Raw genomic sequence first — 144,179 nt, forward strand, 5'->3', positions numbered from 1 at the left:
TAAAACTGCTAATGAAATTTGAAAAACTGGCTCAGCTCTGGTGCTTTCAAACACTGCCTTTTAAAAAAATTAAATACCTCCAACTCCACCCCTGCACCACCCCAAATGTTAGCATAAGCTATAATTCAAGAATTTTATATATGTTGAAGGAATTTAGTGGTCTAATTAATTTGATCGTCTAATTCATTCTTAGAAATTCTTAGAAGTATAAGTCTCAGAGATGATTAAACCTTTCCTCCTGCAGAAGCTAATAATCAGTTCCATGAAGTTTAATGATTATAATAGGGGCTTTTGGATGAAATTTTAAAAACTAAGGTTGTGTCCATACTGCATAACCACATTTCAGCACTAGGGTCTATGTGTATGCTGTAAAGAATTTCAGGATCCAGTCAGGATGAAAGATGTTGGAAACAAGCAAAGCATAATTATGCATTACTGTATAAAAGTAACTCTAGATTTCCCACTGAAACATATTAGCATTACAATGTTAACAGATGTACTTCAGAAGTCTGGAATCCATTCGAATCAGAACAGTTGGAGAAAAAAAAAAAGTGTCTTATTAGAAAAGTTTAACAAACTTTAAGCTTTCAATTTACACATGCCTAGTCTTTGTTCTAGGTGTTCCTAATATGCATTAATTACTCCAGGACCCCCTTCACTCAATTATCTACTCAGTAGCTTAAGAAATACTTTATCTTCAAATGGCAACCCAAGTCCTCCAATTTAGGAGGAAAAAAATGCCACGCAGCAGGGCATAAAAGTTGATAAAGCAGGACTATTTTACATCCAGGAAGAGTTCCAAAGCTAGGGAATCAATGATATTGCAGCTACAATACACTCAACTAAAGATATTAAGCTACCGTATTTTACCAACAAATGATTTATTCAATGTCAATGCAATAACCTATTTTTGTATAGGATTTTTTAAACCATTTATATAGGACACTTTCTGCTCACTTGTTCACTCACACTAGTCAGGTAAGTTATAATACCAGTATCAAGAGAATACAAAGGGTCTTTTTTGGGTACATTATTGCACATGAACACTGGGTAAACGTACAATCTGGTTGTAAGCACTATGTTGTAGTGGACCCTAAGGCTACGAACGTACAGTTGGAGGAATAAATGAAAACCTCTCCTGAAAGGACAAAAGAAGTCCATCAATAACCATTCTGAAGGTAAACGGAATGCTACTTTTATCTCCCTAAAACATGTCTACACAAACCACCACCATTACATCTATGCATTTATTGTATGAAAAACCCTCAGTGTTGCTAGTGCCCAAGTTCCTATGATGCAGGTTTTGTTTTCAACTGTTCTTAATTCTTCAATCCTCACTATGAAAACACCAAGAGTTCCATGTACTTGAGATTTTAGAGATTAGTTTAATAAACTAACATCTTTGATATTTGTTGCCAGAAAGCCAACAGTACTATACCCAGCATGCTAGGCAATGTACTACATACTAAAATTCTGGAGAAGTAAGCTTAACATTGGAAACCAAAAAAGACCCTTATGGAAGTTTAACAACAATTAAGTTTGCGTTGAAGGAAGATGTTGAAAAAAGGACAGCTCAGTTTTATATAAAAATTCTCAGGAGAAGCTGCAGTATATTCAGATAGGAGGTTTATACTGCCACACAGAGCAAAGATGAATGGAAAATATGCTCATTTCAGAATAGGGTAGGATGGGCTTGCAGTGCTTTGACGTCTCTTTAGTACACAGTGTTTACAATAAGGTTCTTCTACAATTGAAGGTCTTAGATCATAAACCCAGCGGAGTGCAAATGAAGCAGATTGTAAATGACTTGTGTTTTACTATTTGTTACAGATTATCAATTCAAGGGTCTGGATAAAATTATCTGAATTAGGGTAGCACACAGGAATCCTGGTCATGTTGTTCTTCATTCTACTCTCTTTCTAATCAGCAACTGACAAATGCACTTGTGACTAAAACAGGGTAAGTTAGCGCTTTACAATAGGCTCCTGGAGCACTTGGCAATTTAGAGGGCCAAGCCAGGTGGAAGAAAGTCTTGGAGCTCTGCCTGAGACAGTTGGTGTTAGTGCATAAGTTTTTGGATCTAGATATCTTATAGTACTTGCAGAATTTTTTTTTTGTTCGTCTCTCTTGCAGGGACAACTGCTAGATTCCCCAGTTTATGACTTATTCCCTCAATGTATGGAACAATTAATTGTGGAGCTGCTTACTCCACACTAGCCTCATACTATAGCAGGCCTGTCAGATCACATTTTCTGATGAGTAAATGTTGGTTTAGAGGTTGCTCTTAAAAGCAGAAGCTAAGAGCTTGAAGGAGCTTTCCCCAAGAAGCAGGCATCACACCTTTCTCAGGAGAAGGGGCTGGAATCATGGGGTAGGCTGGATTGTTTTGTAAGTAGGCTTGGAAGGATTAGATTTTTAACAATAAATGTCGACTTCATTGTACACCCAAATTGACAATGTTTCCATCAATAATTATAGAAATTTAGAGACAGGCGATAAGGCCGCTTGAGAACTTAGTTTAAGAATTCTTGCTTCGTATATCATATGATGTTGACAATTGTGTTTTAATTGTTATAATGCTTTAACTTTTTGGACATAGTCTACTGTCTAATTATTGTCTGAACCCCCACAATTTGTTCCATTGTGAAAACTGAAATGGATAAAAAAATGCTTGAAAACCAACATGTGTATGTCAAAGTTATAAAATAAAATTCTGACAAGCCAATAGGGCTAAAGACGACTATGGCCAGGTCTACACTACAGAGTTAAGCGGCTTTATGTTGACCTAAGTGTCTACATGACATGATTGCTCTTGCCAATTTAATTCCCTCACTTCACTGACCTAATAACCCCACCTTTACGAAAGACACAGCTCTTAGGTTGATGTAGTTAGGGTGACTCAATATCTGTGCAAACACTGTTACTTACATCACTTGTTGGTGCCCTGCATTGGGGCTCTGTGCAGAGCAGACAGCCTGGGCTGTTGGCACCTGGCAACAAGGCTCCAGCTGTGAGCCCCATGCAAGGCTGACAGCTTGGACTGTGAGCCCCCCTTGCCACTGCCTCACTTGTCAATACAAGTGCTCCCAGTGAGGACACCTCCACTGGCAGGAGGGTAGCATGGACATGAAAACCTGCAGTAATTACTGCAGTAGCTGTAGGCTGACCTAACATAGGTCGACTTAATTGTCTAGTGTAGACAAGGTGTGTGGTTTTAAAGCTGCTATTAAGCCCTGGAACTGTGGAGCTCTGGATATGAAAAAGGGAAGTCAGGTGACAGAGAGCATGCTGCCTTCCATTTTTTACTTAGGCCAACAGCTGCCCAACAAGTTATCCTGTTAAGGAATTAACAGAAGTGCCACTTGGCAGAGGCTTGGATTTTCAGCCATTGCAGGCCTGTTTGCCTTCTATTCTCCCCAGCAGAATGAAGAAAATGACAGGAAGACAACTCACTTTCCAGGTATTATGACTGGGTATGCTGATTGTTCCAAAGAGTGTTAGGGACTCGGAGCTTTCACTTGGACCAACAAAGCATATCAGAACATGGGCTTACCCTAAGCCCAAGACATGTGGCCAATAGAGCCTTGATTTAGGGATCGCAGTAAATGCAGCTAAGGCTTTCACCCACTGTTGCCCCACATTCCTTCATTTGGTTTCATAATTCAATGTTTCATAGTGGCCAATAGTTCACTTACCCAATCCAAGATATCATGGCCCTGAATTAGGATATGAACTTCTTAACTCAAACAAAGTCAAACAAAATACTTCATACTTACGCTAACAAAATGGTCCAAACTATGCCACTTTCCAGCCAATGGAGTAGCTTGCTAAAAAACAATATAATAGGAGCAGGGCACCACTTTCATTAATTTTGTTATGAGCGATAAAGTACAGTACTTGCAGATAGACACTTTTTTCCTTTTTTATTGCTGTTAATTCAAGGAAGAAAGGTTGCATAAAATCCAATCTGTTCTAGAAATATAAGTGACCTTTCCAGTACATAACATTTCAAATATCAAAGTATATGGTAAACATACAAATAAAGAGAAGGTAACATACCTCCTATTTACAGTACAGTATTTTAAATCATAAAATAAGTTCCATAAAGTACAACTGGCAGGTAATTCACAATGAGTCCATTGGTGCTTTAACACCCTCACTTAAACTCAAATGCAGTTAATTCATTTAATAATGCGGTCCAAAAATACCCAGATCAAATAAAATATTTTTAATCAAAATAATTTCCATTTACTACTTACTTTTTCTTTTCTTTTTAAATTAAAGCTCTCATCTACCCCACCCCACCCCACGGGGGAAAAATGTATACTGGTGCTATAAATATAAATGCTACCTATGAAGACATTTACTAAATCAAGCTTTTTTTCTTCAAGTTTTTGTTTAGCAAATAGGCAGCTGAACCCCCATACAATTTTACTTTTGTCCCTCTACTGCATACCAGCATCTTACTTTAAAAAAAAAAAAAATCTTTCATTTCTGCTATGAACTGTGAGGAATGCCAAAAACCTATGGATATACAGTGGTAATTGTTCATCGGTGTTGAATATAGCAGTCATGAAAAATTCACTCAGTCTTCCAGATAACCTCAGTGCACTTTAGGAAATCAAATATTACCTGGAAGCAATTTAGTACATATTGGCTTTTAAAAATAAAAATACAGCAGCATTAAAAAACTTACTGACATGACACCAACATGATTAATACCATCTTAGCACACGCATTTCAGTCTTTCACATTATACCATAATCACGCATAGTGGTAAATTATTATAAAATAGTGACTTTGCTATTTGGTAGACCGGTCCTAATACTAATACCTGACTATTTTGTAGAAAACCATAACTTTTGTTCAGACTGAAATAAACCATTTACATTCTAAATACAATGCAACACTGTAATAGTTTAGGGAAAAATCAAATCAAAACCAATCAAGTAATGTTCATTCTGTGTTGACACAGAAGTAGAATAGCTTTTAAAAAAGGACTCGCTATCAGCTTTCATCAGACATGCAAACACATGGAATACAACATTCATACCATCCCCCCCGCCCCTTGTCTCTTGGAACAATCAGGCTAAAACACTACAATGGAAATAAGATCTTTCACTTTAAGCTTGCTCACGTTCATAAATCTGTTTTAGTCAACAGTGTTTCATTCCCTTTCTACTTGAAGGATTTTCATTTACTCTGGATCCCAGAGCTGTGTGTATGTATGTATGTATGTATGTATAATACAAGATATTACATATACACACTATTCTGTGAGTCTTTAGTCTCACACCTCACAGGAAGATTAAACAATTTCCCCATATAATTCATGAGCATAACAATTTGCTATAGTTTGACAAATTCTCTATAAATTGCCAAATACTCATACAGTCCAATGAAACCATGTGGACACACAGTGAAGTGGGAGAAAAACAAAAACAGCAGCATAAGGAGAACAGGCTGGGGGTGGAGTGGGGTGGGACAGCAGAGGGGGGATTGTGAGGGAACATGACCAAGTTTCTTGTTTCAACCATATGGCTGCTCCACCAGTGATGTCGGAGGTCAAAGGACATTTTAAAAAATGCAGTAAACATTGCACATGTCTCAAGTCTTCAGTGCAAAAATATGGTTCAAATGCTCTTTTGATTGTTTGGCTGTGTGTTTGAGTTGCATGCATTTTTGCAGAACCAGGAGATCAGGGACTCAGTTTTCTTCTTTTGTATTGAACAAAGGTGCAAGAACAATGAAAAATTCCAAAAGAATATAAAACCAGGAATATCCCAAATGCAAGACCTCAGGAAACATTCCCCCTCCCTCTCAATTCCCCAAACTTCAGTTTGTTATGTAGGCAATGTTTACTTGTTTCAGTCTGCAGAATCCAACGTATCATTGGAAGGGGGAAGGGGAGGTGCGTATCTCAGTCTGTAAGTGCCTAAAACAGGAAAGAGAACTACTAAGTCACTGTTTGCAATTAAACAGATTACAAACCACTACAAGGTATCAAAATGGACATGCTCTTCAAAGGCACTATCTTGTTCTCCAATCTTATTTAAAAGAAGGGCTCAAACTTCATCGTTTTTTATCTCCTTGATGAAGTGTCAACATAAAAGAAATCCAACGTAAAAATGTAAGACACTATCTCCCCTGGAAAAATGCAAAGTAAAAGCAACCCCCAAACACCAAGACTAATTTTTCCCATTCAAGTTTGGCAAACATGATTAAGGTCAGAACAGACACACTGAGGATCAGAAAGGAAGTGATGGAAGAAAAGTGTATTTAATGTTCTACAGGTACAAACACTGTTTCCCCCTCTTTTTTGAATGGAAAGAGGATGGAAGTTATAAAACTGAAGTCACTTGTTAAATTTTGATTTCTTATTAGTGTCTTTTTTCAATGTCTTTTTGCTGCAACTGTCTCAGAAGTCAAACAAATCCCACCTACATTAAATAGGTTGTACAGAGAACAGTTGGTTATGCAGAGGTAAAAAATACACCAGAATGACCAGTTTGTTTTCTAAATCTTCACATGCTTTAGAAATCCAAGCCATGTATTGTATATAGTACCTGACAATTTCCAATCCTTTTTGCAACTGAATTCTACCAAAACATCAAAGGGAGTGGAAGACTTGACATTAATAGCATGCAAGTCTGAAAATACTGCCAAAAGCCTAGAGAAAAGTGTGACAATTTAGAACAGAGATAGGTTGATTTCCTAACCCAATTTCATACCCTTTCAAAATTTAGTTTAGTACCTGTGAACTCCATTTCCCCCAGTGTTTGATTATTGGGCCTAGATAAGCCTCTTTGCGGTTTTATAGCAGACCACTAGTGCACAACGTACATTTATACAAACACACACGCACACACCTTTCTGCAAGAACAGAAACAGCATGGTCAGTAAGGTAAAGAGAAACCAGTAAACTCAAAAGCAAGTCCGTTGGGAGCTATCATGATTACCTTGCTGATTGGCCTCCATGGATGACTGCTTACAGTCCTGCGCATAGTGTCCATTCGCACCACAACTGTAACCTGAAACAGTCCCATTCTTCTTGGGCCCCGATCCACTTGTGTTGGCAACTACGTTAGGTGCTGGATATATAGGAAACAACCTCCCAAATGTTGCTGTCGTCATTTGCTGCATACCATAGTTGGCTTGGCTCCCCATTACTGGGTCATGCATCAGTCCATTTGCATATGGAGTCTGAGGCAGGAAAAAAGGAAGTTGTGTTCCACTGCTTTGATGTGCTTGGTTGAGGTAGCTGCCATTGCAAAGAGATGGCAGAGTGAAGAAAGGTGGAAGTCTGTAGACTTGTCCATGAATAGGGTTATGATAAAAATAGCTATTGATCTGAAGGCTTCCATTGGACCCACAGCTGCATCTACGTCCACAAGAACCACAAGCCCCAGACCCCAACTGCTGGGGAGGCATTAAAGTCCCATTAGTGTTAGTATTTCCAACAGCATTTATATAGGATGTGCTGTCACTCTGCGCAGTGCTGTGTGTTAAAGCAGGGCTTGGGCTAGGGGCAGGGCCTGGTGTATGGGTAGGTATTGCAGGGGGAATAGTTGACTGGATCTGACCAACACCTAAACCAGCTGACTGAGGTGGTGTGGAAGTTGCTACAGAGTTCAGCACATTTGTATTCTGGTTGGGCAACACACTGGTAGCATGAGGAGTGCCTGGCAAAGTATAGGAAGCCGGTGGAGGTGCTGTTGAAAGACCAGCTGCGGGAAGAACTACCTTTAGACTGGTAGGCTGAGGGATTGCTCCGGTGTTCCCCTCAATATGAGGCACCATTTGATTCAGTCCTACCACTTGGGATGCAGGTTTTGTGATGGGATCTGTATTAGGAACTGGGGATCCTGGAAAACTACCTGGGCTGTGGACTGGGATAAAGGCAGTATTTGGTGAGCCAATACTTAAGTTTGCTGTTGGTTGCTGTGGTCCATTAACTGTGCAATTTTCAGATGATCCCTGCGAAGAGGGTATTTTCAATCTGTGTATTGCCAAGTGCAAAGCTGGGCTACCAGGCTGTACAGAATGTGGAAGGAAAGTAGATGGTACTGGTAGAGGGGAAGCCAACAGCTCAAGGCGTTTTTCAGATTCACCAGAAGTCATTGGCCCTATTCCAACTGGAGCTGAATTTGCAGATTCTCTCATTGGCGATATAGCGACAGGAGTGGTAACAAGCATTCCCATTGTTTTACCATCAGCAGATACGGGTGGTGGAACTACAGCTTCAGGTTTCTGTGCACCATTGTGCATCACACAGTGTAAGGCAGGCATAAATGAAATATGTTGAAACTTTGAATTTAAAGGATCCTCTGAAATGCTTCCATTCTCGTTACTCACTGAAGAAATCTGAGCAGCTGCTGCTTTGATGTTTGATGGACTGACAGCACCATAAACAGTAAACCTGCCTGCGTTTTGTTTCCCAGAGTCCTCTGAATTGCTGTCTGTATCTGTTGAAGATAAAGCATTAGTGAAAAACTAAAAATGCAAACTTGAGGTTTACTAAATTTTAAAAAGGCACAAATAAGTGTCATTTCATCTTGATGTAGAATAAATTGAAAAACTGTTTATCCACCTTTCCAGCTTGAGTTGGACTGATTTTGAATTAGGGGCATATCTGCCTTACTTTCCATTATTTGCTTACACCAAATAATTCACTTGCTAATTTGTGTTTGTGACTTCTATATCCATATGTATAAGTGGAGAGCACAGAATAAATTAAGCTACTCCCATCCACCAGGAAAGATGGGAAATAACTGTGCCCCCAGCTGGTACAATTCTCAAAATACCAGTGGCAGGGGAAGAGGAGAAAAGATCTCAGACACACCATGTATAGTTAAACAACTTTTCTGCTCCTTTAGCTTTTAGGACAGTCAAAACTTTTTCATCTACTGCACTGTCAAATACAAGTAATCTACAGCACGGATTCTCAACCTTTTTCTTTCTGAAAACCCCCAACATGCTATAAAAATTCCACGACCTAGCTGTGGCACAACTGTTTTTCTGCATGTAAAAGCCAGGGCCAGCGTTAGGGAGCAGCAAACAGGGCAATTGCCCAGGGCCACACACTACAGGGGACCCATCAAAGCTAAGTTGCTCAGGCTTTGGCTTCGGCCCCGGGCGGTGGGGCTTAGGACCCCAGGCTGCAGTCCTGCGTGATGGAGCTTTGGCTTTCTGCCCCGAGTTCTAGCAAGTCTAACACTGGCCATACTTAGCAGACCCCCTGAAACAGAGGGCCCTGGACCCCGATTGAGAACCACTGATCTACCGCATTGAAAACAAAAATATGGTTAGCATTGAGATTTATACACAATAGGTTTGCTACATTTTAAAAAACCAAGATGTTTTCATTTGTCTCTTCTCAATTTTCAAAGAAAGCAGTTCTTTTATTTAACCAAGTTTCTTAAGTGTTGAGCCCCAACACAATATTAAGTGCATGAAAGCCAGAAAGCAAACATGACCACTAATCCATCATTCAGAGCAAATAAAAAATGTAAATAAATGGTGAAAAATAAATTAAGATGTTAATACCTTAGTCTTTTATCAACTCAGGTAGGGATATTTAAAGATGTACACAATGATTTACACCTTGACAGTGTTCCTAAAAACTAAGACTGTCTGCCTTAACCAAAGGAAAGCCAGGCAATCCAAAAGGAACAAACCATGAGAACAACTTCTAGTGTCTGCATAAAAAAAAGCTTAGTCCTTCCTATACAGCTTATGCCACCATGCGTTACTCCTCATGGTCGCCTTCCCAACCCTGGCTCCTACCCAGCCTTGTGTTCATCCTGCCTCCATTGCCCAGCTCCACAATATACTCTGCATATATCCTCACTCAACATCACATTTGGTTTTATGTTTAAAAAGCTGAACGTAGAAGAAGAGTATAAGGCACTGAGTAGGGCTAATTACGAGGCACACAGGGAAGAGTTTTGAAAATGCTATGCAGGGAGCATGAGGCGGGGATGAGCGCCAAGTCTCTTACAAGTAAACATACAAAATTGCAGAAGATGAAAAGTTTCACACAAAAAAAGTGTGGCAAGTTTTTCTTGATTTATCAGATTGAGAGAGGTTACAGCTGAAAACATGACAAGGTCTAATTGTCCCTCACGTTTGGAATCTTACAGCTGAATCTCAAAGGGGGGGGGGGATTTTGTATATTCAGTATAAGGCGGAGCATTGTTCCTTTTTCATGGGGTATATGTTAACGGCAATATATTTATCTTGGGGATTTTTCTGTATGTTTTATATTAAAGTAAAATTCAAAGCTATTTTTAAAAGCTTTTGAAAATAGCCCCTCTCAGGAAGGCTGACAGCACAACATTCTCCAGAAAACTTATTTCAAACACAGATTATGGAGTCACCTCAAGCCAGCAGTGAACAAATGCAATATCTGTACATCATCTCATTGCATTTTGTATAACTTTGTAAATTTCCAAGGAAATCCTTATCAGTTAAACAAGCTTCGGAAACTGCCAAAATGTTGTCGCGTTATTGAAAGTAGATCCTTAACTTGTTACAGAACTTTGCGTGCAGGAGATATATTGTTCGTTCACCGCTTTCTGGAAACACGTGACATGCACTATACTTCTTCACAGTAAATAGATAGCTTGTGTGTTCCAATGATGTTGCTAATTAAAGTATATAAAGCACATTTTCCTACTGTCATATGACTGCCTATGTGTCAAGGTGTTAGTACAATGGTATAAAATGAAGGGTACTAGTTAAGTATTGCAAAGCAAAGATTAGCATTTCTTGTCGTCAGGAATCAATACTACAAAATGTATCACCTAGGTACTCTCTACCATCAACACAAACATGCATATTTGGATGCAAGTTAAGTGTCAGAAGTGTTACTTAATATAACTGATGTTTTAAAAAGAAGAGGAAAAACCTTCATGAAATTTGTGGAGCACTGTTTTCCTGGAGGCATAAAATTAGTCAGTTGGCAAATTGAGTAAGCCTAAAATTGAGAGCGTTAAACACTGCAAAACAAGGTTTTGAAACAGCAGTGACAACTTGAATCCTGACCAGCTGGCAATGTAGTAATCAAATATATGACAGAGGCAGTTACACTACTTATAAATATAGTATAGGAATAAAGATTAAACCAGACAGTCAGTAGAGCATTCCACAGTAAAAGTGGTCAAGCTCTATATTTGCCCTATTGAGGTGTCCAAACAAGTACGTGTACACACACACACACACACACACACACACACACACACACCCCACTGCACAAATCCAACCTCTGTCCTTCTCTTCTTCACTTTCAAAGCTTTCCCTCCCATCATGTTGTGGGCTAGAAGGAGAACTGTAACTCTCTGAAGATGTTTCTCCACATGTGTCACGTCCAGATCCAACGTCCAAATTCAGATCTAAAAATAAAAAGAACCTCTCGTTTTATTTTGTATCACACTGTATGGCAGCTGGGTTATTTTGGATCACTCACCCTGCTAGTTCAGACTAATTTATATATAAATAAAATAAATGTCCAAAAGAACTAAAACAAAGGATAAATGCTCAGTCAAATGGTGTCCTTTGCTGAACTGCAGTAGATCAATTATGTCCTTTCTTTTGAATTGCTATCAATCAAATATACTGTTAGGAGGACTTTCAACCAAACACACTTCCCCACCTTAGACTTGCTGGGAGAAAGTTCAATTTCTTGGGGAGTTTTAATAGTTAAAATATGTAGTAGAACGGCCCACATGCAGCTCTGGAGCCACATGCGGCTCTTCCGAAGTTAATATGTGGCTCCTTGTATAGGCACCGACCCCTGGGGCTAGAGCTACAGGAGCCAACATTCCAATGTGCTAGACGGTGCTCACTGCTCAACCCCTGGCCCCACTGCACTCCTTCCCCCAAGGCCCCCGACCCTTCCCCTAAATCTGCTATGCCCTTGCTCCTCCTCCTCAGCCCTCCCCCGAGCCTCCTGCACACCACAAAACAGCTGATCACTGCGGGTGGGAGGCGCAGGAATGGAGGATTAGGTGCTGATCCGCGGTGGTGGTGGGTGGGAGACACTGGGGGGCAGGGAAGCTGACGGGGGGCTGCTGACATGTTACTGTGGCTCTTCGGCAATGCACATTCGTAAATGCTGGCTCCTTCTCAGGCTCAGGTTGGCCACCCCTGTGATAGATCACATCACCCATCTTACCCAACCAAGTACAAGCAGACTTCCTGGGAGTGAATTTTATTTTCACTCAAATGAGATTGAAAAACCACAGTAGTCTAACATTATCTTGGCTATAAAGGTCAATATTTGCTGCTCTGGTCACTGAAAAGAAGCTCCTCAAATGGAATCTAAGAAGTATCTGACAGTGTACAAAGCTACAACATAATTAACTAATGGCACAGCAAGACTAGAAACAAGAACCAAAAGACCAGAGATGGAAGATGTCATGAAAGACAAAAAGTGGTCAAGTTTTACCAACCCAAACAGAACATTTTTAGACTACACCCAGTTGTAGCTACAGAGAGATTCCAGCATGCCATTCAGGAAGGACATTCTTCACAGACTGAGCTGCAATAGCTCTGCCTTTAAGCCCATTCTAGATGCAGCTCAGTATGATGTGCAAATATAACCTAGGTGATCACAAATATTTGGGAAGTATAGGAGTGACCATCTCACCTTAAGTAACTCAAAGTCAGGGTAGACATGACCAGCTTTCTTGCCATATGCTAAGCAACAAGCAAGCAAGCACATTCTATTACCTTGAAATCGAGAACTCCAAATAAAAGCAAAATTGCTTTATTTGTTAACTTGTGATTTGGTTATCACCTTGGCTAAGGTCCCTGTCAGGCAACATTCAAATGGTAATTGCTCTTCCAGAATACTACTGCATTATGGACTTCCATACAAAGGGAACAATTCAGACATGCCTTAACTTCTGAACCTATCAGAGGCATTGCTCTAGCCTCCCCTACTTGTTCTCACCAAAATCCCGCAGAACTCTTTACAGAATTCTTGATATATGTATTGTCAGTCTTAAATAGTAAGCTCTCCAGAGCAGATAATTATGCTGTATAAAACAACTTGTAAATTTACAGTGTTAAGTGACTGCTACCATTTCCTCAAACCACCACAATAGTCAAATACAGATTACCTGAATCTTATCTGGGTTAAAACTTAAATCACCTCTCTTATCCAAACAAAAATATGTGCCAGACAGACAATCATAGTGTAGAGTTGGGTTAACAAAGGACAAGTAATCTTCATTAGATTATTTTACTGCAGATCAAAACATCTCCTAGCATGGTCAGACAGATTGAAAAAAGGACCCAAGATACAAGTCTATAGCATTTCAAGAATGAATTATTTCAACCAAGTATCCCTCAACACTTTGAGGCCTCTTCCAGGACTGAGTTCAGCCACTAGGTGGTATCAATACCTTATAATCAATTGCAATCAAAGATAATCAGCAAGGACAGACCTTTTTGTCCATAGCTCATGCCATGACAAACTGAACTGGATTGACTGAAGTATCAGAGGTTGCATTCTAATACATAATGTTGCTTAAATGTGTGGGCTGAGGTACACATTGCAGTCTTACAGAAGTCCATAATGGGAATGTGACAAAGTCCCGTGGCACCTTATAGATTAACAGACGTAGTGGAGCATAGGCTTTTGTGGGTGAATACCTACTTCGTCGGATGCATGTAGTGGCATAATAGGAATGTTAAGGAACGCTGTGGAAGCCAATAAGGCCCTGGTGGAATGTGTGCGAATCTCTGCAGGGGGTTGCTAGTCATGTTGATGGTAACACAGTTTGATGCAATCTGAAATCCATTTGGATAGCTTCTGTTTAGATATGGCATCCCCTTTGGATCATTTAGTAATTGAGATGAATAGTTCTGGGGACTTACTAAATGATTTAGTTCGATGTAAAAGGCAATTGCCCTGCCTGCATCCAGAGTATGTAACAGGGAGTGCCATACGTCGTGGGGCTTGGGGTAGAATGTCGGTAGATAGATGGGCTGACTTTAGGCAAAAAACTGGGGGGGGGGGGAGAGAATTCTCAGGGAAACTATCTTTGAAAAAAATTGCATATGGTGAGTCTGCCATGAGAGCTCCCAACTCTCCCACCAGTCTGGCAGATGTAATGGCCACGAGGAACACTAGCTTGATGGAAAGGTGCAGTTGAGAGCATGTTGCCATGGGCTCAAATGGAGGGTTGGTGAGGACCCGAAGTACTAGGTTGAGGTTCTATGGTGGAGTAGGATTCTGCACTTCCAGGTTGATGATGCCTTTAAGGAACCATTTGGTGAGTGGGTGGGCAAAGAGCAATAAATCATCTACTTTATGGTGGAACGCTGCGATACTGGAGAGATGTACTCTGAGCTCAAGAAGAGACCCGATTTTGTAACAAATAGTGTAATATTAGAGGCAAGGAGACAGATTGATAGAATCATCTCTATTTGTGCAGGTATGCGTGACAGGTGTTGTTCTGCGGCTGTTTAACAAAATGTTTTGTACTTCTGTCAAGCATGTCATTTCAGATCCTGAGTCAGAGTAACCATGCTTTGAGGTGAAGTCTCTGGGGATCCAGGTGAAGGATGTGATCTGTGTCCTGGAACAGAAGACGAGGCAGAAATGGGAGCATATGTGGCGGACGCACCGTCAACTTGAGAAGATAAAGGTATCAGGTTCGTCGAGGCCACATGGGGCCCATTAGGATTTCTTTGGGCCTGTCCTGCCCGATCTTGTGGATCACTTGAGTTAGGAGTGGGATGGGAGCGTTTCACTGGATGAGGGAGGTATCATCTAGAGAATGGAGACCAAGTCTTGCCCTGAAACAAAACTGCAGGCATTTGGCGTTTTGTGCACTTTCAAACAGGTCTATTGTTGGGAACCCCCAATGCTTGAAAACGTTTTGGAACATGTGCACTCCTGCTTAATGCCTCTGCTGTGGTGTACTGGCATCCAAGTAGATATGCTGCTGTGACATGGATATTGTGCGAGATACATTAGTGCCAGAGCACTTCTCTGCATAGGGAATGTGAGCATGCTCCCCCCGCCTATGAAAAACATGCATGCCATGTTGTCCGTGAGGACTTGTGCGGTCTTGTTTTTGATGATCAGTAAGAAGTGGGAGCAAGCTTTGTTAATGGCTTGTAGTTCTAAAACAGGGATCTCAAACTCAAATCACCATGAGGACTAGTACATCGGCCTGAGGGCTGCATCATGGACATCTTTTCATATAAAGGTATAAAGCCGCCCCCCACCCCCACTCCATCCCTTCCATGAGGCCCCACCCGTGCCCCATCTCTTCCCTGCCCCCATTCCAACCCCTTCCCCAAATCCCCACCCGGCCCCGCCTCCTCCCCTGAGCACACAGCTCCCCACTCCTCCCCCAGGAAAGTGCTGCCAAAGCCCAGAGGTAGGCAGAGGAGTGGGGACATGGCGTGCTGGGGGGAGGGCGGTGGCGAGCTTGGCGGCCGCAGGAAATAACTCCAGGGGGTGGGGGTGCAGAGAACTTGGCGGGCCACAGCAAATAAATCGGGGCCGCATGTGGCCTGCGTGTTTGAGACCCCGTTCTAAAAGATTTATGTGGAGAAGGGATTCTGCTGGGGACCAACGGCCCTGGATGGAATGCGAGTTCAGATGTGCCCCCAAACCCAGGAGTGATGCGTCCTTCATGGTCATCGTTATGGAGTTTTGTACAAGAGGAACCCCTGCACAGACATGGTCTGGTTGTGTCCGCCAGAGCAGGGAGTCTTATTTTGTTTGGCATTGTGAGGCGTTTGTTTACATTGGGATATAAACTCTGGAGTCAAGCTTGTAGATATTGCACGCATAGTCTTGTGTGTCTGACAAAAAACATTGTGGCAGCCATGTAGCCTGTAGTAGTTGCAGGCAAGTCCTGGCAGTGATTTACAGGCTGTTTCGTGCTGTGGAGATCAGGTTGGTTAAGGTGAAAAATCTTTGTGGTAGAGAGGCCATCACCTTGGGAGAAATGAGGTAGGCTCCAATCAACTCTAGTTTTTGCACTGGTGTTAGTGTTGATTTTTGTGCATTTATTCGGAGGCCTAACCTCATGAAGAGAGCTGTCACCGGTTTGGTGCACTCTGATGCTGCTTGTTATGTAGGTGCTGTCAGCAGGAAGTCGTTTAAGTATGCGAATATCAAAGTTCCTTTCCTGCGGAGATACGCCGCCATGATGGCAAGGACTTTTGAAAAAAACTAGAAAAGTATTGGCAGGCCAAAGCGTAGGATCTTGTCTCAGAAATGATCCTGTCCTATGGCTGAAATTATGGTGGCTAATGTGACCATCTTCAAGTATTGGATTTTCACGAAGTTGAGTGGAAGATTGAGAATGGGTCTCCACCCTCCTGTTTTATTTCTGTATGACGAAATAATGTGAATAGAAGCCCTTCCCCCTCTATATTCTGTTGGTATCAGTTCTACCGCTCCTAGATATATGAGGTGGATTACCTCTTGTTGCAGTAAGGCTTTGTGTTAAATTAGTGACTGAACGCCTTGGAGGAGAATTGTATGTCTTCTGCTCTGTTTTACCTGCATTCTGCCACATATTTCATGTTATAGCAGTGACCCAGCACACGTTCATTTTAAGAACACTTTCACTGCAGATTGACAAAATGCAAAGAAGGTACCAATGTGAGTTTTCTAAAGATAGCTACAGCACTCGACCCAAGGTTTAAGTATCAGAAGTACCTTCCAAAATCTAAGCGGGATGAGGTGTGGAGCATGCTTTCAGAAGTCTTAGAAGAGCAGCACTCAGATGCAGAAACTACAGAACCTGAACCACCAAAAAAGAAAATCACTCTGCTGGTGGCATCTGACTCAGATGATGAAAATGAACATACAACAGTCCGCACTGCTTTGAATCGTTATTAAGCAGAACCCATCATCAGCATGGATGCATGTCCCCTAGAATGGTGGCTGAAGCATGAAGGAACATATGGATCTTTACTGCATCTGGCATGTAAGTAACTTGTGACACTGGCTACAACGGTGCCATGTGAACGCCTGTTCTCACTTTCAGGTGACATTGTAAAGAAGAAGAGGACAGCATTATCTCCTGCACATGTAAACAAACTTGTTTGTCTGAGTGACTGGCTGAAGAGTAGGCCTGAGTTGACTTGCAGGCTCTACAGTTCTGCATTGTTTTGTTTTTGAATGCAGCTTTGTTTGTACATAGTTCTACTTTTGTAAGTTCAACTTTCATGATAAAGAGATTGCACTACAGTATTTCTATTAGGTGAATTAAAAAATACTATTTGTTTTTTACAATGCAAATCTAATAAAAATAAAGTGAGCACTGTACACTTTGTATTCTGTGTTGTAACTGAAATCAATATATTTGAAAATATAGAAAACATCCAAAAATATTTAAATAAATGGTATTGTATTATTGTTTAATCGTGCAATTAATCGCTTGACAGCCCTACTAAAAAAGCAAAGCATTCCTGCAGTGCCTTCATTAACTCCATCAGTAGTTGAGGCTGTTCAACAATCCAAGTGCCAATCAGTGGTCTCTAAACATTCTTCCAGAAGTTTGGTTACTCATCTTTAAACAAGATGAACACAGCTGAGGCTATAACACTGAGAATACAGTAGTAGAGTCTTCAGTTAACAAATCAGCACATTATAGTTTACCAGCATGAACTGTTTAATTTCTACAAAATGTACCTTCCAAAAGATAACAATGTAATGCGACAGAAGTTCTTAAAAATGGTAGTTTAAAGAAGTCACCTCTGGGAGGGGGGGAAAAAAAAAAAAAAAAAGATACTCACTACAAAAAGCCCATTAGCTATACTGTTTATGAGTGTAAAAGAATCTCTGAAGTGATCAAATAGGGAGGTTCCTCAAGATGTATGATCCCTATTTGTATTCCATACGAAGTATGGATGCACACCATGCACCTGGGTCCAGAGATTCTCAACAAGCAACGTCCATTGGTGTGTACAGACACACTTGCCTTCCCCATGCTCCAGACCGAAGGCATAAGAGGTAGCGTGGGCCAATGAGATGTCTGATTTTATCATCTTCCTGAATTGGAAGATTCCGAAAGGGATGAATCCTGATAGGACAAAGGGCTGACATCCTCAGAAGTTCCAGGAACAAAAATGGTTGGGGCCAGTTGGGTGCTGCGAGTGACTCCTGCCCTGTTGCGAAGATGTTTCCCCAAGACCCATGATAGCAGGGGAATAGGTGGAAAGACGCCATCTGAGTTGGTCCATCGACAACAGCAGGAGAGTGTCACCTTGGGAGTCACTGCCCATACATGCTCTGGAGCCGTACTGGGGAAGTTACTTAGTTTGGGACATGGAGAGCCCATTGAGATGTTCCCACTAACTGAATGTCTCGCTCAGGACAGAACTCATGGTTTGCAGAGAAGTGCCTGCTTGGGTTGCCTGCTAATTAATTCTGAACACTTGGATAGTGATGTGGTTTCTTGTGCACCAATTCCAAAGCCTGACTGCTACTAGGCAGAAGGAAAGGGATCTTGCGCCACCCTGCTTGTTTTACCTAAGCGACCATGGTGATGTTGTCCAACATTGCTTGGATACAAACTGAATGCATGAGCACGAGAAAGGCCCACACACTCATTCTGGGTTCGACTACCAGGTTAAAATTGTGATGACCCTGGTGAGAATGGTCACTCTGGTATTTATGTGGTCCTCATCTGGCAAGCAGCATAATGAAGTCTGACAAATGGTGTTACAAGTACACAAGGCCATGTGGCCTAGCAGAGAAAGCATACATTGCCCATTGACTAAAATGTTTGGGGGGCAGGCTGAGGGGTGCAGAAAAAAGAATGGGAGGAAAGCTCTTGATGAAACTGGAGTCCAGTGTCGCTCTGATAAAGTATATCTCTCTGTGCTGTCAAAATGGACTTTTCTTTGTTCATGAAAAAACACTGCACTTCGCCAGAAGGTGAAGCAGGAACAAAGTCACTCATCTGACTCTGTGGCTGGAGCAACCTACTACTTGGAGCTAATCCTCAAAATATGGGAAAACAAACTGACATCTCAGATGGGCTGCCACCATCAAGAAAACCTTTGTGAATACCCTGAGCACTATTGCTAATCCAAAGAGAAGGACTCCAAACTAGTAATGTTTCCTGACTAACCAGGAACTGAAGCAATTCTGTAGGACAGATTAATATCTGCATTAAAATAGGTGTCCTTCATATCGAGAAGGACTAATCACATTCACATCTTGTAGGGAGGGGATTATTAATGCTAGTGTTACCAACCTGAATTTGAATAAGATGTTCAGTTGTCATAGGATCCCGGGACCCAAAAGTATCTCCACCCTGCATCTCTTTTGGAGACTAAGTAGCATGGGAAATAGTAACCCTCTCCCTTGATATTGAGGTGGTAGTTGTTCTATTGCCCCTTGATTAAGGGGAAAAAAAAAAAAAAATCTGCATCCTGGCAAAGAATCTCCTTGTGAGAGTAGTTCCTGAAGGGGGGGTGTGAGGAGGGAAGAGAAATTTGATGGTGTAATCATGGTGGATAATTTTTAGCAGCCAACTGTCTGTCATGATAGAGTCCCACTTGTAGGCAAAAAGTGAGATTATGAGATTGCTCACAAAACTGTTGGATCTGGCTCACCTTCCTGTTCTGTATATTTCAACGGTGCCAGTTGTGGATGTCCAGGCAATGGCAAAATAGGATTCCTGCACCAATCCTGGCTGTTTAGAGTAGGGCTCTCATGGTCCCAATTATTGCCAGTATGATGGATCAACTGACAGAGGAAGACCTCACTGCATGACCCCATACCACCTTTCTCCTGTCCAGTCTTATCTGGGGCTCCTTTGTCATGTCATTGCCTGATATTGCACAGACTTCTGTGTGGCCTAAGACTCATCCAAAGAGAAAGCCATATCACTCATCTCCAGTGGAATGGATGGTTGCATCTTAAGGCTGGCAGGTGGGATAGGAGAACAACTCTATATAATAGGATAGTCTCTTCCTCTGTTGTAAGAACGTCTCAGAATAGAGACTGTCCCGATAGGAGGGATTGGATTGAGCAAAGATGTCCGCTGGGGAAATGGAGAGCTTAGATCATCGTGGGGTACAATGAGAATCCACTGGCATGACTATCAGTACTGGAGCTTCCCTGGTCATCATGGCAGTTGGCTTCCTCTGGGGCTGTGTCATACTGGTAGTTCATTGGCTGTAGAAGTGGATGGGACCACCAAGAGGTATTTATCCCAAACCTCATTTGTACCAGGTCTCCCAACTTTGGCGGAGTCAGGGAGAGCGCTCTTTCTTCAGGGCAGTTTTAAATTAAGATGGCTTGTCCTTATGTTTATGAGAGTGCTCCCAGCACTGCAGTGACACCTTCTCCTTAGGCTTCACAGTCTTAACTTCTGGTTCCCAAGTTTGTTCTAGGAGGGGATCTGCCCGCTTTATGAGACTGATGTACCTGGTGGGAGGAACAAGGGAGGTAATCCCTGGCACAGCTTTGGTTGAGGATTCATTGCCTTCTCCATGAGATTTTCCAAGTCTCAGTTCCTGATCTTCGTGAGTTCTGGGGTGAAAGAGCAGCAGATGCACATATTTCTGGCAAGTGTGTCCTCACCCAGGCAATAGAGGCAGCATCGATGTTTGTCACTCACTGAAATGATTGAGGACAGGAAACAGTTTCTGAACCCTGTGCATGCATAATTCTAGACTGGAAAGGTGTCAGCCTGCACCACCTTTTATGCCGTTGATTTGGAGCATGAGGAGTGCTGTGGCACATGTGCAGCCCAGACAGATTCTACATCCAGGTGCAGGGGGCACATGCATATCCCATGTGTGGAATTCACATAGGAACCATCATTTGAAGAACGAGCTATATTAACCAATATAAAAACTATTTACAGACTATATAAAAAAAGAAGTTGGAGAAATCTGTGGACACTGGATTCTGACTCTGGCCACGCACTGGTAAGAAGAAATTGTAGAGGCATTGGCCTGCACTGCCTCTTATGCCCTAAATCTAGAGCACAAGGAAGTCAACTGCGCATACGTGGGCCAACAGACACGGCTTGTTACGAATCTCCAGACCCAGATGCATGATGTGCATGCATACTCATGTGTGGAATACACATAGGGACCAGCACTCAAAGAAGAGCTGACTATTGCAGCTGTCATATGATCATATTGTACATAACTTTCAAAGGTCATTTTTGAGGTTGGAAAAAGCAGAGTCAAACAGCTGAATGTGACCCAGAATAAGCACGAACTTCCTCCTACTGCTGGGGATACCCCCCTTCCCCATTTTTTCCTCCTTGACTTCACTTACTGCTGGGTGAGTTCTGTGCAACTGTGTGCACCCTGAAAACATGTCCCCTCACCGATTTCTTTGCTTCCCTGCAGAAAGTGATGGGGAAGCAAAGGGAAGCCACATTGGGGCCAGTTACTTTTTAACAAGCCTGGGAATGCCCATGGGTGTACTTTACAGAGGGGTGGGGGAAGGAGAGGCGGCAGTGGGGGAAGGAAGGGGAGTAGAACAGGGGCAAGAGAGGCATGGGAAGAAAAGGGGACAGAGGAACCTGAGGGGGGAGCAGAAGCTCTGCATGCAGTCTCCCCTCAGCACCATCAGCAGCTGTGGCTTCCCCATTAAGCAGGCCCATCGAACCCTTACTCTGACAAGCCCCACCAACCCTGCATCAGGACCACGCCGATGAGCACCCCCACTCCCAACCAGCTGCACCTGGAGCTCCACTCCTCCTGAACTGGATCCCCCCAGCTGAGTCCCCTCCATCCAAACCTCCTCACTGAGCCCCATCCCCCCACAGAGTCCCCTTGTCCCTGCATCTGGAACAAGCCAGTGTATCCAGATTCCCCCATTGAGCTGCCTGCACCCAGCCTGCCCCACATAGAAACCTCTCACCCCCCATTTCCCACACTAGGTCCCACTACATTTGGATTTTGCTGGGCTCAGCTTTCCTGCCCACACCTGGTGCATCTGGCACAGAGGGGCAGGGCGTTTCTGGGGTGTGGCAGGTCTAGCCCTTGTGTGCAACAGGGTTGGGTGCAGCCTCACAGTTGAGTCCCTGTCCCGGGGGGAGGAAGGTGTGTGCACACATGTGCAGGATGATCTCCCACTTCCATGCAGCCAGTGGCCTGTGCTCCCCACTGCCATGCTGGAGCCTCCACATTTATTTATTGACCAATACAATTTTAAAATATTGTACAAAAAAATTTGTTGGTGCAGAATTCCCTCAGCAGTACTTCACTTAATCTGCTATTTGAGCTACTTTTGATATTGGAGAAAATACCCTCTTCCCTCTGATAATGTTTCATTTACTAGGTACTTGAATTCTTGAAGTGCTCAAGATTTGGTTTCAGGTCCTCTACTGGTTCAATTAGATTGACGTATAGAGTGGAAGCATTTCATACAAGACTTCAAATTTAAGTTTCCCATTTGAGATGAAAAGTTGGTATTTCTGCTGTTCCTGTTTTGTTAAAATACATTTTAAAATATTCAAATATTGACAATACACTAGGAAACAAGACATTTAAACTATTAAGACAAACCATTCTTCCATAAAGCAAATGTATGATTTGATGAGGATATTTTCTACTGCATTTCTCTTTGCTGCTACACAATGAGCAGGTTAGCACTAGTAAAAGTTTCACTATTTTCTCCACTTTCTCAAACTGCACTACCCTCAGAGTTACTGATCATTATACTAGCCAGACAAAGATTGTTGGGACAGCAGCACTAATGACTCCTTCCTCTCAATGTATACACAAATAAACCATAATAAATTGCTGTTTTGTGCTGATTCACAAAGTTTCTCATTTCACTCTACTGCTTGTGTTTGAAGCAGCCATTTATGCCTACCCTACAATTCTTTTCCTTTGATGCTAATAGAAGGAGCCAGTGTATCCAGATTCCCCCATTGAGCTGCCCGCACCCAGACTGCCCCACATAGAAACCTCTCACCCCACAAGGAAGCCAAGCTAACAAATATGGTATCAATAGTTGTGCTGACATGGGAGACAAAAGTAAACAGGCTTAAGTTTGATTTTTGTCCAAAAAGAATGAGATATGGGGGGGGGGGGAAGGAGTATTTGATACGAGGGGCACAAAAGGAGAGGGAAACAGTTACTGTGTTTTAGATAACAATTAAAAAATACACACACATTGGAATTGCCCTTTAATATTAAAATTAAATAAATTCATAATTACAATCACTAGCAGAGGATCTCAACACTGGGTACTCAAACATGCATGTAGTAATTGTGCAAAAATGGACTAGATTAAAGATATGGCAGCTTTAACAGATTTCCTTAGTATAATGAGTACTATTTTACTGTAGTTAAATAAGAGTCTTTTTCCTGAAGGGAAGGTCTTACCTTTTGCTGCCCCTGCACGGATGTGCTGTGTTGCTGCAACTCTAACTCCATTAATCCTATTGCTCAATCTGCTGTCAGTTTTCTTTATTTTATCCCTAGGTAGGTAAAATGAAAAAATATTTTTCAAAAGTAGTTTTGGCAAAGATAACCAAGTGTACTACAAAGGTATATAAAATACTGCTTTTATTTGCACTGGAATATTTACTTATGACCTCAACTGTGCTTATCAGTGAAAACAGTACCCTACAGAAGTCAATATTGGGATATATCACAGGTCAAAATTGCAACCAGTGTTATTCAGTATATTTAGTAAAGACAAACGAGAAAACAGATGGGAAGTTGGAGTTAGCATTAAAGTTTCTTCAGGTAAGTAACAAATATAGCAGAGGCACATACCAGATGGTCTTACAAGCATCCGAGTGGTAGACAGCAAAATGGCATATGATTTCAACTTATATGTATATATAACAATACAAAATAGTGCAACTGGCTTAAATTTTTCACATTGACAGGCTACCAGCTTACAGAAACAGCTGAAGTAGTGGTTAATTTAAAGACATCCATCCTCACCAAATTACTATACACTAAGCAATGTCAGCTTGAGGACCATTTGAATGAAGCGTCCTAGATAATTGTATAGCCTCCAACTTTCACACGTTAAGAAAAGAGAAATTCTATATCCATTCAGGATATAGATGAAGTCAGCTTTCGTCAACACAACAGTGGAGGTGTACACACTGCAATGCTCCTTCCACCGATGCAATTCCCTTGCTATGCTGACATAGTAAAGCCACCTTGTCAAGAGGGCAAACCTTATGTCAGTGCGGTTAGGGCAACAGTGCCTGTGTAGGCACTGTGTTCCTTACATTGGCTGTCATTCTTGTCAATTTCATAGCTCCGGGGGATGCTGCTGGGTCTCCACTCCAAGCCAGGCTGCCCCTCAGACTCCTGGTTTGGGCTGCTGCCTGGGTACCCTGCTGTCCACTGAGGTCCTGGCTCCCTGCCACGAGCACAACAGCCAACTGCACTCTGGGTGTTTCTCTCCCTACAGGAGGCAAGGAGCCCCTGGCAGCTGCCTCCGGCTCACAGCAAAGAAGTCCCAGGAGGCAGCTAAGCTCCCAGCGGGAAGCTGTGCAGAGCCGAGAGCCCTGGCTCTCAGTCCCCCACACTGCCCCTCTTCAGTTGATGGAAGTACTCCTGGTAAGGAGACACACCGACAGGAGGTGGACATCAGCCACCACAATAATTAATGCAGTGGCTGTAAGTCGACCTAACGATTGATTTAAGATCATAGTGCAGACAGTCTAATTCTTTATCCTTCCTCCATCCCTTGCACATTTGGCTAAGTTGCAATTTTGTGACAGATCTCAAAAAAGTGTTTGTAAATGTTAGTTTTTCTTCATATGGAAGAATTAGCTTCTCTTTATACAGATCTATTAATTATATTCTTCTTAAATTACAAGAAGGAGTTATGGATTTGTATGTTTATGTGACTCACAACATGCCTGCCTATCATCATCATGCAATTCCAGGCTGAAGCAAATGGGTGAAAAAGGAACAGCATCCAATGCATCCTTGTATTTACTTACAAAAAGGCAATCTTTTTTTTTTTTAAAAAGTAAATCTGCATACCTACATTTGACAGAATCCATTTTAAAACCTAGATCTTCAAGACAGAATGAAGCTCAAAACAGTCAGTCAAAAGAGGGAACAAATTTTAAGAAATTGCTGGAAATAAGGTACAAATCCTCAAATCTCAATGTTAATGGAAAATAAACACTTAGATTAACCATGGATTAACCACATTTTCACTGAGTACATGCATTATATTTAAGTCTTTAGTTACTAGTTATGTGAAATTAAAACCTACTTTTCCAGTTGTGGCTTTCCTTTCTTCTTGCTTATTGCAGATAAGCTTCGTTTCTCTCCAGCATGCTAGAGAACAAATACCATGATGGTAGTTGGAAAATAAAACTCAACAAGAACCAAGGAAAATTTACATTTACATCTCGTATTGGACAAAAATATAAAGTTCACGTAAAGTTTAAATAAGAATTCTTCACAGGTAGAAATCTCAAAAGTCTTTCCCCATTTATAGTTGATGGCTAAGTCTCCTAGGTGCTACAGTATTATGATAAAAAGTGTGTTTCTAGAAATCCAAAAGCATTGTATAATGTTTTCTTAAATTTAGAATTGCCAGGAATGACATTCATGTGGTCTGCCTTGGCTGAATGGTACTAGCCAGTGACTTAATGGGATATAAGCATGAGAGAGTAAATATTAAATACTATACTAGAGCAGGTTAAACCTACTCTACAGGTTAAAGTATTTAATATTTACTCTCTCATGCTTATATCCTATTAAGTCAAGAAGTAGAAAGTTAGTGGATTGTAAGATTTATAGAATGTTACTTTGAAGGAAACATTAGTTCACTGTGTATTTTGAAAGACCCACAAAGCTGTTCTTTTGGCTTGCAATATTGCTATATTTGTTAATACCCAACTTCGTATGAATGATGAAAAATAAATGTAATTCCATTTATTGAGATATACCATAGTATTAGTTATTATATACAAAAATTTTTCAGAAACAATGCAGATGACTCATGAAAAGTTTAAGTACGTGTAACTATCTACCAATTTAGTTCTTCCACTTCTCCAGTAACTCTTTCAAACAAGAGTAACTATTACAGAATTGCACTAATATCAAGGGGATGGAAATTGAATAGCCACAAATAAATGTCACTACAACTGTCTTTCAGCAAAAGATAACAGCATTTTAGTTGCATATGCAATGCAGGTGTGATACAATGGATACAAACAAAGTGTTAAGCGCCCTCAGTTGAGCCATTTTAAACAGTACCAATCAGGTTACTCTAGGCTGCTGTTTGCAATTAGGTAAAAAATGATCCTCAAGCTTTGAATAGTCCAGCAAGACCCCATTAAAATAAGCTGTTCCCTGTAGGAAACTGAGTGGAACTGAATATTGACTTTTCTGCTCAGATCTCTCTCATTAGGACAATTATGGAAATTTAATACATGGATGTTAGTAAGTAGTAAGAATTATACAAAAAGTTAGGAGGGTTGCTGTAAGTAATGTAGTCACTAACAAGTTGAACTTAAACAGTTTCAAGAATTAATACTGTAATGTGTATAACTAGCCTTGAAGTGAAATTTAATGGTGAGCTTTGGGTAATATCCTCACCTACCATTATGAAATAAATGAAAGCCACTCACCTGATCAAGTAAGTTTGTACAGTGCTCTGGATGCTGTTGAACAGTGCAGTTTTTTCTTCTCCAATCCACTACCCCATTCTGTTCAGAGTGTTTTATGCTAAGGCCATCCAGTGAAGAACATTTTGTACTGCTAGTGCTGGTGAAAAACACATTACATATATAACATACTGTATACATATACAGTATAAAAAACTTCTGAGATTTCCATAACAGCATGCCGAATTTTGGGAAGATAGAGATTAATTTTTTTGAAAACACCTCTCAATAGATCTCTAGGTGGAACATGTTTTGTGTGCGTGTGTGTGTATTTTTAAACACACAAAAATGGCTGTAAGCTAGATCAACCTTAAAATTTACTTTACTTAACAGGCAATTATATACTAGGAATACTTATGGAGTGTGTACGTGTGGTAGTGTTACTAATGGGGGAATTCTGCACCACTGCGCATGTGCAGCATTTATGTTCCCTGAAGATTTCTTTGCATCCCTGCAGAAAAATGACTGACTGTGAAGCAAAGGGAAGTCACAAAAGCAGTCACGCAACCTTCCCTAGTAGTATATTCTGGGTGTCAGGGCAGCCAGCAGAGAGATAAATCACTGTGGGGCAGGAGGCAGGACTGGGGAAGACCTGGCTGGCAGCTCCTACCCTGCGCCTGGCTCACCTGCTAGTCCTGACTGGGCTGGGCAACAGGACTTCCTCTTCCCCTGCAAAGCATCTGGGGCTAGGTAAGACCCACTCCCAGATTTCTCCCCTGGCTGCAAGAAGCTCTGCAAACTCCCCCCGACCCCCATCCCACTTCCTGTGCCCATCTCTCCTCAAATGCAAGGGGAGGGACCCCGTACAAGCAGCTGCTTCCCCATCGGCCCAATCCCCATGCATCCAGACCCCCCCATACTCTCACTTTCCTGTCAAGCCTCCCCTCCCTCAGACTCAGAACCCACATCATAAGCCCCACTCCCCCTGAATCTGGACCACCCCAATGACCCACCTGCACCCAGATCCAAGCCCCAATCAGCTGCACCTAGATCCCCACCCAGCTGAGCCCCACTTTCCCAGCATCTGGATCTCCCACTGAGCCCCCCGACATAGAGTTCCATCTCCCCTACACCCAGCCCCCCCTACTGAGCCCCACCTTCACTTGGACCCCCCTGCACAGTCCCATTACTGTTGCACCCAGAACCCCACAACAAGCCCCTGTGCATCCAGATCCCCCACACACACCTGGATCCCCCATTGAGCTGCCCGCACACAGAACGCTTTCAACCCACACTGGGAGCCCCTCCACACTTGGATTCTGCCTTGTTGAGCCTGCCTGCCCACATGAAGGGACAGGGCCCTTGGGTGTCTCTGGGGCAGGCCCAATCCTTGTGCTGTGTCAGGGTTGGGTGCAGCCTCACTGCCGAGTCCAAGTCCCGGGGGGGGGAGGGGGGGGGGGGGAAGAGCTGAACAGTGATCTCCCACCTCTGTGCAACCAGTGGCCTGTGATCCCTTATGCCATGCTGGATATTTGACAAATAAAATTTGCAGAATTTTAAAATATTGTGCGCAGAATGTTCTCAGGTGTATAAGTGTGTTCTGTTAGAGTGTGATTTCTAAAGAACCCTAAATTGTTATTATCCCACTGTGTAGATGAGCCCTTACGTTGACACAAAATTTAGGATATATACAAACTCACAAATCCTAATAGCTCATAGAAATGTTTCATGATTCATTTCTTTTTCACACTTAAAAAGGGAAAGTGGTTAAACAGCAGTTTTCTAGATTTAGATTTTTTTTTTTTTTTAAACTTGTTTTCCTTCTCCTCTAACTTCAAAAACATTGAAAAAGTGACTACATACTGTTACTTCAAAAATATACAAGAAAATTAGAAAAAAGCTGTGTAGGACTATCTACAAACCACGTTTGTGCTCATTTCTACAGCCACGGAGCAGAATTTAAAACTATCCCTTTGGTTGCATAGTCTCTGTCCCCACACTAACTACTTCTGAAGAGTGCTGAGAAATCTAAACTAGTGTTTTGCATTTACTTTGGGCCTCAATGCCTTCCACTGAAACCACACATGGCAATAGCCAGCCTGATTGATTTATAACTAAGTACAGACACATTGATCAACATGGACTCTTGTAACAAGATTTCTGATGGGGGTCACCAGGCCTTATGGACCTATAATCCACCCTTCATCTGTCATCCACAGATGTGCCCCCACTCTTGACTGAGAACAAAAAGAAAACACAATAAATAAAAAGTGTCTTATACATTTATAACCAATTTTTTTTTTCACATGACATTTTGCTTTTAAATACATTTGAAAATTAACTGTTCTTGCCAGCTTCATGAAAGCACTGCAATACAAAATACTTTATTCCATTCCTGGGATGGTGGCACTCTAGTGCATTACAAGGCGATAGGGATTCTACAGAGCTTCATTACCAAGCGCCTCTGGAAGATATTAAAGGAGAGGCTTTAAAGTGAATTAAATGGTTCAATGAATTCTCAGGAAATAGTTTGAGTAAACCTTGATCAGAACTCAGTCTTGAAGCATCTTGAAATAGACACACTTAAAAAAGGTCCACAACTAATATACAGAAGTACTTTGGCAGCTTCTGCTAAAGAGTCAGCTGATAAAGGGTTAGGGATAGGGACTGTTTCAATGTACCACTTGCTGCTTTTCCAAAGACACTAAGTAAGCTTTAAGACTATTTGTGTCTTCATTTCAGATTCCTAACCTTCTCTCTTTAAATAAATTTGTTCTTTTTCTAAAAAAGTGTGACGGTAGGACTTAAGCCAGAATGTGCAGAAAGGTGCTATACAAGCTTCTCTACAGTGTACCACCACTACTCCAGAGATACAATTTTCCTGACCCAAGATTTACATCAGATTCATATGGACAAGTATGTAAGAACTGACTGACAAACTTTCTTCACTTAGGAGACTCCATTCATATTTGAACACATGAACAGATGGAGACTGAAGTTATCCACAGGATGGGAGACTACTTTGGGGGGGAAAGGGAGATTTTAGAATAGCCAGATGACTTCTGTCCCCATCTTAGCTGCTTGGCTGCTGTAAGGAGGGAGAAGTCAAGACATTTCCCCCACTTTACAGAAGCCAGCAGATTCGAGATGGGAGAGAAGAGAAAGTTTCTCTCTTCCATCAGATTGTGGATGGGGCACTTCATGTTTCAGATTGCTACTACCTGCACCCCTGTACCATCCCAGCAACGGGGTTAAGCAAAGTGCTGTATTTTTATTTATTTATTTTTAAGTTAACAGAATCCTCATCTTACGTATCCAATAAGTTTAGTTTAGCCCTAATTGATTAGGTCTACAGACAAAGGTGTGGCATGGAACAAGTTATAGTTTCCAGAGTAAGAAAGAAGGAAATTTAGATAGAGCATGATGATCGATATATGCATTGTGACAAAGTTCCTCCTCTGCCTTGGTGGGTCCTGCACTTATTGGCGAATTCTCTCACCTCAGAGGTTCACAGCAGCCCTCAGTTTGGCCACTTTCGTGGCTCAAATATACCGTTCACTCAGTTAGCCTCATCACTGGCCAGCATGGGGAAAGGAAGAACAATCCCCGCAGTCTCTGCTGATTCACCTAGTGGATCGGGGAAAAGGCCAGAGACCTTCCCCTCTGGTGGAACCCACAGTCCAGTTCAACTCCTTCGGTATCATGGAGGGAGGGGGGAACCCGGGCCCGCCCTCTACTCGGGGTTCCAGTCCAGGGCCCTGTGGATTGCAGCTGTCTATAGTGGCTCCTGTAACAGCTGCGTGACAGCTACAACTCCCTGGGCTACTTCCCCATGGCCTCCTCCCAACACCTTCTTTATCCTCACCGCAGGATCTTCCTCCTGATGTCTGATAATGCTTGTACTTCTCAGTATTCCAGTAGTATGCCTTCTCACTCCCAGCCTCTTGCTCTCAGCTCCTCACACATGGGCCACAAAGTGAAGTGAGCTCCTTTTTAAAATTCAGGTGCCCCGATTAGCCTGCCTTAATTATTCTAGCAGCTTCTTGATTGGCTGCAAGTGTTCTGATCAGCCTGTCTGCTTAATTGTTTCCAGAAACTTCCTGAACTGTTACCTTACCCAGAGAAAAGGGGCCTACTTAACTTGGGGCTAATATAGCTGCCTTCTATTACTCTCCTGTAGCCATCTGGCCTGACCCTGTCACAGTATGTATGTATGCAAAATGGAAAATTAGTTTCTCTACTTACTCTGTGCCAGAAGCCACAGAATTTAAGATACATATTGATACTTATGCTAGATATTTTGCAGTTTCTGGTTTTGCTAGATGTTTTTTTGGTCAAGATGCTATAAAACGTATATATAGAAATGATGAAGAACAAAGTGGCAAGCTATAAAGAACCTTGCATACAGATTTTCTGGGAAAGCAAAGCTGCTGTAAAAAGACCATTATATATAAATGCTGTAAGTCTTGATACTAAGATGGGTGAACCAGAGTGCCAGGCATTAAACAAGGATACTGGAAACTTGGTGTAATGAGGATAATTAATAGTACACAGCACAATATATATAGGAATCAGTCACATATAAAAAAATATATTAGAATTGGAAAAATACAGAGAATGGCAACAAAAATGATTAGGGGCATGTAACAGCTTCCATATAAGGAGAGATTAAAAAGGAGACTGTTGGAAAAGAGAAAAGCTTGGAAAAGAGAAGACTAAGGAGGGATATGATAGGGGTCTATAAAATCATGAATAGTGTGGAGAGAAAAAACACTTATGCACTATTTACCCCTTTACATAAACACAAGAAGTAGGAGTCGCAATGAAATTTAGAGACAACAAGTTTAAAACATAAGGAAGTACTACTTTACACCACAGTGTCAAACTGTGGAACTCATTAACAGGGAATGTTGTCAAGGTCAAAAATACAATTGTCCCCAAAAAAACAAAACAAAACAAAAAAAACAGATGAGTTCATGGAGGATAGCTCCATCAATGACTATTAGCCAAGATGGTCAATGACGCAACCCCATGATCCAGATATCCCTAAACCTCCAACTGCTTGAAGCTCGGACTCGACAAGAGGGGATGGATCACTCAATTGTCCTGTCCTTTTCATTCCCTCTGAAGCATCTGGCATTGGCCACTATCAGACAACAATACTGGGCTAGATGGACCATTGGTCTGACCCAGTAGTATGGCCATTCTTTGAGTAAATACCTTCCACAAAATTTCTGGATAGGCTTATTGTTAGTATTCTTCATTAATAATTCAAGGACTAAAATATACATGGAAAGCATATCTAAGATTTTTTAAAACTGCGTTGGCAGTAAAAAGGTGTTTACATTTACAATGGCCATAAACAAAAAAGTTAAGACTTCAATGCTTTAGTTGATGGACTATTGTAGGAAGATAGTAACTATACTTCCCCCATAGGAAACATGTGGAAAGCCACACAAGAGGGATGATTCAACAATGAGGAATTATTGAATTACCCGGGGGGGGGGGGGGGGGGGGAGAGAAATGTATGGAATCTTATATGCCAACTAAATAAGTATTCAATATGTGATTTCTGGCATAAATCAGACAAAGTTGTGAACCTTTACTGGTAACAGACTTGGCCCCTACTGGGCAAGGGCCTAACCTTGGAGAAAAAGAAAAGCTAGTTTGTGGTTATGATGTTCTGTATGCTCCCTGAACAATGCCATTTTTTGTAAGACAGTCCCAAAATTCTTTGGAACCAGCTAGTTATCTTTCAAATCTCATTCCCAAGGCTTAATACCAAGGAACGTGGATTATCTTTGGAAAAGAAATGTACGAGTTACCTGATGTACATGTTAGGCAACTACATTTTTTAAAAACATGTTTTAAGAAGAATTATCCAGAGATGTCTTCCAACTGAACTACTTTCTTCTTAAAGTTTTAATATTAAGACAACTTAATATAACTTTCAGAGTAGCAGCTGTGTTAGTCTGTATTCGCAAAAAGAAAGGGAGTACTTGTGGCACCTTAGAGACTAACAAATTTATTTGAGCATAAGCTTTCGTGAGCTACAGCTCACTTCATCGGATGCATTACTGCATTAATGCATCCGATGAAGTGAGCTGTAGCTCACGAAAGCTTATGCTCAAATAAATTTGTTAGTCTCTAAGGTGCCACAAGTACTCCCTTTCTTTTTGTTAATATACCTTACGACAGTTTGAAAAAGCCTTGATCCAAAAGGAAACTTACATGTCCCTAAAGTTTCAAGCAACTAATAAATATGGATTTATTTAAGTTTGACTTTAAAGTAGACATGCTAGTTTTGCAAACCTTAATACCTACTTGGCAACAGGACTTTTCCCATTATGTTTTTTATGGGCTGATGTGTGCTGCATTACATCTGGGGGGAAAAAAGAACACAAATCAGCAATTCTAATACTAACAATTATTTCTATTACAAGTCAATCCAGGAAAATAACGCATCCAGTAAAGGTTCTCGACTACATTTCACTGAACGTTTTGGTAGTGACAGAAAAGACAAATGCTACTATAAATACAGATCCCAGTTTTACAATCTGATCCACATGGGAGGACCCTGTACACTTGCACAGAAGGCCACTCAAGTCAACAAACAATGCATGGAAGCAGGGGTCAGTTGACATGGTTCAGATGGGTAGGACTGGGGACTTTCATCCTGTTTCCCAGAAAAGTTACAAAAATAGCAAAAAGCACACAGAGAAGTGAACACTTCATAAACAACTGGGATTATTTTCTCACCAACAGACTAAACCATAGGTGCCCTGGTTGGGTCAGCAGATGTTGCCAGATTTAGCTTAATGGAACAGGAAAACAACAAAAAAAACCAAAACAAAAAACCCACCAGTCAAATCAAAAGGAAAAATGGAAATCTGTTTCCTTTCTCCAGCTCCTGGATATTGCCCCAGAAGGTTAATAAGGTACTGGTAGGTTATGAGCTGCTGAATGAGTAAGTTCCTGCATTGATATAATGCATTTAGAACCTGAGATCAGTTACAATTTAAGCAAACCTTAAAAGTAATAGCATGTAGATGTGGAAAAATGTTTATTATTTTTAACCGCAAGTCCTTGGAGCAGTGACCTTGTCTTTTTACCTCTGAAGTACTGTATATTTATTATACTGCCAAAAGTAAAATTTCCCCAGTCCAATTGCTGCTGATTTTTGGCTTTTAAGTAACATCTTTGACTCCTTTGCTATCATTTCTGGGTTTTTCGATTTTTCTTTTGAAAGTTGCTATCATTTGCCTCGACTCCCTTAAAGATGCAGTTCAGAACAAGATCAAAATAGAGATCCAACTAGAAGACTGAAGGCAGAGTGAGAATTGGACTTATTTGGAAAGTACAAAGTTTAAAAGCATTACCGAAGTTTACTCAAATGGCATTAAGCATGTACTCAAATGCATCTGAAATTTTAAAGTGGAAAAAGTTCTCATTTAAGGACAATATAAAGACAATTTGAACTATTTTCAAATGCATTCCAGAGTTTTGAGTGTTTTATGTGTTTTAAGATAAAGCAGTGCAATGGGTGGCATTTTCTTACAAAAACAGATAAAAAGCTTTTCTGAATTGCATACAGTTTTCCAGTGGTAGAAGATATTGTCTCTGCCTTGAAGGGAACAAACTTTGATACAAATCAACCAACCCTGGCATTTACAGTACAGAACTTTAAGAATCCCATTTTGCCAATGCATTGCAACAGAAACACAATGAGAGGATCCACTGGATAATGTGTCTCCTTAACAGGGAGCTGACCAAATAGCTTACTGGATATAACTGGGTGGTAAAAGGAAGAGATACTTTGAAAAATAGCTATTTTGTATTACCGCAGTACTATGGTGAAATAGCTAAAATTAAAGATAGTAACATTTCTACTGAAGTAGCAAGCAACCTATTGTGAGCTCTTATGAAACTGGAGGTTGAACAGGAATGTAGGCTTCTTGTCTCTTTAGCATTCCTACCTGATAGCCCACGCTGCTGCTGACTTTTTTCACATTTCTTTATTTGAAAAGAGATTCAGAAAAGTTGCATCCAAAAGTACATCACACTCCACTGTGCATATCAGCATAAGACGATAGGAATGGTAACACTGTGTGCTAACAATGAGTATGGTTTAACAGTCCTTTATGGTGCATGCCCTCCTTTGCCTATCGAAAAGTCAAACTCGCGTACTGCTCAAAATGATGCAAAACTGGCTTGGCATTCCTTTCAAAATGAAACTACTTATCCACTGGGCTAGTACATCCCATCAAAACTGTTCATGGTATGGAGAAGTACCAGCTCCCATATCTGGAGTTCATTACCAAAATCAGAAGGATTAGAATCACTGTTAGTAACTGGCCACAATGCTACAGAAGTGCAGCTTTGGGATAAAACTAGAGGAATGAAGTATTTCCACAGAGAGGATCTTCATATTTAAGATGTTTTATAAAGGTCAACTAAAACTGAAACACACAACATTAACCCTGGTCATAAAAAATAGGTAGACACACAAGGGAGTCACAAATATCTGTGTGTCGGTGTACTAACAAAAAACCCCACAACTCTTCCTAGCTGCTCAACCCAGCCTCACCAAACAACTCAAAAAGCAACCACGCCTCCAAAGCCTTCCTAGTCACAAATGTAATGACCGTATTAGGTTGCTGAAAGCGTGCAGTAACAAATTAAAATTTATATAGCAACTTTCATCCAAAGTCTTCAGCACTTTGCTAGAGATAGAAGTCAGTCAAATACATCATTTTTGTGACTGTCAGCCTGGTAAAAATTTTACTCATTAATAGAACCTTTGAATATATGAATACCTTCCTCCTGACTTGAAGCCTCTGAACTGTCCTCCTTGAAGTGTTCTGATGCCTTAGCTGTCTTCAAAGAGGGTTGTAAGTTACCTGCAGAGAATAAGTTTTATGTAGTTTTCTAGGAAGTTATTACAGCAACTCACTCAGGGCAAAAAAAGTTAGCTTCTGCAAGAGATACAGAAAACTAAAAGTTAAAGAAAAAGTGTGTGCGCGCACACATGCAGGCGTGAGAGATAAATTGGGGGTTTTATACCAACTTAAAGATACCATCTTAATTTTATCTAGTTGAATAGCAGGCAAAGTTATGTGCAAATATCATTAAAATCAAAAAAGCATAGTTTACACAGGTGCGCCAAATGCAATAAAAGCACTCAGCACATATTATAAATGACTTTAAGTTGTGTTTCCTTGTGGTTCCAACACCTTAAAACTCCAACTATGACACGTCAATATAAACTATACCAGTAACACACTCAAGACACCAAACCCTTCCAGGGCTGGCCATTTTGAGAGAAGAAGTGAACAAGTGTGCCATTTTAAAACTATGGTGCAGTTTTGACTGTTGGAGATTGTTTGAAGAGGATTAAACAAACTACTTTAAAATCTCTTTGATATGGGTTTAAATGTATTTTTGCAAGTTTTGAGTTATTTCTTAATCCTTTCACAATTATAGGTGAAGGTGATGTGGCATTAACTATAGTTAAGTCTGCCTAATACTTTCCACAGCAAGACCTCATTTGCAGTTACTTAGAATGGCCAAGCCAGCCACCTAGGCTAAAATTTTCTATACCAGGTTTCTGCCTTGATGTTGCCTTTTTTGCTGTCTGCGTGGGGGTGGGATGGGGAGGAAGAATTGGCAAAACATTTTTTCCCTATGTTAAAAGAAATTCTAACCATTGTTTTGTTGAGAAACAAAAGTACTCCCATGCTTTGGAACAGGAAATCTGACAGGGTGTTTGCTCTGGAATCATGGATTTTCCTGGACAGGAAAAAAACCAATGAAGATTTGGCTGAATTATAAATCTTTGGAAACTGTTTGCACATGTGGAGTGGAGGCTTATGGGAAGTAGCAGCAAAATTTTCCTGAACACTGTCGATATTGAGCAAGCTTTGCCCCCAAAGCACAATCCAGGCTGGGGCTGAGTAGGCCTTTTGCTGCAGTTGCTTCTCCAGTCTGCTGGGAGGGGGTCGCTGTGACACTGGGAACCAAGACTGAGAGCTAGTAGACCATCTCACTGCTGGTGCCCAGGCACTGTGGACAACTTCTTACTGAATGGTTAGCAATTCAATATATTTATCCTCTATGCCTGGCCCTTAGCCTTATTTACTGCACACCATTCAAAACTTGCCTTGAATGCAAATTTATTAAAATTTCCTCATGGGCTTTATGGTGTTTATCCCTATTACATAGGAGTGCTTCACAAACAGTTTATCTTCAAAACAGCCCTGTGAGGCAAGATATTCAGTTACTCAACTGTAGAGTGAGGGTCTAAGGCAGAGATTCAGGCCAAGATTGTCAAACATGTCCACTAATTTTATTATAGCACTTCAGATGTTCAAAGCACATCTCCTATTAACTTCAGTTACAAATAATCAATACTTCTGCAAGACAAAGCATGGGTGTCTAAAATAGAGCACCCAGAAAAACAGTCACCAGTAAGTTTTGGTTTATACAATTTTTCAGCGTAACATAGGAACTATGAGGGGCGGGGGGGAGGGGAAGAGGAGACAGAGAACGAACACACTTCTTCAGAGTGGCACTCAACTGCTTTAAACCACAAGACTAACCTTTTGCTTCCTGCAGTACCCAGCCTCATTGGCAACTTAACTTCAAACTTCTGCAACAACTGAGGCAGTAGTCTAGCCCCCCCCAAACCACCACACAAACAGGGTGTCCTTTGGAAAAAGACGCGATCATATACCTGTATCCTAATGCATTTGCACCAGGGGGCAAAGTGAAGGCTGCATGACCAACATATGCTGTATAACAGATTTCTGACCCAGGAAATCTACTGCAAGATACACGTTTGTCAGGGGTGAGAGCCCAAAAGAGACCCTGGACAAGATCCAACACCTTTTGAAGATCAATTTGCCCCAACATTTACACAGTTGGTGCAAATCCTACTTTAAGCACTGAAGCATCCAGCAGCGAGGCATCTAGCAAAACATGAGGAATAGAGATAAGAAACTGCAGTTGATCTGAAGTCAGCCCAGTTGAATCCATAAATATTTTGTTCGAAGTCTATGAAGGTGTTTGTTACTCACTTTACAGGGCTGATCAACATGATATCAGCCGTTACAGAAGGCTTCAGGGAGGATAGTAAAGACGATTAATATACAAATTAATAATTCACAATAAGTCAATATTTTTCCCTTGTGCCTTGCAGTCCTTTACTCAATCTCTACAAACATATGGAAAGGTCTGCACAGGCAAAAAGTCTGCACACTATGCACTAGTTTGCATACTAGCATGGGAGGAAAAAAAGATTTCCCTCCCAAAAGGCAGGATCAACCATTGACTGATATGGCCCAAAGCAAAGAGTATGATTCAGTTTTGAACACACCTATAGTGGTCCTCTCGATAGAGGGGAAGCCAGGCCATAAATAGGTGAGATTCTATGGGGTACCCAAAATCAGGAAGCCCCAAATTGCTAAACACACTAAGTGTTGCCAGCCTGCTAGAAACTCAAAGAAAGCAAGGAATATTCTACAGCATCTTCAGTCTCATTCTAGATTTGTATTCTTGAGCAGGGGGCAGTGAATAGTCACTTCTACAATGGATAAAAATAACTTGGTAGCAGGAAGAAAGTCTTAAAGCTGCTTCATATTATACAAAGGAATATTTATAAGTTTCTTACTGTAAGTGTGCAAGGATTCTGATGAAATTGACTGGAAGAAATTGTACACTCTCTGACTCTGCAGAAATACCTGTGACGTATTTGAAAATAGCTGCCTGAAATAAAAAAAAAAAAAAAAAAAAAAGAGTTTTCAGTTATTTTAAAGACATTGGTTTTTAACGTAAAACCATAAGTCATTTAAAACCATCCTAAATTAACCATGAAATTTAAAGTTTCGTTTTCATTAACACTTAATTTGGCATAGAAATATAAAACAGTCCATCTTTGTCTTTTGAGCTAGTACAGTATTGGTAGAGTACAGACCTCGCAAAGGAGTAGTTAAAAGCAAAACCAATACTTAAAGAAGTCTCAATATTAATCTAAAAACATCCATTCATATCAAATTTTTTTTTAAATTCCATATTTTTGGCTTCAGACTAGCTTGAACTCTAACCATCTGAAATAACCTGTAACATTCATAAGCAAGACTTGGGGCTACTGGACCATGGAATGTACGCTCCAGCATCTTAAACTGAGCACAAGGTGCTACCAAAAATCCAGTCCATCAATTTATTCCTTTACACGTAGATTTAAATTTGTTTATGGAAATAAATTAGAGTCGTTGAATATTCTTGAGGTAAACATGAAAAAGGACTGGATTTTCAAAACCACTCAGTGTTCATCTAAATCTGCTCCCACTGAGTCAGTGACAAAGCCCATGAGCCTTCAAATAGGAGAAGGCTTCGGCCAACATCATCAATTACTTTGAAAATCCCAGCCCAAGTTCCAGTTTTTGCTTGCTGAAGAATATTAGCAATTTCCATTTTCCAGAAAACTATGCTGTCCATTGCTTAAAAACTTCAAGTTGTATCACATTTAAAACAACAACAAAAATTTAACTCTGTCCTGCAGTGACACCACGAAGGGGGAAAAAAGTCAGTTTAATCTAACCTGGAACCACAATGCCATAATCATATGGTTAATGCCTGGCCTCACAGGACAGTTAACAATGTTTGGGTATCTTAGGCACATTTCCATATCATAACATGTTTGGATCTCTTTTAAGCGTAACCTTAACAGAATTTCCTGGCTTTGTAATTCTTTCGTAACCATGCATTACAGCCTCCGTCACCCTATTAGCCTTAAAGATCTGTACTCTCCAACCTGAGCTCTATTTTAGAGTGTGTCTTGGAATTTCTATTAAAACCAATTTGGGACTATCAAATTCTACATATAGCTAGCCTATTGAATTCCATATTCACATAATACTACCCTTATCCATTCTCTTCCAAGCCATCTTGTTTGTCACTCATTGCCTCTTATCTTACATGAAACTATTAGCCCTTTGGGGGTACTGTCTTCCTACAGTGTTCGTACAGCTCCGAATACAATGGAGATCTGATCCCTGGATATAACACCACCACATAATGTTACCCCAAGACAAGCATTTTCTTGAGTACAGCAGCTAATTATTAAGAGCATCTTTCTAAGAGCATCTCAGTTGAATACCTGGCTCTCAAAGATAAACAGTTGCTGTTTCACTTAGCCACTGCCAGTCCATTTTGCCTGTAAATACTCTGCTCCATGAGAACAATTAATTCCCACTAAAGTCAATGGATTAAGCCTGGTAGCCACTACAGATTTTGGAATTAAGTTGCATTCTGCAGTACATATTCACAAAAGACTTAAGAGGGAGGGAAGAAAGCATAGAGAAAATGGGATCAATGGGGAGAGGGGAAAAAAACCAAAACCAAAACCCAAACACTAGTTGAGGGAAGGAAATGCTCATTTGACCTGGAAAAGAGTAATCAAATTTTCTTTTCTTCAAAGTTAAGGGGAGGAGGGGAGAGAAAAAGAAAACAGACAAGGAAAAGAAGAGAAACTGGACAGAGGATGATACATGTTTCCACACGCGACTCATTTTATTGTACTTCTCTGAAGTCCAGAGCCTCTAAGGAAGTCTTATCACAGGATGCCATGCTGCTGATAGCTCACTTGACTTAGGTGGTTCTTTTCAAAGAAAATCATTTGTCTGCTCAGCTGGTTACCTTATTATTGGCTCTAGATCTGCGTGCCGCCGTTCTTCCTTCTTCTGGAAACCCTGATTTAGTGCTCTTAAAATGGTCTTGTCAAACGCTTCAGATGACAGTTCTTTTGGAAGCTGGTGAAAGGGTTCCAAATATGAGTTGTGCACCATCATATTCAAAGTCTTAGCAGTACTCTTTATATATGCAATTATATTCCTTACTTAGCAGCACTGATCTTGGATTTGCTTCTTTTAAAACAAATCTCATTGCTCTAATACTGCGTACCACGGTTAACAGCAAAACAATTTGTTAGAGAACCGTGAATACTAAAGTGCCCGAGGCCATTTAAATGTTCCAATTTAGCTGGAGACAAAAATTTGTTAACATTCTTTACTTGAAAACTTCCAAATGATGTGCTGTAATGTGAAAGCATGAGATGAGATTCTAATCATGAAAATTTCTCTAAAAAAATTGAATTTTTATTTGAGAAATGCTAGCAGTTCAATGTCAATTTCCAAAATTTAACTGAATAGCAATACTGCACCTTTTAACATCTAGTGACAATCAGTTATGATCACGATGTTATATAGTTTACAAAGAAGCAGTTGTCCATCAGCATCCTTCAGCATATTTGAAGAGACTGAAGTCAGAGTGCTAGCTGGGAACTGTATGTTATTCACTGGCCAGGAATTAAGAATTTCTTGCACGGCATAAGGAACTATTGCATTAAATAAGAGGTACCAATATGCGCTACTTCTAGGTAGCAACTTACAAAACTTGACATAGAATCAGAATTTCCAAATAAAAACCTGCAAATTAACACCCCACCCAAAGAGTAATGAAGGCATAGAAAAAAATAAAGTGACATATGTCAGAAGTTGTGTTTTTTACTCCCCACTTCATGAAGTGGGCACTGTATACATGGACTAGACCACAGCAGCTAGTGGAAGCAGAGGAAATATGAAGACTCATGAAATAGAATATTCCTAAATCAAGTGTGTGAAAAGTGCCCATCTTCAGCTCTAGGACTAGGTCCTTTCATAAGAGCTTCTGTTATATAGGTGTTTGGTTTTTAAGATACACAGACATCAGCCATGTTAGTCTGTATTCGCAAAAAGAAAAAGAGTACTTGTGGCTCCTTAGAGACTAACAAATTTATTTGAGCATAAGCTTTCGTGAGCTACAGCTCACTTCATCAGATGAGCACGAAAGCTTATGCTCAAATAAATTTATTAGTCTAAGGTGTCACAAGTACTCCTTTTCTTTTTGAAACATCAGAGACTTGGTGCTAAATTAGTGGTAATGAGAAAGGAGATTTTGACCACAGAAAATACAAACTTTAAACTCAAATAAAAGTGTTGAAAGCAGGAATGTCTTAGACCAGAATGGAAATCTATGAACTAGGGAAGGCTTGAGGAGATCCACAGCACAAAAATTTTGATGTGTTTGTGTATCCAGAGATGTCATCTTAAATATCTGACAGTTTAAGAATGCAGGTCTTGACCATTTAAAGTGCCTGTTTTGAAACCCATTATGTAAAAAGTGAATTTGGATGAAAGAGGACTTAGGTATGTTTTGAAAATTTTACTAAGTCAATCATGAGAGATATGGGGATGCACAGATTTGAATATACTGCAAGTTCTCATGGAGATTCAGTTAATGGGCTCTTTCCAAGAAGAAAGGGAAATATTAGAATGATCTTGAATAGTCCTTTGCTTTATGGGGTTTGTTGTAATGAAGGGGACTGAATTAATCTGTCCTACATAGTATTTCTATTCCACAGAGTAGCCTTGTGGAATAAACAAGATCCCCCTGCCAGACATTGTAGAGGTGCATAAATGGGCAAAATGATGAAGTTTCCCCATTATGCTTTCTTGGGCCACTAAAGTGAGGGAGTCATGTAGCAGTTTGAGATGGAGATTGCAGGTGCAGCCTTGGCTCAGCTTCTTTTACCTCTGGAAGCAGAGCTTCTTTTTCTGCTACCTTGAAGAGCGGAAATCTTGAAAGGGCTCATCTTTGCTTGTTGTATGAGCAAAATTCCCTCTTGAACTGCCTAACTGATGGAATGAACATTTTCTTCTAGACTTCAGTAACTGAACAGCCTAGAACATCTTAAATGAGTTTCTCCAGAAACTTTGGAAGTGAGTGTTGAACACTAATAGTCTAGGTAACACAGGAAAGAGCATTAAATCCATGGTCTATTTATTCCAATGTCCTATCTGATAGGAAGCCAAACCTAGATGCAAGAAACCTTGCAGCAGGTAGATACAGGATAGACTGTCCTTCTTAAGGTCTCATTGAATACCTACTACTTGGAGAATGACTACCTACCAGACCACATGCTTATTCAGTTATCCCTTTCAGAGTTTAACAAACTGTTTGTGTTAGCCATACAAATGTTGAATCCCTCTCTGAATGTTGCTAAATTCTTGGCCTCAGCAACATCCTGTGAGTCTAATTCCTTTAATTAGTTTCACTGAATGACCAATTATTCTTGCACTATGAGGGTAGAACAGAAGCTCCCTATCTACCTACTCTATAGCATACAGTAAAACCTCAGAGTTATGAACACCCAAGGAATGGAGGTTGCTTATAACTCTGAAATGTTCACAACTCTGAACAAAATGTTATGGTTGTTTTCAAAATTTAACAGACTTAATACAGCTTTGAAACTTTACTGTGCAGAAGAAAGGCTGCTTTTAACTGCCTTAATTTAAATGAAAAGCTCAGAAACAGTTTCCTTATCTTGTCAAATCTTTACTAAAAAGGGAAAGATTTTAAAGTTTACATTTAACACAGGACTGTACAGTATTTGCTTTTTTAGTCTCTGCTGCCTGATTGCATACTTCTGGTTCCACATGAGGTGTGTGATTGACTGATCAGTTTGTAACTGAGGTTCTACTGTAGGTTTTATATACTTTTATCATATCCCCCTCTTATGTGTCTTTCTACTGTAAGGAAGACTGGGAATCCTTCATACAAGGGTTTTTCCATGTCCGTAATCACTCATCCTTCTCTGAACTGCTATAGGAGCTAAATGACTTTCATCAAAAGAGGTATCAAATACAAAAGCAGCAGCCCGAGTATGTATATACGAGTTACTTACCAGTAAAACTGCACAGTCACACTGTTACTGGGAGATGCACCAATAGAACAATGGAAACCACTAAAAGCAGTGCCCTGTCTTGCCAGACGTTACTCCACATGCTTGGTATCAAAAGGATAGAAGAGGAAGGCAAAGAGGAGATCTGTTCCCCAATTTAACAGAAAAGCCTCTGAAGTGACTAACATCTTCATCTGCCCTAGAACAGAACCTCTGACACTGGTATCGTGTCTTATTATAAACTAACTATCAGACAGATTTATTCCTACCTGAAAAATACCCATTCTGAAACGGATTTTCAGGGACCATACTGGTACCACTGATTCTGGCTGAATTAGTCTGCCAGGATATTGATTCTCCCTATTAGGTAGTGTAATATTACAGCTATCCTGTGGCTCACTATTCTCAAAGAGTCATCTGGTGTGGATCCCTTCCTATTTGTTAGGCACAGTATATGGCGCTGGCCAATCATCTGTACTGCATTGTGCAGCCAGTCTGGATCAGGGTCATACATATTCCAACTAAATCCATACCTGCTGGATTCTGAATGGCTAAATCTCTAGGCTTAGCTCTACACCTGGAAGCAGAAATGAACAGGTGTCTGGCTAGGCTTCTTAGCACTTGAGGTTACTAGAAAGCTGAGGAAGGTCTCTTAGAACCCTTCAAAGCTCTCATAGATCTAGAAGTCTCCCAAATGAAAAAGCGTGTAACATTCAAAAAGTCTGGATTGTACGCTGAGCAAGGAGGGTTTTCCAATATGAACTTAAATCTTATTCCCTTTTAGGGTAGCGAAGCTCCACCAAAAACACTGATAATTCATATGCACTGGGGTCCATCAAGATGCTCTTTGTATAAAGTTATGTTAACAGGGTAATAGTAACACGAGAAGCTATTTGAGCCAAGCCCTCGTTAACACTCTGAATCACTGGAAGAGGTAAAGAAAGATTCTCTAGGGTAGGCAAAATCCAAGAATAGCCACTGAGGTGAGGAATGGATGCAAGACCACAGTAGCTAGGATATCACTGTTTTAACCTATTTTACAGGGCACAATGGACATACAGCACAAATATCGGCTAGTTTACTCATATTTTGTGAGCTCCTCAGGGAAGGGGGCTGCATTTGTCTCTACAACACCAAGTAGAAAATTGTAAAAAGTTTGGTATTCTTGGCTTTGCACCAGTAATTAAGTTATTTTCCCAGAGTAGTACTAACATGTTTGTTAGCACCCATGTAATTCATGTAGCCATGTCTGGTGTTAGCTCCACTGGGACCATAAAGAAAGCCGCCTTAGAGTTTTAGGACAGCTCAGTTAGAGTCAAAAAGGCACGAAGGTTTGTCTCCCATCTCAAACTACCATCTCCTGCCAACCAAGGAACCATATCTTCTAGTCCTGCTTGGGCAAAAGGATGGTCAACATACTTTGGAAAGTAGCAGCCGTGTTAGTCTGTATCAGCAAAAAGAAAAGGAGTACTTGTGGCACCTTAGAGAACAAATTTATTTGAGCATAAGCTTTCGTGAGCTACAGATCACTTCATCGTACTTTAAGAATGTAGGTATACATTTATCATTTAGCTAGTAATAGAGGTATACAAGAAAGAATCTGTAAGGGCCTTAGCTCACTGTGACAGTCTGAGGTCCTGTTCTTAGGCCAATGCCTTTGGCTAAGAAGCAGAGGCAGCCATAAGCTGGGAAGCATATGGTCACATACTTTGGAAAGGAATCTATCACCATACAATGTACATTCCTTTAAATGGAATGTCTAACATGCACTGGTGTTCACTCAATCAGTGCTTTCCTGAAAGCCAAAAGTCTGGCAATATTCTCAAGCTTCTGTCATTAAAGCTCAAAAGACAATTATCTACTAGTGCCCTATCCCATGAAATTGTAGTGTGATGTACAGTACTCTGCTTGTACGTTACTTACACTTGAATACATACTTTTAGTAGGAATTCCTGCAGCTCCTGGTGTGTTTTTGTTACACATGTTACAGAAAGATCAGACCAGGTTACCTGGTAGGAAGGAAGAGGAGAAGAGGAGGAAAGTTACATCATGTTTCTTACCTTGCATCATACTATTTAATTACATTTAGTACATCTACAGCACTGTCCATTTAAAGATGGCATACAAATTCCCACTGCAATTAAGTATTAATATCCATTTTGGGAAAATACAGGTAGACTCCTTTTGAAAGTGTGGCCCTTACTAACAACTCTGGATATCCTCTAAAACAGTGGTTCTCAACCAGGTGTCGGGGGCCCCTGAGGGCCTGTGAACAGGTTTCAGGGGTCCTCCAAGCAAGGCCAACTTTAGACTTGCTGGGGCCTAGGACAGAAGGCCGAAGCCCCACCAATTGGGCTGAAGTCCAGGGCCCTGAGCCCCGTGACCTGGGGCTGAAGCCAAAGCCTGAGTAACTTAGCTTTACGGGATCCTGTGGCATAGAGGCCCCAGGTGATTGCCTTTCTTACTACCCCCTAACGCTGGCCTTGGCTTTTATATGCAGAAAACCAGTTGCTGTGCCACAGGTGGGCCGTGGAGTTTTTACGGCATGTTGGGGGTGCCTCAGAAAGAAAAAGGTTGAGAACCCCAGGTCTAAAAGACAACTCAGACATTTCTGGAGGAACAAGCACCAATAAGTCCATCATCTCCAGAGTGAGGGAGTGAAAGAGGGGAAATCAAGCTGGGCACACAAGATTAGCGCACACTTGAAAATTTGGGCCTAAAATCACGCATCTGAGGCTATACAACTAAATTACTAGAAGAAGCAGTATTAAAAGTCAGTAATTACTGGCTCCCAGTACCAGACACGAGCCCAGTAAAACCACACTGTTTCTTTAGAGAAGAGGATTCCAAGTAAGGCATACAAAGTTTAGTTCCACCACTCTTACTTGGGTAAGTCAAAACCTCTGTCCAGTTACTCTGCCAAATGATATAGTTTGCTATCTCCTAAAGTTAAGGAGTTTTAATGTTTAAAAAGCCATACAAGAGATGGATGTAGGATGCAATAAGTATTGTAAAAGTTTGCATCAAGAAGTGTTATGAAGTTAGAGTAGACTTGAAATTCTGGTACGAGTTTATACGTTATATTAGTGCTTCTCCATGCTTTGCTGCACTAGCCCAATATGTGAACAGCAAAATAAAGGCTCTATATAATTACTAATAAAAAGTGAAGAGTAAATTCTATTTCCCTCCTCTGCTAAGTGGCTCAGTTTCCTAGCTTCAGACCTAACTTTAGAAGATCCTATACACCAGGAAGTGGAGCTGACAGCTCAAAATAAGAGGGTATTTAGCAGTAGCTGAATGGATCTAACCACCACAGTCGAGGTGACAGTTTTCAGTCGAGATTCTGGGGAGGCTTGTAAGCTGCTATGCTTGTGGAGGATGACAGTTTCTACAACCTCATATTTATTGAAGGGTAGAAGAACAACTTACATGGCAGACCTCTCAAGTGTTTTGGAGCAAAAAGGGTAAGAGTTGAATAGAGGAGATCTAGTTGTTTGGGTTCCTAGATGTGCTGGAGAAGGAGCTATTCTCCACCCTAAGAGTACAAAGGGAATTGAGCTGGAGAATTCACTTAAATGCTTTCCAGCAAGTCTCTGCTTCTTTCCTACTTCATGTAGGATTTCAAGACTGCTATCATGATAATCTGCAGACTGGCTCTCTAAACACCTTTGAGTTATTCAGGTTTATGTCACTAATGTATTATGTGATGGATGGAGATGGTTGTCTAAAGGGTATGTCTATGCTGCAGATGGGAGCATGCCTCCCAGCCAATGTGGGCTCACATTAACTTTGCTCAAGCTACTGCATTAGAAGTAGCAATGGGTGCAGAGGTCAGCAACGTGTCTGTATACGGACACAAGTCTCCATGGTAATTTTTCAAAAAACTGAATGACTGAATGACATACCCCTCTCTCCCCCACAACGTCCATCACTAGGTATGGTAATTTTGTCAAGTGCCCGTTATGCAACATGTTGGTGCTGACCCCTGGTGTAGATATTGTGGTACAGGCAGTGGTTTGGTCCAGCCATCTGAGCTCATATCCAGAGGGATGGGCAGAGTTGGTCTCTGGTGGCTACTCAAGCAACTGCCCATGCCGCAATGTCCAACCTACTATTTTTAGCATGCTAACTCAAGGAGAGAGCGCACAAGTCTGTCTGCTGGGCAGGGAGGCTCGCTCCCAGCTGAAATATAGACATAAACCAAGTTTCTGGTTGTTCTCAAAATAGCTACTTTGACACAGTTAAGATTGCTTCAATGACAAAAGCATGTGCATCTGTAGTGTGTTATACATTTTGTAGACTAAACTCTAAATTAACATGCTCTACAACAGTGGTCTCCAAAGTGGGGTGCGCAAGACAATAGATTGTGGGGCACAGCAGGAGGAGCACCGCCGGGGGGGGTGGTTCCGATTCCTCTGGCCCATGGAGGAGCACGCTTTGAAGGGGAAAGCGCCGCTTCTCTCCGGCTGCTGGCTGTCCCTGCTCCTCCCAAGTCCTCCGGCCTGTGTTCTCAGGGCCGCATTCCAGAAGGGGCTTTAGAGCTGCAGGCCAGGGCCCCGAGGCCCCCTTAGCCCAGGGCTCTAAAGCCCCTGTGTTCCAGGTGGCCCTGCCTGCTGGGGGTGGGCAGCTCCCAGAATCGTGGCCATGGGGGTGGTGCTGTGCTGCGCTGAGCCACCTGCGCACCCCCTGCACCAAACAGGAGCTGCCCCAGGTAAGTGCTCTGCACCTCCTGCCTGCCCCAGCCCTGAGCCTCTTCCCGCACCCCCACCCCAAGTGCCCTCCCACACCATAACTCCCTCCCAGACCCTGCACCCTCACCCTGAGTGCCCACTGTATCACAAAGTGTTAAACCAAGATTTTCAAAAATAAAAGCATATTCAAATCACATTGCTCTAACTAAAATTAAAGGTTTTTTTACTGTTCATAAATAAAACATTTAAAATATTGTTTGTTTATTTCATCTCTCATTTTTTAATTTCTATTTTGTGTATGTTTTATAATTTACAGAATATATTAATACAGTAGTACATGTATACAATTTATACATAAATATACATATTTTGGGGGTGTGTGATCAAACAATTTTTACTGATAGGGGTGCACGATCAAAAATGTTTGGAGACCACTGCTCTACAACACTGTTTTCGGGGGAAAGAAAACCCTAAGTGAGGTTTTTTGTTTTTAAAACTTTAGCTCCAAAACTTAAAGTTTTCACCTGGGAATATTGTTACATTTTCACGTCTACTTGTCAGTGGCCAATAAGGTTAGACACTGAAATACCTTGCTTTTATATAGCACTTTATTAATGGATCTCAAAATGCTTTGCAAATGACAATCACCACATTTTACAGATGGCGAAAGGAATCAAACCCAGGCCTTCCAAGTCCCAATCCAGTGCCTTAAGTACTTGGCCACATTACATAGCATTGACTAGGAACAAACTGTAAGTTGTCCTCATTTAGTCAAAGTAGGACCAGTTTGCAGAATTCATAGATACACAGCATTAATAGTCTAACTTAATGCACTTCAGCATAGAAAGCTTTTCTGAACTAGTAGCAAAGCACTACTCACTTACGTAATCAACCCCCAACCCCTGGTAACCATCAGATCATTGTCTCTGGATATTCTCATGCTTGTGGGATACACAAGATAGACCTTCCAGAAAGCAGTGCTTGTCAGGGCCATCCTTTTGTAGAACCAAACATTCAGAATATATAGTTATAAAAGGCTACACGCCTTGACTGCCTTTCAGACTTCTGTACTACTGGCAGCTGCAGACACAAAAACCTCAGAACACCTATTTGGTATTTTTACTAAATAACTAAATAGTTTTAGTATGAAATATTTTACTAGTACTGTTTTAGAATTTTCACAAGCATGCAGCTCTCCAGGTCTGGGTTACACCCAAAAAGGCCAAGGTTTTCAGGCATATTACTCTGGAGTCACAGTCACAGTCAGTCACACACACACACACACACGTTTAGAAGAGGCCTAACTGGTGCTCAGTATGTTGCGTCTTCACACCTCAGGCCTGGAAGTACAGGAAGTATTTGCACCATACCTTAATGCATGAGGCAGAGAGCATGTGTCTTAGAATAGGTAGACACCACTTTAAAAGAACTGATGGGGAGAGAAATCTCACTAACATTAGTAATTTAAAAACAATTTTTATATCCCTAAGCTGTGTTAACTTCATATTAAAAAGATGTACTTTTAAAAGCCAGCTGTTATTTGCTTACTTTGAAGGTGTACTCCAAATGTTTGTCAGCCCTTTTTCTTGATACTCCTTTCAGGGTTATCTTCTCAATGTGAACAGCTGAAAGAAAAACAGCAATTTGTTGTACTAGGTACAGGTCTAGTTTGAAAAATCTGTTATGGACAGCATTACCACGTTAGAGAATCATGCACCCTCACTGCCAGTTACTCTTTTTCTGGGGAAAATAGGAGCAGAAACCCACGGCCCTGGTGCTCAAGGAAATAAGTTTCTCTGGTCTGAAAACCACTCTTCAAAACCAGATTCTCAATACTTATTACCACCATTTTGTGTATTTCTGTCCAGAAGTATTACACAATATTAGAGATATGGACATGAAGCCTTACACAGACAACAGACCCAGTAATTATCGTCAGAAGAGAAAACCTTAAAATAACATTGTAAATTAAATCATGCATTTATAGCAAAAGGTTTCAATGCAGCCAACTGAAAACAGTCAACTCCTGTGCATTGCAATCCCATTTTGCAGAAGTTAAGAAATAGGGCCCACTTCACAAAAGGCCAGAGTCTGTAAGTGAAAGTGACAAGTGAGGTAAAATGTAGAATACTGATAGAAGTATGACAGCATGAACTAAGTCAATGATCAGGAAAAAAAGGGGGAGGGGGAAGGGTAAGAAAGGATGGGGAGACTACAGCAAGAGAGAAGTACTATATTCAGATTGCAGATTTTGAACTTGTTCATACACAGAATGAATTACTGAAAAAGAGCTCAAGAGACTGAGACTAATAGTTCCAGCACCCAGACTATTCAGACAGATCCGTAACAGGCCAGGGCAGTTTCACTGCATTGCAGTGGAGAAGGTGGGCTACAGGCTCTATACACCCTCTGAATCCTCCACATAGTCTCCCACACCTGGAAAAAAGGGGGCACCCCTTGCTGATACTTGTTAAGGAGATGTGTTGTAATCTTCAAATATTACTTAAAACTTGAATCAGCGTTTTTCAGGATGCAACTTGTAATAAAAATCCTATATGAAAGTTGTTATGAAGTTGAAAAGCTCCTCTTATCTTGTTACCTCTAAGGCCTGGTCTATGCTACAATTAGGTCGACATAAGGCAGTTTACATCAACCTAATTATGTCAGTGTACACACTACAGCCTCATCCCATCGATATGAGTGCCCTACTACACCAACATTGCTAATGTTGGTGTAGTTAGGGACACTGTGTGTGTAGACATTGCTTTACCCAGCAGCTGATGCAAGTGTCTTGTCAATTTCACATCTCTATGCTGGGAGGTGGGAAGCCCAGGCAGCAACTGGGCTCCCAGCATGAAGCTGTGCAGAGCCGAGAGCCCTGGCTCTCAGGCTCCCACACTGCCCCTCTTCAGTTGGTGGAAGCGCTTCTAGTGAGGATGCACACCACTGACAAAAAAGGGAAGATAGTGGAGACACCAGCCACTGCAGTAATTACTGCCGTGGCTGTAAGCTGACAAAGTGATTTAGGGCTGTAGTGTGACATGCCTCAAGAATGCATCAAGATAAAGAATTTATTTCCTTACAACCATGGGCTGATCTTGACAGACCTCATCTGTTAAGTAAGGTCACAACATAAGCATTTGTATCAGTGACCTTGAAGGCAGAAAGACATGGATTTTTTGTACATCATGCAAAAGCAATTGTCTGCAGGAGATTCTCTCCTTATCGTTCTGCTCACCCCCCCCCCTTTTTTTTTTTTTTTTTTAAAGTAGCAAGCTTGTTTTTTCATCACTGAAAAATTAAGATTGAAATAGTTAAAATGTCAGGTAATTCAGAGATAAGGAATCTTAATTAACCTCCTTGCATATATTGATTAGAACAGAGTTATTCATTCTTGCCAAATCAGCTGCAATATTACCTTACACAACTTGTACAGCTTCTGCTCACACTTGCATTTAAATTTAAAAGTTTCAGTAGGTTAGACATCAATTTCTAAATGCCAGTTCTAGACTGAAACAGCAAAATTAGTAACTGAATCTTGGATAAACTGAAACAAGCAACCACACAAACCTGAAATCCTATAATCCCACAACTTAGTTTCCAAACCATAAACAGAGTATTCTTTATAGCTAGGAATTTTAAATGTCACTTCCCAGATTTGTTTTTTTTTTTTTTTTAAATTGTGAGAGTAACTTGTTTTCAAAGTAATGAGAGGAAAAAGTGATCTACCCAGCAATACACAGATATTTAAGTTAGCCCAAAAATTAAACAAAAACCTTTGTTTCAAAAGTTAAGACTGCTACCCCTGTAAGCTCAAGAACTTAAGAATAACTGAACAGTTAACCTTGCAAAATCTTCAACTGCCTATGTTAACAAATTCATTGGTTTTTAATTATAAAGAAACATGCACTGCATAACACCTTGAGTCTGGGCCTTCCGTAAGAGGCATTGTTCAATGGGAAATACCAGTTAACATTTGTGTACAAACATAAAAATTCTTGGTTCATAGTCATTTGATAATGATGTACATGTAGTTATGACATTTCACCATAAGTTTATGATTTAATAGGGAAAGTGTATGCTGACTAGTATTTGAGGCTGATCCTAACTATATGTGTACACATTTATGTTAGTATTAATCTCGAAAACAAAACTTTTATTTTAGGCTATTTAAGACTTGGTGTTGAAATATTTATAATATTTGAGGAATAACTATTATGCATTTATTATGTAGGCAAAGTAAGATATGCAATCTCCTTTACTGTTCATTTTCTTGGTTTTCAGTGCTCCAGATTTTGTAAGCGCTCTGATTGATATTGTAGTTACCTCTCAGCAGCCTCTAAGTGTTTCTGAAATAAAGACTTTGTTTTGTAATTTCCTATGTTGCTTTTTTATTTATGTTTTTAAACAGACTTTTCTTCCAGAGTCAGTGTTTTTAAGAGCTTAAGTAAGTGGATGGATTGGTTGTTTAAATTAAGTAACACTGGCTAAGATAATAATGGCTCATACATAGCTCTGACTCATTCTGTACACAATACATATTCATGCTGAATGTCATTTGTGTGCATACTACAGCTTACCATCTTTCTGATCATTGTTTTAGCAGTTAGCTACAATCAAATTATGTACCAGAACCAAGTCGGGAAGCTAAATCTTGCTTTGAGTTATACGTAAGAACACTTTTTTTTTCCTTTTTTTTTTTTTTTTAAACCACACAGCTGGCTTCAACACAGAGTTTTGAAGTCATCTATATGAGAAGAACTGGGGTTTACTGGATAAGATATGATTGTCACAAGTTTCCAAGTAACTTTTTGCAAGTTACCTGAACTCTACTCAGCAATTCCACCTGGAAGATGCACTACATTGGCACAGAATTCATGTCATCTGCAGGTTTCTTTGCTTCCCCACAGAAAAATTACTTCTGAGGGGAAGCAAAAGGGAAGCTGCAAGAGTAGTCAGTCACTTGCTCTTCCCTGGCAGCCCAGAGCAGCTGGTGGAGACGTAAATCAACGTGGGGGATGGGGAAGTGGGAGAGAGCTGGGCATTTGTGGGGAGACAATCAATCCTGGGTGTGGGACTGGGCAGGCATGCAACCAAGTGAACAATAGAGACTCTGTGCTTCTGGCTCACTATTGCGGCACGCCTGGCATGGAGGGGCAGGGCTTTAGGGTATCTGGAAGTAGGCGTGAGGCAGGCTCTGTCCTCTCAGGCAGAGTATAACATAGCAGGCTGCCTACTTAGTTGGTCCCACTGTTAGCGAATTGTTCCCCTTTTTAGTGAGTTCCCCCAGGAGCATAAAACATGTGTAAAAGTTTTAAGGCTCCTTTACATTGCTGGAGAGGTGTAAAGGAGCCTTATTGTAAAAGACAGTATGACCATATAAATGCTTATGGTGCTTCAGTGATTAGAATGGGTCTAATTTTTTGGACTTAAATTTTCCTATCAAAATGTGCTCAATGAACTGTCTCCTACTAACCTTTCTGGAAATGGTCGGTAGCCAATATAAATTGTGAGTGTGACTCCCCAGGCCTCACTTGCTCTCCAGTTACCTATGATATAATACTGAGCATATGGCTACACACATTTGTTGAAAAAATTAGAAATAAAGGGTCAAACCTAGCTACATTACTATTAGACAAATGGGGTTTGGATATTTCCTCCAATGCCTCACAATCCCATTCTCCATCCACTGTATTGTAGTTTAAATAAATTACCAAAATAATTAACTGGCATGATTATATTGTGTTGACAAATAAAATATGGCGAATTTTAAAATATTGTGCACAGAATGTTTAGTTCGTGTTACAGAATTACCCCCGGAGTATCTATATACATATTCCCTAAGCAAAGAGGGCATTTTTAATGAGGAATGCAACTGAGTGGCACTTGACTACAATCATTGAAAACTAGACAAACTATTACTCATTTTCTTCAGTATTTCACTACTACACTTTTAAAACTCCAAACTGAAGCGAAGCACTTCTGGACTGGTATATAGTAAAGAAAAGCAAAAGACTCGTTCCCATTTAAGTATTTTGTTAAGATAAAAACATTCTAAAAGAAACCCTCATGCAAGCTCCACACCTGATTATAACATTGAGCAGGAGGAGAAAACCAAGAGAGGATACAGCAATGGGGAAAGAAACAGCAATGGGTAGGAGAACAAACATTAAGAGGAAAGATACCTGACTCTTAGTGCTAATGCCAGTGAAGTTAAGCAATACTGGTAGTAGAATGAGTGTACCCAATTGGGTGAGGAATCTGGGCGAAGTCAAACAGAAACAAGTATGATTCCAATACAAGGAGCCTGGAGAGCAAAACAGAGGAACTAGAACTACTGGTGCAGGAAGTGAAACCGAGTATCATAGGGATAACAAACATGGTGGAATGGTAGTCATGACTAGAGTGAAGGAGTAGCATTGTGTATTAATGATGAGGTAGACTGTAAAGAAATTAGAAATGATGGAATGGATAAGACAGTCTGTTTGGTTCAAAATCACTTTGGGGAAGAAAGTTACCAAAGCTTCCACTAGGATAGTACTTGAGTATGAAACAGACTCCTAGGATCTGATTTGTATAGAGAGACCTCTAACGTTTTTAATGAAATAAATAGTACTGAGAATTCTATGATTATGGAAGACTAAAGTTCCCAGATATAGATTGGAGGGCAAGTGCTACTAACAATAGTAGGGCCAAGATTTTCCTGGATGCGATAGTTGACAGATTGTTTTCAAATAGTTTCTGAACCAACAAAAGGGAAATACCATTTTAGATTCGATATTGGTGAGTAATGAGGACCTCACAGAAGAGTTGGTTGTAGGGGACAACATTGGTTCAAGTGACCATGAGCTGATTCAGTTTAAACCAAATGGAAAGAAACAAAAATAGATGAGCAACTAGGTTTAATTTAAAAAAAGGAAAACTTAAAAGGAATTAGTTAGTGAAGTTGACTGGACGAAAGGCCAAGTAGTGTTGGACCTTGCAAAGGAAATTAAAAACAGTAAAAGGTTCTATAGCCATATAAATAAGAAGAAAACAATCAAAGAAGAAGCGGGACCACTAAGCACCGAGGATAGGGTAGCGATTAAAAATCATCTAGGAATGGCCCAACATTTAAAACAAATACTTTGCCTCAGTTTTTAATAAGGGTAATGAAGAGCTTAGGGATAGTGGCAGAGTGGCTACTGTACAAGGATATGAAAGTAGAAATTAACACATCTTAGGTGGAAATCCAATTCAAACAACTTAATGGGACTGAGAGGGGTGGGGGGGAAGAGAAGGCGCACTGATAATCTCCATCCAAGAATATTAAAGGAATTGGCACATGAAATTACAAGATCAATAGCAAGGGTTTTTAATAAATCTGTAAACTATGGGGGGGGGGGGGGTGTCATACCCCATGACTGGAGAACTGTTAATATAGTTCCTATTTTTAAGAAGGGGGGAGGGGGGAGTGATCCGGAATACTACAGAACTGTTAGGTTGACCTTAGTTATATGCAAGGTCTTGAAACAAATTTTGAAAGAAAATAAAAGGGCTGTCAAACTATTAAAAAATTGCCATTAATCACAAGATGAAAAATAGTCATGATTAATAGCAGATTTAATCGCACTGTTAAACAATAGAATACCATTTATTTAAATCTTTTTGGATGTTTGCTACATTTTCAGATATATTTATTTCAATTATAACAGAATACAAAGTAAATATAACTGCACTCCTACATAAAACAATGTAAAATTTCTTATTTACCTTGCAATGGCAGTTACAAAAGTGCCATGCGAATGCCTGTTCTCACTTTCAGGTGACATTGTAAACAAGAAGCAGATAGAATTATCTCCCATAAATGTAAAACTTGTTTGTCTTAGCTGAACAAGTAGGAGACTAAGTTTTAGTTTTGTTTGAGTGCAGTTATGTAGCCACAAACAAAAAAAAAAATAATATCTACATCTAAGTTATACAAGGCACTAGCGAGACCTGATCTGGAATACTGTGTGCAGTTCTGGCCTCCCGTGTTTAAGGAAAAATGAATTCAAACTGGAACAGATGCAGAAAAGGGCCACAAGGATGATCGAAAGAATGGAAAACCTACCTTACGAGAGGAGACTCAAAGAGCTTGACTTATTTAGCCAAACTAAAAGAAAACTATTAGGAGATAGGACTGCTCTCTAGAAATAAATCAGAGGGATAAATACCGAGAGAGAGAGAGAGAGAGAGAGTTAAAGTTAAGCGCCAATGTAGACACAAGAACAAGTGGACATAAACTGCCCATCAATAAGTTTAGGCTTGAAATTAGATGAAGATTTCTTACCATCAGAGAAGTGAAGTTCTCGAACAGGCTTCCAAGGGGAGCAGTGGGGGAAAAAAAACTTAAGTGGCTTCAAGACTGAGCTTGATAAGTTTACGGAGAGGATGGTATGATGGGACCACCTACAATGACATGTATCTGATCTGCAACTTCCAGCAGCAGACATCCCCAACAGCCAGTGATGGGACACTAGACGATAAGGGTCCGAGTTACTACAGAGAATTATTTCCTAGGTGTCTCTCTGATGGGTCCTGCCCACATGCTCAGCCTCTGATTGCCATATTTGGGGTCAGGAAGGACTTTTCCCCCACCCCCATGTCAGATTGGCAGAAACCCTGGGGCTTTTCACCTTCCTCTGCAGCATGAGGGATAGATCACTCATAGGTTTAAACTAGCATAACTGGTGGATTCTTTAACTTTAAGTCTTTAAATCATTACTTGAGGACTTCAGTAACTCAGCCAGAGATTATGGGTCTACTACAGGAGTGGGTGGGTGGTTACATGGCCTACAATGTGCAGGAGGCAAGACTAGATCGGGGTGGCCAAACTTACTGATCCTCTGAGCTGCATGCAATAATCTTTAGAAGTTTGAGAGCCGGGGGTCATCTATTCAGGGCTTCTGCCTGGCAGCAGGTTATTGGGGCTTGCGGCTTCAGCCCTATGGGAAGTACCTGCCAGTGCTCATAGCTTCAGAAAGAATGGGGCTGAAGCCCTAGTAGGTTCCTCCTGCAGGTGACCCCCACACCCCACTGGGCAAAAGCCCCTAGACCCACCACTCCGCCATAGGGTGGAAGCCCTGAGCTCCACCCCAGTCTGGTAGGTGGAGAATGGCAAGTGGGGGGCGGGAGGGGTGAGGCATGAACCACAGTTTGGCCACCCCGTACTAGATGATAGTGATGGTCCCTTCTGACCTTAAAGTCTATGAGTCTTAGGTAAGAAGAGTGAATCAAGCAAGCAAACACCATAGTCACAACTTTACAATATCGTCAGCTTAATTCACAGTTTTGCATCACTATAGCGACCAATACTGTGGATAAAGTCAATTCCTGTTAAGTTTATATTCCTCCTCCCAATAAACTGCCTTTTTCTTGACCCACCTGCAATTAATCTCTATCCATTCTGATATTAGCAGTAGAAAACTAACTACAATTATACAATCCTGTCATTCTACTCATACCAGATGGGAGAGTGCTGTGTAGGTGAGAACCAGAAGCAGCTGCACTTAGGGACCAGTCAATTCCTCAGTTGAGTGAAGAGTAAGACATAGGAGTCCCATAACACCAGGTTAAATTTAACATGCAAAGAATATAAAAAACTTCTAAACAGAATTTTATTTACATACCTTCCCGCTGAGGTCTATGAGAGGCCGTCGAAAGTCCATCATGAGGTGGCGTGGTGCGATCCAAACTATTCTCATTACTTGGCATGCAGTCATTATGGGAAAAGTCATTCTATGTATGGGAACAAAAATAGAGGGGAAGTTCAAACAATGTATATTCTCAAACACTACCACCTCCTCCCCTGCAGCACCTGAAATTATGCAGGTCAAGTTTTGTCAATCTGAGAGTCTGCTGTTAACAGAAAAACGCAACCAAATAAGCAAGCAATTTATTTTTTTCCAGGCGCACAGTACACACTATTGACAAAGACTAAGATTTTAAGAAGTGACTAGAGACAGTATACCTCAATTTTCCAGGTGCTCAACAAAAGACATTTTCAAAAGGACTTTTTTAATTTAAAGTGCTGTCCACCAAGCCTCTGAAAGTCAGATTCCTTTAAGATGTCTCAAGTTGGGCACTCAAGATCACTAGCCTTTCTTAGAAAATCTTGGAAAATGTAATAATCATCATAAGTGATAGATTAGTATTAACCATAGCAGCACACTTAATTTGTTCACTTAATTCTGAACATATTCTCATATACAATAAACCCCTCACGTACTACTTTGCTATGATTTGCTACTAAAATATGTATACAGCTCAGTTGCCCAAGTCATCCTAAAACTAGGAGATAAAACACCTGTATGCCTCCAGTAACAGTAACTAAGGCAAGTGAACTGAACAAAGGGACTATCAAATGTCAAGTATGGCATCTGGAAAGACTGGGCAGTGAGTTTGAGATTGGCCATTTCACTGTAGCACAGAAGTTTGAGCATCTGTTGTAATGCTCATCACAAGTCAATATATACACATTTTGTCTTTTCAATTTGTTCTTGGATAAGAGGGGCTTACTGGAATAGAAATACTTCAGAAAAGCTCTGGAAGGGTCATTCTCACATGACTATATATAAAGTGTTCTTAACTGTACTAACATTGTTGTGCTCCTGGTGAAAGCAACATGTTGACCACTATCAGGGTAAACTTTTTACAAAATCCGAGATAGTTCTCTTATATTTTGAGATACTGGAATTGAGGTGCCTGGGAATTCAACTCCAGAATACATTTTAAGGAAACCAAAGATGCATTGTGTTAAAGCCCAACATGCTGAACTGATATTAATACTCCAATTGCCATTCACACAGGAAAGTTAGAGTGAGTGATCAGCTGTAAGTACCTTTGAAATGCTGATTTACAGTTGTCAAAATAAAGACCTCCTAAGGTGCGTTACCACCACTTCAGATAAGCAGAGAGCAAAAGAATCAAGTTCAAATATGGAGATGTCAATGTACTACAGGCCAGGGAAAACAGGTGTGCAGAAGCATATGAAACGTTTCCTTCAGCCTTCACCTTTGGTCAGAGGCAGACAATGAAATCTCCCACTACAAATGTTTGTATAAATTAATGCATACAAAACTAAGACCAAGATGTTCACCCCCCTGCCATGGCCTCTTTATGCATGCAGAAAGGACCACAGTGGTATAAAGGAATATTAAAAACGCTAGATTCATCCAGAAGAGGATTTGCCCAAGACAAAGTGGTCTTGTAGGGACCCATTCACACATTGTAACAGGAGGCATGTCAGGGGTAAGGCAAAAGCAAGGTTCCATGCAGTGCCACAGCCCACAAGCAGACAGGGACAAGCTGCTGTAATTTAGGCCCCCCCATGGCTGTCAGTAATGTCAAGGGCTGTTAAGCAGTCCAGAATCAGAACAGCGCAAAGGTGGGTTAAAGCCACAAAAGGCATTCCTGATCCTGTCTTGCACAGAATGCAAGTGTTTATTTAAACCAATGCATCATTGTTGCATTTGGACTGTTTTGCGTGAGCTTCATTAGGCTCTGAGGAACCTCTCAGTTTTCAAAACTTATGACCTCCCTGTTAATAGGAAAAAATTGTGTCTTCTGAACATTAAAATGCTTTGTACAGATGCTTATCATTCAGCTGAAATCCTTATCCCACTCCTCTGATAAACACCAATAATTTCAGCCTGCTGAGGTTTATAATAAATTGTGAACAAAATATGAGTATTTGAACTAATTGGCATTTTAAACAGCTTTACTATTTGCAATTTTTCTACAATTAGAAATAAAAATATTTTGGATAGATAGAGGCATTTTGAGACAGACCTCTTCCCTACTCCAGTAAAATGGAGGTGGTTTGACAGATATGCCGTGACATCATTGGATATAATGGACAGCCATACATAATACCAGATCTAACTTTTGATGGAGGTCAAGCTACTTCAACTAAAATCAGAAAGAGGTAATGTGCTAGAATTTGAATTCCTGGTCTCACACTATTCTATCAGATCAGAGAACTGTTAGCTTCCAGATACTAAACTATCAAGTTTTTGTTCACTTTACAGAAAAGTTATACTATGGATAGGGCCCTACCAAAAATTCACAGTCCATTTTGATCAATTTCACAGACAGAGGGTTTTTAAATTAGTCAATTTCACATTTTCAGCCATTTACATATGAAATTGCAGAGTTGTAACCATGAGGATCCCAACCCAAAAGGTACCTGGAAGTTGGTCTGATCTCCTCCCACCCAACCCCTGCTGCCATGTCCTGTCCCTCCCCATCCCAGCAGGGACTCACAGCTAAGAGATCCTTGGCCGGGGCTCTCCCAGGAGCAGGGGAAATATCTGACTCATCTCCACAAGTCTCCTCCAGCTGCAGGAACCTCCTAGGCTGAAGCTTCCTGCAGCAGAGGGGAGGCAGGCACTCCAAGGTGGGTCTGATCTCCCCCTGAATGCAAGAGCAGCTGTGCAGGGAAAGGACAAGTCCTCTCCCTCCCCATCCCAGACTTACAGCGAGGAGCCCCCACACTGGAGCACTCCCAGCAGCAATGAGGAGATCAGATTTCATGGGGAAGGGCTTATTTCACAGTCCTTCACAGCTGTGAAATTAGTAGGGCCAGAACTATGGATGAAGTTGAGCAAGCTATTTGAACTGACATTTTTAGCATGCATTTTGGCAGAAGTGAAAATGCTTTCTTGCTGTCATCCAACTAAAGACCTGGACCCAACTTTCAAAAGATCAATGCAGCTGCCAGAAAATTACTAACTAGGCCCTGTTTAAGCTATAGCCAAATGCCTTGCCAGATACAAAAAGCAGATTCGAAAGTTAGCTCTACCGCATGCAGCAGAATCACTATATTAACATTTTGGAAGAGCTGCCTAATTTGTTGTTTCCTATAATAAAATAGTTTGTTACTTTAAAACCATGAGCTTGAGTGAAAAAAAGCTATAGCACCATTCATTTTAGAAAGCTGGACTTTCTGCATGACAGCATTTTCTAAAATTGACCTAAAAAAAACCCACCAGAGCAGGAACTGGCTTTCTGCTTGCACGTCAGATGCAAGATATTCATATACTAAAATTTGTGACAAAATATACTACAACATATTCCCTTAATACAGTCTATCCTGAGGCATACTTAAGACCTAAATCTGACAGTTTGCTCTCTTCCTGTTAAAGTACAGCTATTTGAAGAATTAGCTTGTATTGTTTTGATTTTTTAATGTTTTAACATCTCTTTAATAGAAAAGAGATGTGAAGCTAGAAGCTTGTTTAAAAAACAATTTCTCAATTCACCTCAGCATAGGAGAGAGCATGGGATTTAAGGATTGGGGTAAGGAAACACAGGAGATAGGGAACTCATAGGTGGTCACCACCACAGCTCTTACCAGAGACCTGAGCTTGTACAGGATAAAAAGCATAGAAAGACTTAAGACGCTGTATATGACTAGGGGCATACTATAGGAAAACCAGACCCCGAAAGGAGAGGAGATACTCATGTCAGGGTAGAGGTACTGTCCCTCACTGAAAACACCTGGTCTCTGTCCGAGCCAGTATGAAGGAAACTGAGGCCATGTCTACACTTACCGGGGATCAACACTGCTGTGATTGATGCAGCGGGATTGATTTAGCGGGTATAGCAAAGACCCGCTAAATCGACCGCAGAGTGTGCTCTCTGGTCGATTCCAGTACTCCACTGGATCAAGAAGATTAAAAAAAGTCAACGGGAGAGCATCTCTTGTCGATGAAGTGCTATGTAGACACCGCAGTAAGTCGACCTAAGCTATGTTGACTCCAGCTACATTATTCACGTAGCTGGAATAGCATAACTAAGGTCGACATACTGCAGTAGTGTAGACAAGGCTTTAGTGTATCCGACAATGGTTTAATTATGGGAACTCCATAGCTGCAAGGGTCTGAGATATAGCCAGTCTACCACTGCTCTGTGAAACCTTTTCTGACGTCCATCAACAGAGCCCCACACTGTCTACAAGAACTTTTTTTAAACACAAGTATTGTATTAGCTTACTAGTGTTTTGGGAGTAATGAAAGTTTTATGGAGGGGAAAGGTTACATTGTTCTCATTAGTCTATCTACACTAGTCACTTATCCAGCCTCTTTGTATTCCATTTTTTACCCCTTGTTGAAACAGAGCAACTGAAGCCAGACTACTCACCTTCTTCACTGTCTACTTGTTTTTTTCCAATCACCATACCCTCTAGTTAAAGCGATTTACTAAGATGTACAGTTTCCCCATGGGTACCACATTCAGTTTAGTACTAACCTACCCCCGAGACACTGTTAGCTACTTCTTAGAGCCTGAGGACTATTATCCAGAAACGGTGCTCTTTTCCAGAGGCACATGGGTCAGGGTCATGGTGAAAGAGCCATGGTGTTTTGCACTCCAGTATGTAAAAAGCTATATCAGGGGAAAAAAACAAAAACAAACAAACAAACGTTTGCCTGAAATATAGTCAGTAGACTACACAAAAACATGTAAAAAAATGAGCGTCAGTACACACTGACCTTTCTATTCTTCCAATTTAAACCAGTTTCAGAAGATATACAAGTAGATGTGTCTGGCAGTCACATCAACTGTACGTGCAGTGTAGTGGCAACTGGCTTGTTTATTTTTTTTACTCTCTCAAAACAAAAACTCCCTTAGATTCTAAATCAATTAAGCACCAGTATCTTGTTTTCTTATAAGACACTGAAAATTAGCCACGGACATGGTGTTGTGTTTTGCTGTAACTTGTTAAGCAAAATAATCTGTAAATAGAAACCATTCCTTTATTTGTTTACAAATTGACTTACAGGAATTTTCTGAAAGTGGTTCCTTAAGCCAGCTAATCATAGCACCTCTCAGAGTACTAGGATTTTTAAGAACTTCTATTTAAACAATCTTAGCTCTAGTACTGTCATTAATCAATCCTGATTAAATATTTGGGAACCTAGACTAAACCCTGCTTACCATATATGGTAGTTAGAATTACTTCAGATCACGTCAAGGTGCTGAAATGGTCATTTTAGGTCCTGAAAAAACATTGTCTGAAGAGGAATAGGTCAATATTTGCTAAATTAATGTGATTAATTTTAATGGCCAATTCACAGCAAAGGTTAGTTGAAAGTTCCATTAAATAAACCTTGTTTTGTTACTCAATTTGATGTATGATGGTGATAGCAACAGATGTTTTTGTAAAATGGTATGTAAAGTATGGAGTTTGTGGTCTATATTGTAAAAAATAGATGAAGATGTTTTTGGATAGATTATGGGCATTAATACACATTCAGAGTTGAGTTCAACACTAACTGAATTTTTGACAAGCTATTTTTTTTTTTTGCAATAAAACATTCAAACAAGCCATTATTTGCTGCTGCTTGATGAATTCTAAATGAATGTGTATCAGGTAATTTTTAGTAGCTAGATAAAACATTCAATTACAGCACCTTGAAAACGCAACCAATCCGTTGTATTAAATGCTGTACACATAAAATACCAGTCCTTGCCCCAAAGAGCTTATAGTCTAAACAGGCAAGAAGTATTATTTCCCTTTTTCAGGTAGGGAACCATGGCAGAGATTAAATGCCCCATGTCACAGAGTCTGTCGCAGAGCCTGGCCTGAACTCAGATGTCTCAAGTCCCACTCCCGTGCTTCAACCATAAATCTAGCCTGTGCGTTTATTTATCCTCAAGTTTGCTCAACAGCCTCAATACCCTGTGAATCCAGGGAGAAGCAGTTTCAACTGCTCCAACTCTCTGGATCTCCAAAGCAGCACATCACGAAAGAGGAGAATGATTGAAGGACTAGCTGCCCTGTATCTCTTTGCTCATTGAGACACACCATACCTACCTCTTCATCAAACTATAGCTTGAGGTTGTCAACAGGCAGACCACAGGCCAAATCCTGACCACCGGATGCTTTTGAAAAGGACCTTGAAATCTTTGTATTTACTTTTCTTTTTTTCCCCTTTTGCTCTAGAGTCTGGACATTGACTATACCTTGACAAAGAAATTTGGATCTTTACAAAAAAATAATCGGCTATCCCTGCTATAGCTACAGGCACGAACTACAAAGAATCAAAGTCAGAGCAAATTCAGGTTGACTGGTTCGTTTCTAGACTTTCAAGTCCACAGAGTAGGCCTGTGGAATTCAAATGCCATAAGGCTGACAATATTAAGCTTGAATCTTCAGACGACAAACGCATTGCAACGTAATGCGAATGCAATTCCAAAAGTAACCCACATGCCTACTACCTTTATAAGAGGCTGTTCACAACAAGAACAAGTTTTCAGACAGTTTTTAAAATACAATATGCCAACAAAATGAAAACCTCAACTTTGGAAGTAGACCAAAATGCAAGAGTTAAACAGGTTTTCTGAGGAGTTTGGAGGAAAAGGGATCAAAGTTGAATTTAATAAAATCCGATTATAATCTTAACTATGAAATTACTACTGTACCCATGTTGTATGTTTATGCTCGCAGTGTTACAGGTTAGCCGACATTACATGCATTTATATTTAGCGAACCACTCTGCCTTTTAATGAAACTTGCATATAAATTCTTTTGTCAATGTTCTGCAGTAGGTTTCATTTTTTCTTTAAAAAAAGAGATGGGAAGAGAAACTAAAGAAGTTAGATTAAGTGAAACTGTATACCCGCATCAAAGTACCAGGCTAAACGACCAATTATAGAAGAAATTTACTGTTATGACAGGCAGTTGCCAATCCATAGCTCATTTCAGAACAAGAGGGCAGTTTTTCCAGACTACTTGTTTACTGGTGCAAAACAAACAAATAAATGAAGTCAAATCAATAAGATAGGTGTAAACCCACTGTAGTGCTACCTTGAAGTTTTCTACCATCGCCAACGGTGGTAATATTTTCAAGATGGTTTTCCTAGAGTAATCAGGAGTCTGTAAATGCTTTGTTTTATTGCATTATAAGAGAAAAGACTATTCAGTGGTTAGGGCACTAGTCTAGAACCAAGATCTCCCCAAATCCAATTACCTGCTCCTGCAGCAACTGTTTGTGTGACTTTGGACAAGTCACTTAGCCTCTGTGCCTCATTTTCTTAGCTGTAAAATGGGGATAACACTTCCCTGTCTCTCAAGGGTGTTGTGACAATATAAATACACTGAAGACTGAAGCACTTTGAGATCACTGACAAAAAGCACTAGGAGAAATATTTTTTTTTTTTATTAAAAAAGTGTTTTTGGCTGAAGTGCCTTCTTATACCAATTTATTCAAAACCTGAGATGTCAAGTGCAAGAAAGAGAAAGTTGATGAGCTCATCTCATCTCAAGCTATAAATGGAAGTCAAGAAATGTGAAAAGAAAAAGGAGTACTTGTGGCACCTGAGAGACTAAAATTTATTTGAGCATAAGCTTTCGTGAGCTATAGTCACTTCATTGGATGCATGAAACGTGATCAAGAAACACGATGACTGACCTATCCATCTTGTTCTCGAAAACTGGTTGGCACAGTACATATATGTGATAAGTTCTCACTACCATTTGTCCTATTGTTTGCCAGTAAAACTGATTTTATTACAAGATTAACATATAGAAGGTTTTAATAATTTTATTTTTGGCTTCTAATAAGAAGACATGCTTACAGGGATAATGATGAATATATTTTTTTTTTTTAAGCTGAGTAGAGTTTCTCACCTCAGTTTTATCTATGGCAGTGAATTCTATGGGCTAATTTTGCAGAGCAAAGTTATCCCTTGCTTTCTTCATTGGCAAATGGAAAAAGTGAGGTATATGAAGGTAAAAGAACCTTCACAGAGGAGAACAGAATGAGCAAAGTACTTTCATCGTACTGCATGTCAAAAGGTACTTCTCAAAGCAAGATCTTCAGTAATACTGATGTTTGACAAGGCTATATATTTTTATATTTTGACATGTGATGCTGACAATGCGTTTATAGTAACAAAGCTTTAACTGGTTTCAGAGGAGCAGCCGTGTTAGTCTGTATTCGCAAAAAGAAAAGGAGGACTTGTGGCACCTTAGAGACTAACAAATTTATTTGAGCATAAGCTTTCGTGAGCTACAGCTCACTGCATCGGATGCATTCCGAATCTGCGAATACAGACTAACAGGGCGGCTACTCTGAAACCTGTTCTAGTCCTTGGGGGCTGTCCGTGGGTTGTCCCTGTCTGCATTTCTAGGCTTAGATATCGTTAGTGATTTAGATACCAGCGAGCACGAGCCAGGTTAGGAGAGGCTGCAGCCTGCTCTGCACACACGGAGGTGGCCGAGGGAAGACAACTCAGGGCGGGCGGGACAAGGCGCTTGGGAGACAAAGGGAACAGACCCCGTTGCGCTTGCTGTATGCCCGACAGCTGGATCGGGCGGGATCAGAGCTTTAGACGCAGGCCCTGCCGCAGGGCTGCGCCCCTCTACGCCAGCGGGGCGGGATGGTGACACGCGGGGCTCAGGGGAGAGGCCGGCGACAAAGGAGCGCAGAGCTGGGGGCTGCTGAGGAAAATCTCTGCCCGCCCCTCGCCCTCCCCCCCCCCCCGGCTCCAGTCTCTGACGCAGCCCCCGGAGGAGGCGGGGCAGGTTCTCGTCTTTACGCTCGCGAACTCCCCTTAGAGCTGGTCCCCGCCTCGCGACTTATCGTCGCCCTCCTCACGCCGAAAAACCGACCGGCACGCGCCGACACTGCGCCCCCCTACTGGCTGGTCGCGTGCCCCAATCCCAACGGCCGGCGCCTTCTGCCGCAGCCTTTTCCCCGCTCCCTCCCACATCCCAGCAGCGCGCAAACGGCAAGAGCGCGAGCCGCCGGGCCCCGTCAGAACTAACCAGACCCGTCTCATTCGTTATGGAATGAGTGGAGACTCCGCCCCCAGGGCAGGCCCGCAGTCACGTGACACGGAGGCTCGGGTCCGCAGCCGCCATTTTGAATCGGGGCGGGAAGGCACAATGACCGATTTACTCTCTGCCCTCCCCACCACCACCACCACCACCACCAAGGCGACAGGGCAGCGCGAGTCTCCTCCACAGAAACACGGGGGCAAGAGGGTGTCCCCTCGGCACACAGGAGAAGGAAGCACTTCCCCCATGTCACCTCCCTCCCCGCAGATAAAAAGGTCCTTCCCTGCCCCGGAGGCATGGCCTCTGTAGGGCAGCCGGGTGGCGAAGATCGGGCTCCTCCCAGCACCCTCCTCAGACTGCAGCGATCCTGTCCCTTGGCAGGTCCTCCCACTGCGTGGCCACTGAAGCGTCTCCACTCTGGTACTACTAGGCCTTCCCGCCCCCCAGAGACCGTCTACCCCGGTAGTCATAGGGACAAGTAGTTTTGGAGGGTCATGGTTGTAGCTTTCCACCACTAGGATAAAGGATCAGAGGTAAAACACCTGCCACTGGGGCTCCCACGTGTAACTGACAAGCTGAATGACTGCAGCAGTGGAACTAACTGGCAGGAGCTAACACTCTAGAGACTCCCTGCACAAACTACTGGAAACACTACCCCCCGGAGCTTATAAAACCAAGTATGCACATGTTCCCTTACATTTTCACTAATTAGCACCTCACCTACTAGAAGAGGTGCACAGACAAACCTATGACTCCCTTGTGAGATAAGAAGGGCATTTACCTCCCATTTGTAAATTGGGACCTACAGGTCAAGTTATTCGCTCAAGGCCACACAGCAAATCAATGGCAGACCCATGTCTCCAGCCACACTGCCTTCCCTGGTTTAACTGCAAGCTATTTGATTGGGAACCGACAGCATTTTTAGGCCAGGACCATCCAACCACTTTTCCCAGCCAGCCAATCCCAGGAAGTGCTCTGTGGTATATGATTATAATAAAAACTGGGGGGAAAGGTGATGCAGAACTTCAGTTCTGTGTAGGCTAAAGAAAGTGACCTGTAGGGTGAGCCAAGCTGATTTGGCTATCAGTGCATTCTACATAGCACAGTTTATGTGAATAGACCATGCAAACAAAGTAGGGGCTTTTTAACTATAGCTTTTAAGCTAAACTATTATACAGAATAGCTTCTGTGGGTACACTCCACAACAGGACTTGAACATTACAATGCTGAGCATCACAGCATCTAACACAGCAATCCACAAAGCCAAGTTAGGTCCCTATACAATGAATTCTCCCTCTCTCTCTCTCTGGCCCAAAGGACCTAATATATAGATAAAAACTTGAATATTAAACAGAGCACACGAGTCAATAGTGACTACACCTGTGATTAGGGCATCCACCTCAGAGATGGGAGATTCAGGGTCAAGTCCCCAATCAATCTCATTCTTTATCTGCGGTGGAACTGCTTCAACAGAAGGAAGACTGAGGGAGCCCCAAAAACTATCCCAACTAAGAGTTACAAAGGTGGGCATCACCAATATCACCTTCTCCGGGGCCACATTTTGAATGAGATCCGATCTGCTATGCAGCCTCAAGCATGCCTACTGGATCAAGTCCCACAAACCACTCGGGCCAGCAAACACCCCTATCTTCCCCAGGTTTGTGAATCACTCTGGGCACAGGCTGGGAAGACAGACACCTGGACATTCAGAGGGAGGGAACAGCATGCACGCCCAGAGGCAGAAACACAAGCACTTATGTGGTTTGCCAGGAGTTTTGTAGATGTGGAGCCGATACTGGAACTTGGGCACCCTAGTCTAGGGTTTAGGTGCTAGGCCCTGTTGTGGACCTGGGCCATTGTCAATAAGAAACCTAACAATGCTCTGGTTAAGCCTCTAGTGCTATCTGTGGCACATCACCTAGTCATAACAACTGTTTACTATCTTCTAATTTCTATTGGGAAAAGTATGTCTACTTACCAGCATTTCACACCCAACAAAAGGAGTTGTCACCTAACTTACCATAACCCTCTCCCCCCACATAGTGAATCCTGGCAAGTCTTTGTTATAGCTAGACTTGATGCAAATGAATTTGCCAAAATAAGACAAATCTCATGTTCCCTACTTTATTTTACAGCTCACATGAATTCATTATTAAGATATCAGTATCAGAACATCCACTCTCTGCTGCTGACCTGCCAGCTAAATAATTTAAAGCCACAGTTGAGTGTTTACTTAAGATGCATGAAGTCTTAAAAATTGATGCCTGTCTGGTCCTTAAATATCCCAAGACACATTGCATAAGAGTTGGCCCTGGTGTCCTGCTTATTCTTTTATTCAGCATGCCATGGAAGTTTTTTGCTTGACTGCTGCCTTCTTATCCCATCCCAGAGGCGGCTGCATATTGATGGAGTTGTAGGTAGTCATGAAACACTTCAATATTTTGCTACTCCTACAGTCAAAAACCTAACATAAGACCATTTCTATACGTGGAACATGTTGCCAAGATAAGCTACCCACACCCTTTGTTCCTCTTAAGCAAGGAGCCATCTGGAGACCAAAAGCTGTAGATCCATATAAAGATGGTTCCGTCAGATTAATAAGGGGAAATTGTTACAAAAGTTTTAAAAAGCATTCAAGAACAAAGCATAAATTAAGGCTACCTAGTGAAATTCTGAGTTTGACAGCTGATTCTTATGGAAAGAGAACTTGTGCCATTAAGTGAAAATCTTTATTACCATGCAAAACTGTCAATGCACCAACAAGTGTCCCATCTAAGCTATCCACTTTGAACTCAAATTCTAGTTTTGACATTTTCATTTGCTCACACAGTAAACCCACCACTATCCACTCCTAATGTAACTTACAGAATGTTGCTGTTTGGAGGCCAGTCTTAGGCTTGGTCTATAATTTAGGCTGACATAATTAACTCAGTCAAGAGTGTGAAAAAACCACACCCCCGATTGACAAAGCTATTCTAACATAACCCCTAGGGTAGATGCAGCTATGTCAGGGCAAAACTACTTCTGTCAATGTACACAATTTTGTTTGGGAAGATGGTGTTCCTACGCAGGCAGAAAAAACCCTTCCATGGACATAGGATGCATCTCCACTATGGTGTTGTGCCAGCATAGCTATACCTGCATAATCTCCAACATAGACATGGCTTTATACCCCGATGCCTGCAAATCCAAGTGTCCGAGTCCGACACAGAACCTACTGTCCCACTAAAACGCCAGATCTCTTGCCAACATTCACACCGGCATTTGGACATTCAGTTTCTACAACATACTGGACATATCACTAGAGCCTATCTGCAATCTCTTCTCGCAGTAACCTTTTCAAAAGGGGGCCAAAGGTTTAGACGTTATTAGCCACAGTTTGAGTGGGCCGTAAGTAGAATTTCTGGTGGTGACTAATGCTCCAGGGGCGTATAAAGAGCCCAGGGGACTGCACCCGTGCTGTTTTGCCCCGTTAGTAGAGGCTGCAGTCAGCTCTGAACACAGCTACCAGGGAGAATCCTCTTTCCTCCCAGAACCACCTTCGGGCATTATTATGTCACAAGGGGAAATTCCTAGAGCAGCAGCCACAAAATGGAGGAGTGAGGGCCTCCCACATAGCAGCATGGGGGGTTAGGATGGGAGAAGAAGCAACTTCACTCTCTGGGAAGATGGCAGCAGGGAGAGAAGAGCCCAAGACAGCACATGGGCGGGGGTAGGACGCTACCTGGAAACCGGGGTGGGAGTTTTGGTACCTGAGCTGCAGGGCCGAAGGCACCCTCCTCCTCCTGGTCCCCACAGAGGGCCCTCCGCAGCCGCTCCAGATGCTCCCTCAGGGTGACCCGCTGGTGGAAGGAAAAGGCGGGGTGCAGAGAGGCCATAGTGAACAGCAAGAGCAGCTCCTCCTGCGCCCTGAAGCCCAGGCTCTCAACAGGGAGGGCCTGGCCGTTTTCTCCAGGCCCTTCCATGTCCTCCTCGGGCCCATCCTCCTCCCGCAGCCGAGCCCCGCAGCTCTTCAGGACAGAGCCCACCTGGGGCAGCAGGCAGTGGAGGCGGCCGGCGGCCTCTCGGTTCTCGGAGCCCAGCAGCGCCAGGTAGACGAGGAGCTTGGAGCGCACGGCCGGGTCTCGGAAGTCTCCGAGCTGCCCGGGGTCGCTGAGCCCGTTGGCCTTGGCCTCGGCGTCGCGCAGGCAGTGGTAGTCCTTGCGGGCCAGGTCCTCCAGGCAGGAGCCCAGGAAGCGCAGCTCCAGCGGGTTGCACAAGTCCAGCAGCCCCACCATGAACTCCAGCCGCTGCGCCGAGCCCAGCACGAGGCCGAACCACTCGTACACCGTCTCCTTGTCCGTGCGGGCGGCCGCCACGCCCGCGGCAGGAGCCGGCGGCGGCCCAGGGCCCGGGCCCGGGCCCAAGCCAGGCAGCTGGTTGGGACGCTCCCGCCCGCACCCCGCCGACGCCGCGCCGCGGGGAGGCGGCCGGGGCACCTGCTGCAGCTGGAGGTGACAGTCCCGGTTACCAGGCTCCTTCAGCCCCATCCCCGCCGCCTCCTCCGCCCGGTGGCTCGTCTGTTTCAGCGGCAGCTTCATCTTCAGCATCCTCAGCCCGGAGGGGCCTCGAGCATCCGAGAGGCCCGGCTCAGCGGCTGGCGCGCCCGGGGGAGCCGCTCATGCTGCTGCCCTGGCCGCGCGGCGCGGCGCGGGGACGGTGCCGCCGCCGCCGGCGGCTCCGGGGCGGATCGTGTCGGCTCCCGACGCGCCCCCGCCTCAGTGCGTGCGCGGTGCCAGGCCCGGACGCTCTTTCCTCCGCCACTCGCCGGCGCGGACTGGAGGCGGGAGGAGCCGGGAGAAGCGCGGAACGCCCCGTGTCAGCCTATCAGCGGGCAGCTTGGTGGCCCGGCCGCTGACGTCATCCGCTCCTTTCTACGACCTCCCCCGCCCGGCTTCCGCTGGGTCCTAAACAGGCCCCGCGTTCCGGTTGAAAGAGCCCGGGGAAGGGTCTCGCTGCAGCCCGCTGGTGGGGCGGGCGGGTCACACGGCTGCGCCAGCCCTGTCCCTGCTGCGCGCAGGGGTGGGTTACAGAACAGAGCATGAAACCCCAGCCGTAGCCAGGAAGCCTGTTCTTGGCATGCAATAACCCCAGGCTGTCTGGGGAGAGGCGCCTCAGCTGGGTGCCTCTGGGGCCCAGCGCTCCTGGCCTCAATTCCGGGCTCTGTACCTGATTTTTTGAGTGCACGCTGAACCGCTCTGCTTTATGCCAGCCCTCTGTAAATGGGGGGAATGACAATCAACCGTCGTATTTCAGCATCGCGGCTGTTCCCTTCCACCGTTGTGCAATATGCTTTGGGCCATAGGAGTGTGAGGACGGCTCTCTAGGGGAGGGGGAGACCTACCTTCAAATCCCTTCTCAGGAGGCAGAGGGTGAAACTGAACTGGCCTTGCCTACCCCCTGGGCTAAGGACTATAAAGAAGTCCTCAAGCCCTCCCTTTCTCCCCCAAACATGATTTCCAGAAACAGTTTTGGCACCTAGGCCCAGATCCCCTTGGTATTTAAGCATATTGATTTCAAAGGGAGTTAGGAACTGAAATACTGTTGAGGATCTGAGCCTTAACTCCTAGAAAGGGGTCATGGCTGAGAATCCCAAGCAGAGATAGGCTCCCTAAGAGGGGTGGGGGATTTAGGTCACATCCTTCTTCTCAGCATTTCCTATTGACTCGCTTATGCAACTCCCCACTCAGCTTGCTGGCTTCTATGGATCCCATTTTTAAATGCCCAGCTCTCCCTAAGCATTGTTTAGAAAGCTGAAGCACCTGACTCAGGGATACAGTTTCCATTGTATGGCAAGGTACCCAAAAGTTAGGCACTGCCACTCTGAGCGTTGTAACGCATTAGTCCCTCTGTGAATCTAACCGTTATTGCCTCAGGTACTCCAACTGGTAGAAGCACCAGGAAACAGACAGGGAGATGATGCATTGGTACAGCTAATACCCTGGTCTGCACCTGCATTTAATTACTCACACTGCAGACTGAGCAGCACAGCTGAAAGCAGTGGAGGAGAGTAGCTTTTAGGAAGCTGGTTACACTACTGTCTGATCTTCGGCATCCCTTGTAAACCATTTCGTTTTTAAATAAAAGTTGAGTATTTATTAAGGAAATCCAAAGAGCTCCTTTGTGATTCTTCAATACAAACCTGCTGCTCAGAGCCGCTAGTTAATTGAAGCATAATCATTTGTTTTAAAACCCTTTGATATCTATGTTTGAAAGACTGTAGAAGTGCAAAGTATTATAATGCCCAATACGAAACATGACTATTCTGTGGTACAAAATACAAATTGTGTATTCTTGTGCAGGGCTTATATCGTGGTTGGATATAATCCAATCACCTCGGCACTGAAATGGGAAAAAACATACAGCTTCTATCTGCACTTATAATAGGGCTGAATAACAGTAATAGGGCTGAATAACTAGAGGTAAATTCATCTCTCAGAGGGCCTGTCTACACATGACATTATTTCTGATTAGCTATCCCTGATTAACTCTATGTGTGGTAGCTCTTATTACAGAAAAAGATTCTTGGGCCCACATGGAGTTTCACATTGACTTTAGTGGGGCTCTACCCCAGCACAGGAGTTCATCTGCATGGAGTAGTTTAAAGGATTGGGGTATGAACTTCTATCCATTCAGAGAACAGAACATTGCTAGGTTCAGAAGCACAGTTGTTTATATCCTTTATAAAATGTATCATAGCTAATGTAATTAAATCTATTACTTATTATTTTATTTACTTATATTTTATACGACAGTATAAAATCATGGTAAAAAACCTGAAGAATATGCTTGAAATAAACAAGGAAAATCAGACTAAAATAAAGTCATTATATTGTTCCCATCTGTTATTCCCAAATATTATAATTCATAGTGTTTTTATGTAAGATCAGGCCCTACTTTGAGTGGTCTAAAACAGTGGTTCTCAACCGCTTTTTGGCCTATTTGTAAATATTTATGGCCTGTCACGACCCAGTAAATATTCTAGCAGTGGAGGCCCTGGGGCAGAGCCATAACTAGACATTTTAGCACCTGGGATGAGCAAGCATCATTTGCACCCCCTCCCAGAGGCAACAAATGGGGAGGCATGGGGTGGGGGGGTCACATGCCTCCCCACTCCAATTTTTTTATTGTGACCCACCCAACCCAGACAGGATGGGTGGCCTGTTGAGGTGAATCAGGGGTGGAGATGGTGTTCCGTCCCTGCTGCCCTGCTGGCCCTGCCCTGGGATGCTTTCGTTCAGATCCTGCCCTGTGGTTGGGGTTGGGTCCTGCCTGGCACTCACCCCACAGTGGCAGTTCCTGTGCTGTGGGGCTGGCTGAGCTTTGCTTTCCACTTTGGGCATTGCAAACTCCGGGGTTGCAGCGCTACTCAGGTTTGGCCCCACACTCCTGACTAGACCAAATTTGTGTGGGTGAAGTTGTGACCTGGCTCATGGAGTTGCAGTGCCACTCACTCAAATTTGGTCTACCCAGACTCTTGTCATCATGACAGCTGGGCCAAACCTGAGTGTTGCTGGCTGGGACCCCAACTGTTGCAGTGCTGGAGCAAGGACTGTGGGACAGGAGCTGCCATGAAACATTTGAAACATTCTGGCTACTCAATTTTGAGTCCTGATCCATGGGTTGAGAAACCCTGGTCTAAAAAGCTCCTGCTTCTGTTTCCACATACTGGTGGTAAAACTGGTGTAATTGTAAGTGAGAACAAAATTAAGTCCTTGACTTGCAAAATAACACAGTGAAGAATAAAATATATTTTAATTGGAAGGCTGCAAAACAGGACCCTCAAACTGCTTATAATTACAAAGTATAGAATGCTAATATTAAAAAGCCTTATTTATCCTTGCAGAAGCTTATCCTGCAATAATGAAAAAACTTATTTATTAAACACCTAAGTAAATATTATGCAAATTACAGTAATTTTATAAACATCATTCAGACTTGCCACAGAATATTTGTTCAGAGTTGAGTGTTAGTTATAAGCCAAAGTATCTCTCTATTATATTTACTCGGAAAATAGGTTCATTTCACTTTATAGAAAACAAACTTTTGTATTCTGTATAGTCAAGGATACATCCTGACAGCTTTGGCCCATTCCAGTGGTGAAAAGTGGACTTAATGCTAACCTAAGTGGCTAGTTGAAGAGTTCCCATTACATAGGGAATGCTCCAGTGGCAGAGCTGGTATCAGCAGCCCTATGGCAGCCACCCTTGCAGCTGCTCTTGATATAAGGGATGTAGTAGAGAAGCGAAAATGAACAGGGCACTGCGGTATGATCTCTTGGTGGAAGAACAGCTCTTTGACTGGTTCCAGGATCTGGGAGTTGAGCAGGGTTTAAAGGTGGTGTATAGGTGCTTTGTATCCCTCTCCCTCTTAGGTTCTACATTGATAAGAGCTTGGCCAGACCCAGAGATTGGGCCTAACAAATATATTCTTTAGTTAATCCAGGTACCATAACACTATGGTAATTTCCTTATGTTGTCGTTGTGAAATCATTGTTCTGGAATTTTATTAGATCACTTGAAAATTTAGGCTGATGTGATCATTTATATACAACGTAGTGTTTACATTTTTGGTTCTCATATTTTCAGTGTGATGATTTAAAAAAACATTGATAGAAAATAGCATGATGTGCCAAATTAGGAATAATAAGGCAAAAACAGGGCCTGAACTCACAGCTTAATAACTTCAGTGGGTGTTTTGCCTGAGTGAAAACTGCAGGATCAGGCCCACATTTATATATCTAGTAGAAATAAGTACTTCAGTATAGAAATAAATCTTTGGTACTTCAATAATTAATAAGATACAATATGAACCTGACATATGCCAATTCCAAACACAACAATTTGATGGAAAAAGTAGTAAAACACTTTTTTTCCGGGGGGGAAGGGGTGGAGAGAAGATTCACCCAAAACTGACCCATTCATAAATCTACTACTGTATGATAAACTACATATATACATGGTGGACTGGATAGCTAGTAATTAGTAATTTAGGGTATGTGTACACAGCAATGAGCCTCCCAGCCCAGGTTGACAGAATTGAACTAGTGGGGCTTGCGCTAGCACACTAAAAAGAGATGTACAGACAGCACTTTGAAGCTGTGGCTTGAGCGCTGAAGCATAGGGAAAGGGGTGGGCTTCAGAGCCCAAGCTCCAGCCCAAGATGAGACTTCCAAATTACTTTTCTAGTGCTAGTGTGAGCCCTGCTAGTCTGAGTCTGTCGACCCAGGCAGGGCAGCTCACTGCTGTATGCTGTGTAGACATACCCATCGTCCCTGATTTGGGAAAGCACTTAAGCATGTGTTTAAATCCATCCCTGTTCAGGACAGAAAGCAAATGTGCTTAACTTTAAACATGCTAACATTCTATTGATTAACCCAGCCTCTCTTAGTCCAGGAGTATCCCAAATTGTTTTTTGTTATTGTGTTCTGTTTTAAAATGTAGCACTTAAGGAAACCCAGAAAACCACAGAAATGGAAAAAGAGAGAGAAACCAAGTTTGAGAAAGAGGAAAAGAATAAGAAAATGAAACAGCCTAAAAGAGATTGAAAGTCAGTGTAAGAAGGGAAACGTGAAAATATTCCAGTGGCTCAGGGAGAGAGAACAGGAACAAAATGGGAGGGCACAGGCATAGAGAAACAGAAACGAAACTGAAGTGTCTGAGGGAAACGTGAAATGAAAGTGAAACTCAGAGATAGCAAGAAAATGAAAAAGAAAATAGAGAAAGAAAAAAAGAAGGTATACTGATGAGTCTGCAGTAACAACACAAGAGGCTATTACAAAATTTGACTCACTGGTGACAATGGTTCCAGCTTCCCTTGAGTAGTCTGTTTATTATTTTAAAAATCTGATTGTCCTCAAAGCTGGAAAAGAAATCTTAACACACAGTATATACCCACTGAAAACAAATATTGATCCCAGTGAAGAAAAAGACAAAACTTGTATATGCTTCAGAGTAGGACCAGAATTTAGCTCACTCTATTTAGCAAAGTAGATAATTTATTGTGCAACTCATATAAGAGTCTCTGAACATTAATAGTAATAGTTGGTGTGGGGGGTGGCAAGATAGAGCAGTGAGTTAGTATAATAGTCTTTCATCTCTGGAAACTGGGACCAATAATCAGGTAAGAAACACAGGATAGTAATGGAGAGAGGTGAACAGTGGGACTGCAAGGATCTGTACTGGGATCTGTGCTGTTCAACATATTCCTTAATGATCTGGAAAAGGGGGTGAATTGCGAAGTGGCAAAATGTGCAGACAATACAAAATTTGTCAAGATAATAAAGTCCAAAAAGCTGACTGCAAGGTGTTACAGAGGGATCTCACAAAACTGGGTGACTGGGCAACAAAATGGGAGATGAAATTCAAAGTTGAAATTCAAGTGCAAAGTAATGCATGTTGGAAAATATAATCCCAACTATACATATACCATGATGGGGTCTAAATGAGCTATTACACACAAAAAAGAGATCTTGAAGTCATGTGGATAGTTCTCTGAAAACTTCTGTTCAGTGTACAGCAGCAGTCAAAAAGACTAACAGAATGTTAGGAACTATTAGGAAAGGGACACAAAATAAGACAGAACATATTATAATGCCATTATATAAATCCATGATACACCCACACCTTGAATATTGTGTCCAGTTCTGGTCATCCCATCTCATAAAGGATATAGGATAAGTGGAAAAGGTTCAAAGAAGGACAACAGAGATGATCAGGGATATGGAATGTCTTCCATATGAGGAGAGACTAGAAAGATTAGGCCTACTCAGCTTAGAAAAGAGCCAACTAAAGAGGGATGTGATAGAAGTCTAAAGTCATGAATGGTGTGGAAAAAGTGAATAGAGATGTGTTATGTTTTCACACAATACAAAAGCCTGATGAAATGAATAGGCTTCAGGTTAAATATAAACAAGTAGTAGTAGTTTTTCACACAACTAGCCTGTAGAACTCATTGCCATGGGATATTGCAATGGCCAAAAGTATAATGGGTTCAAAAAATAACTGGATAAGTTAATGGAGGAAAGATCCAGCAATGGCTATTAGCCAAGATGGTCAGGGATGCAACCCTATGCTCGGTGCAACCCTAAACCTCTGAATGCCAGAAGTGGAAGATGGGTGGATCACTCCATAATTGCCCTGTTCTGCACACTCCCCCTGAAGCTTTGGTATGGGCCACTGTTGGAGACAGGATACTGGGCTAGATGGACCTTAGTCTGAGTATGGCAGCTATTATGTTCTTATGTCTGCCTGAGCTGCACATTATGCAGGAACTGAAGGGGTGCAAAGGTGCCTATAATCCTCCTCCCAATCTGATGGACCTGCTCAGCTCCAATGCAAAATAGATCAGCCTCATGGATACTCTAAATTGTGTCTTCGTGCTCATGGAACCTAGGGGCTAGTCTTGTAGAAGTGATATGTGAGTGCAGCAGGGCTCCTGTCACATACAAACCCACTCAAGCACAGGAAATGTGATGAAGAGCTAACTGTTACCGTGGAAGGATTAGTTTTATTACTGTGGGACAGCTACATTTGTAGCAATAGGGTTCTCCTTGCTTCCTTGCTGAATCTCTCTTCCATCCCTTCTAGATGCCTGTTTACTATTATACCCTCATAGTGCTTTAGTTCACATGTTTTTCAGGGGCAGAGATGCCGGCATGAAAGCAGGCATCGCTGTTAACACAGCCAAGTTTTCATCACTGCTATACCATTCTGTGAATTTGGTGTCCAGACCGCACTGTAGTTAGCCATGTACAGGGCTCTTATCTATATACATCTGAGATTATTTTTGTGTACATTACCAACAGTTTCACAGTGTAGATAAATGTGAGGCAAAAAGTGACCAGAGAAATACAAGATGTATTTTCCTGTTTATTGTAGTGCATTCTGCATCTCACAGTAGCTTACACAGGCAGCCTTGGACAATGCATCTTTTTGACTGTAACAATTTCTCTCACAGAGGCCTTATCAGCCATGTGGTATTTTTATTCCCCTGTACTGAAGAGCCAAAAAATTTCCAGCTGTACATTAAAAAAGGGGGAGAGAATCATGAGAAAAATAAAATCTAATACATTAGAGAGCAAACAACTGAACTAAAAGGAGAAGCCATGAATATATTTAAACACCATCCATACATTTCTCTCTTTTGTCCCCTAGGTTTTCCCGTTCCTTCCTTTCAGTCCTGATCTAAAGCCCATTGAAGTTAATGGAAGCTTTTCCATTGACATCAACACACGCTGGATTCTGCCCTTAGCTTCACTTTCAGTTGATAATGGACATTTGTTACCAATTAACAAGGACAAGGCTGCTTGTGAATTTCCCACAGTCCATTTCTTAACACTATTCACTAATGATCCAGTAAACCTGGTCCATAAGGAGATGAGTGAGACTAGGCTGCAGTGTCGGAGGAACCCTGATGGAGTTTCTGTTGGTGAGATTTAGTACATTTTTCTTACATTTATATCGTTCCAAGAGTATTATGATCTGGAGTGATTGACTGGGTCTGTTTATCAGAAGTGTTTTTTAAGAGATTATAAAGAGCTTGAGATGGATGCACTTTTGTTGCAGAGTAGGAAACAAATAAATAGTGAGTCAGGGAGCTTTATTTTTTTCCTTTTATAGTTTAAAAAAATTCACCTTCCTTCTTAAGACCAAGTTCAAGGACTGATGTGTTAGACTCCCTTACAGCACAGACTGCCTCACTCCCAGTAAGATGGACCACTTACCTGCTCTCTGCTACTCTAAGTTGGTGTCACATGCCAAGGATCTAGAAGATCTGATATTAAAGTGCACTGCAGTGTTGCCAACTCTCATGATTTTATCATATGTCTTGTGATATTTGATGTTGTTCTTAAAGCCACAGCTCCCAGAGAAAAGAGATTACATGAGATTATTGGCTTTTGTTAAAAAAAAATGTAGCCCTTAGGTTTGCAGAGAAAAACCCAAAAACATAACCCAACTGTACCCTAAAATGCTCAGAAACTATAAAGCAAATTAAAAGAATCCCTCAATTTTTATAAATCTCATGGTTTTTAGACCAATCTCATAATTTTTGGGTCCTAACTCATGATTTTTGAATGCTTGAGGTTGGCAGTACTGCAGTAGTTTAATTTACATCTTCTTTCATCTCCTTGACATGCAAGTTCAAGCATCTTAGGTTCCTTCACATACAAGAAGAGTAGGTGGGAGTAAGGTACTCTGAGAGCATATGAAGGAATTATCAGTAGAAGAGGGTGTAATTTATACATCACCTCTGAAATTGGACTTCCAAGTCAAAAGCAAGACAACTGACTAATTGTTGTGGATGTTTCACTGTCCATATTCCCAGAATACATGATTTATAGTATAACTAGAGAGAAGGAGAGAAGGGAGAGAGAAATGTTTTGAGTACATGTCACAAGCTTCTCCTCATCCAATGTTTACGGAATGGCTGGTAAATCCCCTCAGAATAAATCTCTTTTGAGTAATTTCTCTCAGGATGCCCTTTAAATGTGTGGCTTTGTAGAAATGCCCTGTATAAATCTGAGACCAAAGTCCTATGTAAATATAAAAAAATGTAAAAAAAGATTATAACTCAAGAACAGTTTTATTGTCTAAATTTGCATGTGCTTTGGAGGAGTACTTTTGTGTTGCATTCGTACTGTAAACAGCTTTGAAAGATAAGCATATGTTTAAGAAATGATATTTCATATAGTATTTCACTTCCTTTTCAAGAGACATGCATGTAAATAGATGAAGTGGCATTTCTAGGACTTAATATTCAGGGTGGCAGGTGGGGTGATGAAGTGTTTGCTATGGAGATGAAACAGTCCTACTCACTCCACCATCCTCCGCAGGAATACATAACGTTTCAACTCGTGGATTTGGTTTGTATAAGAGATAATTATTTTAAATCACTAAAACACAGTTACAGCACAGGCAGTGGAAGTAGGACTGTTTCTAATGTTAAAGTGGTTGGTTATTCACTCTGAAAGCCAATCCAATTAATCTCTTATGAGCTTGCTAATAGGGTGGCAATTATGATGGTGGTGTTTGTGATGTAGATAACTGGATTGAGACCACCAGTTTATTTCATATACATCACCAAACAGCCATCAAACAAAATTATGTTTAATTGCAAATAGGTGAGCGGCAGACTGCTACTCATTTGGTTGACTTAATGTATCCTATATACACACATGTATATCATACATCATTTGAAAGCTTATTATGTCTACTTTAAGGTGAGGTATGATGTGGAGCTGTCAGGTGGTGCCATTACCATAGAATCATGAATAAACAATAACACCATCAGCACATTAAAATGACTGAAATATTTGCATTCGTTTTTTGTTAGCTTAATGACTCTATATATTATTTCAAGACATAAAATTGGATTTCTTTGTGGCCTCAAAACATCACAACAACAATCTAAAGAGTAAAACAAAATCTAATAATACAATTGTACTGGTATCTTTGAAATGGAATGGTGCTGGTGACATTTCTAGTCAACATCATCATCTTTTTCATCATTATGATCTCTGTTAAGAGATGTACAGAGATGTACAGAATTCTGTACAGGGAAGATTTTTCTTACTACAGACACAGTTGATTGTGCATCGACCCCTATTACAGTACAGGCACAAGTAAGATCATGTAGAAGCTCAGATGGCACTTGGCCCTTGAAGAATACAGGAAGTAGAACATCCACATTTTTCCATTCATGTTGCAATGATGATCCAATATCTGGTTCACGTATGTGCAAAGACATCCAGATCTTTGTTTGCCAAGATGCTCTTTTGATGAGCTCTTCAACACGGTCTTCACATAGTGGGAGTTTGGCAAGTGACTTATTCTTTTTCGTGGCTAGATTGAGGCACAAGCAATTCAGGTCTCTGTGGGTCTGCTTCTCTTTCTCACTCTGATCATAGAGCACAACTACTAACTTCCTTGCTGCAGAAATTGCAGCTTGTCCATCATTCTCTTCCAATTTGGCAAGATCTGTGAAGTGGTAAGCTCCCTTTATTTTGACAGCATTAAACAGATTTTTCCCCAGTACCAAATAGGGATAATATGGAGTCACATCCTGTTAATGTGTGTACAGCAGGAAGTATGCATCCGATGAAGTGAGCTGTAGCTCATGAAAGCTTATGCTCTAATAAATTTGTTAGTCTCTAAGGTGCCACAAGTACTCCTTTTCTTTTAGCAGGAAGTATGTTACAGAAGTTAAGAGTGAGCGTGTCATAAATTGCATGCACAGGTGTGAAGTGACGCTTGTCAGTTGTGTTGGTAATGGTGCCTGTTTTAATCCACATGTTATCTGTGTGTTCCATGTTTGGAAAGTAATGAACAACAAACACAAAAATATCTGTATCAAGTGACCTAATTACAATGGTTCCTTTGACACCAAAAGACCCAAAAGCCATATTGGCACAGACAGTACGTAGAAGCATCCTTGTGTCTGTTTCTCCTTGAGTACTGTATAAGTCTTGGGCTTCTTCAACACCTCTACTGGTGATGGCTTTTGCTACTTCACAACTGGAAAAGCCTCCAGCAAGAAGGAGTGTTTGTGTTGGATGTGCTCCTACACCCTCAAATGCATTTTGAACTATATATCCACAGAGGAATTTTACAAGTGACTGCTTGTTGGATGCCACGGTTAGAAACTTTTTCCAGGGAGACACAGGGGTGTCCACCAGACACCTGGTATTTCTTTCATCCAACCTTAGATCCTATCCAGCACCATCTTTTCGCAGTTTTCACAGATTTCAGAGTAGCAGCCGTGTTAATCTGTATTCGCAAAAAGAAAAGGAGTCCTTGCGACACCTTAGAGACTAACAAATTTATTTGAGCCTAAGCTTTCGTGAGCTACAGCTCACTTCATCGGATGCATTCAGTGGAAAATACAGTGGGAAGATTTATATACATAGACAACATGAAACAATGCGTGTTATCATACACACTGTAACAAGAGAGTGATCACTTAAGGTGAGCTATTACAAGCAGGAGGGGGGGAGGAACCTTTTGTAGTGATAATCAAGGTGGACCATTTCCAGCAGTTGACAAGAACGTCTGAGGAACAGTGGGGGGTGGAGGGGGGAATAAACATGGGGAAATAGTTTTACTTTGTGTAATGGAGCCATCCACGCCCAGTCTCTATTCAAGCCTAAGTTGTTCCTCAGACGTTCTTGTCAACTGCTGGAAATGGCCCATCTTAATTATCACTACAAAAGGTTCCCCCTCCTCCCCCCGCTCTCCTGCTGGTAATAGCTCACCTTAAGTGATCTCTTATCACTGATCTGGTCAGCAAATATTAATTGAAAATGTTAAAAATGATCATAATCACTTGCAAGGCACTTTTGACAATTAAAAATATGTGATGTGAAAACATCTCATGTAAGTATATTGCAACATGTTGATATTTGCCATTTTTGCCACATGCTAAACAGCCTAATCATTTCTGGAAAAAACAAAACAAAACCCCTTGCCCATGCAAAAATTAAGGGATTGAAATTAACAAACAGTAAAACTGTAGTCATAGTCATGATGCAGTGTTTCTGGAACTGTGCAAAAATGATGCTCTCTCACTTTGGATATTATTGTTTCACAGCAATACCGGCTTAAAGCATGACTTAACAGCTCCACATCATACCTCATCTAAATGTACATAAAATAAGCTTTCAAATTATATATGATCTGAGTGTGTGTAGGGTGGATATCTTAAACTCCAAAATATGGCCCTTTTTGGAGAATTGCTGCATGCCTATACTGACTGGCACTGGTTCCAAACCAGTGATTTATAGATGAAAGTCTTCATATCCCATTACCAAATCTCTGAGACAACTGATTCCACATTATTTTATTGTGACCTGAAAAGAAGTATTTATCTTCACAAACTCCCACTCCATGTTGTTAATATAAGTCTATTTTGACTCCTTTGGTTGTAAAATAATAAATAAATAAAGATTAGTAGACTAGAAGGAATGTTTGGGTGCTTAAGACAGCACTTTGACTCATTGAGAAAATCTGACAGGTTTCAGAGTAGCAGGCGTGTTACCTGTATCCTTAGAGACTAACAAATTTATTTGAGCATACTTTCATGGGCTAAAACCCACTTCATCGGATGCATGCAGTGGAAAATACAGTAGGAAGATTTTATATACACAGAGAACATGAAACAATGGGTGTTACCATACACACTATAACGAGCATGATTAGTTAAGGTGAGCTATTACCAGAAGGAGAGAAAAAAAAACCTTTTGTAGTGATAATCAAGATGGGCCATTTCCAGCAGTTAACAAGAACATGTGAGGAACAGTGTGTGTGTGTGTGTGTGTGGGGAGATAAACATGGGGAAATAGTTTTACTTTGTGTAATGACACATCCACTTCCAGTCTTTATTCAAGGCTAAGTTAATTGTATCCAGTTTGCAAATTAATTCCAATTCAGCAGTCTCTCGTTGGAGTCTGTTTTTGAAGTTTTTTTGTTGAAGAATTGCCACTTTTAGGTCTGTAATCGAGCGACCAAAGAGATTGAAGTGTTTTCCGACTGGCTTTTGAATATTATAATTCTTGACATCTGATTTGTGTCCATTTATTCTTTTACGTAGAGACTGTCCGGTTTGGCCAATGTACATCGCAGAGGGGCATTGCTGGCACATGATGGCATATATCACATGGGTAGATATGCAGGTGAATGAGCCTCTGATAGTGTGGCTGATGTGATTAGGCCCTATGATGGTGTCCCCTGAATAGATATGTGGACAGAGTTGGCAACGGGCTTTGTTGCAAGGATAGGTTCCTGGGTTAGTGTTTTTGTTGTGTGGTGTGAGGTTGCTGGTGATGCAGGGGAAAGACTGAGACTGGATGACATTGATAACCCCAGGAAGGGAGGCTGAGATTGGCAGGCAGTGCAGGGGGAGAGGAGAGACAGACGAGATGAAAAACTGGGAGATGGGAACTGGGACTCGCTGGGCAAGGAAAATGGGACCGGGTGTGGGAAGGGGGAGCGGTTGATAGTCAGGGAGAATTGCGACTTGGACAGTAAACTGGGAAGGTGAGACTAGGACTGGCTATGCAAGGAGACTGGGCCTGGGATAAGAAGCCTGGGGGGTGGAGAGTGGGACTGGGTCAACAATGAGAATGGAACTAGGATGGGGAGCCGAGAGTGGAAAAGAGACAAGACAGGGACAGACTGGAGGGGACAAGACAGAAGGGGTCAAGTTTCGGGGCCACGGAAGGAAGAGTCTGTGCACACTAGAGCACACTCCCTCCAGAGCCTGGAAAGGAATCCAAGATTCTGGACTCTCACCATTCCTGTGATATTAGCAGATCTCTGTGAAACCCACTGTATCCCCCCTCTAGTGCTGGCCCACTACTGCAGTCAGTAGAGATGATGTGGGTATGACCAGTGCTGCCCCCAGCTCACAGTCCCCATCCTTTCCCTCACGAGGACCCTGGCATCCTGCAGAGATGCCTCCATGGGGTTGGAGTGGGAATGGAGCTTAGCCACAGAAGTGGTTGTGTCCCTCTTCCATGTGGAAGTGGGGTGATCTGCTTATGACGTGTAGTGGGTACCCTCCCCACACATAAGCAAACCCCTAATTCAGCAAAGCACTTAAGCACATGCATAACTTTACTGAAACTTAAGCATGTGCCTAAAGTTAAACATGTGTTTAACTGCTTTACTGACTAGAGATGGACTGCTGATTGGGGCAACCCATGCATTTAAATCCACTTAAAGTAAAGGGCCATGTTCATTTTTTGTCTTAACTTACAAAATATCCCAGTAAATACTTCCAAATATAGAGTTTTGAAATTATTGCATTGCATTTCAAGTGAAAACACCCTTTGAGAAAAAAGGGCAGAAGTAAGTATCATCCACAAATCATTTAGTAACTCTAGAAATGAATGGGCTAATTATTCCTTATTTCTTTTGGCGTTCATTGAAATATTGTTAATCATCATATGGGATAGGGATACCTGTTAATAGGGCTGGTCAAAAAATTTCCATTGAAATAGTTTTTTGATAGAAAATTGGGGTTTCCACTGAATAATTTTTGTCATGAAATGCCTGTTTTCCATGGAAAATTTTACTTTTCATTGAAAAAAACAAACACCTGAAACCCCAAAAAGTTTGGCCCAAACCAGAAATATTTCAAGTTTGAAAACTTGCTTCATGGGAGTTATAATTTCCCTATCCCATGCATCATTGTCCTCTATGGCTTGAATTCCCCAGCCAGGCTACATCTCCCATAATTCAGCACAATCAGGGACTCCCATGATGTCCCACAGCAGCTTAGCAAGCAGGGGAGACTGTGGTGCATCATACAACATATAGTCTATCCAGTGAACTTCAGTGCTTAGAGGAGAATGGAGGCATGAGGCACCATGGCAGCATTTTGTAACTGAAATTTTCAGTTCAGCCCTAAGATTTTGGCTGAACATTTTTGGGTTTTGATTTTTTGCTGAAAAGCTGAAATTTTGCACAGGGAAAACCAAACAAAAACCAAACAAAAAAACATAGTCCATCCTGCTGTACGTGTTAAGTACATCCTTTTTTCTAGGACTCAGATGCAGATGGAGAGCTGATAAGTTTCAGCTGGCTGTGAAGAAGTAAGAAGCATGGCTAATAAATCACCAGAATAATTTTTTAAAACCCATACATTAAATAAAAAGTTTTTTCTCTTAAGAAAAGCAAAATAAAAAAAAATGCTTTCAAGCTTTTGCATCTAGTTCTCAATTAAGTGAGCTAAGGCCTACTAACTTCAGATCTCTTGCAATTTGTCCACACGTCTCTCTGATTCACAATTTGGTTTTCTTTCCTCATTACATTTGGCATTTGCTGGACTTTAATGAGCTGCAGGTGCCTTATGATGGTCTTGGGAAAATATTCTGTTAATAATTCTGGCCAAAAGTTTCAGCTCTCATGAAAGTTAATTGGTCCCGCTGGGCACTCAGTACCTTTGAAAAAAAATCAGGTAACTTTTAAGGTGCCTAAATGTAGATTTAGAAGCTTAGCTTTAGACACCCAAATTTGAAAATGTTGGACTCAGCTTATATCATCACATTTTTCATTGTTTCTCTTCCCACAATGTTAACACCTGAGAACGTCTGCATGAAAACAAAGGGCCTGATTCTGTTCCATTGCTATAAATAGAAATTTTATCATTGACTTCAGTAGGAGTGGGATTGGGACCAAAATCTTTGTTGTTGTTGTACTAAGTACATGGATCAGATGAGGGCTTTCTTTAAGAAGACCATGAGGATTTCAAATTTTGTTTTCTGAATGGCCACTGCAATTACAAGAGTAGGACTCGAGAGATATGGGTTCAATTCCTAGCTCCACTACAGATTTTTCCTGTGGGACCTTGAATAAGTCACTTAACTTCTCTGCGTCTCAGTTCCCCTTCTGTAAAACAGGGACAATAGCACCTCCTTTCTCCCACCTTTTGCCAGTTTTATCTATGTAGATTTTAAAATAATCTTGGCAGGGACTGTCTCTCTCACTGTTTATTTGTACAGTGGCGATCACAATGGGCCCAACATTGGCTGGGGCTTCTAGAGGCTACCATATTAAATAATAATAAAGCATCTGTTGTTCAGGAGAGGGTCATGTCTTATCATCTAGATCTCTAAAGTGCCACGTGTGCTTTGAAGCACTATATTAATAACAAATCATAATAATCTGAATCTTCCTCAAGCAGAAAAAAGAAGTAGTGATAAAAGCTATAAATCAGAAATTTGGAAGAGCATGGACTCCACTACTGCTACCCCACAGATCAATGAGACACAATAATCAAACACAGCTACTCCACAATGAAGAGTTCTTATCTGTCTTGACAACCATTTGTATCGCCTCCCAAAGAAAAGGCGGCGAAAATCAAACAGAAAAACACAGTATAATCAATTAAATAAAATAATAAAATGTATTAATGTCAAAACCATTGGCAGCACTCCTAAAAAAGACTCTCCAAGTCTTTGGGAGAAGATTAGCATACTCTTTCTAGTTTCAAGCCATTTCAAATATTTCATTTTTGCCACTTGAAATAGTAGTCAACATTGTGAAGCAGTTTGAAGATAATTTTGTCCAGTTTTTATTTTCTCCTCTTTTCCCATTTTAGAGACTCTGTAGGGATATTTTTTCTCATTTCTGACCATTCTGGTAGAGACTTTCAATACCTATGAAAATGGACTTCTTTAACCTGTTGTTAATGTCGTCAACCCAATGGGTATCTGTAAAGAGAGGCCTAACTCCAGCATTCAACAAATTTCAGTGGGAGTTGGGTGCTTAACTCCCTTAAATGTCTTTGAAGAGCCCTGGCTGAATAACTTAAAAAATATACCCTAAAGAACGTTTCAGGAGTTTGTGTTTTTAAGCACTGAGAAGGTGTCTTCCCATAAGTGCAGCATTGACCACCCCTCTGAAGAGGGGAGAGACCAAAAAGGAACCAGGGTCAGCCAATTATGGGAGAAAAATCTTAAACACAGGGGGCAAAATAATGAGGGATTGAATAAAGGTTTTAGTTGTGTGTCTGGAGAGGAAAGGTTGGCTCTTAGAGATGTTGTGTAGGAAGAAGCAGGAAGATTTAGACACAGACTGAAAGTGCAGCACCAGAGAGAGTGCTGAGTAATTGTTGATGCCCTGTAACAGGCCTGAGGGAACAGGTGTCCCCATACTGCCCTGCACATGTGACTCAACTTATAAGAGGTTTCTACTGAGCTTGCAGATTAGATCCAGTTGTGGTAGTTTTTGAGATGTGGACAGCTGTTCACTGGGAAGCACTCTGAGACCAACACAGCTCATTTTACTCAGGCCATCCAAGAGACAACGGAGGGTCGCTTTTAGTCACACTAACCTCTGAGTTAGATTTGAATTGGTATTCTAGAGATGAAAAGCTCTGTCTCCCTTTACAAATGTGCTGAGCCATCCTGTCTCCCTTTTATTTGGATTTTTCATGTGCTTAGAATGGAAGCATATGCTCTTGTCTGAATGCCAATCCATCTCTAATGCTAAAATGTTAGTTAGTTTTAACTATCTTATAGCCTTTTTTCAGTGAGATGGATGTGACAACCTAAGCGTATGCAATGCTTTTATACAAAAGGATGCCAATGGATTATCTGGATGCATTTTTATGCCAGAGCCACAGGGATAGAGTTACTAGATTTGAAGACGTGAGGAATGCTTAGTAGTTTTAATATGTTCCATCACTCTTTGCTTCATCTAGTGAAACCCACCACCTCCTTGATTTAATAATAGTAATAATAATAATAATAATAATAATTTTCATCTGCTGATTGATGGGAGAAGAGCCAAACAGCATACGGTGACACCCTAGCATCCCAATGGGCACAGTCGTTTGAATTGAGGGCTAGTCACCAACATGAGGATGGTGGCAGGAGAAAAAGTGTGAATAGAGGAGAGAAAAGTGTCATAAAAGTATGGCACTTGAGCCAGAGGTTGAGTAATACCATGGAAACTGTGAGGGTAAAATAATATAAGAGATGAGGGGAAACAGAGTGATATAATGCAAAGGTGAAGAGATGAGGAAGAAATAATTCTACAGCTGGAATAGTAAAGACGATACAACAATATACAGGGTCTGATTCACTGTTACTCTGCCAGAGGATTAAACCACAATTGTGGAAAAGATTTCCTTTAGGATGTTGGGAATGATTTTTAGTTACTAACTGTTTATTTAAGATAACTTGTATTGTCAGCAATTCTGTGTATTTCCTTAAATCAAATCTGAGCTGCTTCTAGCCGCTTTCAAAGTGTTATATAATTCTGTCCCTTCCTGGTCATCATCCCTTGTCAAGCTTCACATCATTTCTCCACCCTCTCCTTCTGCCAATGTTCCCAGACTTGCCATCCCGTTTGTCAGTTTCCTGTATGGTTACTTCCATGCATGGTATGACCTCTCTGATCTCATTTGCAAGGCCCCTACCTGTGGACGTTTGACTTCCTCTTAAAGATCCACTTCTGCCATGCTGCTTAACAGTGAACTGAGTTGACTTGCATGTAGATATATAGCCTGCAGATGTTCCCTTTTCTTTGGTCCTCTAACTCCTTGTCTTTTCCTTCGACTATGAGCTCCTAGGGATCAGGGACTGTCCCTTCTTGTACGTCTGAAAGGTACTTAGCATGTCACGGGCACTACCATCAGCAATTATAACAACATTATAAAATTAACATAATTGATGGTAAAATAAATAGCAATAAAAATACAACAATGAATAAAGTTGTAAGAAAGGGTATAAAAGAAACCTTAGTTAAGCACCTGCTTAACTAGATTCCCATACCACCTTTCTAAGGGTTCTTTTAATTTCAATTGCTCCACTAAAGAAAAGGACTCAAGAGTTTAATTTAGTTTTATAGAGTGCTATTAGATATTCTTAACAACAGTAACTAATAGTATAGGATATAAGACAACAAATTGTAATAGGTTAAGATTTGGCTAACATAAACCAGAAAATTTGTCAATAGAACCACTCAGGTTTTTCAGAATCAAATTACAGAACCACAATAGAAAATAACATGTACATCATCACTATCTTGGGAAGGTAACTTTGTTTAGATTTTTGACAAAGAATCCCTCAGAACAGGGCCTCACTTTTACCAGTTGGTTATGAGTTTTGGTGTTGCTAACGTTACAGAAAAAAAAACAAAGCTAAAGCAAAAGGCAATTTGGTCAATTACTTACATGCCAGTTTACCAAGGCCTCCTTCCCAATGGGTCTACATAATCTACCCTTTTAAACTACTTCCCCACAAATTATATTTGCCCCAGGACCTGACTATCACTCCTATCTATCTAACAAACTCCCACATTTATGACAGACTGTGTAGATGTTCAGGAGGCATGTAGAGTTGATCTGTTTCACGTCTACATGCACAGAAAACTTGCAAGGCAGTATGAAAGCATTAACTATGGTAGACATATATACAGTTTTCTACAATCTTAGTTAACAACAGTAACTTGCTCAGTTTCAAAGCTACTTTACTACAGTCTTGATTGGAACCTGTTATAAAACAAGGGGACACACTGTAACTCTGTGACAATGTTTAAAGTGCATACACAACCATGTACATTTCCTTACTAAGTGGATACCCAGTTTCAGGAAGCGGTCAACTGACTGTCTTAGTCACTCAAGACAAAGTCTCTGTGTTACTTATCATCAGATCTTTGCTCAGCCATCAGCTTTAAGCTCCGGTTACTGTTCACAGCATGAACTGATACAGAAAAACAGGTGATCAACAGACATGACTATAGTATTTTCCCAGTGTGATAGCAGGCAATCTAAATTGCTGGAAAATAGAAAGAGACAGTTAAAGGTATCAGAGAAAAGGAACTTGATGTCACCAAGAGAACTCTCAGATAGCTGACCCAGGACCTCAGTCTTCTCCCTTCCAGATGTTTTCAGCTTTAGGAAGCAGTGTACTGAAGGAGAAAGGGCCTTTTATCCCATTTCTTCTGGCTGGTCCAACTTGTTTCCTCTTTTTGGAAATGCTGGTGTGGACAGTCAGAAGGTGATCCATACTTCTTCCAAAGATTCAAAATGTCCAGTCAAAGTGAGAACTGTTCTTGCTCACCATCCATTCAGGGAACGATACATCACCTTTGAGTTCTTGCAACTGGGACTAGAATTTTCTAGTTTCTTTATGCAACACATCTTGTCATGCCAGCTTGTCTCAAACATGTTGCTCTATAGCCATACATTGAACACTGATTGATTTGCTCTGGTCAGTGACTTACTTTTGCAAGTCACTTTCTGTAGTCCCCTCTCTGGTGCATTCCTTGGTCAATTTTTCAGTTATGCGTGCTTAAGTTGCAGTTTCTCCATCAATGCTCTGCTAGTTACTGAAATGTCCAGTTTAAAGTTTAAACAATTCACACAAATTTTTCCATATTCTTTGATGCTCTTTCAACTTATTTTAACAGTCCATTATAAAATGAAAAGTCACTTCAAAGACTGTTGTTTTCCAGCAGGCTGGAACAACTGTATACATCTTCCATACTTGTTCTCCTTGTTTTAACAACGATGGTGGGACCTTGGTACATATGGCTGAGCTGAGTACATTATTAATCACCATTATATTTTTGATTATTCTACTCTGTGATCAAGTATCCTTATAAACACCCTATTTAGTTTCAGTTCCTTTTTATTTACTGCCTCTTTCAGCACAGGTGTATTTCATTAACTTGATAACATGAATACTTGATTGAAAGTATTAGCCTTAGTTCTTCACTTTATAACTTAAACTACAAAAAGTCTATATAAACACAACCACTTCTTCCCTAACAGGATTGCCTATGAGGTCATAAACCCTGCCATTAAAGTATACAGCATTTTGCCCAAAGCTGTATCACTTATACTTGACTTCCCTTTTATACGTATAAATTTCATTTAATCACAATATTAGATTCTACCAAGTTCCCTATTTTTCATTACTTTATATGGCACATCATATAATATCTTGACATTTGATATAAATTTTTTTAATTCATTCATTCATGGAGAGGGAAAACAGGAAATCTCTCTAGCTGCCTCAGCAGTACACTCTTGCAAAGGACTGCAGCAGCTCAGACTGTCTGAAGAAATCATGCCATTAGACTGTGGGATCTTTTTTCTCTCATTCCTCTGGCCTATGTTTTCTAAACAGCCTTGATGCCTGGGCAATTCTTAAGTAGTAATAACTCATAACTGTGGGTCCTTAGTTATGACAGACAGAAATAATTAATTTAAAAGAGCTCTATACAAGATAAGGAAATAGAATACAGTAGAGGCAGTATAGCTGATGAGTTCTAATAAGCAAATATACTGTTATAAAATGTATTAAAAATCTATGCATCCCACTAGGTCTCTCTCACATAGTGCATTTGTTAGTCTAATACAAGCCATGAATCATTCAATTCTTTAGCTCTTTTCGCTTTGTCAACCATATTTTCAGAGTTTGGAATTTGTTTTTGCAACCATAGCAATGAAATACATTTACTGGATGATCAACATGTTGCATAAACTTCCTGAAGACACAAAGGTCCTGTTTTTAATACTGCTTGCTAAAAGACCGACTCATTAGTTATACTACGAGGGCCTGATTTACCACTGTCTTGCTGCACTGTTATGCTTGTGCAATTCTACAGCTCTGGGTGGAGTTACACGGGCATAAAAACTGGAGTAAGGGCTTGTCTACATGTGAAAGTAAATCCAGAACAAAGTAAAGTGTGAATTTAAAGTGGATTAACTATTTCTCATTAACTCCATCAATTAACTCCATGTTTGGACTCTCTTGTTCTGAATTAGCTTAATCCAATTCCAAGGTGGTAGTGAATCAAAGATCCAATTCTTCAAACACTTTCCACTGGATGCATTGCTTGACTAATATGATTCGTTTCATTGAACCAAATGGTATACTGATACCAATGGAACTACTCATTCATATTAGTAAGCATCATGGCTCCAAGTTAGCAGAAGTCTTAAACATGTCCTTAACTTTAAGCATGTGCTTAAGTCCCTGTGACTTAAGCGTTCTCTTAAGAGCTTTGCTGGATATGGATGGACTTAAGCACATGCTTAAGGACTTTGCTGACTCTGGTACTGTGCCCAGTAATAAGTGTTGCAGGACTAGACTTTACAAGCCTGATTCACCATTGCCGTACACCTTGTAAAATTATTTTCACCAATTTGAAGTGATTGCACAGTGGGCTCTGATTTTGGATTCCTCACAAAATAAAGTAAAGGTGAGTAAAGGTGGCAGAAGCTGGCCCTGTGGTATTTACCAGGAGATATTTAATTTTATTAAACATGTTTTGTAGGGGGGAAATGATGATTCTTTTAGCCTAAATAGGTTTTATGTGTGGGTATGAAAACAGGCACACACACACACACTCACACACACTGTTTCTAGAGACTGTTTTTCAATGAAATATCTGTTTTCACTTTCTCTCTTTTCTGTAATGTAACTAGCCCATATAGCAAACAGAACAAAGCCAGTAAGATGTTCTTTGGGAAAGCAATTATACTTTTTAATGGCCAAATAGCCAAGCGATATCAAGTTACAAGTAAAAAGGGCCTTGATCCTGCTTCAGGAAATCAGAAATTATTTCTGGTCAGTTGAGTAGCTATGATCTATTCTCTACTAACATTAAGTGGACATCCTTTTGAGGGACTGAAAAAGGGGAAAGGGCTCAGGAGAAAATCAGAGGCATATCTTTTACTTGCCAGTAGAATCCTCCCACCTCCAACCAACCAATACTCAAACAAAATAAATCAGGAGACAAGCCAAGCTCCTTACAAGCAAATAATGAGATTCACATGTCGTTTTTAGCTGTGCTTTTGCACCGGGCCTCTTGGGTGTGAGACCAAAGCAAATGGTTAGACACAAAGTATAGCTGTTTCTAGTCTCACACAAATATAACTTTGACTGTGGTGAAGTCTTAGACAGTTACGCATGTTCCACCATTCGTCTAGGCTGTAAAATCCTGGCTTGATGCTTTTTTTACCTGACTTCTTTCACTTGCTTTTACTCCTTTCTCCTTAATTTGGCAGTTTGATGCATTAAGCTAATAATGCAACCTGTGCAACTCTGTTCTCATTGTACTCTGGCTGACTTATAATAATAATTACATACGCAAAATGTACATTAAAAGAAAGTTATCTAGGTCACAATGTCAAGCACTTGAAAATTAGAAAATGTTATTGACAGTTGCCCATGCAACCTTAATTGTGGTTTATGCCTCCATCCTATGCACTGAATGAGACAGGGGCCCTGTGGGGAAAAATAGTATATGATTGTGTAATTAAAGGCTATTGCATAATGCCTATGTAAAATGGGGCAGAAATAAGATTGCCTGGTCAACCATAAATATGACATCTCCTAATTTTTCAGTAGAGTTGGTGGGAAATTCTGAAATTTTGTTTTAGTTCAAATTGGAACAAAGAGTCAAAATTTTGAAATCTCCCACGGAATGGAAATTCTGAAAAATTGTAATTAGGAAACATTTACCTGTTTTACTTCTATAATGTCAAAATATTTCATTTTGATGTCAGTACATTATAATATAAAATATTAAATCAACTATCAAGAGATACAATACTCTATTAAAATAACATTAAGAGAATATAAAAATGAAACAAAATGGCTCAAAATGTTAAGACCAAAATGAAATATTTCTACCTTATCAAAATGAGCCTCTTTTATATCATCAAAATGAAATGAGAAAGTTGAAATGATTTTTTTTGTTTTACATTTTTCCAGAGAAAAATTTGTCAAACTCAGTACATTGCTGCACAAGATTTCACTTTTAATCAAACTATATTTTCTGAGGGAAAACTATTGAAAATTTTTCAACCATCTCTACTTTTGAGTGTTTGACTTTGCAGCCTAAATAATGTTCTTTTAATGCAGTTTGTTTTGCAGGTAATTTCTTAGGTTTTTTTTTTAAAGTAAAAAGATAAAAGCAAATTCTATTATGTACAACTATAATATTCCCTTCTCATTCATCATCAGGAGAGTCTGAATCTGGAACCCTCACCACAGACTGGTTCCTCCAGAAGTGCAGGACTAACTACATTAGCTAATAGCAAGAGAAGTTTTTTATCCCACAGTAGGAGAATTTGAGCCACTGGCACCATGTGCTGGGTTTAGGGAGTAATTAGGAGGAGTCTGGTCCAGCTTTCTCCCCCTCTCTTCCGGGGATATGGAGGATTCCCACCTTGTGTGGTGCCCCCAGAGGTAGGGGAACAGCTTACTGGTCCAGCCCGGCTTGGATAGACTCTCCTTCCACCCTTATGACGGCTCTGATACAAGTGTTTTGGCAGTTCCCAGGCATTCCAGTACAGTATATGTTTCTGCTTGGATGGCAGGGTGGGCCTGGACTTAAATGAAGATGAGCATTCTAATGTATTATTTTAGATGCTGGCAAAATTTTCCTGAGAAAACCAAGCCACAGCAGGGAAATGGTGAGTTTTAACAGTTTACAACTCAGTCAGACTTGAACAGAATTTCACAGAGGGGGTGAAAATGTACTTTGCTGGCCGGAGGGCTCTCTAATTGCTGGATTGCAAAGGTCTGCTGTAAATAGGTGTTAGAGCTTCTTATAAAAAATATCATACTAATTAAATCTTTTATAATGGAAAGTATAAGGCAACTTAAATGTAGGGCCTGCTACCAGTTCCCCCTGTAATAATAATTACTTATAATATATGATTTATCTTTAGCTCTCAAAGTGCTTTCCAAAGGTAGGTTAATATTTCCATTTTTTAGACGGAGAAATGGAGGCAGAGAGAGGTATCCAGTGTCACAAAGCAAATCAATGGAAGAGCTGTGAATAGGAGGACCCAAGGTTTCTGACTTTCAGAACAGTGTCCTATCCACTGGATCACACTGAGAGCTAGCAGAGCCAAGTCCATATATTGCTAGTAAAGAGTAATTGTTTGCTAACGTGTTTTCATAACATCACTGTTTGAATTGTGACTGCCAGTGATATCTTTTCTGGTGTTTTAGCCTTTGTGATTGGAGGATGGAGCTGTGGGGTGAGCTCCTTTTCCTCCCCCACAAAAGGTCTACAACTATCTCTTCATGATGGGCAGATTTCACTTTGGGAGGGCATAGGGCTTAGATACAGACTGCCTGGTATTTTAAAAATTGATTTTTGTTTAATTACTTATTTAAGGATGATATAAGGCTTCTGAATTTTGTAATAACTAATTCATCATTTGTTTGATCTAAGCCATCATCTCGCTTTTGTTGAGGAGAGGGGGGTATTTTTAAAAGAAAAATCAGTAATTTGTTTTACTACTTAAAAAAAAAATAAAGAACCTCACCAGTATTTTCCCCTATCATAGACAACTAGTAGGGACGACAGTCTCTCAAACATGTAATATTTATCAGGCTGAGGGTCAGACTCACTCCCACACTCAGCAAACAAAAAATTGTGTAACACAAATACACATCGTGTGCCAGATGACACAGAGACAAAAAAACCAGCACAAAATGTTAGCAGAAAAGGCTTGGGCTATCTCAGAGAATCATATGTTGAAATTATTTCTAGGGATCCCTAGAATGAAAAGCCTTCCTCATGTTGCTTGTCTTATTATCAGAGAAAAGAGTCTGACAACACTAGAAACAGGACCATTTTTATCATGGCACACAATTCCCCTGTGTCACTTTTATATGATAGTGATTGTGTCCATTTACATGCACAGACAACATGGGAGTCAGCTTAACCACATACTTGTGAAATCAGACATCTGTCTGTAGAGTGCAAGAAACAGCTCCATGAGCTCAGCCGGTAGAGAGAACTGCTAATCAGTAGTAGTTGCTTGAGCAAGTCTGAGATATACTCTATCCAGTACAGTATATAACCAGTAAGTTATGGTTTGATACAGAAATGTAAGGTACTATGTGTCAGACCATAAATCATTCAACCTGCCTTCCATGAACTCCCTCCATGATGCCCGTACAGATCTTCATCTCCTTTCACTTTGACTTTCTCCTTTGACTAGTAAACGCCCTTCTCTAAGGCCCCCTGCCACATGCAATGGCATTCCTGTATCTCTCAGCCTCACTGAGCACTCAGTTCATTTCAAATCTCAGCTAAAATATACCCTATAGTTTTCCCTCTGTGCCTTTTATTCCCTTCTCCATCTGCAACATGTTTTGGAAAACAGTTTGTATACAAAAAAAAGGGTCAAATCTTGCAGTTCTTATTTGGGCAAAACTCATAGTAAAGTCATACAGACTTTTGATGACAGAGTGTAGGATTGGGCTGTAAAGTTATGATGCTTCCCAGGGGCACTTAGGGCTGTGAGGGTACCTACCTGCCCTTAAGCGTGAGGAGACCTTGTCTGTGCCTGCTGGGGTCAGCTGTCCAGCTCCACTGGTGATGATCAACACAAGCACTCCCTGTGATGTTGGCAGACCAGGTGCCACCTCATGTCAAGGCTCCTAGGCCTCACTGAACACTGACAAATTGTAGGAAGTCAGGGTTGTTCCTCCCTGTCCATCTGGGGTGGGCAGCCAGGTCCCCTCTCTATGGTGCCTCTGTAGGGGTCAAGTTCAGGGGAAATTAGCATTGGCGGCTTGAGCCCTCTGGCAGGAAGGAGCACCAAACAGTTAGGTACCCCTGGCCCGCAGTCTGGGCAGACCAGAAAAAGACTCAAGGGGCCCTGGCCCTCAGGTAGGGTGGGGTGCCAAACATTTAGGAGGCTCTGGCCTACAGTCAGGACAGACAGCAAACAGTCTGACATCCTAGCTCCAGGGGATGACAGACAAATGCAGGCTTCTTTGGCCTGAGGTGGGGAGGCTGCCACCCTGGGGTGGGGTAGCAAGGGCTAGGGGGACCTGGGCCCACACAACTGCACCAGGTCCCAGCTTAGGGCCCTAGCAGTGGCAGAGTGTTCTGCCACTGGGTCAGCGGAGATCTGCCTAAAACATGCTAATCTAGTTTCAGGCTACAATACAGCCGGACTATTGTCTGAGTCCTATGCTCCTGCTGTGAGGTACCCGGGTCCTGGGGTTGTCATCCATCTCCCTGGGGCAGACAAGGCAGCCCTGACAGCTCTTTGGCATCCCCCACACCCGGCAGTTTTGGCAAGTCCTCCAGGACTTTGGCAATGTAGTGGTATCCTTTAGGCTTGAGCTCCAGCCAGGGTCGGCTCTACACTTTTTGCCGCCCCAAGCAGCGCGCCGAATTGCCACCTAAAGAAGGGAGCTTGGAATGCTGGTGCCTGGAGCTGGCCCTGGCTCCAGCAGCAGATGGGAAGACGTCCTCCTCCGGTGGCTCAGGCCCAACTGAGCCTGAGAATCTGCCCTTTTTACTTCTGGTTTCTGTCCCACCCTTCTGTTTCCAGCAGAGTGAGCATGAATTCCCTGGTGCTGCCCATCAGGGCATGGCCTGGGAGTCTCCGGGTCTGTTTGGGAGGGAGGCCACACCCCCTTGCTATACAAATGCATGGCTGGAAACTAGTCTATCTTACTGTGTGTTTAGCATTGCTAGAATAGATGTTAAATTGATACGCATGTGATTAATGTTTAGACCTGATGAAATGCTTGTAGGATGCTGCATGTATTGATCTCACGTATAACATCTGTAGCCCATGCTATAAAGTTATATTGAATGTTTGTACTGTAAACCTCTGTAATTGTGTAACACAACAAACAGGAAAGAAGCATTAATTAGCATAAAGTGCTGGTCCTGCACACAAGAAGGCACCCGGAAACCAAATGAGCCATTTTGAAACATCAAAGGACAAAGACTTTGTTGATTGCCTTCTCCCCCCTACCCACCCATGAAGAGGAGATTGGTACCGACCCTTATTTTATCAGTTTGAACTCTGGGGGAAGAGAATAAAAATTCCTGACCAGAAGGAACTTTAATCATTATGCTGCTTGGAATTTGGAGAGGGCAATATTTCTAAGCATAAGCAAGGGATTCCCCAAGTGGCTTAGTTTGGGCTGGCCCTAAATGACATACAGGCTTGCATATAGCAGCTACTGACACCTTTTGGAATGTGTGTGTTTTCCAGCTTTAAGCATGTAAATAACTCTTATTTCTTTTCTTAATTAATAAATCTTTAGTTAGTTTATTACTGGGGTATCTGCAAGCATTGTCTTTGGTGTGAGATCTGGGGTGCAATTGAGCTGAAATAAGTGACTGGTAGTAACGTGAATATTGCTGTGATTTTTGTTGTAAGGGACCATCTGTCACAAAGGCAGGCTTACCTGGGAGGCAAGATAGACTGACGTATCCAAGGGGACTGTCTATGATTCCATGGTAAGGCTGCTATAGTGCTTGTGGAGTTCACACTTGTTACTTAGTTGGTGAAATGTAATTATAGAATGTATAACCAATTTGGGGTTTGTGCCTTGCTTCTTGACAGTTTACCCTGAGGTTGGCATTCACGGTTGTGAGGCACTCTAGACAGTTTGACACTCCCTCCAACCCTACACATGCCCAGCTCTCTTTCCGCAGGTTAGCGATAGGCACGCTCCAATAGACCTCCAAAAGTTCCCCTGGAATATCCAGCCCCGGTTTGCCCAATTTTTGCAGAAGTCACAGAAGAAACTATACACCCCAGCTTACTAGTTTCCCGTTGGGTCCCTGGTCAGTTTATTAACACACACCACTTAGATATGTTAATAGTGAAAACAAGTAAAAGTTTATTTAACAAAATACAGAGATTTGAGCTGTAGCCAGTCAAAATATTGGAAACAAATGGTTAAATGTAAAATAAAATCATAATATACATTCTAAAGCCTAGACTTAATTACCAATCTCCCATCTAATGAAGTTTAACTCACCCAAATCTTTGCAATATTTTTCAGCCAGATTGGCTGTGACCCTCCCTTCATAAAACGGAACACACTGACAGTTTGTCTCTGTGGTGAAAGATCCAGAGTGTACCTCAGTACTCCTAGCTTTATACCCCCAGAATTTATTGTCTTTACTCATAAACAGGATACCCCCCCTGCTGCTTTTGTTTTTTCCTGCAGCTGTCTTTTCTTGTCGAATTCTCAATCTTCTGATTAGCAGCAGGCTCAGTAATGCAAACAGGCCTCCATTGTGAAGCGGACAAAACACAAAACACACATGATCAGACAGAAAAAGATAAACAACTATTACCTTCTGCCTGTTCGAACCTAAGTCATGTCACATCCTGGTGACCTGCCTTACCTTAAGAAGATAATTTTCAGTATAGATACATAACTTTTTACAGATTATCCTTACATATATTTCACAATGATCATGATGACCAGTGGGCTACTGGTTCCCAGTAGACACCTTACATGTCAGCCTTTGTTGAATTATTGTGCATACACTGGACCGATGGGATTCCCTGGCATCAAGAGGTCCCTAGGTCACAAACATTGTACAGTGTTGTAGCATTATATCTACAGAGCCATATTCAGCTGGTCAACCCATAACACTCCTCCAGTTCTCTGCTGTATAACCAACCACAGTTCGTATGGAATAAACATGCACACAGGGTGGAAAATAGCCTTGACAGTTAGTGTTGCTTATTAGCAGCTGCTTCAGAAGTGCTGTGGTTTTGAATAACTAATTAATAACTAAGATTTCCCCAGGCATATCCACTGCATTTTATACCTTCTGAACACATAAGAAGTCTTCATGGTGATTTTACTTTGTTTCCAAGGGTTAAGCAACTCTGTTCGTTATGCCACTTGGGATAATGACCCAATTTGTCCTTTTTGTTTTTCATGCTCTCCTTAGTGTTTTTTTTCATGCAACAGGTAAAAACAGACAGTGATAATAATATCTTACATGTATACACACTAAGGGTATGACTTCACTACCCACCGGATCGGTGGGCAGCGATCAATCCAGTGGGGATGGATTTATCGTGTCTAGTCTAGACGCAATAAATCGACCCCCGAGCACTCTCCTGTCGACTCCTGTACTCCAGCACTGCGAGAGGTGCAGGCAGAGTCAACGGGGGAGTGGCAGCAGTTGACTCACCACGGTAGAGACACTACATTATTCACGGAGCTGAAGTTGCGTTACTTAGATTGATTCCCCTCCCCCCCCCACGCAAGTGTAGACCAGGGCTAAGATCTTTCATTTTTGTCAGAACACTTGACAAACTTTGGGATTGACCCTGAAAGGTGCTGAGGATGTCCTGAGATGGACAGAATGCCTTCAACTCCCACAGGGGGATGAAACATCTCAGTGGTGCACTACAGGCAACTGTTTAACAGCACCCAAGAACACTGGACAACAATTTCTTACAACAAGTAAAAAATACAGGATAAGATTCTTTGGACTAGCTGAGGAATACTTAGTGCAAATGTGGGAGGGAAGGCACAACAGAAGTGGACAGCAAAGATGGCATTAAGCTATTTTAGAGGATTTTTGATCTGGGGGTGGGTGTGTATCAAATTGGGGTTAGCACAGGATTGAGCAGCGTGAAGGCTGCTCTCTCTTACACCAGCTGTCAAAGGCTTACAGAGTCAAATTCAATAGCCAGGGATCACCCAGACACATCTCTATGCTAGGGCAGTGGTATAGGAACTGTAACAGCAGCCCATGCCACCAGAGCAGTGCAAAGAAGCCTTAATAGTCTGGAGAATCTGGCCCACTGTGTCCCAATGAATGTGCAGGGGAATTCAGGCAGGGAGAATATATTGAACTCAACTGGAACCTGACCAGGACTTAAATCACACTAATTATAGGTTTAAAATGAATATAACACACCCACTTCCTCCACTCCTGAGAACACTTCCATAGAAGGGTGTTCTGTCTAATTTGTGCTTTTACAACCTCAAGAGAAAGCTACTTTTAACATGTGAGATTAAACACTTAGAAGCTCGCAGCTCCCTAACTGGAAATCAGAGGCTCAGAAAAAAACAGAATTAAAGACGACAGGTGTACATTAAAATGCTTAGGAATAATAAGAAAAGGAGTACCCGTGGCACCTTAGAGACTAACAAATTTATTAGAGCATAAGCTTTCGTGAGCTACAGCTCACTTCATCGGATGCATTTAAGTGAGCTGTAGCTCACGAAAGCTTATGCTCTAATAAATTTGTTAGTCTCTAAGGTGCCACGGGTACTCCTTTTCTTTTTGCGAATACAGACTAACACGGCTGCTACTCTGAAACCTTAGGAATAATGACAGTGTAGTTGTAGCTGTGTTGATCCCATGGTGTTAGAGAGACATTACCTCACCCACCTTATCTTTTATTGGACCATCTTCTGTTGGTGAGAGAGACAAGCTTTCAAGCTTACACAGAGCTCTTCTTTCCCAGACCTGGAGATGAGCACCGTATAGCTCCAAAGTTTGTCTCTCTCACCAACAGAAGTTGGTCCAATAAAAGATATTACCTCATGCACCATATCTCTCTAGGAATAATGACAACATTTTAAAAAATTACTTTAAATCTCTTTATGGAGGAGCTGTTGTTAAAAGCTTAACGTGGTCGGTTTAACAATTCATACAGCTCGCCCTTTTTTATTACTGCTGTTTATATAATCTGCATCTTTATACGGCTGAACTGTTTCTGTCCTGGATTTTTTTTAAGGTTTAAAACAAAATTATTTGAGCTCCGTGTTCAACTGGGTGTGGAAGGTGTGCACACACATGTGCTAGAAGATGGGCACGATTCTCAGGGCTGCTCCAGCCACTTCACACTGCAAAGCAATCAGAAACCTGGTGGAACTGATTGAATGAAAAGGTAAAGATGTTATGAACCACCAGATATACCATCAGCCACCTCTTAGAAAGTAGAATCTCTGTGCCTTACCTCAAATACATGCTCTTATTTTCACCATCTAAGGCAGGCGATTAGGTATATGCTATTATCTTTAGGTGAGTTTTTCAACACCAGATTTTTTGCAGCTGTATGTCAACTGTAAACATTCACTGCTCCAAGCTGACAGTTGCTGGCACACTAAACTTGCTGTAGCCTATTGTATTTTGCTGCTTTAGGCAACTGCCTCTTCTACCAGCGTGGTAGAGACAGCATCTGAGCTGTGGGAGGGGTGAAAGGGCCTGCAAAACACTCCTCCCTTCTGTAGATTAGGAGGGAGTAGTCCTCGCTAACTATCCAGAGCATAGATCCTCAAGCCCAACCTAGTCCTCTCTTGCTGGTTAGGAAGTAGGCCCTTAGGCCATGTCCCAGTGGCCTCTGTCTGAGAATGCAGGATGAACAGTTGGGAGAACTATGAGCTTGAGCAGAGAATGGTAGGGAATAGAGTAGGTGGGTTAGGAAGCTGGGATCAGCTCCATACATTTTGATGGTGGAATAACAGGTGAAGAAGGGAGTTGGTGGATAAATTACATAGCTGATAAGGAACCTGCCAACTATGCTCCTAACTCATATTACAGGAGAACTTTTTTTAAAAAAAACAAACCACACTTTTAATTTTTCTATTTATTAATGCTGTTTTGGTCCCTCCACCTGTAACGAGCTGGTTGTTATTTGAGGTAACTAAGGCAACCAGGTGGAGGGACCAAATAAATAGCACCAATACCAATTTTTAAAGGCTCGAAAATAGCTTTTCTGTAGAACTACTAGAGGCATGTTCCACGACCACCACTCCCAAGAGGAGAAGGCGGGTGGTGGTGGTCGGGGACTCTCTCCTCCGGGGGACTGAGTCATCTATCTGCCGCCCTGACCGGGAAAACCGAGAAGTCTGCTGCTTGCCAGGGGCTAAGATTCGTGATGTGACGGAGAGACTGCCGAGACTCATCAAGCCCTCGGATCGCTACCGCTTCCTGCTTCTCCACGTGGGCACCAATGATACTGCCAAGAATGACCTTGAGCGGATCACTGCGGACTACGTGGCTCTGGGAAGAAGGATAAAGGAGTTGGAGGCGCAAGTGGTGTTCTCGTCCATCCTCCCCGTGGAAGGAAAAGGCCTGGGTAGGGACCGTCGAATCGTGAAGGTCAACGAATGGCTACGCAGGTGGTGTCGGAGAGAAGGCTTTGGATTCTTTGACCATGGGATGGTGTTCCATGAAGGAGGAGTGCTGGGCAGAGACGGGCTCCATCTTACGAAGAGAGGGAAGAACATCTTTGCCAGCAGGCTGGCTAACCTAGTGAGGAGGGCTTTAAACTAGGTTCACCGGGGGAAGGAGACCAAAGCCCTGAGGTAAGTGGGAAAGCGGGATACCGGGAGGAAGCACAGGCAGGAATGTCTGTGAGGGGAGGGCTCCTGCCTCATACTGGGAATGAGGGGCGATCAACAGGTTATCTCAAGTGCTTATATACAAATGCACAAAGCCTTGGAAACAAGCAGGGAGAACTGGAGGTCCTGGTGATGTCAAAGAATTATGACGTGATTGGAATAACAGAGACTTGGTGGGATAACTCACATGACTGGAGTACAGTCATGGATGGTTATAAACTGTTCAGGAAGGACAGGCAGGGCAGAAAAGGTGGGGGAGTAGCACTGTATGTAAGGGAGCAGTATGACTGCTCAGAGCTCCGGTACGAAACTGTGGAAAAACCTGAGTGTCTCTGGATTAAGTTTAGAAGTGTGTGCAACAAGAGTGATGTCATGGTGGGAGTCTGCTATAGACCACCGGACCAGGGGGATGAGGTGGATGAGGCTTTCTTCCGGCAACTCACGGAAGCTACTAGATCGCATGCCCTGATTCTCATGGGTGACTTTAATTTTCCTGATATCTGCTGGGAGAGCAATACAGCGGTGCATAGACAATCCAGGAAGTTTTTGGAAAGCGTAGGGGACAATTTCCTGGTGCAAGTGCTAGGGGAGCCAACTAGGGGGAGCGCTTTTCTTGACCTGCTGCTCACAAACCGGGTAGAATTAGTGGGGGAAGCAAAAGTGGATGGGAATCTGGGAGGCAGTGACCATGAGTTGGTTGAGTTCAGGATCCTGACGCAGGGAAGAAAGGTAAGCAGCAGGATACGGACCCTGGACTTCAGGAAAGCAGACTTTGACTCCCTCAGGGAACAGATGGCCAGGATCCCCTGGGGGACTAACATGAAAGGGAAGGGAGTCCAGGAGAGCTGGCTGTATTTCAAGGAATCCCTGTTGAGGTTACAGGGACAAACCATCCCGATGAGTCGAAAGAATAGTAAATATGGCAGGCGACCAGCTTGGCTTAATGGTGAAATCTTAGCGGATCTTAAACATAAAAAAGAAGCTTACAAGAAGTGGAAGGTTGGACATATGACCAGGGAAGAGTATAAAAATATTGCTCGGGCATGTAGGAAAGATATCAGGAGGGCCAAATCGCACCTGGAGCTGCAGCTAGCAAGAGATGTCAAGAGTAACAAGAAGGGTTTCTTCAGGTATGTTGGCAACAAGAAGAAAGCCAAGGAAAGTGTGGGCCCCTTACTGAATGAGGGAGGCAAGCTAGTGACAGAGGATGTGGAAAAAGCTAATGTACTCAATGCTTTTTTTGCCTCTGTTTTCACTAACAAGGTCAGCTCCCAGACTGCTGTGCTGGGCATCACAAAATGGGGAAGAGATGGCCAGCCCTCTGTAGAGATAGAGGTGGTTAGGGACTATTTAGAAAAGCTGGACGTGCACAAGTCCATGGGGCCGGACGAATTGCATCCGAGAGTGCTGAGGGAATTGGCGGCTGTGATTGCAGAGCCCTTGGCCATTATCTTTGAAAACTCGTGGCGAACGGGGGAAGTCCCGGATGACTGGAAAAAGGCTAATGTAGTGCCCATCTTTAAAAAAGGGAAGAAGGAGGATCCTGGGAACTACAGGCCGGTCAGCCTCACCTCAGTCCCTGGAAAAATCATGGAGCAGGTCCTCAAAGAATCAATCCTGAAGCACTTAGAGGAGAGGAAAGTGATCAGGAACAGTCAGCATGGATTCACCAAGGGAAGGTCATGCCTGACTAATCTAATCGCCTTTTATGATGAGATTACTGGTTCTGTGGATGAAGGGAAAGCAGTGGATGTATTGTTTCTTGACTTTAGCAAAGCTTTTGACACGGTCTCCCACAGCATTCTTGTCAGCAAGTTAAGGAAGTATGGGCTGGATGAATGCACTATAAGGTGGGTAGAAAGCTGGCTAGATTGTCGGGCTCAACGGGTAGTGATCAATGGCTCCATGTCTAGTTGGCAGCCGGTGTCAAGTGGAGTGCCCCAGGGGTCGGTCCTGGGGCCCGTTTTGTTCAATATCTTCATAAATGATCTGGAGGATGGTGTGGATTGCATTCTCAGCAAATTTGCGGATGATACTAAACTGGGAGGAGTGGTAGATACGCTGGAGGGGAGGGATAGGATACAGAAGGACCTAGACAAATTGGAAGATTGGGCCAAAAGAAATCTAATGAGGTTCAATAAGGATAAGTGCAGGGTCCTGCACTTAGGATGGAAGAATCCAATGCACCGCTACAGACTAGGGACCGAATGGCTCGGCAGCAGTTCTGCGGAAAAGGACCTAGGGGTGACAGTGGACGAGAAGCTGGATATGAGTCAGCAGTGTGCCCTTGTTGCCAAGAAGGCCAATGGCATTTTGGGATGTATAAGTAGGGGCATAGCGAGCAGATCGAGGGACGTGATCGTTCCCCTCTATTCGACACTGGTGAGGCCTCATCTGGAGTACTGTGTCCAGTTTTGGGCCCCACACTACAAGAAGGATGTGGATAAATTGGAAAGAGTACAGCGAAGGGCAACAAAAATGATTAGGGGTCTAGAGCACATGACTTACGAGGAGAGGCTGAGGGAGCTGGGATTGTTTAGTCTGCAGAAGAGAAGAATGAGGGGGGATTTGATAGCTGCTTTCAACTACCTGAAAGGGGGTTTCAAAGAGGATGGCTCTAGACTGTTCTCAATGGTAGCAGATGACAGAACGAGGAGTAATGGTCTCAAGTTGCAATGGGGGAGGTTTAGATTGGATATTAGGAAAAACTTTTTCACTAAGAGGGTGGTGAAACACTGGAATGCGTTACCTAGGGAGGTGGTAGAATCTCCTTCCTTAGAGGTTTTTAAGGTCAGGCTTGACAAAGCCCTGGCTAGGATGATTTAACTGGGACTTGGTCCTGCTTTGAGCAGGGGGTTGGACAAGATGACCTTCTGGGGTCCCTTCCAACCCTGATATTCTATGATTCTATGATTCTATGTGCAGAATGCACAACAGTCCTGCCTCACATGCTAATGGTGAAGATGTTCAGCTATCCCAAACTTAAGGTTATGAAGGCTTTATTTGTCTCTTTTATCACGAGTGGGGTCAGGCATCCCACATTATACATTAGCAATACTGAGTGCAATCCCCTGTCAGCTGCCCAGGAGCCACACATCAGAGCTCCTCTCACTGTACATGAGGGAACACAAGTAGTCATGATGAAATGGCAGGAGAGGCAGGAATTCCTTGTGTCACAGGATAGCTGAATCCTGATCTGTGACCGGCTCCACTAAGGAGAATGAGCCAACTCAGATCCACCTATGCATAGTTAATTGCCTAAGTAGTTAGGCAGCAGTCAATTAGGTAAGGCACTCCTGGGCCTAATAAAGGCATATGAGGGCTCAGTTAGGAAGCCCTAGAACAGAGGTAGGTCTTCTGCAGAGACTAGCTGCTCAGGGGAGCGAGTTAGAAAGCTACTCCCAGTGGTATCTCCCTGGAGAAAAGAGGTTCTTTGAGAGATGGAAGAGGTCCAGAGGGAAAGTGCTCCCAGGCAAGGGACCAAGCAGCCCAGGAGAATGAACAGTGTGTAGGATCTTTGGGGTGCTAGTAGGGCCTTGCTTTGCAAAGAGTGATGCACTGTCGGAGGTGCAATCCATCTGAACACCCGAAGCTCCAGGCAGAGAATTCAGCCTGCGAGTGCTGTGTGGCTACAGGGGCAAGACATAAGACTGATTAACCCAAGGGCAGAGAGTTTCCAGTGGAATAGCTGTTGGCAGCCTTAATTTTTGTTTTCATTTTGTCCTTTCCTGTTAAATAAATTAGAGCGTCCAAAGAGGGTGTTCTCTTAATACGATAAAGGCCTGCTTGGATATGTTTACACCTTGGATGAGGGAAACTGAGGCAGAGGCTTCTCTGCAGGGTAACACCTGATCATACAAGGGGGCACAAACTGCTGACCTCCAGGCCTTTATACTCTCTGTCCTTCCAAGCAGTTAGAAGGGAAAGGAAGAAACTAGAAGATGATGCTGAATGGAATCACAGAAAGCCACAACATAATCACATCCTGAGGTTACACTGCAGAGCTCCTGTCATCAAGTTACATCAATACTTGATGATATTGAACCTTAACAACCGTCATGTCACTAAACAGGTACAGCAACACAATGTACAAATGCCACTCAGTGATTATTTTCTTCTTCTCCAGGACTGTATTTGAAGATGAAGCAGTTCTCGGCAAGATTAATTAGCACCATTGGAAAGAGTGGTTAAAGAAGACTGAAACACAAGAAGGAGCTCTCAGCAAACCAGCCATCCAGGAAGAGGCACTCTCCCTAAGCTTAGTGCAGCACCAACCAAGAATGACATGGAACTCTCCCTATACTTTTAAGAAGTAGAGAAGCTGTATTCCCCTTCTTCTCCCTTCCTTTAACTGCTGGTTATAAATGGTGTATACATACTATATAGTCAATGCATATCACTTGTCTGTTAACCTAGCCCCGCTTTAACAAGAGTTAGTTTAGAAAACTTTAATGCTAGTACAATCAGTCTTTCACTTCAGAGGTTTAATTTCCAGTTGGCTCCAAAGCAACACAACCAATAATCTCCTTTTCAGGTTTTGTGTCTACCAATTGAAGGTCTGCTCTTATAAAGTGCTTTTCTAAAGGGTACATAGGGCTGGCTGTGCCCCCAGCCTGGTTGGGCCTTGAGTGATAATTTTGCTTGACGATACTACTGCAATGCATCAGAGAGATCACTTCTACATTGCAAGAAAATTTCATAGCTCGTTGGCACATCTGTGTGTGTGTACAAGGGTGCAGAGGTGGGCATAATCTTTGTATTGCTAAACTGAAGATGAAGTTAAAGAGGATGAAGAAGGTCAGAGATTGTGCATTAATAGTGAACAATTAAAAGAGCCAAGCACAAAAATTGCTTTTCAGCTTGAACTAAAGAATAGGTTCAGTGTTCTAATGGAGTTAATTGAAGAATTTAAGATCGATTTAGGAGATACTATAGTGGAAGAAGCTAGAAAAGCCATCAATAAACTCAAAAATGGGAAAACAGCCAGAGAGGGTAATATTACTGGGGAGCAAATGACGAAACATCCATCCAGAGTTACCTTGTGTTTTTGAATAGAATATCGAATGAAGAAAAGAACCCAATCCAGTGGAAGAGAAATCTTATAGTAAAATCCAAAAGAAGAGTGACCACGCCAACTTCAGTAACTGGAGAGGAATCACATTATTCTCAGTGCCTGGGAATATTATGATCAACATCATCCTGGAACATACCAAGAAACAAAAAGATTTCCAACTTTGAGAGGCACGCAGACGGTTTAGACTGCTGAGATCATCTACAGACCATATTGTTGATCTCACAGGCATATTATCAACTAAAATGCAGAGTGGCAAGCACGTCTTGTGATAACTTTTCTAGATTGAAAAATCTCAGCTAGTGTATTTATACAGCTTCTTCAGACTTTGTGGCAGCAGATACCTCGGTCTTTTGAAGAGGAGTGCATTTTAAATTTTTAGCATGTGCTCAGAACAAAGGCGAAGGAAGATATAAAGACCGCATTTTGTACAGCTTTAGACAATATCAGTGCTGGGGAGGCTACAGGAGATTTGTAGAATTCAAGGCCAGAAGGAACCAATGTGATCATCTAGTCTGACCACTGGCTGAGAATTTTTGCTCTATGGACAGAAAGAAGAGGTTATCTTGTGCTAAATATTTGTTGAAAATGCATAACAGGTGCCGTTCAGATGCCAGGCACAGCAGGTCAAAGTTCTATGCTGAGGCAGAGCAGCAACCTTCAGTTTTCTGTAATGAACATATTTATTTATTTTTAAAGTTTACATATTGTTCAAAAGCATTATGAAATAAGAAATCACCCATGCACAAGTTCCCATCTGGCTCCACCTAGTGGACCTGGTTGCAACTGGGAAACTGAATGGAGGTTGAGCGGAGAGAGTATATGGTACATTAGGCTGGCAGTGTAATACACTTTATTTTGAAATGTGGCCATATAAACAATAAGCTGCAGTGGGAAGTGAGGTGCACTTGTTGCATTTATGCCCAGCTCATAAGAAGTATATGATATTTAGGATGGCCATACATCCTGTTTTGGCCAAGCAAAACTGGACATTTGTAAAGTTTGCTCTTGCCAACTGATCATCAGTTGGCAAAAGCAAACTGGACAAATGCCCAGTTTTGCCAAAAATGTCGGGTGTACCCCTCCTAGGGGTGTGTGGAGGAACACTTGGGGGGTCTAGGGGAGGGGGGCACCCTCAGGCCAGTCCTGGGGGGGAGGGGGGAATTCCACCCTTGGGCCAGCCCCATATGGTATCCTGTTTTCACTTTGGGAAATATGGTCACCTAATGATATTGCACATTTTGTATTCACATTGCAGCAGAGAGCGCTGAAGTACTATTGAACAACAGAGAGTGAAGATAGTTCATAGAAATAATAGAAATGGAGGACTGGAAGGGACCTCGAGAGGTCACCTAGTCCAGTCCCCTGCACCGGGGCAGGAATAAGTATTATCTAGACCAGCCCTTACAGGTGTTTGCCAAACCTGTTCTTAAAAACCTTCAGTGACAGAGATTCCACCACCTCCACAGGATGCTCCAACGCTTAACTACCCTTACAGTTAGGAAGTTTTTCCTAATGTCTAATCTAATCTAATCAACACTCCCTTGCTGCAATTTAAGCCCACTACTTCTTGTCCTGTCCTCAGTGGATAAGGAGAACAAGTTGCTGTACCTAGTAGATGCTTGTTATGAATATACATATTGGAATAAAGTAATAATAAATTCATATCTCCACACTTCATTTATAGACCTCAAAGTGCTTTACAAATGACTGTAAATATTAGAGCTCGTCAGCTTCTTTTTTTGACAAAGAATGCTGGGAGACAATTTGTGTTGTTGTGGATTTTTGAAAAATTTCCAAATGAAAAAGTTTTGAATTTTTGTTTAGTTTGTTTTGTGGGGAAAATCTTATTCTCCCCTCCCCCGCCCCCTTTCCAATGAGGAAAAAAAGGTGGGTGGACAAAAAAGGGAGAGAAAGCGGAGAAAAACATTTTTTCTCACTTTTCAATTTTTCAAGTGGAAAGAAGGAGAAAAAATAACAGAATTTAGAGCAAGTGGTGTTTTATTCCCACTGAAAGAAAACAAGCGTTTTGATATATTTTTAAAATTTTTCAAAAAAGTGTTTTGAAATTTTTCATGAAATGTATTTACTTTTTTTTTTTTTTTTTGACCATCACTTATACTTATCACAATCCCTATTTTACCAACAGGGAAATTGAGGAGGTGAGGTGAGGTATGAAATCTCTCTCTTTCTGTAGCTTGGTAGAAAACCATGTGGTGCTCTGTTGTAGCAGTGCAGTATACCCCTCTGTAATTGCCAGTGTGCAGATGCACCGCAAGAGGCTTCTGGAGACATTTTGTCACACTGAGCTCTTTTTCCCAGCATGGAGGAGGCTGGGGTCAGGACACCAAGCTCTCTTAGGATTGTGTCACTAGTAGCTTGCTGGACCAGAGCAGCCTTTGTGCTCATAGAGCAAGAAAAGGCATTGTGGTTCTGGTAGAGATTGCAATGAGGGTGAAGAAGAGACGCCTTAAACACTCATGTAGGTACTGTTCTAATTTCCTGCAGACACAACTATACAAGACTGTTAAAGACTGAAAAAAATCTCTCTTATATCACTGATAAATGGAACAAAAAGTAACCTGATTATTTTCTCATAGCAACATCAGATTACAGATCACTTAGTTTTATCTCAGATGGGTGAGTGAGTTAGTCACCACATACCACTATGACCTCAGTATTCACACTTGAGAAGGGAACGACAAGTTTCCTAAGAAAAGTAAGAAAGAAATGAGTGTTAATTTTCAGCTTGAAAAGTAATCAGATGTTGATTACAAAAATAATCCTTAGAGACTAACAAATTTATTAGAGCAGAAGCTTTCGTGAGCTACAGCTCACTTCATCGGATGAGCTGTAGCTCACGAAAGCTTATGCTCTAATAAATTTGTTAGTCTCTAAGGTGCCACAAATACTCCTTTTCTTTTTGCGAATACAGACTAACACGGCTGCTACTCTGAAAAATAATCCTGAGAACTAATTACTTTTGCTGTAATCATTTACTTTTGAACTCCTGCTTACGTATGTACGGTGATGAGTCCATTACAACTCCATTGGGTTCCAGCTAACAGGCACATTCTAGTAAAAATAAAGCAGTGCAGTGCTGTGTGTGTGTGTTGTGTAAAGGAGCAACATAAGGGATTTAATTCATGTAACACTAGGTGCTGGGTGATTATTCATTTGTGCAGCTGTGCTTCTGCAGCATTCTACCCCTTTTAATTTGCAATGCGCTGTGTTCCCAATGAATAAAAACAGGCGACTAAACTGTGCTTTGAGAAATGTTGATTTTGGTTTTGCATACACAGCAAAGCTGCGTGCTGTAGCAAGATATAAAAACTTGTATTATTTTATTTAATTAATAGATGCAGTAATAGAATTCAGGGATCTCAATCATGTAGTGGGGATTTTAGCAGCAGTTCTATCATGCAATGCCATTATTTGTGGTGTGGTTATTATTCCATGCATTTCTGAAGTATTTATCAGCCTATGAGCTCCTTTTATGTAGTTTACAAATACAAATTATCCCCAAATTTGGACAAGTCTGTCCTTCACCAATCTCTGGCAAATAAATAAAAATAAATGCATAGAGTAAGATATCAAAACAGTGGCATGAAGGAGTGCTGTCCATCAATTCAAAAAATAAAAAAAAAAAGGAAACACAAAAGCAATCAAGTTGTACAACAGATATTTAAAAATACTTAAGCAAAATCTTGTTTCTGCTGCTGCATTATGTGGAGAACCCCTTTTAAATAAATATTTAAATAAATAATATTTAGCTGTCACATAGCACTTTTCATTCATAAACCTCAAACTGCAGGACTGGGACCATAGTGGATATAAATAGAAGGCAGCTGTCTTGAATGACTCCTGAAAAGGAACTAAACTCTGTCTTTCCCACCATTTGCCCACTTTGAGCTAAGTACTTCTTCCTCTATTAGCTGCACCAATTGCTGATGGGTGGCAAATTCTGTAGTCATCTACTAGCCATCACCTTCAGCCCTCAACTAAAACCTCTCCAACGCATCATCAAGGATCTACAACCTATCCTGAAGGACGACCCATCACTCTTACAGACCTTGGGAGACAAGCCAGTCCTTGCTTACAGACAGCCCCCCAACATGAAGCAAATACTCACCAGCAACCACATATCACACAACAAAAACACTAACCCAGGAACTTATCCTTGCAACAAAGCCTGTTGCCAACTGGGACACCATCATAGGGCCTAATCACATCAGCCCCCACACTATCAGAGGCTCGTTCACCTGCGCATCTACCAATGTGATATATGCCATCATGTACCAGCAATGCCCCTCTGCCATGTACATTGGTCAAACTGGACAGTCTCTACGTAAAAGAATGAATGGCCACAAATCAGACGTCAAGAATTATAACATTCAAAAACCAGTTGGAGAACACTTCAGTCTCTCTGGTCGCTCGATTACAGACCTAAGAGTGGCTATCCTTCAACAAAAAAACACTTCAAAAACAGACTCCAACGAGAGACTGCTGAATTGGAATTAATTTGCAAACTGGATACAATTAACTTAGGCTTGAATAAAGACTGGGAGTGGATGTGTCATTACACAAAGTAAAACTATTTCCCCATGTTTATTCCCCCCCTACTGTTCCTCCCAGGTTCTTGTTAACTGCTGGAAATGACCCATCTTATCACTACAAAAGGTTCCCCCGCTCCCCCTCCTGCTGGTAATAGCTCATCTTAAGTGATCACTGTCATTACAGTGTGTATGGTAACACCCATTGTTTCATGTTCTCTGTGTATATAAAATCTCCCCACTGTATTTTCCACTGCAGGCATCCGATGAAGTGAGCTGTAGCTCACGAAAGCTTATGCTCAAATAAATTTGTTAGTCTCTAAGGTGCCACAAGTACTCCTTTTCTTTTTGCAAATTCTGTAGTTTACACTCAACAGGTGACCTGCTCTTGTTGTGAAATTCCTCACACTTCCCATTTTATCAGACTGCCAAGAAATGTGTCACAAGTATTTTTGTCAAATACCAGATTAATAACATATAGTATGTGTTCTGGAAGCAACTTTCTCATGCAAAGATTTTGGATTAATTTTACCATGGATTTTTGCTGTGTGTAAAAGCAGCTCTGAATTCTGTTTGTTTTGAATGGCATTGAGAAGACGGGTTCTGTGTGAATGAATGGTGGTGGAGGTGTACAGCACAAGAATAACTGCTGGGGAGCTGGTTACAACAAGGATGTCCCCCAATATGGTTAAAACGTGGGTCTGTCTGGTAGCATGGAGAGCAGCTTAGTTGCTCAGATACTGTGTTGAAGAGCACACTATAGGAACTCAACTGATAAGTAAAAATGACTTTATATTAAGGATGCTCCCTTCAAAGATGCCACAACCACTCATGACACCATAGTCAGCCTCTGTCCAAGGGTGTAGCATTGTTGACTCAAGGCCACTATAGCATGGACAGGCCCTGTGACCCATGACATTTTTCAGAGGGGGAGGGGTTTGTCCTAGTGTCCATGGCCAAAAATTTTCCTCCCCGGCCCAATGTTGTATGTTGAATTGCTGGTGCACTCCCAGCCCAGAAGCGTTGAATAGGTACATAATTTGCAATGCATGTCAGAATCCTTCAAGGTGAAAGATGTAATAGGTAGCATCATAGGGATAGATGCTACATAGGCTACTTTAGAAATAAATGAGAATTGAATGTCTACATTCTTGGGTGACTCTGAAAATCCCACCAGTGAAATATAATCATCGCTACTTTTGCAAAACTACCCTTTTTATCTTACTTTTCTTGTATTATAATAAGTATTGGGGGAAGACACACCTTTTGTTAAATCATATCTATGGACAAAGAGGTTATTTAGTTTCTCTCAGCCACCAAAAGCCTTCCCTATAGAAAAGAGTGAAGCAGGAGTTCAGATTAGAGCTTCACCCAATCAGTGAATTTAGAGCACACCTGCATTATGAAAACAGTCACGTGAGAGACCCAATTATAACACAATTGACCCTGAGATGGTTAAAATATAGTTTCTTCTTGTAGTGTAGACAGGAGCTCACCATGTCCAGAGCTGTAGCAGTAAAGTTCTATCTATACCACAAGAGGGAACCATGTGATAACTTGGTCCTAAGGATGGCTGCTTTCACAAGTCCTCCTTTTCTTTTTGAGGATACAGACTAACATGGCTGCTACTCTGAAACCTGCTTTCATACTGTAGATGAGACTGAGAGACTTTTATGGCAATCTGAGGTATGGCTTAGGCTGCAGCAAAGTAGTTCAATAAAGCACTGATCCATTCTCTACCTCTCAGTGTTCCTGCACTGAAAAAGGAGTGGCATATTGAAGTTATAATTGTCTCAGCAGATGACATTTCCTAGATCTTAATTATCAGCTGGGAGGCTTAATGGTCCAAGATGCAGTTGACTCCATCAATAACAATATTTTGCACTTATATAGCACCTTTCGTCTGAGGATCTCAAAGAGCTTTACATATATGAATTGTTTAAGCCTTCCAACGCTCACACGAGTTAGGTGAGTAGTAGTATCCTGTTTGTCAGATGGTTAAACTGAAGCACAGGGTGGTTAAGTCGATTGCTCCTTGTCAAAAGAGTAGATCCATGGCAGAGCTGGGCATAGAATCGAGAAACCCTGACTCCTGATTCTCTATGTATGTCACTATACTGTGCTGGATAGCTTTACCTCCCCTGGAAATACCAGGGGGATAGGTTGTTATTGCTTTTATAAGATTAAAAAATAGGTGCATTTTTTTTTAGTTGATGATAAAGTTTCAACTGCTATCTACAGTGCATTGCTAGAGAATTATAGTGGAATGCTAGGTCTATCATAGTTAAGGTTTAGACCAGCTTTCTTTTTAAAGCTCCACTTTTCTAAGTGCTCTAAAATCTGCATGGTTACTCAGAAAAGTGCTCTGCATCTTAGCCAATCAGATATCTAGAGTCTTCACTCAGCATTCCATTCAGTTTATCATACATATTCGACTCACAAGAAGGAATCGTCTGAGATGACACGGACAAAAATATCAACTTTTAAAATTAAGAGCCCCATTTTTTACTCTCACACTGCCTGGAACTACAGATGAGTATAAAGGTGTGAATACTAGTGAGCTGAGATCTAACAAGCTGAGATTTCTTTTCTTTTCTTCCTTTCTTAAGGTACGACTGTGCCCACTGTCAATATACAGTTCCACAGGTCACCCAGTGCTGTCTCTGTGGGAATCACCAGGGGACAGGGTGACAACCAAATAACAAAGGACACATATTGCCTAGCCATACTAGTGAGAGGATTTTTATATTCACATATGCGTTTTTGCCAAAAATGACATTGGAGGATATAATGATGTCATTTAATTTCCTCCATGTAATGTAATAAAAGCCTGCTTTTGCTGAAAAAGATCTTTAAGAATTTATTATCCTCAATTATTTGTATTATAATAGCAGCCAGAGCACCAATCAACTGTGGGATCGTAATATGTTAGGCCCCGTTGTACAAACACATAATGAACAACAGTGCCTGCCCCAGGGTGCTTACAAATAAAATTACATAGATGCAGAAATTACTTTAGAGTCAGTGACTGAGCAGCAAGGCAGGGAACCCAAGCAGCACAGCAGAATGTTGGTAATCATGGAGCAGATCCTTCACTTTGGGTTCAGTCTGGAACAGGGAAAAGCATTGTACTTTCTGGCATGTTCAATGTCCCATAATGAAGTCATAACAGCACCCAGGTTGACACGCCCATTTTTCATACATATGTTTGAAGCTCTTTCATCCTTTATTCGAAGAGATTGTTGGTTCTTCTGGTGAAATCATAGTGCCACTGAAATGAATGGTAAAGTTCCCATTTACATCAATAGAGCCATGATTTCACCCCCCTCTTTCTAGCCCTCTCCCTTCCATTGCGGCACACGCAAACAATGGAAAGAATGGTAACAGAGAGAAGGGAAAAGACAGTGGTTCAAGAAGGGATGTGTGTGTTTCAAGCCTCAAAGCAGCTAATTTGCCAAGGACTGAGTGGAGGAATTCTCCTTCTCAGCAGAATTCAGCCAACCCAGATCTCTAAACTAGAATTCTCTCACATAGGTTTTTTGTTTTGTTTTTTTTAAAGAGGGCTGAAAAATGTGTGATCTCCACTGTCGTGCAAGCAATGTGCAAGGTGGCTACTCCCCTTTCTTTTTATCTATGAATGGGCATCTAATGATGATGTGACATTCAATAAACTGCCTGCTTACAGGATTTTAGGTGGTCTTCACCTACAGAAATGTTATTGCAAACTGGAGCAGCTACACAGCAGGCCTGGCGGCTTTAGAGCTTTTCAGAAGAAGATCCTTCCTAACAAGAAGTCTTCAAGTAAAAGATGCTCCTCCTGGTGGACAGGTGATTCTCACTCTAATCAAGAGATCTCTGATCATGTGGATCATGGAAGTGCATGGTTCATCTTCATATGAGGCCAGTAGGATCATTGCACAGTGACACTCAGGGTGATAAGGCAGAATTAAATCTAGATGGAAAGTTCTCATGGCAAATGCAAGGGAATAGGGAAAGAGAAAGGCCATGCACAAAGGCTTGGCTTACTCTTTCCCCAAATTTTTGCCTGGATGTCATTAGGGAAAAATATTGGTCAATACTTATGGTCTACCTTCTGAATATTAATCATAATTAGTATTTGTACTCTAATAGCATTCACAATATGCTAAGTGTTGTGTACACACACAGACCCTGTCCCAAAGAGTTTACAATCTAAATTAATTAAAGTCTTCCACTTTGTGTCCCAAGGATAAGGGGATGGACAGCGAGTCTCAAACAACCTGTACAATTGTGGGGAAGTAGATTTCCTTCCCATCAGATATTTCTGCAATGATAGCAGCTTTACACTTGTGTCTGTCTCCACTAATAATTTCCACAGTGATAGCATCACAGGCATTTATTGAAGAATTGTCGGTTCCATTTGATGAAGTCCCCAAGAGACACCAGGAATAATAAAGGTCGCAGATCCAATGAACCGGTCACGGCAACCTGGCCTCTGAGCAGCTAACACAACCCTGTAGACAATTAATGCCATTCATTGGCTGTTATAGAGTCCCTCAGTATTAATGGTGTTTCAGTCAAATACTAAAAGTGAGCAAACAGCTGTTGATTCCCATCAGTGCAATGCTTTCTCTGAAAATTGTCCTGGCTTTCCCTCCTCTTGCACAGGTTGAAAGGCCCCACTGTGGCAGCACTTCCTGTCCTGGCTGTCTTGGTTCTCTTCTTGAACCACAGGCCCTGGCCTTCTCTCATATTCCCCTGTGCTATTTAGTCCTTCGTTCTCTGCAGGGCAGGCTGGATTAGCATCAGCATATTTTTCTTTGTAATGTTGGGTGTTGCCTGCAAAAGTCTCGCAGCGGTACAGGTTTTCCTCTTGCACTGGACTCCCCACATTCTCATCAGCTGTTCCAGTAGCTGTTGTCCCCTCTTGGGAGTTTTGACTAACATAGACAACAATTATATCGCCCTTAAAATTCATTACTTGTCCACTTGATATAAATGTAGAGTTACTGTTTCCAGTCACATTTCCTAGGGAAAGGGAGGGGGGAAAAGCATATATGCGTGATTAATATTTTCTGTCAGAATTTTGTCTCATGAGATGAATATTTAGCTGAGTGAATTTGATTCCTGTTATTTTCCCTCCCAGCACCAAACCTGTCATCCAAGTGTGTCCGGCTGGGATGGTAGGAAAATTTCTCCCTTTAAAACTCATCACCTGGAGGCAAGAGAGAGATCTTTTGCTATATACTCTCCCCCTCCAGCTACCTGCAGCAACCCCTTCAGGATCCTGAATTTGCTCTCAAGTACACAAACCCAGATCATAATGGAAAATGCTCCACGCATAATGTGTGTGTAAAATGCTCATTGTCTGTCTCTCTGAATATATATCTATGTCTTAGATATTTATAGATTACCAGTCACCATAGTGATTTTCAAATGATTGAAATTATTATGTAGACTATGTAGTAAGTTTAACTAAATAAAATTTGAAAGACTTAAAAAGGTTATTACCAAGCCATAGAGCATTAGATAACAGACCTTCTAGGAGTTCAATAGTGTAGAGTGTACGGATGGGGCAATCCTAGGAGCACATGAGATTATACTCTGTGACCCAGATCCTGCAATATGCTCAGTGACTTTAATGGGGCTCTGCATGGGCACAGGGATCCACCCATGTTGAGCACATTGTGGGCCTGTATCACAAAATCCTACTAGAATGATAATAGAAACCTCTTTTAAAAGGTTTGGCCATGAGGTGTGCATGCCACCATAGGTGAGTTTACACTACGAGCCCGATCCTGCTGTCATTGAAGACGATGAATAATTTTGCCATTAACTTCAATAAGAGCAGGATGAAGCCCTGAAATTTCAAAATTCCTACAAGAATTATGGGAAATGCTGGGAAGAGTTAATTTTTCCTAAGTTCAAACAAATAAAACAATAAAAACAGCTTTAGCTGAGTATTATTAGTGCGCTCTCTCTCTAAGATGTATTCTTCCTACTACAGATTACTTAATCAGTTTTTAGGGACAGCTCCTAGAGATTTTTAGAAATTCATGATGTTTCATTGGCATTTTTAATACTTTAAAATCAGCAATTTTTATAACCCCATCACTGCAGTTATTCATTAATGTTAAAGAGGAAACCACGTACAATCACTCTTTATAAAGCATGGCCTAGCCCAGAGCAACCTGGTGTTCTCAGTAAACAGTCATGTTTGTATGCCATGACTGAATTCCAGTAAATGATAATGAATTCTTACATGAGTACATCTATAACACAGTTTGGTGGCACTTAGACTTCTTTTTTTAAAAGGCTCACTTTAGCAATATTATTTACTTTAGCTAAACACCACTACACTATTTCTTTATTTCTTTCCAATTATCGTTGATTACCATGTGTGACTAAAAGTTCTCTCCTTTAGGCATTGCCTTATTTCCTGCCCGAGCTGTTTCTTTGGTGAAGGCCCAATCCAGGTGTCACAATTCCCTTCCATCAACATGATGCTGATGTTACAAATGCTGGATTTGTGGTTAGAGTAATAACCCTTAGCATTTCCGTAGTGCTTCCTACATCCAAAGTACTTCATGAACATTCACCAGTGTTTATTGGTAGAACAGCAATTTTAGCTAAACTACATGAAAGTTAAATAGAAGTCAGTTAATGCTTAGCTGAATGTGATATGGGATTCTTAACTGCTTGTTAAAGATGCCAGATTGATAGAAGAGGTGAATACTGAAATCCTCTTTCTCCAGAGAGTGGTAATGAAAGCTGTCCACTTTGCCCTACCAAATGTACATAAAACCTGGATCTAGAGGGACATTCTCCACAAGCATTCAGTCCTTTGGCAGCAACTGGCAGTCTTGGTAGAGAAACCAATCAGGATTATAGGGTTTGTTTTTTTTGTTACAATTATAATTTTTTTGTTACTGAGAATTGGAAGGTGGCCACAAGCTCGGTTTGCACAAGCCACCAAGCAGCTTTCATGTGATAATGACTGTTGGTTGCTACTGATTTGGACGGGATTTGAACTTAGAAGTAAAAGACTCTGAATCCCATTCCTAATTCTTGAGTCACTCAGGGATGAATTCTCTGAAGAAATTAGGCTCCTAACTTTTATTGAAATCAACAAAAGTTAGGAGCCTAAATAGAAAGTTAGGAGCCGAACTCCTTTGTAGCATTCAGCCCTTAATCCTCCAGAGGGGGCTTGCCTGTGACAGCAGGGGACTGGACTCGATGACCCAGACGGTCCCCTCAAATTCCGTGTCCTAGGTTCATAAAGGGCTTCTAAAAGTTCTATTTATATTCAATACTAGAGATGGGCATGAACAAACACTACAGGTTTCAATTCCTCTGAAATTTGGAGTATTATGAATTGGCACCTGAAGACTCAGATCCGTGTAACTGAACACTTTGGTTTGCAGATTTATATTTACATGCCCAAAATCTTTCAAGATAGGGCAGTTCAACTTTTTTCATATAAATTTTGAATATTGATTAGTAAAAGAGACACATATTTCCTTGGAATTTTTGTGGCAACTTCCCCCCCATTTTGAAGCTAGTTCTATTTCACAAAGCTGACATGCCACAAACTCTCAAACAGGGACAGTGCTGGGGCAAGGGGGGCGGTTGTTAGAGCTATGTCCACCCCAAAATTTGCCTTAGCCCCGTACCCATAGCTACTCCTCCAAGCGCAATGGTTAAATGTTATGATAAGCAAGGGTGGCATGGTATGGTATTACCACACTTACTTCTCCGCTGCTATTGGTGGCAGCACTGCCTTCAGAGCTGGGCAGCCAGAGAGCTGTGGCTGCTCATCGTTAGCTCAGCTCTGAAGGCAGTACCGCTGTCAGCAGTAGCGCAGAAGTAAGGATGACAATGCCATATCATGCCACCTTTACTTCTGCAGTTCTGCACTGTTGCTGGCGGCGGCACTACTTTCAGAGCTGGGCAATCAGCCAGCTGCTGCTGCTGCCGCCAGCCACCCAGCTCTGAATGCTGATGATGTTCAGGGCTGGCCTGAGGGAAAATGGCATCAGGCAAATGGCGGGGGGGGGGGGGGGGAGCTCCCCATACAGTGACCCCTCCCCCCATGACTGGGGAGCAATGGCGGCAGGAAGTGCGGGGTTGCAAAGTTTCCTGCAGCCAGGGGAGGTTCCCAGAAGTAGTTCTGATCCGGCCTCAGGAGTGGCTCTTGCAGGGGAATAGGAAGTCCTGTCCCCCACAAGCCTATACAGGACTAGCAGCTGCAGCCCGACACAATGTAAAACCCTCCAGCTGGAGTGCCCCCAGCTATGCCCCTCCCAGCTCCGGGCCCAGTTCTTGGAGGCTAAAGGAACCTTGGACTGACTATATGCATGGGGGGACGTTGACCATGGAGCCCCCCGACCAAGGCGCCCCCTCGACTATGGTGCCCTGGGCAGTCGCCCACCCCTAAGGCCAGCCCTGATGATGCTACCAATTCCTTTGCTGAAAATCACAACAATGGATGGATGGTCCTTAAGTGAATTATCTTCTTTGCGGTAAGTAGTAGCTCAGTCTTTGTACATGTGGTTTTTTTGTTTCATAATGTATGTCAGTTTTTCACCGGTTTATTGGAAACTTGAGAAACACTTGCCCCACAATGTATGTTTAAGAAATTACATCTTGATTTTTTCTGCCTGTCAAATGCGGTTTTTGTGCTTTATTGGTAGTGCTTTATTTATTTATCGGCAGTTTGTTTAGTTAAGAAACGAATTGCTTTTGTCACTTTTACAAAGACTTTGACTCATGTGGGTGCACAACAGTTAGAGCAAGAGTGAACCCCCTCCAAAAAAAATCTTTAAAATGTTTTTAATTTTCTGATTGTATGTATTTGATTGAGTTTTGATTAGGCTGGAATGGAAATATGGGCTCGATCAGCTAAGGAAAAGAGGTGTACTTAGTTTTGGTTGGTTGTTATTTATCTTGTTTTAAATAGTAGTGTGTGCATGTTGTTTTGGTTTTTTTGCGTGTGCAAATGGCTAACTTAAAAATATAACACAGTATAGTCTCTGATTTAAAGAAATTAGCTATGAGTATTATTTAACTTGTAATTTTCCCCAGCAGTTTGTGTGTTTATTGTTAATATTATTAGTATTAGCTTATTTATTTATTGGCTTAGTTTTTTTCTATTGATTTTCTGTGAATAAATATTGCACCAGTGAGTTGCCAGAGATGTAGTTTAAAATTGATCTGTCTGTCTATATTTTTATTCTCCTTTTGAGGATAACATAGATAATATACACTTTTAAGTGTGTATTGTTAAACAAATAAGTGTGTGCGCCCACAAGATGTATAGGGCAGCCCTGCAATTTTCTGTCTACCCCACCTCAGCCCCCACACCTATGTGGTTCCACTATGTCAATTTATATTGAGATACAGTTACAAAATGTGTGTTGTGTGTCTTTTTCTGTCCTAGCACTTCACAGAGGATTTCATGACTGCTTCTTATACACCCACAGCGAGTTCTGAAGCATGACTCAGAATGGAACCATTTACTAAGCCGTATTCCAGTTCACATGCACACATTGATATTCCCCTCGAAACACTGCCATTCCATAAGCAGAAAAAGAACACATGAACTGTGCCTTTTGAGTCTGATTAATTAAAAATTACTATTTTAGAACTGAGCAGCAGTCACATGTCGCTTCTGGTAAATAAATAACACAATACGCATGCTCAGGTTTCACCAGGTAGCACTACAGTATGTGAAGGCACCCGGTGGTGCTGATGCAATTAAAACTACACCGAGAGAATTAAATAGCAGACCAGATTAGACATACTTTCATTCACGTGTCAGTCCAAACTCCCCTTTCCCCCTGCTCCCCAGTCCCTAATCTCCCCTTCACTTCTGCTCACTAATATTGCTCTCTTCATTCTCCTGTCGGATTTAAGGAGAGGAGTAACACTCTGCTAGTGACAAAAAGGACTTTACCTCTGGGCATACCTCAGATGTCCCTCATTTTAGCTCCAAAGGTACCTACTTTCCACGCAAATCATGTGTAACAGAATGAGTCATATATACCAGAGGAATGAATCCTGCAGTATTTTAAGTCTCCCATGTGGATAATATATTTTTGGGCTCTCACACATTACAGCCCACATTTGGGCCTTGGCAGGTTGATATGAATGCCTCCAGGACACTACTCTAAGGTATAATATGCATTTATAGAAGGGTGATTGCCTATTATTAATATTTATATAACCATAGTACCCAGAGGCCTTCATCAAGACCAAGGTCCCATTCTGCTAGGCATCACAAAAGCATATATAAAGGCAGGGTTGCTGCCCTAAAGAGATTACAGTCCAAAACTACTAGTGACACATGAAAGGTGGGAAGACAGAAATATACATATATAGCTTCTGTACACCCCCCCCCCAATAATGTAAATTGATCAACTGAACAACATCTGCCCCTCAGAGCCAACATAAATAGATGATTTCTTGTATCATCGTAGCAGATGTGGGTAGGGTGACCAGATGTCATGATTTTATAGGGACTTTGTCTTATATAAGTGCCTATCACCCCTTCCACCCCATCCCAATTTTTTATACAGTACTTACTAATCTGTTCATCCTAGATGTGGGTACTGAAGAGAAGTTTGAGGCAGGAGTGTGTAGTGGTTCTTAAGGAATCCGTTCAGAAAGGGTCACTACTGGGGGACAGGTGTTAGCCCCTAAGTCATTCTTTACCTTATTTTTTCTTGTTTGTCATTTGGATATTTAAGAATATACTAAATAACTGAGTTCCAGAATTATTAAGAAGACAGGAGTGAGTGTGTGGACAGAACAACAGTGTGCAACAAATTATTTTAAAGTTCATTTTGACATGTTAAAAATAATAAAGAGAAAGAGTTAAAGAAACCGAAAATTGGGCCTGTCTTTATTTGTCAGTCATAATGGGGTTTAACTGCAAACTTCATTCTTCTGATTGGTGTTTAACTGAGAACTTCATGATAGGAGATGTAAGTTGCAATGAATTCACTTTGTTCCACCATCAAAATATTTAGACAACAGCATAAACTGTCTGGGCTCTGAAGTGGGAGCCAGAGGATGGAGGTTTCCTTACTGGGTGGAGAATAACCACTGGCACCAGCATGAAACCTCATTGGGTCTAGACCATTTCCAGAGTCCAATAGAAAACAAATGTCCTGGCTTTTTTATCCTGGTCACTGAAAGCAGCTGCAAGGCAAATAAATAATAAAAAAAAAAAGCTTCATTTTATTAATCTCTCCTTCCTCCAAACCATGCCCTCCAGTGAGATTCAAAGTAAAAGAATACTGGGAAAGTACAAAGGATAATCCTATATGATAGTATGAAGAGGGAGCCTGCTGGAGGGATTGCTTACCTGATGCTTGTGGGAGGTCTGAAGTGCTACAATTTGTCCCAGAAGTGCTTCCGCTTGTGTTCTGGTACTTTGTGTCAGTACCTTCAGAGGGAGTATCTTCAGTGCCAGGATCGCTTGCTAAAGTACTCTGACCCACAGAAGGAAAGTCCAAGCCACAGGTGCACTGTGGATAAAGTCCATTTTCCGGTGAGGCTGTGATATAGTCAATTGCTGCACAAAGGGGTTCGCTCCACTTCCTAGGAGATTCCCTAGATGAAACCCCACAGCCCACGCAGTTGTTCACTGACTCAGGGTTCACTGGGAAGCGATCTGTGTCCTTTCTCTCTGTCTCCTTCATATGACTACAAGTGCAAGATTTCTGTAGGTATTTGTCTGAGGAGACATGGATGCAGTCCATTCCACATAAAGGATCAGAGCTATAGGAGCCTGCTAAATCCACCATGCTCTCAGTTCCTGTGAAGCACTGACTTAAGCTGTCATTCTCCCCCACCTCCAGTGGCTCTGAAAACGGTGACACGGATTTACTGTCAGGCCGACTCAATAAATGTAAATAACCATGGGCATGGGGAGCTCTATCTACATATTCATCTTCCATGGGAATCTGCCTGAAGTGGTCATCCTCAGACTCTGTTGCTAAAGACAATGTTGGGATGTTCTCTCCCAATTCATAGTGCATTGTATCTGGGCTGCCTTTTCCATGGAGATTGTGCCCATTTGGGCAACCCATGTCTTCAGAAAAAACATAATAATCAAGGGCTAGCAAACATATTCCTTCAGAAGGCTGAGGACTCGCAGTGTTCACCATGTTTGTATTAACAAATGGCTCTCTGGGGGATTCCTAAACAAAATCCAAAAGAAAAAAATGTTTAATAAACAGGTCATCAGAATATTATTTTTCTTAGAAGAGCAGAAATGATATTTAGAGAATTTAATATTCTTGCATTGTAGTTGCTGACTTAGAGCAGCACCACCTACATTTTTGACCCATAAAATGTAATTCTGCTTGGATATGTAACAAGGATCTTACTGGACAGGTCTGCTCCTTGTGTGTATTCAGAGTCAAATCTGCTCCCGTGAGTGACAAAAATAAATTTTTAACTGGTTATTGCTCCTGTTGGCTCTAAAGAGCCAAAACAGCTAAGATAGAGTGAGTTAGATTCTATTCTTCCATCTGTCTCATTGACAGAATTGTTACTAAGGTCCAATCAGTCACACCTGAGCAAGCCCATTGAAGGCAATGAGGTTTGCACAGACAACACTGAGGGCAGAAGCTTTATTAATGGTGGTGATGCGTGAAGAAGGAAGAATCCAGGTTGGCTTACAGAACTCAGGGTGAGCTTGCAAGGCAGAGAGTTCAAAAAACATTTACTTGTGAACTGAGCATGCGTGACCTGGAAATTGTTGAGACAATAAACATGGAAATCCATGATGTCATTTTTACAGTCACTTTTCAGAGCAACGCTACACTTTAAAGCACAAGAGGTTTTCTTCTCAATAATGGGCTATTCTTTAAAGTTTGATGCCCAGATCTAACCTATACTAGATTTGAAATCCTCTAAATTCTAAGAGCCAAATTCTCTTCTTTGTGTGAAACTCCACTGAAGTCAATGTAGCAGTGACCATTTTCCTCAGCAAAGGATTTGACCTTAAATGCTCTCCTTCATTTTTATAAAGGAAGGGCTGATTCTTCTCTTAATTACACCAGTTTTACACACCTTCAATTCCTCCATTTTTTCATTTGACTACTTTCTACAATGAGCGTAAAAATGGCATTTACAGGAATTTTCCTGGGATTACCCAATGATTAAAAAGCCCTAGTACATTAGAACAATAAACAATTAACTGAGCACTTCTTAGAAATGACACCAAGAGCTTAAAATAAAAAGGAATATAAGGCAAATAGTCCCTAGCGTTCAGAAATGGAAAAGAATAGCTATTTATGAAGAATGCAAAGAGAGGTCCTTATCTTCTAGCTATGTAGAGTGGGGGAAAAGAATTCAAATGGTATGCCATTTGAATTCACAGAGTCAATGGGCCCAATTCTGCTGTCAGTTTACCTTGAGTGTCACTCTCATAGGAGTTACACTTGTGTAACTTAGAGCAAAACTTGGCTCATTGTCTACAGGAATTAAAGGCAGAATGCTATCAGTTCTCTGTCCTTTGTTGCAACTACCTGATCACCTACTAGTGTCTTTCCTTAGGTGGTACAATAGTTACTGAATGGTGGGAGAGAAATCTGTGGACTCATTTGTCTGTACTAAGTGTCGAGGCTGCCATGAAGGTCAGGAAAGGAATTAACAAAGCATAACCAGAGTGAAAAATTTAGAACATTAGAGTTTACCTTCGTCCCTTTTATTTGGCTGCATACTTCATTAGCCCAGTGCTGTAGATCTACTGTAGGGGAAACAAAATAATAGCTATAGTGTTTAGCAGGCTTTCTTAAATCAATCAGAGATCAAATAATATAGTTATCCATAATCTCCTACATTAAATTATACCTAACTGTCCAGATTGTTTTTATTGACTCTGCTCAAAAGACCAAGCGACTGTCTAGTTGAGCATTCATTATAACTTGAATTGGATACATCCTTATGGAACAAATGTCTATGAGGTCTTAAAATAGAATGTGGTTAAGCTATGTTCCACATCAAATGGGACTTTATTCCTGGTCACGTGTCAACGAGTTATGACTGGCCTCAAATCGACCCAGTCGCAACCATACAATTGGTTAGTCTATTTCAAGAGGTGTCACATGAATGGCCCAAATAGCAATGAGGAGACCAAAGGGGGAACCCCCTCCCGCGCCCGCATACACACCCCGAAACCACCACAGGATGGCAGTTTTGAATATAGTCTGTTCCGCTTAATCGGAATGTGTTTAATTGGGAAATGTACTAAATTAAAACATCTCTGAAGGAAAAGGCTTAAACCTAGTGAGGCTTTATAACAGTGACTGCTGCTTTATGGGGACTGTAATGATAGTTTATGGGGATTTTGTAGTGTTAGGCCGTATGTGCTTTTTAATATCATGCTGGTTCTCCGTGTTTGTAGAACAACTGAAACATATATCAAGTAGGTAGCCACTGCCTGGTCTTGGTCATTAGTTTGTTCCATTCAGGCCAAGTACACACACGTAGTATACACTCCACTGTAGATACTGGCCTGCAGAAACTGGGAGGAGGCACTAACCTGATGGGGCTCTACAGAGCCCCGACAGCAGTTTTGTTATTTAAGTGGTATCATCTGTCAGTCTGGAATTTCTCTTAAAGGGCATGAAAGGCCACTCACTGGAGGGGGCTGCAGAGTGATGGAAATCCAGATTAAGAGGATTCCACTATAACCTCCGCTGAATCGAAAATGTTTGGTTACTCTTAGGGTGACAGGAGTTTAGTGTGGAAGTGGTAGCCAACTTATAAAACACTACTTAAAAGTTTATTTAAACAATGCAGGAGAAGAATGGCACAAAAATTCCAGGCAGGTAGGACTGAGGAAATGAAAGGGGAAAAGGACAGATGAGAAAAAGATTTCCATGAGGAGGAAGTAAATGCAAAAGGAGTAATAACAGTTTGCACAAATCAACTAATGCATAGAGGTTAAAATGAGTTTCTGCAGATGCATCAGCATCCATGCAGCAATCGCTGCAGCATTTCCCCCATGTTAATAATATTTAATGCCATTGATAATACATGAAAATCACATTTATCCATTATTACAGAAATAGTGTATCAAAATGTTGACCCTAGTCCAAACAATAAGCTTAATCATATTCTCAGATATGTGATTGTACTCGTGGCATGCTGTGACAGTTTTAGTAAGGCAGTCCAAAATTGCATCTTCCATTAGTGTAACCTCACACATATGGTGTGAGGTCACATTGTGCAAAAGACACCATTTTGTTTTAAAACTGAATCCTCCATGGGGTCTGAACAGAATAGTCCTGGGGGCAGATCTGGTCCACAGGCTGCCAGTTGGATAAAGCACAGCTGTCAGGCATGCAGGCCACACAATACATGCCTTGCATGCATAAACAACACTCCACTGGACTGTACATTAGCTAAGATCTAATTTTGACAAACCAGTTACTTCACGATAGCTGATTTGACAGGGTACCAGAGCGATAAGCCTAATACATTTCTGGCCTAGAGAAAGGGAATCCAAAGTTCTGCTTTGTGCCAGCTAAAATACATAAACTGTAGAGCATATAATTTTCCAAACAATGCATGTGTTTTTAACCTGAGTCCCACTAAATTCAAATCACACAGTTTAAACCTCTACCCATTAAAATACAGATTTCACATTAAGTTGAATTCCATTAAAAATCATTAGCCATAATGTACCTGTCAGTGCTTTTCCCTTATTTTTATAACATACAATAAGTATGATAATGCTGGTTAATATCACAAAGAGGACTGGAACAGTCAGAACATACAAGACCTTGTTTGTTTCTGTAGGATGAAAAAAAAATCACATCAGTGCGCAGCTTATACTTAGCAATGATACGATCCTTGCTTACTTTTCTTACTTGGATGCAGTAAGATTTTTCCACTTGAACTTAGATTTCTAAAAGAACCCCGATAGCTTTATAACACATCATGTTGAGTAACAAGGAGCCTGATCAAGCCCATGCTTTACAATACTATCTTTAAAAGAACTACTGATTTAAACTCTGAAGACAGACCAATACAGGCATGCCCAAATTTTGCTCAGTTGAAGGGTTCATGTGTAAGCTGCCAGGAGCCCAAGAGCTACACTTGATTTGCTTGAAAAGGCTCTGAAAGTAGTCTCTATGAGCTGTTGTACAGGCCCCAGCATGCCAGACTTAGCCTTCGGTTCAGATCATGATGGCTCACAGCATGCTGAAACATGTAGTCTCGCTGGGGCAGCACATCCACATTAAAGATAAAAAGTGCAATGGGCCTCATTATCAGACATCAAGGGCTGCCTTTGACTGACACTATATCCATCGCTAGCAACAGTGCACAGACAGAAGTCGTAGCTTTTTTAAAAAATAGTTAAAAATGAGAAGAATGCAAAAAAGTCAGAACTGCAACTCTGATGGTAGTTAATGGGTATTATAATAACAATCTCATCTGATACGTAATTTCAATAAAAAGTATAAAGCTGTATACAGTACTGAACATAGACTGTAGTTGTGATTTCTCACAAGGAACTTCAATTCGGAATGGCATAAAATAATCTTTAATATCAAAATATTTTGAGGCGGATTTTCAAAAAAGGCTCAGAATTGGCCCAACTGCTTCCTTTAAAGCCAGCTTCAGTGGGAACAGAGTTATGCCAGCACTGAGCTCTTTTGAAAATCCTACCCTATACGTTCTGATGGACAATTATGTATGATGAAATATACCATCTTGTGGTTGTACAGACATCGTAGGCTTCACGCAAACTGCATCTGACCGATCAGTCCCAGGAACTCCTTCTGCAGTTCCCAGAGCTGTGCAGCTACAAAAATAAAGAAAAAAAATGCTGGATGATCATGCAGAGAGCTGGCAATGACACCTACATTTAGGTTGCCTAACACTTTCCATTAAAGAGATTCTCGGAGCCTTTAATTTTTAATAATCTCTACCACCTCCATTGTTTTCTTTTGAAATTTGGCAGGCAGAAAGCCCTCAACATAAAGATTTTCTTTGTCCCATAAAATTCTATTGAGGTTTTGTGGATTTATAAACAGTTAACAGCCACTATGGCTTTTCCTCGGCTTGTGTTCCTCAGGAAAATTGTGTCAGCTTGCTGGAATAAAAGGAACATTCTAAAGTGCCAGGCCCCAGCCTCAACGTGGCCCTGCACTGGGAACATGTGGGAGCTGCTGGAGCAGCTATAGTGATGGGATGGGGTGTAAGCCAACTTTTGACTCCACACACTGGACTTGGTGCATGGCTCTGGGATCCCAACTCCCTTTCCAGTACCCTGGGCCAGGAGGAGTGGGAGTAGGAGAACTGAGGCCAGACTCCTCCCTGCTACTACTTGAGTTACAGGACTAACTCTATTAGCGAGCAGCAGGAGAAGACTGTTCTCACACAGGGGGGAATGGGCCACCGACACCAAGTACTGAGTCCAGGAGTGGTCGGGGAAGCCTGGCCTAGCCTGACTCTCTCTCTCTCTCTTTCCCCTGCCCTGGAAGTAGGGGGTTGTGCCCCAGGTGGTGCTCAAGAGGGGGGAAATGGAGGAGTGACTCAGTACTTGGTGTCGGTGGCCCATTCCCCCTGTGTGAGAACAGTCTTCTCCTGCTGCTCGCTAATAGAGTTAGTCCTGTAACTCAAGTAGTAGCAGTCAGTGTTGAAGGTTCAGGGTTCAAAGGTTGTTGATCACATGCTATGAGGGGTTGTTACAGTTGTACATAGCGGAATTAGTTATTTTTCTTTTTTAAAAATTAGGAAATAACATATTTAAAAATTAGATTACAAGAGCCTTTCTTAGGGTGCAAAGTCAAACACTCAAAAGGTAGGAAATGCCAGATTTACATTTGCCTGTGGAGCATTAATTCAGCCCCCTTGTGCATATGAATTATGATACCCTCTTTAATTGCATAATCACATGCTATATTTTCCACAGGATCCAGGCCTCACTCAGTGCACAGGTTAGATGAACAAGGGAGACAGAATTAAGGATGCACAGACAAATGCAAATCTGGTATTTCCTATCTTTTGGGTGCTACACTTTGCAATCTAAACACAATTCTTTTAATGTAGGGTTTTTTTGTATGTATTGCAGTGTGTGTTATGTAATGGTATGATCACATACATATCCATCTAAAGGGCATTATCTGCTTTCACTTCGTATTTTAGTCATTACGAAAGACTGCCCTATTTGCTCTATAGTTTTAAATTTGTATTTCTAATTTATATTTTAAACACATAGCATCTTCACTAGTTTGGTCCCTGTTATGGTAAAGCAAGTCTCTTGGTTATATTATATTTTGCTTAATTGTGTAGCATATCCCAGCAAGGTGCCACCCCTGAATTACTTTATGTCTACCAAACCCAGAGGCACACAGAAGAGGGTATTGGGAATGCAAGTGATGCTATGTACAGCTGAACTGCTTCATCTTTATGAGAGGTTAAATCTGAAGAAAAGAAAGAGCAATGAATGGGGAAAATAAGACAGAGAACAGACAGAAGGCTGCAGAGAAGGAAGGATGGGCCAGATGACTCCCAGGAGGTATAACAGTAGTCACTGTAGTCAGTGGACACTGCTCCTACCATGTGATAGGGTTGGTCTTTATAACCTAGATTCATGTCAGGTCACAGGAAACGAACATCCATTTCTTATCATAGCTTGTGTGTGTTCATGTCCTTATTAGATCAAAACTGATGAAAACAGGAGGAGAAATGAGGAACAGAGGAGACAAAGAGAAAAGCAGAATTAGGAAACAAGAGGGAAGAAAAAGAAAGAGCAAGTGCAAGCGAAAGCAAAATAGAGACAGAAAACTCCGTCAGACAGAAGACAGTGCTCTCAAAAAAGCCATTACAGGCATAAGGAAGTGGCAAGGACAAGAGGGAAGAAAGAGCTGAATCAGGTACAAGGTGAGAAATGTATAAAAAGTGACCAAGGGCAAGAAGAGGGACACAAACTGAACAGAATGCTCTAGCTCAACAGTTTTGTTGCAATTCACTTCCCTTGTTTTTCCCTGGTGAGGATCAAGCTCTGATGTGAGAATTCCCATATTTAAATCTGCTCTGGCAATGCTGCTGATCAGTGTGCTACAAAGAGAGAAGCTCCCTGACAGTCCGTTGAATGTTCCATTCTTCAGCTGAAAAATCAATTTGGCCAGGCCTCTTACAGCTTTGTGGTTATCTCACAGTTATGTTATAGGAGAGGTGCACTTACTTGGTCCAGGATTTACACTCATCGGTGGATGAAGAAATGTCTGAAAAGTACCCCCAACGGCATGGTGCACACACCGTATCCTTGTCTTGTTGCACTGTGGTAGAGGAAACAAACAGCATAACTGAGCAACTGTAATTTCACCTCAGACTTGGAGAAGATTTTTTCCCCCTGAAAATCCATCCATGACGAGGGAGATCTTACTTTATATTAAAGGAGGCAACTGGAGTTAAATCTGAGCAGAAAGTAGTGGTAAATGAGGTCTATATAGAGTCAAATCGAGAAACAAAGAAATGACAGGAGCTATTTGCACAGCTATGATGAAAAAACAGTGTGAGGAGCTAACTCCATTGTAATTACCAGTCTTGTGTTAATGCAGTTACATTAATTATGTCAGTAACTTATACCACCACTATTACAGAGCCACAGTGGGGACTCCATAATTATGGTGGGTGTTCACAATACGAGCTATTGTGGAGAAGAAATCATTGTGTTGAGTCCAGATGCAGCACTTACTTCTCCAGCAGTCAGTCCTGTACGATTTTTATGTTGTTCCTGCCACTTGGAATGGTTTCCTTTCTTACCAATGTCCAGTATAGACCTGATTATGACCCCCTCTGATTTCCACTCCCGAAAAGCAAATGAACAAACCAACCAACCCACCTCCTTTTAGCCTGAAATTTCACAGCTAGTCTGATGTCAGAGGTGATTTGTTTTTGTCACATCTGAAGTAAATCCATGAAACTGCTTGAGTTGTAATACATACAAAACTACTACTCTGTTAATTTTCTAAAGGTGTTCATAATTTTTACCTCTGCCTAATGCTATAAAATTGAACTTAGCATGGTTCATTCAGTTCAACTTAACCCGAACACTGAGATCACAATGAGAGCACATGCATGGAGATGCTTTTGTGAATATTGGAGTTACAATTTTTAAAGTTAATCAGAGTCAAATTCCTTAGCATTCAGAGAGCAGTGAAGTCTCCCATGACAATTACAGAATTCATGATAAAACTTGCCAGGTCCACCTCAACTAAGAGATTTTAGTCAAAATAAAAATTCTCAAGTCTCTTCCTTATTTTGGGGAAGTTCTATGGCTTGTGTTACTCAGGAGGTTACAAGAGATGATCACAATGGTCCCTCTGACCCTGGAATCTCTGACTCTATGAAAGGTAGCCTTCAAAACGTAAACAGATCGTGAAGGTTGTACATCAGTTATTATACCTACAACACACCTCTCCCACTCACGTTGGCCTGAGATCCCAATCAACCCTTTCTTTAAAGGCTGGGACTCCATTCCTCTAGATGTCCACACTACATATCTTACCAGGATGCTGAACGCCAAACCCTGGAGCACATTTTGTATTTCGCAGACAGTAATCACAGTCTTCGTTACAGTGGTATCCCAGTGTACAAGCACATTGTCGCTGGAACGTGCTATTTCCTGGATTCACTTCTATTAAACCTTTCCCTAAATGAGAAAGCAGATGAAAGTAAAAATCTCTCCTTCAACATGATTTGGGATGGCCAGGCTCACTCCCCCATGTCCATACTGCTTGCGTGTCAGATGCAGAATTATTCTTGTTAGGCATCACATTAATATTTGAAGAGCATGGTAGACACCTTGTTCGTATGAGATGCTTCACTGTTTAGAATCATAAAGTGACATCATTTTTATTGACTTCAGTTGGAGCTGAATTGAGCCTTTACACTGCGGAAACAAACAGACTCAAGAATTGTGTGCACCTTATGCTGGGAAGGAGCGGGAGGAAGAATCTCTATGTGCTCACCCATAATACTGTAGCACACTGCATTGAAGGTTCACTAGTGGTGGCATAAGGATTATGGCTGAGATTTTCAAAAGAGCCTGGGGGGGATTGAAATTTACTGGGAGTTGGGCACGCACCTAACTCTCTTAAGGTCCTTTGAAAATCCCTCTCTCAATTATTATTTTGGTGAACTAAACATAAGTTCTAGATCAGGGATAGTCAATTATTTTTGTCAAGGTCCAAATTTCTTGATCAATGTATAGTCAAGGTCCAGACTCTCGAGAAAATAATAAGAAAACCCCAATAATGATAATAAGTAGTAAATAAAAAGATTTCAGGGTGTGTCCAAAAGCGTCTGGTGGTTGGGATTTGCCCCTTAGTCTGCCTATTGACTACCCCTGTTCTACCTCTGTTCCACTCACCCATCCTCGCACTTCAATTGTTTGGACTCAAAGGTATGAAATGCCTCAGTATGAACAACTCACCCTCATCACATATTTTGTGTAGTAAACATTTGTCTTCTTCATTCCAGACATCCATATATTCGTTTGGGCCGCAAGACTGGCACACAGTCTCAGAAGTGGCAGTGCATTTGGCAGATATGTACTTTCCTGAACAAAGAGGAAAAAAAACATGGTCACTTATCAGTCACTGATACTCTCTAAAGATAATAGACCAAATTTAGCCCATGTGTTACTTGACTGATGCCACTGGATTTAGGAAGGTTTTTGCCTATTGTTATCCCAGTTCCTCACTCTGGCCTCAATTTAGCAAGGCATTTAAGCACCTGAGTGACTTTAAGCACACGAATAGTCTCACTGAAATCAGTGAGAGTCATATTACTGTGTGTCTCCAGCACTGAAAAATCTCAAACAAACCTGGTATCTTGTGCATCTTTTGTTGAAGTCAGTGGTATAGGCTGGGGACTACGCACATACTTTCAATTATGCATATTCTTAAAGCTCTGCTAGGAGTTGTGCAAATAGACTCATGGATAGGGCCAATCAGAGGGGGAGCCAGGAGAGCCATTTGGCTTGGGCCTCAAGCTCAAAGGGGGCCTCAAATTTAGACACTTGTTAATTTTTTGGCATTTGATAAGTTTCGCAACTTGTTTTTATATGCATCCCTATCGGACCAGAAAAGCATTTGTTAAAAAATAGATGTATATTCAAATTGTTTTTATGTGTCGTCATTTTTTATTTTTATTATGGCTAGGGGCCTCAAAAGCTGGAAGTGGCCCAGGCCTCTCTGGACCTCTGAGAGGGCCTACTCATGGACTAAAAAGGGCAAAATGACTGAGTGACCCCATACTAATATCATAAAGAAGATTTTCATTTTTAGAATATAAGAGCACTAGAATATATTTACCTGGCTCACACTTTGTGCAGCACCGTCCAGAATACTCATAGTGTTGCTCACTCTCACAGGCTGGAGAGATTTGTAGTGATAACTGGGAAACAGAACGAGAAAAACAATACCTTGAGAGTTATTCATGAGATAGTTTTAGAAAATCCTACTCATGCTTCTGATAAGTGGAAGGAAAGCTCCACTAATTAGTTACAACACTTCACATTGCAAAATAGTAAATATTACGCAGCACAGACAATGTACGTTTCATTATCAAAAGTCATTTGCAGACAAATTAAGTAATATAAACTTGATAATATCTACTCATGCAGAGCTTGACAGTCATGTGAGAAATAAATATTGTAACATGATTGTGCAATTTAGCATGCATTTTTGACCTCTTCTCTTATCCAGTAACCCATTTCCCCCAGCACTGTATTCTCACATTTGAACCCCATGAACAGCTTCAAATAAGCATTATTTTAATAAACAAAACAAATAAAAAGCAAGCGAACAGAAATACTTCCTCTTTCTCCACCAAAATGAACTCAGCCCAAGACTCAGGTCTAGCAAGGTTTAATACTGAACCAGTGACAGGTTTAAAGTCCAACATTTGGAAACCTGGTGGAGAGCCAGAAACAAGTGATTTAAACCACTGAAAAGGAGAAGTTCCCAGCTTCCCACTGAGATACACAACATGGCTTCAGAGGAGCCTTAATTACAATGAAATTAAGCAAAAATTCTAGCATCCATAAAAAAATGTGTCATGTAAGAAGCATATAGAGAGTACACAGCAGTGTGGGTATCTTGTTTTTATTAGCACAGAGAATGACTTGCACAACTCACTTCTACCTTTGCCACCCGAGAGTAAAGCAGACATCCCATTGTTAGTTATTGCTTTTATAATTTTTAAGACGTTTCAAAAACCTTATTTATAGTGATTGATTCTTCATTGTAATTGTATGTAGCTGCTGAAATATTGATTATAGAGCACTGGAATATTTCTTTGAGGAAAGCATGTTGGCATTCCTGCTGCTGGCAATGTAATTCTTTCGATATACAGCATGTTATAAAAGCACCACATGCACAGCTAGAGTGAAATTTATATCAGTTGTTTCCATTCCCCTGCTCACATCTCTCCTTTTGTTTCCTCCTTTTGTTCCCTTTCCTCCTTTCTAGTCTCCGGTGCTTTGATATCCTTCTTCCACTCTGACCTTGCACATCTGACCTTGTGGATCTTGTTGCTTGGAATTGCCTTCTTTCGTTTTGTGCCAGATTTTGTCCTTCTCTTGCTGAAAGGACACTTATTTCCATATGACCCACTTGTTTTGAGTTTGAACCATGCTCTAGTGCATTATTTCTTTGTCTTTAAACTGTATGAGCTGCATCTGAATTGCATTGTAAGATCCTTAGGTCAAAGACAATGTCTTTGTGTATGCTTGTATGGGGTAAATGCCACTAGTGTCTGATGCCACCAGTAATAAATAATAATAATCCTGAGGCAAATTAAGGGTCCAGTCCTGCAAACATAGTTCTTTTGTCTCATTGTTCCCTTGTGCTCCCCTGTTGTCTCCGAGGTTTTACTTAGATTATAAGCTCTTTGAGGAAGAAATAATCTTTTTTGTTCTGTTTGTACAGCGCCTAGCACAAATGGGTCCTGGGCCATGACCAGAGCTCCTACCGCAATATAAATGAATAATAATAATTATAGTTCTTACTATTTGCACCCCCATGATACATTCCCCCTGAATAATTAGCATTCAGGGTGTGTACATTCCTGGCAAGGTGTTAGCTAGTCCCATGAATGTAGTAAAACAGGCCCGGCCAGCCCAGTGGCTGAATGACAGTGCGGTTAACTGTCTTGTGGACAAGGTTCTAGCATGTTCTTGCAATCTATCGAATTTCTGACATTACGTTAAAATGGTTGTATGTGGTAAAAGGCCAAGCTATCACCAGCTAAGGATTGTGACTTCACTGCAGGATCGTGCAAGAGATGAAGGCTGTGATGAATAAATTCTTATTCACAACCATCTATGAACGTGGCATACAACTGGTTGAGTCACTTGGGTTTTGTGCAAAAAGTTCTTTTCTTCCTTGTTTGTTCCAGTTTGAAAGTTCCTCTTTTGATAGGAGACTTAAAATTACTGAAATGCTAAACAAGGACAAAGTCTTTAATTTTAAGGAAGGATATGGAAATTTATTTTAGAACATAGAGCCAAAGGGTGCGGAATCATTTTTTAAAATAAAACAGCATGAATGGACAGGCAACCTATACAGATAACTCTTCACTGGTTCCTCTTATATTTGGAATCAAGAGGAAGAGCTGGTTATTTAGTTACCTGTTATAAAACAGGGGAGCTATACATAACACAGGTGCTATTGTTACATTTACAATATATTCTCACCACAGCTATTTATCTATCTATATACACGCATTGTGACAAACAACACTCCTTTCTATGGTGGTGTCCTAGTATTTAAAAAGCTTTGCTATTGTCTTCTCTTATTTACATTTCCAGTGAGATAAACAGTAAAATCATGCCAATTTTCTTACACGCACCTCAAATCAAATGGAAACCTAGCTACATAATGGGGTGTGAGTGTGAACTTTGTCCTAGGTAGAAGGGACTCTGGGTCGGTATCAGATTATACCATAGAGCAGTGGTTCTCAAAGCTGGTCCATTGCTTGTTCAGGGAAAGCCCCTGCCGGGCCGGACTAGTTTGTTTACCTGTCGCATCTGCAGGTTCAGCCAATCATAGCTCCCACTGGCAGCGGTTCGCCACTCCAGGCCAATGGGGGCTGCGGGAGGCAGCGTGGGCAAGGGATGTGCTGGCCGCCCTTCCCGCAGCCTCCATTGGCCTGGAGGGGCAAACCGCAGCCAGTGGGAGCCGTGATTGGCCAAACCTGAGGATGCGGCAGGTAAACAAACCGGTCCGGCCCAGCAGGGGCTTTCCCTGAACAAGCAGCGGACCGGCTTTGAGAACCACTGCCAAAGAGCATGTAAATTTTGGGTGCAAGAGAAGATAAAAAGCTAAATGAGTGCAACTGGGGAAAGGAGTTTTTATTTTAGATTGTGTTTGGGAAGTCTTAGTCCTTGCTATCTCCAGGTAAGGAGAACTTCTATTTGTGAGGCAGGATGAAGCTATACTTTCAAACTGACAGAAGACTTTGTATAGAAGTCTTCCCTGTCAAACTTGGTGGTTAGAACCTTTTTATTTTTTTTAAATGGGTTGGATATTGCAAATCTGTATTTGTAAGGGGTACCTTTTGTGAGCAATCCCAGTGCAGACAATGGAGCTACTCATGGAAGGGTCTGCAGAAGGATTGTACCTGAGCACCAACCTGCACATAAGCTTTTTTTGCCTGCGGGAATCTATCTACTTTACTTATGTGGCCCTATCGGTGTAGTACCTGACCACCTCACAGTCTTTAATGGATTTATCCTCATAACACCCATGAGGTAGGGAGGTGTGATTATCCCTTTTTACAGCTTGGGGACAGGGGTACAGAGAGACTAAGTTACTTTCCCAAAGTCACCCACAAGTAGTCTGTGGCAGAATGGGGAACTGAACCCAGGTGTCTGGAGTCCCAAGCAATCACCCTAATCACTGGGCCATCTTTTCTCTCTGCCAATAATAATTCTGTACATATAAATTGTGATTATTCTAATAATACAGACAGTATTGGTATGTGTAGAAAGAGGGTCAAATTTCCACAGGTGGTTGTACATAATCTTCCAAATATCAAATAAAAAATAAATAAAAACAATCTGGAAACCTAATCTGAAATAAATTCAGCAAACTCAGTCATTTCTTTAAAAAGAAAAGGAGTACTTGTGGCATCTTAGAGACTAACAAATTTATTTGAGCATAAGCTTTTGTGAGCTACAGCTCAAATAAATTTGTTAGTCTCTAAGGTGCCACAAGTACTCCTTTTCTGTTTGTGAATACAGACTAACATGGCTGCTACTCTGAAATCAGTAATTTCTTTGCCATTCTCAGTATTGGTGAATCTTTTCACTGGACCTTATGGATATATGAAAATTAACATTTAAAAGAACAGTCATATTTTTAAAACATTTTTCATATTTTTAATTATAGGATGAACACAAGTTTTTTGCTGTAGTCCTTAAATATAATCCAGTCCACCTGGTCAAATATATATCATCTCAGAACTGGGTCCATCTCCAATGATGGACAGCACGTAGAATTAAGAAACATTTCCCTCTGGTTTTCATAAGGCCCCGATTCTGCAAAGTACTTCAGCACATGCTTAGCTTTAAGCACATGAGTAGTTGCATTGACTTTACTGGGAGAATGGACGTGTTCAAAGGTAAGCATGTGAATGAGTGCTTGCAGGCTCCAAGAACTTTTGCTTTAATGAATCACGGCTATAAAGCTGAACTGTGTTAGTCAGCCTTTTAAAAGCACACACAGGTGCTACTGAAGGGGGGACTCACAGAATTCAAATTCCTGCCTTCAGGCTTAAAGAAATATTTATTTTTAGTGCTGTTGAGCAATCTGATGGCAGCAGAAATTGTGTGTCATAGGTGCTAAAATTACTTTCTCGCTCAAATGAATATTCAGACAGACATATCAGAGAGAGAGAGAGGATAGAATTGCATGGGCCCCTTTACTTCAAAAGAAAAAAATCTGGAAAAACAAGCTAGGGGGTTTCCAGTATTTTTTTTTTAAAACCTCATTTCTTTCAAAAACCTGAGGCTCACTGTGGATTGTTTGGATTGGATATTCTCAGATTTGTGAAGCTAACATTTGTTGAAAGTGTAGTTATAGATGGTGGGTAACTATTTAAAAATGGCACCTTCTTACTCAATATATCTGCTTCCAAAGGGTCTTCAAATCATAGCTGACCATTTTACTGACCAAATCACATTTTTACTTCTTTTTGGAATGCAAACCTAATGTAGAAGCGTGAGCCATGTTGTATCCTGTCTCACACAACATCACCTGACAGGTTTCAGAGTAGCAGCCATGTTAGTCTGTATTCACATCCGATGAAGTGAGCTGTAGCTCATGAAAGCTTATGCTCAAATAAATTCGTTAGTCTCTAAGGTGCCACAAGTACTCCTTTTCTTTTTGCGAATACAGACTAACATGGCTGCTACTCTGAAACCTGTTATTATTTACAGAAGACCTCAATTATATTTTTACATCATAGACATTAAAAGGAGATGAAAGATTTATACTGAAAAGGCATAATCCAAGTTAGACAAACACACATCCTTCCACACAATCTTAATTGACTGCTGATAAAAATCCAGTCACAAAGCACATAGATGACTCTGGGCAGTTCCAGCTGTTCACTTGAAGGGCTGTAATTCAGATTGTGAACGAAATGGTTTTTGTGATGTCAACTTTCCAGTGTCCAGTAAACCACATCACATAACCACCATCAGATGGTAAAACAGAGTCAGGAAATGCAAAGGCGGAATGAAGACTGAATGCTATTTCACTCTTACAAATGAATCCTTGGAAACTTGCTAGATCTTGAAACCTTCCAGACCCAAAGTGGTAAGAAAGAACATAGGGTAAAAACAATCATTAATAAGGAAATTTTTAATAATGTCTATAAATTGTTGAGAGGTAATGGAGAGATGAACTGAAAAAGTCTAGTTCCCTAATGACTGTATTAGTACTGTAATTTTTCCTATGGGCTCTTTTTAACAAGCAGCAGACAGCAAATCCAGTTATGAGGGATTACCTGACCAAAGACAGAACTCTATCAACAGGAAGAAACATAAACTAATCACAAACCCTCCAGAGTTATTTTTGTTAGGCATGTTGTGCAAAAAAGAGCAGAAGTGGTGGCATTGACCAAACATATCTTATAATGATGGGGGAGGGCAGATAAGAATCTTGGTAGGTTAGATTAGCTAAAACAAACAATAGATTGATCAGTGTTGAGATGGCTACAGTTTCTGTGAATTAACTAACCATCCTTTAGCTCCTCAGTGAAATTAAAAACTCCCCATCATCTGAGTAACATTCATCCACCATATGATTATCATCAGATAACAATCAGACAAGTATCAATACACAAAACACACACACATATATATATATATATATATATATATATATATATATATAATGCTTATCTTGATTCACTGGGTTGTTTAGGGAGTCTAAATATTATTACTTTGCCTACAGTAGTGCCCAGAACCCCTAGGTGAGATCATGCTGCATTATGGGGGCGCACTATATACAGACATAGATCTGCCCTGAAAAACCTAATGTTTACATAGATAAGACAAACAAATGGTGGAAAGGAAAGAGAATTGAAGTGATTTATGAAATAACACAGCACTCTAAGGGCAAAGCTGTGTATAGAACCTGGGTCTCCTGGGTCCTCTGTCTAGTGCCCTATTCACTAGAGAAGGGGATCCTATGCCAAAAACTCTTCAAAACCAATAACAAACCTCTCAGTTTCAAACACATGGATGTTGCATGTATTGGAGCATGCCAGAGAATGCCCCAGAAGCAAAAATGCACTCTCTTGGCTGCTTTCAGCCATAATGGTGACTAATTCTCGCCAACCACAGTGACACAGTAGTGTTATTTAGTAGTGTGTTAGATGCTGCGGCTGTCACTGGGTCCTGCACTCTCTCTTATCCAGCGCACAGCCGGTTGGCTTTCTGCTGGGCCTAGCTCGCTGCTTGTGCTGAGCCACACAACTCAAGCTGTGAAGTTCCATCTTATGCCGCCAAAGCTCCTCTTGTCCAAAGAGAGACAAGCACAAAGGGCAAGTTCAGAGCGACTGCAAAACCTGTAGCCCCTGGGAACCCCAAAATCAAAGCCCCCACCCCCGAGCTCCCTCTGTACTCCCTGCCTCACAGACGCTGCAACCTGGCCCCTGCAGGGCTGGAGGGAGGGGGCACATGGGGAATTCTCTCCTGTCTCTGCAGTGAAGTTGGTAGGTGGGCAGTGATTAGTCAGGTCCAGTGGATAAAAGCTTGGCTACAGGTAGGATGGCCAGATGTCCCAGTTTTATAGGGACAGTCCTCATATTTGGGGTTGTTTTCTATAGGCACCTATTACCCTCCCACCCCTGTCCCAATTTTTCACACTTGTGATCTGGTCGGCCTAGGTACAGGACTAAGGAGAGCCAGAACAGCTGGGGAGGTTCCATTTGAGGCCCCCTCACCTCTTCAGCCCAGGCTGGAGCTGCCCGATGCTCAGGTAGAGGGCAAGCCCCCCCCCCCACTCCAGCTAAGACTCACAGAGTATCAGGGTTGGAAGGGACCTCAGGAGGTCATCTAGTCCAACCCCCTGCTCAAAGCAGGACCAATCCCCAATTTTTGCCCCAGATCCCTAAATGGCCCCCTCAAGGATTGAACTCACAACCCTGGGTTTAGCAGGCCAATGCTCAAACCACTGAGCTATCAGGTTTCCCCCTGCCTCTCCTCTCTGAACCCTCTCCCCACTACACACGCACACAGCCAGAGTCACCCATCCCTTTGTGCTCATTTTTATTTAAATAAAAAAACAATTCAAAACAGAATCCAAAAATTACAATCACTAGCAGGACAAATCACTGTTACAAAAAGAAACTGCCCCCCCACCCCTTCTTTTTAATGGCACTTTATTAGTTTTATCCAATTGCTACTTCAAATGTTTTGTGTTTCTCTTCATTTAATTTTTATAAAAGGGAAGCAAAGTAAACTTTGGCTCATATTCAACAGCGATCCATATAAAGAACTTCTCACTTAAATTAGATGAGTTAAAAA

At 41.5% G+C, this 144,179-nt stretch overlaps 2 protein-coding genes across 7 annotated transcripts in view; both read right to left on the bottom strand.

The window, feature by feature from the left end:
• Positions 1-3,906: 3,906 nt before the first annotated feature.
• ZCCHC2 (zinc finger CCHC-type containing 2) lies at positions 3,907-71,656 on the bottom strand. 4 transcript variants are annotated; one of them, XR_006279061.1, is made up of 14 exons: positions 70,584-71,656; positions 57,677-57,785; positions 49,575-49,651; positions 45,273-45,344; positions 40,254-40,366; positions 38,227-38,321; positions 35,375-35,458; positions 32,883-32,940; positions 26,583-26,718; positions 25,217-25,281; positions 23,347-23,441; positions 11,265-11,393; positions 6,567-8,465; positions 3,907-5,935 (listed from the first exon to the last, which is right to left on the bottom strand). XR_006279061.1 is itself a non-coding variant. In XM_038388710.2 (14 exons), exons 1-14 carry the CDS (start codon positions 71,418-71,420, stop codon positions 5,868-5,870), a joined length of 3,444 nt encoding a protein of 1,147 aa, XP_038244638.1. In that variant the 5' UTR covers positions 71,421-71,656; the 3' UTR covers positions 3,907-5,867. The 4 variants fall into 4 exon arrangements, 3 of the variants coding, with proteins under 3 accessions (XP_038244638.1, XP_038244639.1, XP_043364352.1); XM_038388710.2 differs by having other exon boundaries at positions 6,960-8,465; XM_038388711.2 differs by lacking the exon at positions 35,375-35,458 and having other exon boundaries at positions 6,960-8,465.
• A 45,310-nt stretch (positions 71,657-116,966) lies between these two features.
• Positions 116,967-144,179, bottom strand: part of TNFRSF11A (TNF receptor superfamily member 11a) — a 37,126-nt gene continuing 9,913 nt past the window's right edge. For 2 of the 3 annotated variants that reach the window (XM_038391006.2, XM_043508420.1), the window contains exons 2-10: positions 136,453-136,534; positions 135,570-135,695; positions 134,643-134,786; positions 133,317-133,410; positions 130,834-130,928; positions 129,806-129,913; positions 127,810-127,862; positions 125,469-126,306; positions 116,967-119,128 (exon numbers count right to left, since the gene is read on the bottom strand). In XM_038391006.2, coding sequence (XP_038246934.1) covers positions 118,716-119,128; positions 125,469-126,306; positions 127,810-127,862; positions 129,806-129,913; positions 130,834-130,928; positions 133,317-133,410; positions 134,643-134,786; positions 135,570-135,695; positions 136,453-136,534 — 1,953 coding nt within the window. In that variant the 3' untranslated portion in view covers positions 116,967-118,715. The remainder of the gene's footprint in view (positions 119,129-125,468; positions 126,307-127,809; positions 127,863-129,805; positions 129,914-130,833; positions 130,929-133,316; positions 133,411-134,642; positions 134,787-135,569; positions 135,696-136,452; positions 136,535-144,179) is intronic. The other variant, XM_043508419.1, reaches the window with a different exon arrangement.

Source organism: Dermochelys coriacea, chromosome 2, assembly GCF_009764565.3.
Source record: "Dermochelys coriacea isolate rDerCor1 chromosome 2, rDerCor1.pri.v4, whole genome shotgun sequence".
NCBI classification, from domain to species: Eukaryota; Metazoa; Chordata; order Testudines; family Dermochelyidae; genus Dermochelys; species Dermochelys coriacea.

What these genes read in the sequence shown, in the direction of transcription:
- ZCCHC2 (XM_038388710.2), bottom strand. Translation starts at nt 71,420, where the DNA reads ATGCTGAAGATGAAGCTGCCGCTGAAACAGACGAGCCACCGGGCGGAG. An exon ending in GGCTTCAAGTCAGGAGGAAG is followed by an intron (nt 32,941 to 35,374) that starts GTATTCATATAT and finishes TTTTCCCCCCAG; the next exon opens with ATGTAATGCAGCACACATCA. An exon ending in GGGAAAAGTCCTGTTGCCAA is followed by an intron (nt 26,719 to 32,882) that starts GTAGGTATTAAG and finishes GTTTTTCACCAG; the next exon opens with CACTAGCAGTACAAAATGTT.